Raw genomic sequence first — 120,710 nt, 5'->3', positions numbered from 1 at the left:
TGCCCTTGGAATAACCTCCAGATTCCCCTCCCAGCCTTGGGCCCGGCCTCCTTTCCCGGGAACTCACGCTCCCCTTGGCTCACCTCGGAGGAGGCTTCCCAACCCTGGGCTCTCCTGTCCTTTTGAGGGTTTACACTTGCCTGCCTGCGGGACAGTGTGGTTGAGGTCCCTGGCCCATATGTGCTACAGCGGCCTGCGGCCTGGGAGCCCTGGGAGGAAAGAATGGAATGAATAGCCGATTTCTCCTTCTGGAAGTGAGATTCTTCGCTGTTTCCTGTCACTTCTCTGTGCCTGGCCCTCCTCCCGTCATCCCAGGCTTCTCCTCCTGGGTCTCCATCTCAGTGGACACACCACCATCCAGGCGGCCACTCCAACTCCAGGCCCGAGCATCACCAGCTCACGGTCCTCTTGGCCCGGCCCCAGCCCGCCAGCCCAGCCTATTTGGCCTCCTGCACCCTCGTGTGCTGGGCATGTGCACATATGGACTGCACTGCTGATGCGAAGCCTTCTCATGGGGTACCGCACCCCACTCGCCTTCACGTCGCTCTCGCCTGGTGGCAGACACAGCCTGGCCCATGGTCAGCGCCCTGCCCACCTGCTCAGCTCCACTCAGCCGTTTGGCCCCGCCGTGGTTGACCACAGGAGCCACGGTGCATTCTGGAGCAGAGTCACATCGGCAGCAGTTTCTGAAGGGCTGCGGGGCTGGCAGGGCCGTGGGTGCCAGAACGATTCTCAGCCCGGAGCTGCTGGCTCTGGGGGCTGGGGTTCTGGGTAGTGAGATTCCCCAAAAGCCCACCACTGGGCCCACAGAAACGTCCTGTCTGCTACCCAGTGGGGCAGCGGCCCGTGCAGCTGAGCGGCATCCTGTCCGAGCCCCACCCCGCGCAGAGTGCGGACCAAGCTCTTGCGAGGAACGTTCAGAGCCAGGACAGCGGACAGGAGGGCTCGTCTGGGAGCCAGAACGTCGGCAGGAAGAGCACGGGGCAGGTCCTAAGAGCTTGGTCTGCTGCTGTCCCTCATGGCAGCCTCACCCCACAGGACAGCTCCACTCTCGTCACATAAGAGCAGTGGCCGGGAAGGGATCCATCCGGGGGGCCCCACACCCAGAGAGGCTGGCGGGATGACCCACAGGCAGATGGTCGCTGAGCCCTGCCCCAAGTGCGGGCTTTTGCGGGTGATGAGCTCACCGTCAGCCAGTGAGGCTGAATTCCACATCCTAAGTATAGATAAGACTGCGTTCCTGGAATACATATCAATCCTTATTTTGGGATTGGCCGGTTGGTGCCGACCTCTGACGTCAGTATGATTTTTTTGCTTGTGTATCTTCAGGACGGGGGTATACCGGGGCGACCAGTGACTTGGCCAGTGTCACCATAGGCAACAGTGGCCTGAAAGAAGAAGAATGTGGATTCTGAAAGCCCAGGACTTAGAGGCCAGTTCCTCTGGCGGCAACACAGAGGACAGCGGGTGGCCCCGAGAAGTCACCGGAGCCCACCGCAGAGCCAAACACGTCTCGTCATGTGTTTTGATAGGTGGAATTTAGTTTTCATTATTTAAGAAAATACTTGGTAAGCTACTTTCAAAGCAAAAGGAGATGTTAATAAACTTAGCTCTCATTAAAGCCCTGAGCTATTTAATCTTTATAAATCCCCGCTGGAGGCTGGGTTTGGAGGACCATGAATTTGGGGCATGTGTGAGCAGAAAGTGATGGCTCAGTGTGGTCGAGGCCTCGTTTTTCCATTGGGGGCTCAAGTTCAAGAGCCAGGACTGCTCCCCTGGTGAAATTGTGGGAGAAAGCAATTCTGCCCGTGACAATCCATGCTGGGGAAACTGAGGCAGAGTGGACCCAGCTGCCAGCATCCACGAGGACATGCGAGGAGACCTAGAAACCATCTTCCACTGTGCTGTCTTAACTCTTGCTAAAGTTAACCCCACTGGAAGACTGGGGAATTTCGGCCCCCCAGGGGAGAGGTCGAGCGCGAGTTATTTTTATTACCCTGGAGCAAACGATGCATGTCCTGGGTGCGCACATCGCCGGGGCCTTGCTTCCGCCCCTCTGGGTCTCCCCTTCCTCCTCTGAGGGGCTCAGGCTCGTGGAAATCGAGGGGATCCCGGGCCTCTGGCCGCAACACTGCTTCCTGCTGGGAAGGAACGCCTGGCAAGGGCCTCCGGGGGTCTCGTGTTCGCGTCCCCCGTCCTCGCCTCCACGGCAGCCCTCCCTGAGCTCCCCCTCCCCCGCACCCCGTTGCTTTGGGGTCTCTGCAGGACGTTCCACGAGGGCGTCGGAGTGCACACGCCTGAGCTCAACACAGCCCTTCCTCCCAGACCCGCTCTCCCGGCCCCTCCCGCCCGCCACTCCCCGCCCCGCCCCAGCCCCAGCCCTAAAGCCCCACACCCACAGCTCCGTCCCCTCCTCCAGGCCCGGTTGGTTATTAAACCCTGTGGACGGCAGAGCCTGCGCCACGGGGGATCAATCCCACTTTTCACCTGCAAGCTGGAGCTCTGGGGCCTGCTCAGACCTCGCGTTGCTGGGCTGCCGCTGGTCACGGCAGCCACCTGGGGCCCACGCTGCCTGCCGTTCTCTCCCAGGAAAGAAGCCGAGCATCCCCTCACCTCCCTCAGTGGCTCTGCCTGCAGAGCAGCCCTGCTTCTGGCCCCCCCACCACAGGCAGCGGCGACCACTGCGGGCCCCTGTCGTCCATCTGTGTCACGAGTGTGTGACAGCCTGGTGTCTTTTTGCCCCAGCCCACCTCGGGTTCACTGCCGGAACATCCCTGCCGCTTCAGTGGTCTTGAGATCAGCGAGACCCCTGCGTGGAGCCATAGGAACTCGAGTAATGAATGGACGAGCGAGCAAATGAGTTCTCCAGATGCGGGCGTGTGGCCCTCTGTTCCTCCTGTCACCTTTGCCCTCATGGGGGAATCCAGGCACCTCTGAGACGGGAGAGATGTGCAGGCCCGTGGGCCTCTCCACCGACAATGGAGAAACTGAGGCCGAGGTGGAACCAGCCAGACTCCTGGCCTCCAGGACAGGCCAGAGTCTGCACAGCTGGAGTCTCCGGAGGGAATCCCAGCCCGCAGGCGCCCCGAGCCTTCTCCCTGGCAGCTGCATCCAGGGGGCAGGGGGTGGCGAGGCTCAGGCCCCTCAGACCACCTGTGTGCCCATGTGCCCAGCTCCCCCCACGGGCGCGGTGTCCTTTTCCTCGGCAGCAGCCCGTGGCCACCCCATAGCCACGCAGCTGACGGTCGGAGACACACTTGGGGCCAGTGTGCTGGGGGTGGGTGGGGGGGCGTGTTTCCAGGAGCACACGACCCCATGGCTGTGTGAGGAACCAACCTGGAAAATGGGCAACCCTCTGGCCCCAGCAGGCGGGGCTGTGAGGACTTGGGGTCGGCCCGCCAGTGCCCTGAAAGAGCTCAGCTTTGCCTCCGCCCTCTCACCCGCTGAGGTTTGGTGGCTGCCCCCGAGCTGAGCCAGTCACAGGCTGGGAGCACGACGGGCCTAACCAACCAGGGCCTCGCCTGCCGCTCATGGTGGGAGGTGACCCAGCTGGGAGCTGGGTGCCAGCAGCTGGGGCGGTGGTGCCAGGCTGAGGGGCCCGTGCGTCTGTCGCTGGGGTCCCGGGCAGCAGAAGCACACTTCTAACTGGAGGAAAAACCCGCAGCTGTCGCACTGCCCTCCCAGGGTCTGGGGTCTCTGTGGGAAGAGAAGGCTACTTTCTAGAACTTTCTCGAAACTGGAAGAAGGCGTCTCCCCCCAGGACGTCCACTGAGTGTCACCCAAGGTCACCCTGCGCCAACGGGTGTGCCAGGTAGTGGCCCAGCGAGGCTGGAGCTGCAGGCAGGGGGGCCTCATGGCCTCGCCTAAAATTGGGGGACCCACAACCTTCTGGCAGCAAGGGCGGCGCCAGGCTGGGAGGCTGACATAGGTCCAGCAGTGGGTCCGGCGGGGCAGGGCTCCGAAGCCAGGGCTTGGGTGTCGCCTGCACCATCTGGTGCAAGTCCTTTTTAAAACCGAGTATCACCAGGTACCATGAAGCCCACAGGTTTGAAGTGCACGGTCTGATGGTGGCTGGTGTATTCACCACGTTGTGCAAACATCACCACAGGCAGTTGTAGAAGAAGTTCATAACCCCTGAGAGAAACCACACAGGCGTAGTGGTCACCCTCATTTCCCCCCCCTCCAGCCCCAGCAACCACGAATCCACGTCTGGGCTCCGGGTTCGCCTGTTCTGGACATCTCACGGGCTGCTCGGGTGTCTGGCTTCCACAGCCTTGGGGTTCCTCCACCCTGCAGCCGGGTCAGCACTCGGTCCCTTTGCTGCCACAGGCCAAGCCAGGTAAGGCTAAGCAGAGACCTCATGGGCTTCTCCGCCCATGGGAGTCGCCCAGTCACCTGTCCCACCTTTGGGCTGTTACCTCCAAGGCTGCTGTGAACCCGCGTGCGAGCATGTTCGCGTGCAGAGGCGTGTTCACCCCGCTCGGGTGGACGCCCGGAGCTGCACCTCTGGGCAAGCGTCCCTTTCACCAGATGGAGACAGGCGCCTGTGTGGGGCCCGGTGGCTGGGGGTCGTGTTCCCAGCCCTGGAGCAACTTGTCGCAACTGTAGGGCGTGGCGCAGGTCTCATCAGGGTGGGTCTCAACCCCAGGGCACTGGCGGCCAAGTGCAGCCCTGGCAGGTGCGCACGCGCCCACTCCCAACCTGGGAGAGGCCCCTGGGGCTTCTCTGACACTGGGCGGGGAGAGGGATGGTGCCCACACAGAGGCGGGCCACGGCCCGGCCCTGGCCCCCTGGCGAGGCCCTTTGCTCCTCACACCCGGGGGTGCCGCCCGCGGGCCCGGATCAGCACAGACCGACTCTCCATCTGCACTTCAGCGCCTGCTTGGCTTGGCTCTGTGGTAGCCGCTTAGGCTTAAAAGTAGGCCTGAGCTAATTCTAGTAAAATAGCCATGCAAAGCTCAGCCAGAAATTTGATTGTGTTCACCCAATAGCTAATAAATATTTACAACGAACTCACTGCTCCGTAAAATTGAAGACTGCACCTTCCACAAGCTTCCTTGGCTGCGAGGTGGGGGGTGGGGAGGAGGGACGGACAGACAGACGGGCTGGGAAGGGAGGAGGGACGTCCGCACATTTCCTCCTTACAGTGTAACCCTGGGTCTCCGCTGGGTTTTGTGTGGTGGGAACCGATCGATGGCCTTCGATCTGAGCCTGAGCGTCTGATTCAGAGAGCAAGCTCTGGCCACGCTCCATTCGGTTGTGATGCCAAACCAAGCCTCGCGGGTCACGCGTGGACAACTGACGGCGTTTTTCAGAGATGATTTTTAATCCGTTGAAAACTTGGCAGTTTTACAGTTTTCGAATCGGAGATTGTCACCCCCCTTTCTTGGTCTCACAAGTCCGTTGCTGGGTCTTTTTAAATCTGAAATTCGCCACAGTCTGAGCCCTCCAACAAAGACATATACCCTTGACATTTAAAAAAAATCAATGGAAAATCGCTAAATCCCTTCAGAGGCTACCCTGAAATGCAGTTATAGCTCTTTCCTCTTGACCAGCGAGCGTCTGTTCGTAGCAAAATCTAAACGTTTAGTACCGAAACCTTTACCCATGAGACCCCAGAAGTGCTTCGTGAGGGGAAGCTTGGCATTTCCAAGCCTGCTGACTTAACTGCTTAGCTGTAATTTGAGGATGTGGCTACTGGAAAGATGACCCGGTGACCCTGACTTTTACCCAAACCCCAAGTTGGGGGCCTCCGAGGTCAGAGCCCCAAGAGCAAAAAGCACGGCTTCTGAGTGGGGCACTGCTCTGCGAAGCCCCCCAGGACCCTCGGGAGCCCCAGAGCTCCTGACTGAGCCACAGGGCCAACATGGGGGCTGGGAGACTCTGGCTGCCCAGGGACAGTGTTGGTTGATGACTCTGCAGGTCAGTGGGGGTGGCATGTAAAAGGGTCAGAGGACAAGGACGAGATACATGAGAAAGTTCCTTTTCTTCTCCACCCATGCAAGTATAGAGGGTTGGCAGGCCTCTGGATTTCTGTAGAGGGCGCTGTTGGTGCCTGTAGTAGTTAGCTTTGTCGTGTAACAAACAACTCCAAAACTTAGTGACTTAAAGTAACAATCACGTATTGGCCAGTGATGCTGCTGGTCTCGTGTGGGCTCAGCCACGCGGCTCAGCTGGGGCTGGATGATTTGGGATGACCTGCTACATCTCACTGGCAGAGGAAGGCTCTTGGCCGCAATGCCTTGCTTCTCTTCCATGCAGCCCCTTCAGAGGTTAACTTGAGCTTCTTGCCAGGGTCTCCGGGCTCCAAGTGCTTCCAGAGAGTGTACAATCCAGTGCACACCCGCTTTTCAAGCCTCTGAAGGCTTCTCATCCACCAGCGCCCCATTGGCCAAAGCAAGGCCCACAACCAAGCCCAGACTTGAGTGGGGGAGTAGACTCCCTTTCCAAAATAAATTGTTATTAGAATATAGTTGGCATAGAATATTATGTTGGTTTCAGGTGTGGGACATACTGATTAGACGTAACTTAAGATGTGGTCACCCCAACAAATCTCCCTGGCACCGTCCATAGTTATCACACTGTTACTGATGAATTCCCCGATCTGGACTTACATCCCGTGACTGATTTTATAACAGCCACACGGTCCTCCGACCCTTCCCCTCCAGCGACCATCAGTCTGTTCGCAGCATCTGTAAGTCTGTCTCTGTTCTGTCTGCTCATTTATTTTGTTTTGTGGAGTCCGCATGTGAGTGAAAGCCCCTAGACTCCTCTCAGTGGGGGCAAAGGGGCCTGGGTGCAGGGATAGGAGGGGTTGGCGGCCATTCAGAGTGCCCCCCCCTCCTCCCCACCACCTTCGCAGGGCAGGTGCCTGTTCCCAGGTTGCTCTACACCGGCTGCGAACAGCTGGCCGCTGCCTTCTTCTCCCAGAGCGGGAGCCTCCCACCCCAGACTCTTCCTCTCTGCCGCGTGTGTGTGTGCGTGCGTGCCCGCCCACGGGGCATGGCTTGGAGCCAGTGGCTGGCTGATTCCAGGGTACGAAAGGTTGGCCACCTTTATTCAAAGCAAAGGTAACTGCTGTGACTTGTGCTCCCGGCCCCCCGGGGGCCAGTCTGGGGCCCGCCTTGCCCAGTTCCCACACCTGGGCTCGCCTCTTCCCTTCCTTGGCCGGCTTCACTCCCGCCCTCACCAGCTTTTATTGAAATCGCGCCCCCAGCAGACCACTTGCTCCCAGACCCTTCTCAGGCTCTGCTTCCAAGCAGCTTAGCCATGGAGGCTGTGCTTTTCCAGGGTGGCCCGGTGCCGTGTCCTAGGCCACATGCTTCTCTCCAGCACGGCCTGGACACCCCTGTTGAGAAATGGGGTCTGTGCCCCCTCCCCTTGAACCTGAGCAGTCTTGCTTGTGATCGACAGAGAATGGCAAAAGTGACCCTACGTGACTTCCAGTGGCAGACTACCAAAGCCGGTGCAGCCCCTGCCTTACGCCTAGAAGCCGGTGGCCCACCTGCATGCCCTGAGGCTGCCCTGTGGTGAGGAAGCCCAGCCAGCCCAGTGCTGGTCAGCCCCCACCATTGCCCAGCTGCACCGGGGGAAGAGAACTTACCTGGCTCACCTGCCCACATGCCTGACTGACAGAAGCCTCGAGAGACCGCAAAGCCACTGCTGCGGTCTGAGAAGCCCCTCGGTTTGGTCTAACTCACCGTGCAGCAATGGAGACTGCACACTGACCGGGGGCAACGTCCCTCTCCCTGTTATCTCGGGTGCAGACTGGCAGGGGCTCCCCGGGCACTGTCCAGGCCGCTGGTCCTCCCTGTCGCTCCGTGCACAGGCTCACTCTGTGTGTGTGTGTCCGCTCGCCGACGCTGTGAGTCTCATCTCTCTTTCCACCCCCAGAGCCTCTCAATGCACCCGGCTCCCAGCGGTGCCGGTAAATGTCAGTGGAAGTTCCTGCACATCGGGAGCTCGTGGCTGTGGCCAGACAGGTGCCCCCAGTTGCCTGGTGGGCCCTTCTGCCCCGCAAAGCCCACTTCCAGGACGGTAGGTGACTGTGGTTCCTGCTGGACAGGATGGTGGGGTCGGTTACAGGTGTGTCCTTTTTGAAGGCTCTGGAAACGTGCCTGAAATTTGCGTGGGCCTCCTTGAGGCCACCGCCGCCTGCTGGAGTGGGTCGTGGCCCTGGGCGTGCGGTTGCAAGAGGGGCTGGGCTGTCGAGGGCCCGGCTCGTGGGGCGGGCGGGGCAGGAGCTGGTTCTTGGGGCCAGAGCTCTGGGGCGAGAAGCAGGTCAAGGGCACTGGCACCCATTCCCAGCCTGCTCTGCAGCCTTTGCTTCACAGCCAGGTCTGGGGGCTGAGCAGTTGTGGGATAGCGGCACACTTTGTCACCCAGAGCACTGAGAATGGTGTTTGTGTGTGTTGGGGGAGGTGGTTGACAGACTGATGGGGGAGGAATGGTGAGTGGCAGGGAATGGTGGGCATGTGGGGGACAGTGGTGGTGGTAGGGAGATGGCGAGGCATGGTGGGAGGGAATGGTTGTCGGGGGAGATGAGGAGACCTGTGGGTTAGAGCAGCTGGGGGCAAGAGTGGGTGTGGTAAGGGGTGGGGGTGGAGGGTCGCAAGGAATGGCTTGGGGGAAATTCCGGCATTTTTGAAAGCCTCTTAACTTTGATGCATATAGCTAAATGATGCTGCTGGATTTTGCCTAATTACGAAAGGCATTAGGAAGCGTATCTTTAGGCTGTCTCATCTTTTTGGGTAAATGTCAGAGCTTCTATGGTGTTGTTAGGGTTTCAGGTCTTTCGACAACCCAGTGGCAACTGGATGCTTGCAACAAACAGTTCTGAATACAGCCTTGGGGAGTGCGTGGCTGCCTGTCTTTGCGGTCTGCCCAGGGGTCGTGAAGCTCAGGTGGAGGGAAGGTGAAGAGGAAGGGGTAGGGGAGGCACCGTCTAAGAGTCGCTAGCAAGGCCCACAGGCAGGGCAGCTGCGATGCACCCCCCGCCTCTGGGCCAGAGCAACCGCGGGGGATTTTTAAGCAGAACAGGCCTGCAGTAGCTCTGATTCCTTGGCCGTCTAGTGGGCATTGGGGGTGTATGAATGAACGAAGGAACATTTCAAACATCCCTGAGGGCCTGTTATTTTTGACTGATCCTGGGACAAAATTAATCTTACCCTTGAAGATGAGGAGAACCGTGGAACCAAGGCTCTAGCCAACATGGGGGACTTTTTCTTCATCGTTTTTCACCTTTCGCTTTCTTTTTGGAAACGAGAGATGTGACCATCTACTTGCCTCGAAGCAGGAAGGAGCAACCGAGTCCCATCTCCCGGTTCCCCGGGAGACTTCCAACAGGCCTATTCGAAGTGTTTCCCCAGAGGGCAGCCGGGGGACCGCCATGTCCTTCCTGGGGAGGGACTGGACGCGGCTGCCCAGAAAAGCCCTCGCTGGGGGCCCTGCAGGCTGTTTCTGCATTTGGAGTTGCAGAATGAAGCGGCCCATCAGAGGAGCAAAATCCCCAGACCCGACTTAGAGTGTCCGATTTGGGTTCCTTCACCATCTGTGGGGAAATTTTTTGGTTTGCCTCATACTCAAAAAGAAACAGCAGGGAGGAAAGACCATTTCCTGTGACACAGCCATGGGGGGCAGTCGCCCCACGCCCCACATGCCCGAGTGCCCGAGTGCCCGAGTGCCGCCCCGGCAGGGCCTCCCTTCCGAGGGGCCCCACGCCAGCTCTGCTGGGCGGACGTGTACCCGGGCTCGTGCCTGTTATTGCCCCCGGGAAGGGGGGGCGCCGCCCCTCAGAGGCTCAGGACCCGGCCGAGACACCTGGGACAGGGTCTGCAGACAGCCCAGGAGGACATACACTCCAGTCCACCGTCCCTTTAATCATGTCCCCAAGGCTCCTCCACCCCAGCTTTAGCAAGTACAATACAGCTTGTGTTCAGTAAACCCTTGTTAGACTGATGGAGTGTTATCCAGGTAGCCTGCTAATTACAAAGAAAATAGTTACTTACTCAAAGAAGCCGGAGTCTGTCACAGTAACGCCAGCACTTTAGGGCCCTGTGACATGAACTTACTGTTTGCATCCATGCTGAGAAAGAGTGGAGGGAAGTTCAACCTTGGCTAACTGTGAGAAATCACCTACCTCCATGGCGAATCCCACACAGAGATGAACGTTCTAGAACAATGGACTAGCGGGGGTGGAAGGACAACCTCAGTTCGGGAATCCGCAGATTGCTCATCCTTGCTGCCCAGCCCAGAGCAGAGGAGTCTGGCCAGACCCGGTTGGGCCTGCAGGTCGGAAAGGCCCAGGCCCGCTGCTGCCCCGGAGCTGCCTCGTAGCCCCAGGTCCTCGAAGGAGCGCTGCGTGGGGCTCCTTCCCTCCGCTCACCCACCACCGGCCTCAGCTTTCTCGAAAGGCCTTAGGATGCCCAAACTTGGGAAGTCTAGTTGAGGCTGACTTTCTTAATCCTACTTCATTTCACACACTTCAAGTGACTACACATGGCACCAGAACCGCAGGCTGCCTGGGCCCCAGCCTGGGCCCCAGCCTCGGCGGAAAGAACGAAGGCAGAGCCGGTGATCACGGCACTGCCTGGGGTGCAAAGTTAGGAATCCGCCCGTGTGAACAGTTAGTATAACTTTTTGACTTTGTCATGTGTCGAGGTCCCTCCTGATACCATCTTTGCTGTGTTTCAGTGGGAGAAGTTGCCAGCAGGTTTCGGCCCACATGAGCCCCCCAGGCAATGATCTTTGTGTGGAGAGGTGTCACACGAGGGTCTGATCGTAAAACCAAAACAGTTACACTCCGAGGGAGGCCTGATGAAGCCCCTGGGCTGGCCAGAGGCCCCTGAACAGTGTTAGCAGGGGATGCTTCTTCCTCTTCGTTGGGAAGCCAGCAGGCTTGGCTTTCTGAGCCCTTGCACTCGAGTGAGTCGCTCTAATACCTGTGTGAGACTCTCCCAGAAAGGCAGCGAGCAGAACATGCAAAGCTGCATAAATTCCTGAGAGACATTTCTTTGTCCAGATACAGAGCCAGCTTGTTGTTCCACGTTGCCATAGGGAACAGAGCTCCCCCTTCGAAATGCAGAGGAGAGAGCCGTGATTGGTTCTCCTCGCTGCCCATCACTGCTGCCCAGTGCTGTGACTGTGGAGGACCTAATGCCCACTCCCAAAGCAGTTGCCCCATCTGGGGCAAACTTTGCGTTGGGCCCTCCAACCCCCCGTCACTTGGACAGGTAGGGAAGACCAAGGAAGATGAGAAAGGGGGAGAGATGGGAAGGTGCGGGCCTCACCAGCAGAGGGCTCGGCCACAGGTGGTGTCTGAACCGGTTCATTCTGAAAGTTGCTTGGTAATGGCTCCCGCGGAGGATAGGAATCCTGGTACAGCCCTCTGACAGGTCTTTCTGAAATGTCTACCCAGTTGCTTATTGTAAAATAACCCAAAGTAGTTCAGCCTAGGGAATTTTTGGCAAAGTTGTAAATAGATCCCATCATGTGAGGCCGTTGGTGGGAATGGGTCCCTGGCTGACAGTGTCCCAGGCCTGGGGACCCGGGACGAGGCGGGCAAACACAATGCCTCGGAGCCTAGGGGATGCGGTCGGGCCCACGATCCTTTGAGATCAGTGTTATTACAATTTCCGACAGGTGGGAAGGCACACCCGGACTCTAGAAGGGAACACACCAGGAGGGAAGGAGGACCCAGTCTGGTGACTGAGGTTCAGCTCAGAGGCCCAGGGCCAGTGTGCAAGGGCTGGCCTGCCCCCCAACGTGGCTGCTTTGTGGATGGCAGCCGCCTCTGGTTCTTTGCTCTAAATTCAAAGAGATGTGCCCTTCTAGTGTCCCAGGCTGGGTCACCCCTGGCCTGGCTGAGTCTGGTTAGCAAGGCCCCACGACTGTGCTGGAGAAAGAGCAACTTGGGGCTGATTGAGGAAGCGCTGCGGGCCTGTTCTGACTTTCCAGGGTTCTAGAACATTCTGTGAGGAAGCTGCAGGAGGAGATGCTGGACTTCCTACCTCTAGTCACATGAGTCATTGGAGAAATACAAGGACTGGCTTAAGCTTGTCATACTCCGGGAGTCTTTTATTTTTATTTAATTTTTATTGAATGCTATTGGAGTGACATGGGTGAATATGATTTCGTGGGTTCCAGGTGCACAGTTCTATGAAACCTCATCTGCACACTGCACTGCGTGTTTGATCCGGGAATTTTTATCAGTCTCGAGGAGAGAAAAATGAGGAGTCCGCGCTGTCTCCTTGGTGTTGACGTGCTGACTCGCATGGAGGCGGGCTCGCGGCTCTGTCCGCCTGGAGCCTCCCCAGAGCCAGGCCCTCCGCTGCTCTCGCCTCGCTAGGCCTGGCCCGATGCAGTCTTAGGTGACCTAGGGGAACCCTGGATGGCTCCGGGGCCAGAGGGCTGAGGCCTCTGGAGAAGTGGGTGCCCCCCGGCCCAGGAGGCTAGGCGTGCTCCAGGAGGCTGGGGTCACCCAAGAAGACGCGCAGTCACGCCAGCTGAGGATTCCGGGCGCTCTCAGCACACTGGCTGCCCTGTCCACATCTGATGGCGACCCAGCCTGGCTGGGAGGAGGGAGAGGAAGTCCAGCCAAATCTGGGCTGAGCCGACCCCCCTCTCAGTAGAAAGAGCAGTGGCCCAGGTAGCCTGGGTCACCTTCAGCCCCACCCTCCTGCGTGTTTGTGTGAGAGACGGCATGTGTGTGCGTGTGTGCTGGCACGCATGTGGATGTATGAATGAGAGAGCACGTGAGCATGTCTAAGCAAGTGTGCCTGATAGTGACTTCAAATGCCTGTGTCTGTGATCAAGAGTGTGTGACAGTGAATCAGAATGAGTGTGTGCGTGTGTGTGAGACTGTGTAAGAATGTTTGCCTGAGGGTGTGTGTATAAGCCTGAGAACACATGTGAATGTGGTGCCCGTGAGTGTGTGTGTGAGTGGCCGTGACTGTGCCAGTGTGGACGAGTGAGTGTGAGGGAGGGCGGCTGCCCTGGTGAGCTGGGTGACGCCATCACTCCCGACCGCGAGGAAACCTGCACTTCCTGGGCCCCACGCGGCCTGCGTGGCTTTTTGACCCGGAAAGGGGGACGCCTGGGCGCGCGGCGGCCGGGGGCGGGGACCGCGGCNGGGCGCGAGGGAGCGCGGCGCGGCCGGGCGCCGCGTGCGCGAGCCGGGTTGCAGCCCAGCAGGGACTTTCCAGCCGGCGGCGGCGGCGGCCGCCGGCCCTTCCCCGCCCCCCGACATGGGGCTGCCCGGGGAGCAGGACGCTGCGGACCGCGGCGGAGGACGCGCCCGGAGTCCCTGAGCCGGCGAGCGGCGGCGGACCGCGGGTAAGGGGCGGCGGCGGCGAGCGGGCGGGCCCGGCGGGTCTATCTCGGGGCTCCATCCCGCGCCCTCGGCGGCGGCGCGGGGCCGGAGCGGCGCAGGCCTGGCGCCGGGCGGCCGGTGTCCAGTGCGGCGCCGCCTCGCCCGGTCCCCGTCGGCCCGCCCGCCGCCCGGACGCCTCAACTTCGGGAAACTTTGTGCTCGGGGACAGGCCCGGGGCCGGGGCTCCGTAGCTTTTCAGGAAACGGGGCGCCCAGGCCTCCTGCGAACGTGACCCTCCTCGGGGCGGCGAGAAAGCAGCATCTGCTGCGCGGCGGGCGTCCGTCCCGGGAGAAGCCGGCTGGCTCGGTGTCCGCGCGGACGGGAGTGCTCGCTCCGGGCCGGCGGCGTGTCTCTTTTTGAGCCATTATTTAAAAGTTTATACTGAGTCATTCCCCTGCAGATGAGCCGCCGACTGATTCATAGTCCGAGCTGCAGTGGCCTGGCGGCGGGCGGGCCCGGGCACCCGTTTGGGGCAGAAAGCACGCATTCCACCTTCGCTGACGCGGAAGGTCAGAACGGGCGCCCTGGGCCGAGCGCTGCGCCGCCGGCCGGGGGCGAATTCCGCCCGCAGGCGCCGGGCTGCCGCTCGCGCGCTCCGCCGCCTGCCCACCGTCGCCCCGCGTGGACCGCGCTCTGATGTGCAGACCTTTGGGGAGAATCCTGTGCGGGAGGCTTTACCTTTAGCTGGGAAGCGTAGCATGAAATGGAAATGGATGGGGCGCTGTGGACGTGCTCTGAAATTTAAGAAGCCTTCGGTTCCCGGGCCTCTGGAGGAGACAGTTTTATGTCACGTTTTTCGTGTGAAGCTGTGAATCAGATTTCCGAATGACACGGGACTGTGTGTGTGTGTGTGTGTGTGTGAGTGTGCGCCCTGTGCATGTATTTCTGTGGAGTCATAAGGGCCGTATTGAGCAGCGTTGTTGCCGCTTCTTGATTTACATTCACAGCACACCACTGAGGAGGAGCCATAATTTTTTTTTCTCTAGCGTTTGCGGTGAGCACACACGGCTGAAGCTTTTGGACATGTTGTGTTCTGTCCCCTGTGTGCCTATGAAACCCTCATGTAAGGAAATGACCCGGGGGGGGGGCGGGCAGCAGTTGGTGCTGAAGCCTTCTCGCGCCTTTCACATCTTTGGAAATGGCCCGGGGACAAGACTGCATGCATCCTGGGCAGGAGTCTGGCCTCAGTGAGGATAGCCATTGGCTCTTCCATTGGGAGCCAGGGTCTGCCTGGTCCCTGCCTTGTGACAAGCTGTATGTTCACAGTCAGTCGGGAGACGACAGATTTTTTTGGCCAAAACAAAATAAGCCTTCCCAGGGTGAGAACTGGGGAATGCCCTGCAGGGTTGGGAGCCCTAGCCAGAGTGGGCGCAGGTGGCAGGAGCTGGGCTGGGGAGCCCGCCTCCCTCCTAGAGATCAGACCTCAGCCCCTGAGGTCTGCGATGTGAGGGGTCTCTCCCAGACGCCATCTGTGCCAGCTGTCACAATGCAGGAGTCAGGCATGCAGGCGGAGCTGGCAGGGAGAATTCCAGACTTTTTTTTTTAAGACACTCATGTGAATTTTTCTGTGAGGCGGAAAGAAGACAGGTTATTTTCCTTGGACACTGCCCATTTATTTTGGAATTAATGAGATGGCCTCACTCAGTGGGAAGGGTGTGCAGACACTTCCCAGGCGCCAGGCAGGCAGCAGTGGCCACTGCTTCGGTTAAACAGTGTCCCTACAAAACATTCCTGCTGTTGCTCGTGCCCTGAGCGCGGTCCTTGGTGTAAGGGGAACATCTCAGTGGTTTCCTGCTGTTTCCCGGCGTTTTGGGTTTTGGTTCTGAAAGCATCCCTGCCAGAGTCCCTTCCATTTTTCACTCTGCAGGTGGAGAGGGACCTTCCTGGGGGTTGTCAGCATAGATATGCTAATGAGCCAAAGGGTGAAAATGGTTTACTCCTCTAAAGTCCTTTTTTCTGATGATGTTAAAGGTGTGCTTCCAGAAAGACGAAACTGTCACTGTGGTGTTGCAAGTCTGGGCTAGCTGGAGCAAACAAAGGAAATTGCATTAAATTTGCCCATCTCTGCTCTCCCCTTCTTCCAGCCAGACTCTCGCAGCAGGAAGCCATCTAACCTATCAGGTATTACGCAACAGCTGAGTTCCCTTGCAGTGGTCAGTTTAAGAACTGTAACTTAGCAGAGGAGACATCTTATGACCAAGGTCCTCCAACACGGTTCTACGAGATCAGAACCCCTTGGGTGCTTCTTTACAGGCGCTCACAGAGGAAGCAGAAGTATCTGGGGGTGGGGGTCAGGAGAGTCCTCATATTGGCTGAAGATGCAGGGAGAAGCTGGGGAAGGAGGAGGTGAGGCCGGCCTATTTAGAGGGTGACCAGAGAGCGGCAGCCGAGGCCTAAATGTGGAGAAGATGCTCGGACCTGCGCTGGGCAAGAGACACGAAGCCAGCGCCAGAGGGCCTGACACCTGCAGTCAGGAGGGCCACAGAGGGATGCACACGGATGGTGCAGCGTGCTGTTAGCTGGCTGTGGGTCCAAAGGAGCTAATGGAAATAGAAGGAAATGCAGTTTTTTTACATTTTATTTTTTAAAGATTTTATTCATCTCTTTATTCTTAGAGAGGGGAAGGGAAGGAGAAAGGGAGAGAAACATCAGTGTGTGGTTGCCTCTTGTGCGCCCCCTACTGGGGACCTGGCCCACAACCCAGGTATGTGTCCTGACTGGGAATCGAACAGTGACCCTTTGGTTTACAGGCAGGCGCTCAATCCACTGAGCCACACCAGCCAGGGCAGGAAATGCAATTTTAAACTAGAGAGTGAAGAAATGGAAGAAAACATTGTGTGTGTTTGGGTAATGCCTGTTCTCCCTAATGAACTGAAACACACAAACCAGCCCTCTCACGTGGAGCCCTCATCGGCTGTCCCGCAGAGCACCCACCTAGGCGTGGAGGGTGCTGGGAACTGAGCGGCCTCGGGAGGGGGAGCATTAGAACCTGTCCTTGGCTGGGTTTTTGGTCTTCCTGTGCGGATGCTGTGGGCTCAGGCGGACAGGTGGTGAGGTGGTGGCGTGAATGCAGCTGACTCCTGGTTTCTGTCGACTGTGGGCATCAGGTTGGAATCTCTTCCTGTGTTCTCATTCCTCGAGACAAGTGGATCATTAGCTGGGACTTGGGAGTCTTTTTCTCATTTAATTTAATGTTCAATTAATGGGCCCGAGTTCCCCTGATGTTCTGGTTACAGTGCCAGGATGGCTGAGAGACGCCGCCTGCCTTTAAAGGTGTGGTCTGCACAAGTCTGGGCGTCTGGGCCCCCACGCTGGGGAGGAGGTGCAGGACCTGCGGGGAGTGACTGAGCCAGCGCCAGGACGGGCGCTGGGGGGAGAAGGGCGAGGGAGAGTTCACCACTCTGCCCTCAGCAAGACTGTGAGGACCCCTGGAGAGAGTCCGGCGTCACCGAGGCGCAGGCTACAGTGAAGTAGCGGGTCGTGTGGCGGACTGGGGGGCTGGAGCCGTTCAGCGAAGGGAGAGCTCCCCGCTGGCCTGGGTCTTGGGGAGGCTCCCAGGAGGTGGCACAGGGAGGGCCCGAGAATGGCAGTCCTCACCAGGCCCCGGGTGTTTCCGAACGGCGGGACCTGGTGACTTGCCGTCCTGCTGCTGCTCACCAGGGGCGCGGTGCTGGCGATGCCGCTGCTCCGTTGGGCGCCCAGGTGCCACCATCCCAGGGTTCTCTGTCTCCTCCCAGGCCCTTGCGGACCCGGAGCTCCAGTGGGTCAGGCTATGTGCCCCCAGGAAGGGGCCCAACTGTGGCGGGGACCACAGCGGCCAGCCCCCCCTGGGCGGGGCTCCCTGCTTTCCCTGCTGTTCCTCCAGGTGGGCAGGGCACGGCAGGAAAGGGTGAGGGGAGTAAATGGAAAAAAGCCCTTTGCCCAGGGCTCCCCCCGCCGAAATGACTCAAACATCTTTAGTTCTCAAGAAATAAAAATTGGGCCCTATAATTTCCTTTCATGATGGACTTGAAGGGTTTGCTGCATGCTGATTTTAATGCCACAGGCAGAGTTTTGGGTAGCTTCTCACAGTGCCGTTCTGCCACGAAGGATGTTACACGTGCTGACTTGATACCCTGATTTCCTTCCCAGTGTAAACACTTGACTCTACAGCAGACCCTAAAAGCATGCTGACTGGAAACTCGGTTTCTGTGCGTGAAGAGAAAGGCACACTTGGTTGACCCAGTGGCGCCACACGTTCTTTAATGGGGTGTCCAACCCCGTTTCTGGTGTCTCCATGCCACACGGGGAGAAGGGCTGTCTTGGGCCGCACGTCAAGTTTGTTGTGACATGTCATCACGATAAAGGTCTCCTGGTGTTTGGAGTAAACGTCCGGTTCGGCGTGGGGCCACGCTCACAGGCCTCCCAGGCTGCACTCGGGCTGTGGGCTGGGGGGCAGATGCCCTGCTTCAGGACAACAGTTGCACGGAGAGGGTGAACCCCGAGTGCCTCTGAGTGGCGATGGCTGAGCGAAGTTTTCAGAGACGCTTGTGCCCTGGAAGAGTGACTGGTGCCTGGTAGGAGGCATGTGTGCACCAGCGGGAACGAGCTTCGTGTCAAGCTGCGTGTCGGGCCTCGCCCCTCCCCTGGGGCAGGGCCGGGACAGAGCCTCCTGCAGTGCGTGTGTCCAGCACCTGCAGGCGTGGGGGCCAGGGCCTGGGACAGCTGCCACGCTGAGGTCCCACGTAGCTGGGCAGGGCAGTTGGGCGGGCCACAGGCCTTTCAGCTGCCACCTTGACGGTGCCCCCGCTGGCAGTGGGGAGCTCCCTGCCTGGGTACATTTGGGGCTGGTGTGACGGGAGACTTCCTTTGACATTGTGGCTTTCTTGGGTGCTTTTTACTTTTAAAGATTTTGTTCATTTATTTATTTTTAGAGGAGGGAGGGAGGGAAAAAGGAAGGGAGAGAAACACCAGTGTTGTGGCTGCCTCCCGCACGCCCCCCACTGGGCACCTGGCCTGCAACCCAGGCCTGTGCTCTGACCGGGAATTCACCTGGCGACCCTTTTGTTTGCAGGCTGCCCTCAGTCCACTGAGCCCCAGCTGCCCAGGCTCTTGGGTGCCTTTAGTGACTCGCAGAGGAATGGGGAAACCAGATCTCTTTAGTCCTTCCTTGACCAGTAATGCCCAGAAGTCACAGCTTCGCTGTAGAAACTAGGCTCTGCCGTGTGCATTAGGGACGGCCTGATGTGTGAGACGCTGTGACGCGGCGGACACAGGGTCCTGGTTTCAGGGGAAGCCTGTGTGCGGCGGGCATGCAGTGGGCATGGCGCAGTCTGTCTTGGACCTTTTAATTTTTATCTTAAAATTTAATACGAATTTTTTGTTGCAGTCAGTAACATGTCTGATTTTTTTAACATAAACACTGTTTCCCCAATTTTGAGTGTGGTTGACCTTCCAGAAGGTGCGTTGTGTTTATCCTTGGCTTCCCTGGGGTCCTCGAGGGTCTCCTGGCATCCGACCATGTGGCCCAGGGCTGTCCCCCCTCCCCAGTTCACCCACATGTGGGGGGGGTCGCGGTCCTGCCTCTGGGCCTGTGGAGTCAGTCTCCCTTCCTGGGAAGGGGCTGAGAGCGCCACGCCCAGCACCCGCAGTGCCCGCTCATGAGGAGAGGGGTGGACGGCGAGGCCCCCACCGACACACACGCCCACAGGACTGAGGGCAGCGTCCGCGTGTGGAGGTGCAGGGATGTGAACGTGCGTGTTAGGTCTCAGTAGGGCCGTGGAGACCTGCTAGGGGAGTTCCCTCCTTCCCGTGGGAGGCGGCTGAGGCTCCGCGTGTTTGGTGAGGGGCTCTTGACCAGGCCAGGATGTGACGCGGGACCAGTCTCCCAGAGTAGAGCTTTTCCCTGCGTTCTCCGTTGCCCAGAGAGCTGCCTGCCCCCAGGGTAGCTGTTTGGCGTCTAATTCCAGCTTGTGTTAGTTGAGGATTATTTAATCAACACCCGTATTTTGAGAACTTACTCAGCGCAGTCAGTGATGGTTGCCAAAGCTAACAAGTCAGGTGAGATGCTCAGTGACCACACTGCCTCCGAGGCGCCGCTGTGCGGCGGGCGAGCCAGCCAGAGGACGCCCTCGGTCACGCACCAGTGGGGGGCGCTGGGGCAGCCAGCAGAGGCAGGGCCCAGGTCCCCTGCTCCCAGCGTCCCCTCTGAGGAGCGGGAGCCAGCCTGCTGCCCTGGTGCCGCCCTGGTGCCGCCCCGGCGCCAGCCCCAAAAGTGGAGGCCAGGCAGCTCCGGCTTCCAGGGGGGAGGAGGAGGAGCAACAGGTCTGCGGGACCCCTCCCCGCCAAGTCCCTGTCCTCGTCCCTGTGCTCCGTGGGCTGTGTGAGCTGGCTCATGGTCTACTGTGGGATTTTGTTGATACTCTAGACTTGTTAAGTTTTGCCTCCAGATCCTGAATGCTTTAGCTTTGCTGGGTACGCTGCCTTTCAAAGTATTTGTGTATGTTTCCAGCGTATGTTTCCTTTCCTTTCCTTTCCTTTCTCCAATCTGCTCTGCCTGCTCTGGCTTCTTTCTGTTCCGAGTTACTGTCCTGTGGCAGCGAGGTTTCATTCAGCAGCTGTTATAGGCAGTGAGAGCCCTGGTTGGGTGGCTCAGCTGGTTGGAGCTTGTCCTGAGGAGCCAAGGTTGTAGGTTTGATCCCCGGTCAGGGCACATCCAAGCATCCACCAGTGAGTGCATCAATACACAGAACAGCAAACTGACGCTTCTCTCTCTTTCCTGTTTCCTCCCTTCCTCTCTCTAAAAAATCAGTAAATACAAAATTAGAACGAAGGTTCATTTCCAGCTGCTCTTCAGATGCTGCTCACGTCTTGCTGAGTGGCATTCCCAGCCCTGCTTCCCTGCTTCAGTTTACATTTAAACTGGTGTCTGTGGTGATGGTGGCATGTGGAGATTGTCTGGACAGGGTTCTCTCGGCATCGGCGCGTTCGTGCCGAGCACGTCCCCAAGGCCTGGTCACTCCGTAGAGAGCGCGCCGGCTGCGGCCTGCCCGGCGAAGGGCCTGCCCGGCCACCTGGGATTCGACTAGAGCTGCGGGCCCCTGGTGGTCACACACCGCAAGGGCAGGCAAGCCTCCCCCACAGTCAGCAGGGCATGGCGACGGAGGCCGCTCTGTGGGAGTGGGCTTCCAGTGGCGCTGCTGCTGGGCCGCTGCCGGGCCGCTGCCGTGTCGTGTCCCGGAGCCGGGAGGGGCAGCCATGGGAGTGGGTTGTGTCACAGCCCCCGGTGCCTGCTCCCAGAGGGGCCAGGAGGAACGGGCCCAGCAGGACACCGGCTACAGGGACAGGGTGCTCTTTCACATGGTGGCCCTGTTGGGTGGAGGCAGCGCGATGGGCTGGCAGGGCCTGGTGTGCAGAGCCAGCCTGCCCCCTCTAGGGTGGGGGTGCCCCAGGGCGTCCTGGGGGGTGTTACGACGGGTGCCCCGAGGACAGGGCCACTCCGTCGTGTGTCCACGGTTTGGCCGAAGCTGTGCCGGGAGTACGGGTCGGGAGTCAGGCCCGATCTGAATCCGATCTGAGTCCGACCTTCCCTTTGGCTGTGATGGCAGGTTGCTTTTGCTCTGAACCTCAGAGCCCTCGCTTATGAAAAGGTCGCTCTGGGGATCGAAAGTGACGCTGGCTTGGCTCCCTCTCTCCTTGCCCGAGCCGTCTCCCAAAGGCGGGTGAGGGGCCCTCTCAGGGGTACAGCCTGGCCCTGGAAGTCTCCAGGGGGCACATTCCTGGACTGTGAAGAAATGATCTTGACCAAGATTGAAAGGTCTGGGAACCAACGATTACTGTGTCTTTGCACAGAAAGGAACGTCTGTACTTAGGTAGCCGTCTGTTGATTTAGAAAAGCAGTTTTTGCGTACGTGGGTTTGCGATGAATTCGAATCTATGTCATTTTCTTCGCTATTTAGCAGAACAGTTCATAGGCTCCCTCCAGGAGATCTTCCCTGAAGACCCCCAAATTTTTCTTTTTTTAAATTTATTTTTAGGGAGAGGGGAAGGGAGGGAGAAAGAGAGGGAGAGAAACATCAGTGTGTGGTTGCCTCTCATGAGCCCGCTACTGGGGGCCTGGCCTGCAACCCAGGCCTGTGCCCTGACTGGGAATTGAACTGGTGACCTTTTGGTTCGCAGGCTGGTGCTCAATCCCCTGAGCCACACCGGCCAGGGCAACTGAACACCCCAATTAAAACAGCCCATGTTGCCCTGGCCAGTGTGACTCAGCTGGAGTGTGTATGGGCTTTGAGTCCCCGTCAGGGCACATGCCTGGGTTGTGGGTTCAGTCCCCGGTCCGGTTGCTCATGAGAGGCCACCGTCGTCGTTTCTCTCCTGGTCTCCGCATCCCTTCCCCTCTCTCTAAAAGCCAATCAGCAGGTCCCCGGTGAAAGCAGTGCCCAGAGAGCGGAGACCTGTGGGAAGGACGCAGTCCTGGGTGCACACACACAACACAGCTCATGTTGTCATTCACTGGTCCCTCGCCATGTGTCCTCTCTCAGTCCGTCGCAGACGGTTGTACAGGTTCATCCCCCAGCCCGTGTGCTGGAGATGAAAGAGTGTGAGTGACTGAATGAGTGACCTGTAGTCCAAGCACATTGTCTCTTACTGAGGCAAAATTCCCATGGTGCACAGTTAACTCGTTTCAAGTTAGAGTTTGGTGGTGCTCAGCGTGTTCACAGTGTTATGCAGACACTAGTTCTCTCCGGTTTCACAACTTTCCCATCGCCCCGTAAAACCCCCGCACTCATTACGTAACCATTTCCTATTCCCCTTCTCTAATCTGCTCTCTGTCTGTATGGCTTTGCCCGTTCTGGGCGTCCCATTTACAGGAGTCACGCCCCGTGACGAGCCCTCATGGCCCGCTCTCCACTTGGCACCGTGCTGCCGGGGTGTCCAGGCCGGAGCCTGTGTCCGCGCTCTGCTCTCACTGGTGGCCGAGGAGTGTCCCGCTGTGTGTCGGCGCTGCCGTGCAGGTGCCCTTCACCTTCTGACGGACGTCGGGCGGCTTTCACCTCTTGGCTGTGGTGACTGGTGTGTGCTCACGTCTGTTTCCCTTTCTCTCGGGAAATGCTGGTCTCCTGGTAGTTTTGCATTTAACTTATTCCCACCAGCAGTGTGCTGGGGTTCCGATTTCTGCACATCTTTGGCAACATTTATTTTGCTTTTCTGATTAAAGCTATTTGAGTGGATATAAAGTGTATCTCATTGTGGCTTTGTATTGCCTTACTGACCAGCGATATTGACCTTGAACATCTTCTATCTTTTCATGTGTATCTTTTGTAGAGCAGTGTCTATTCACGCCAGCCCTTTGCCCGTGTTTTAGTTGGGTTTGTCTTTTTGTTGTTGAGTTGTAAGAGTTCCTTACATATTTTGGATATGAAATCCTTATTAGATATATGATTTAAAAATTCTTTCATTCTGTAGGGTTTTTTTACAGTGTTGATAATGTTCTTTGATGTTTAAGAGTTTTAAATTTTGATAATGTCCAATTTATTTGTTTCTTTCTTCTGTTGCTGTTGCTTTTGGTATCAAATCTGAGAAGTTATTGCCCAATCCAAGGTCATGAAGATTTACTTCTGTGTTTTATAGTTTTAGCTCTCACATTTAGGTCTTTGATCTGTTTTGAGTTCACTCGGACCCATGGAGCGAGGCAGGGCTCCCCTTCACTCTGGGGCTCGTGCTTGTCCAGTCCCACCAGCCCTGTGTGTCGAAGGTCGGGCTGTTCCTTTCCCGCCAGATGGCCTTGGCGTCCTTGTTGGAAATCCGTTGGCAATGTACGTTTGAATATTTTTCTAGGCTCTAATTCCCATGGTCTAGATGTCTGTCTTTATGCCAGTAGCATACTGTTTTTTTAGTTACTATAGATTTATACAAAGTTTTAAAATAAGATTTTATGTATTTATTGAGGGGGGGAGAGGAGGGAGAAAGAGAGGGAGAGAAACATCTGTGTGCGAGAGAAACCTCGATCAGTTGCCTCTCACACACACCCCGACTGAGGATGGGACCCGCGACCCAGGCTTGGGGCCCTGACTGGGAATCGAACTGGCAACCTTTCACTTTGTGGGGTGGCACCCAACCCACTGAGCCACACCAGTCAGGGCTAGAAAATTTTGAAGTAAGTTTGAGAAGTGTGAGTTTTTCAACTATTTTTTTCAGTATGCTTTGGCTATTTGGAACCCCTTGGGGCTCCATAGTAATTTGAAATTCAGTTTTTCTCCATCTGCAAAAACAATTTAGAATTTTGATGGGAATTGCATTGACTCTGCTTTGGGAGTTGCCATCTAACAGTATTCAGTCTTCTGCCCTGATTGGTGTGGACCAGTGGGCTGGGCGTCACCGGTTCGATTCCCAGTGTGGGCGCAGGTGCAGGCCTGGTCCCTGGTCCCTGGTTGGGGCACGTGTGAGAGGCCACCGGTCGATGTCTCTCGACCTCTCCTCCCTCTCTTCCCCCCTCTCTGAAAAACAAGTAAATGAATTTTTCAGTCCATGACCACGGGGTGCCTTTGCGATTATCTGTATCTTTAATTTCTTTCAGCGAGATGTTGCTGGTGCAGCCCCCAGATCTTCTTCACTCCTCGGTTACATTTATTCCCGGACGTTGCGTTCTTCTTGATGCCACTGCCAACGGAGTCCTTCCCTCAGTTCAGTGCCCGGGTTGCTCACTGCTTGTTCACCAAACCGTAGCTGGTTTTGTGCGGTGATCGCATACCCTGCGACTTTGCTGCATTCTGTTATCAGCTGCAGCCCTTTTCTGTGGGTTCTCTGGGGTCATCTTTGTACAGTCGTGTCAGGCATAAATAGAGGGCTCTCTCCCTCTCTTCCCCTTTGGACGCCCCCATTTCTGCTTTGCCTCGTTGCTCTGCGGGGGCTCGTGCAGTTCCGAATGGCGGCGGCAGCAGCGAGGGCAGGAGGCCTGGCCTGTGCCCGATCTGAGGGGAAGGTCTCAGACATGCTCTGTTGACTGAGAAGTCAGGTGTGGGTTTTTAAAAATAAACGCCCTTTATCATGGTAGGGAAGTTCCCTTCAGTTCCTGCGTTGCTGAGTGTTTCACCGTGAAAGGTTGTTGGAGTTTGTCAGATACTTGTGTCTCTTCCTGGGACCGTGTGACCCCTCCATTCTGTTAATGTAGTGTGTCTCATCAATGGATTTGGGCGTGTTGACCCGCCCTTGCTTTCCCAGGATGAATCTCGCCTCATTGTGGGTTTAATCCTTTTCACAGGTTGTTGGTTTTTGTTGTTTTTTTTTAAGAATTTTTGCATCTGCATTCCTCAGGGACGTTGGCCCTTAGTTTTCGCCCCCGTGCTGTCCTGGTCTGGCTTCGGTGTTGGGTGCAGACTGCGTCTTGTCACTCCCGGGCGTTTCCCCAGCACTCCAAGCCCTGCCCTCCCGGGGCCCCAGCCGTGTGGCAGGTCCTAGCAGGGCTCTGAAGCAGACAGGGGAGCTCTCTGACCATCCAGTTGTCTACCACCTGCCTCGCGCCTCCCAGTGCCAGGTTGGCCCAAAAGTGGCTTCTAGCTGGGAAGACCCTGGCTGACACCACCACCAAACTCTGCGTCCACCAGGGGGACGGGAGGAAGGGGCTCTGTGTCCCTGACACCGGGACAGGAGAGAAGGGCCCTGGTCACTTCCTGAAAGAGCCACAGGTGGTTCCAGGCAGTGACTGCTGCTGACAGACCACATGAAGCACCTGGAACAGGTGTCTGCTGTCAGCTCTCAGGGTTCTGCAGCTGGCCAGGCAGGGCTCAGCTGGGCGATTCTTCTCCACTCTGCAGGGCATGCACTCGGGGCACTCGCTGACGTGTCTCTGGCCTAAGGTCTGGTCTGGAGGGTCCAAGACAGCTGTGCTCACGTGCCCCGACAGTCAGAGGTCGGTCCCTCTGTGCAGTGCCAGTGTCTCTGCCGATGCCCGTCTGCCAGGGTGGCTGGGCCTGTTATGCGGCCGCTCAGGCTGCCGGAGCCATGGTTCGCCGGCTCCTTCCTCTCACGGCACACAGCAGCTAATGACTGGATTCTGACACACTCCAAAAAAATGTTCCATTTTTGCTGATCTGACTAAAAATGTAGGTATAATTTTTAAAAATATTTTTTGTCGATTATGTCATTACAGTTGTCCCGTTTTTCCCCCTTCATTCCCCTTCACCCTGCACACCCCTCCCCCACCAATACCCCCTTTAGTTTATGTCCATGTGTCACAAATTCTTTAGATTCTATATTTCCCATACTATTCTTGCCCTCTCCACTGTCTATTTTCTACCCACCATCTATGCTACTTATTCTCTGTACCTTCTCCCCCCTTCTCCTCCTCCCACTCCCCTGTTGCTGACCCTCCATGTGATCTCCATTTCTGTGGTTCCACTCCTGATCTAGCTGTCCTCTTGATTTGCTTTTGTTTTAGGTGTGGTTGTTAGTAACTGTGAGTTTGCTGTCCTTTCACTGTTCATATTTTTTATCTTCTTTTTTTTTAGATAAGTCCCTTTAACATTTCATATAATAAGGGCTTGGTGATGATAAACTCCTTGAATTTGACCTTATCTGAGAAGCACTTTATCTGCCCTTCCAGTCTAAATGAAAACTTTGCTGGATAGAGCAATCTTGGATGTAGGTCTTTGGATTTCATGACTTGGAATACTTCTTTCCAGCCCCTTCTTGCCTGGAAGGCTCTTGAGAAATCAGCTGACAGTCTGATGGGAACTCCTTTGTAGGTGACTGTCCCCTTATCTCTTGCTGCTTCTAGGATTCTCTCCTTCATTTTAATCTTGGCTAATGTAATGATGATATGCCTTGGTGTGTTCCTCCTTGGGTCTAACTTCTTTGGGGTTTTCTGAGCTTCCTGGAAGTCTATTTCCTTTGCCAGACTGGGGAAGTTCTCCTTTATTATTTGTTCAAATAAGTTTTCTACTTGTCGCTCTTCCTCTTCCCCTTCTGGTACCCCTATAATTCAGATGTTGGAACGTTTAAAGATATCCTGGAGGTTCCTAAGCCTCTCCTCATTTTTTTGAGTTTTTGTTTCTTCCTTCTTTTCTGTTTGGTTGTTTCTTTCTTCCCTCTGGTCCACTCCCTTGATTTGAGTCCCAGTTTCCTTCCCATCACTATTGGTTTCCTGTGCATTTTCCTTCATTTCAATTAGTTTAGCCTTCATTTGTTCCTCTAATTTGTGACTAAAATTAACCAGTTCTGTGAGCATCCTGATCACCAGTGTTTTGAACTGTGTATCTGATAGGTTGGCTATCTCTTTGTTGCTTAGAAGTATTGGCTCTGGGGCTTTGAGCTGTTCTTCTGCTTGAGTCATAATGTTTTGGTTGTTCGTGCCTGTTACATATGTGGGGCGAAGCCTTAGGTGTTCACCAGGGTGGGGCAACCCAGTCTTGGGTTGTGACGCTCACTGTATGTGAGGGTGTGGTCAGAGAGGGGCAATGGCGCTTGTTCTACTCTCTCTTGGATTTCCCCCCAAGCAAATTGGGCCCTTCTGGTGCTGGTTCCCCGGTGTGTGGGCTTGTGCACCCTCCAGGACCCTGTGGGTCTCTCCAACGAACTGTCTCTGAGCCTGGGAGCGTCTCCCAGCACCTTGACCCCTGAAAGTTTTTCCAATTGGTGCTTTTAGGCTTTAATTCCCGTTTCTGGGGCCCTGGTTTGCACAGTCTGTCTCACTGCTCGCTCCTTTGCCTGTTTTATCTGCATGTGAATGTGTGACCGCAGTCAGCCAGCCGCCTTGCGCCCCCACTGGGTCTACCTGTTGCCACCCCACACCTGGGATCTGCCAACAGCTGCCTGTGCACCTGGGTCAGTCCAGCTGCTTTTTCCTGTTGGGACTCCTCTCCGCCGGCCACTGACTCCACCCCTCGCACCGGTCTGGCTGAGTGGTTTGTTGTCTTCAGACGGACTTCCATACAGTTCAATTTTTCTCTCTGTTTTGGTTGCATTTTTGTTGCTAAAACTTCGTTGTCTTTAAACTCGGTTGTGCAAGGAGGCACAGTGTTTCCACCTATTCCTCCATCTTGGCCAGAAGTCTATAGATATAATTTTGATTCATTCACACCAGGCAGCTGTTGTTGTGCTGGCTATTGTCATTTTTTAATCTGACAATCTAGGAAAAGAGGTCAGTGCCCCTGAGTGGACAGGTATTGTATGTTTTAGAAATTCTTTTTTAAAGTATATTTTATTGGTTATGCTACTACAGTTCCATTTTTTTCCCTCTTTATTCCCCTCTGCCCCGCATCCCCCCTCCCACCCACATTCCCCCCACCTTAGTTCATGGCCATGTGTTGTACATATAAGTTCTTCAGCTTCTCAATTTCCCACACTATTCTTTCTTAATGCCCCCTGTTTATTTTGTACCTACCATTTATGCTTCCAGTTCCCTGTACCTTTCCTGCCATTCTCCCTCCTCCCCTCCCCCACTGATAACTCTCCATGTGATCTCCATTTCTGTGATTCTGTTCCTGTTCTAGTTGTTTGCTTAGTTTTTTTTCTTATTTTCAGTTGATAGTTGTGAGTTGGTTTTCATTTTACTGTTCATAGTTTTGATCTTCTTTTTTTTTTTAGGTAAGTCCCTTTAACATTTCGTATATTAAGGGCTTGGTGATGATGAACTCCTTTAGCTTGACCTTATCTGGGAAGCATTTTATCTGCCCTTCCATTCTAAATGAAAGCTTTGCTGGACAGAGCAATCTTGGATGTAGGTCCTTGCCTTTCATGACTTGGAATACTTCTTTCCAGCCCCTTCTTGCCTGTAAGGTTTCTTTTGATAAATCAGCTGACAGTCTGATGAGAACTGCTTTGTAGGTAACTGTCTCCTTTTCTCTGGCTGTTTTTAAGATTTTCTTCTTATATTTAATCTTAGGTCATGTAATGATGATGCGCCTTGGTGTGTGCTTCCTTGGGCCCAACTTCTTTGGGACTCTCTGAGCTTCCTGGACTTCCTGGAAGTCTATTTTCTTTGCCATATTGGGAAAGTTCTCCTTAATTATTTTTTCAAATAAGTTTTCAGTTTCTTGCTCTTACTTTTCTCCTTCTGGCACCCCTATGATTCGGATGTTGGAATGTTTATTAAAGATGTCCTGGAGGTTCCTAAGCCTCTCCTCATTTTTTTGAATTTTTGTTTCTTCATTCTGTTTCGGTTGAATGTTTATTTCTTCCTTCTGCTCCAAATTGTTAATTTGAGTCCCAGTTTCCTCCCATCACTGTTGGCTCCCTGTGCATTTTCTTTTATTTCACTTTTTTTTTAAACTTTGTGTGATTCTTTTTTAAAAAAATATTTATTTATTTATCTTTAGAGGGAAAGGGAAGGAGAGAGGAAGAGAAATATCAATGTATGGTTGCTTCTTGTGCATCCCCTGCTGGGAACTGGCCTGCAACCCAGGCATGTGCCCTGAGTGGGCATCGAACCGCGATCCTGTGGTTTGCAGGCCCGTGCTCAATCCACTGAGCTGCACCAGCCAGGGCAGATCTGTTCTTTCATTTGGTCCATGTTTGTCTCGGCGCACCTGTTACGTATGAGCGGCCGGAGCCTTAGGGGTTCACCAGGGTGGGGCAGCCACGTTAGTGCGTTGTGGCACTGTATGTGGGGGCGGGTCTGAGAGGGAACAATGCCACTTTCTCTGCTCTCAGTGACTTTCAGTCACCTCCGCTGCTACCCACAAGCAAACTGGGCCCTTCTGGTACTGACTCCCTGGTGGGTGGGCTTGTGTAACTTCCAGACCCCTGTGGGTCTCTCCGAAGGACTCTCCTGTGAGGCTGGGAGTCTCTGCCACTGCCGCAAACCCCACAGGTCTGTAGAGCCAGCGGTTCTGAGGCTTTATTTCCCGGCGCTGGAATCCTGGGCTGTTCGGTCTGTCTTGCTCCTCAGTTGTTCTTCCCACTTCATCCGCATGTGAATGTGGGACCACCCGCTCCTCCGCCGTTGTCTGACTCCTCCCCACGAGTCCTCTCCGCCAGCTGCCTGCCCGAATCCCTCCCTCCTACTGGTCTGGATTGGTATTTCTTCTTTAACTCCTTGGGTGTCGGACTTCCATATAGTTCGATGTTCTGGCAGTTCTGGTTGTTTTTGTTTTTAAATTTGTCATTGCCCTTCTTTTGGTGGTTCGAGGAGGTACAGTGTGTCTACCTACGCCTCCACCTTGGGTGGAGTCTCTCTTGGGAAGTTCCAGAGGCAGCGGGGTTGGAAATCGTGGGCTGTGCTGGGGGATTGTTCTGGGAGGGGAGGTGGAGGCTGAAGGCCTGCCCCTTGCCCCTGGGTGGGGGAGGGAACTCGGAGCCCCCTGCGCGTGCTTGCAGCTCCGGAACACACTGCCACCTGGTGCCGCCTCCACGGCACCGTCTGCGGCGTGGGCCGTCAGTCCCCGTCCAGACATGCTGCTGTGGCCTGAAGGGGACACTCCAACTGCCGTGTGTCATCTGTCCGGCTGTGTTGAGGACCAAGAATTTGGGAGTGAGCTCTTGGAAAACGCCCGCCTGGGAAGTGGGACGGCCTGGACAGCAGGGCGTTCTGTCGGCGCGGTGGGCAGGGGCTCTGTGGACTGCGGTGTGTAAAATGTCCCTTCCTACTGGCTCCCTTTAAAAATTACTTGGAAGCTTCACTTTTATCTTGAAGGGTATTATGCAGTGAGGTTTTGTGTGTGGTATGTACTTAGCATGTATGTTTGGCACAGGGAGGGGCATCTGTTTCTCGTTCTGTCTCTGTTATGAGTCCCAGAAGTTGGCTGGTCTCTGACGTGTGCCCAGGGAGGTAGTAATTGCTCCTGTACATCTTCAGGAGTGCTGCTGCTTTTTAACTTAAAAATTTTAAAATTACTGATTTTTAGAGGGGGGGAGGAAGGGATGGGGAGAGAGGGAAGCATCGACTTGTTTTTGCACTTACCTGCACACTCACCAGCTGATTCTCGTGTGTGTCCTGACCCTGGGGATCGAACCCGCAACCCTGTTGTCCTGACACAGCTCTGACAGGTTGATCTGCCCGGCCAGGGCTGCTGCTTCTGATGCCACTTATCCCTCCCCGTTTCCTTCAGGAATCTCCACACCAGAACGCGGTGAAGAGGGCGGGGTAGGGGCCGGGGTGGCAGGGTAGGGGCCGGGGTGGAGCAGGAGGGCGGCACATGTCACACCGTGGATGACGTGCCCTTTGCTTGTGTCCTTTCTGTGTTCTGGTTCACATGAAAAAGTTATTTCCTTGTGCTAGCTGAGTTAAGATAGTTACTCCGGCTTTTCAGCTTTGTCTCGGGGCTCTTGGGAACTGCATCCTCTGTCAGTCACCTGCGCTTAGAGTGCCGTGAGTGAGGCTCGGTCCACCTTCAAGCAGCCAGTCTGAGGCGTCCTCTGGAGGCTCCGGCCCTGCTCGCCGCAGAGGCGGGCTCCTGAACCTCCGATTCCCTGTCCTGCAGGTGTCAGCCTGCAGTGTCGTTTCTCGTCCCATGGTGTGCTGGTGGCCCAGGCGTCTGTCCCTTGCTGGAGCCATAGTGACCTGGGGGCCCGCCGGCAGCAGCCCTGCGGCAGGTTACTTAACTTTGGAAACACCCGTCTTCTTCCAGGGTGGAGGGGGACGGTACTGTCATGGTTGTTGTGGAAATACCACAGTGGGCATTGAAACACTGGCTTTGTCAGAAAGGCGAGAAACGGCACCCGAGGCAGAAGGGGCCTGCGTACTTCATCCCAGAAAGGAGATGGGGGCCCGCCCACCGACATGCACCGTTTCAGCACACGCTTACCTGCTTACTGCACACCTGGCTGAGTCTGCGTGCTCACCACTGTATGTGTTTGTGCTAAGTGTGTAAAGAAAAGCATCACTCGTGTGAATGCCGACCACGTTCAGTATAGCTCAGCAAAGTTGGACAGCGTGCTGTGTGGGCGCCGGTCATGCCACTCACACACGTGTGTGTGTATGTGTTTGTGCACATTCATGTTGCCAGGGGAGCTGCTGCCTGTGCCCGAGAAGTTCGGCCCGGGAGCTGCACTTTCTGAGGGAGGCCGCGTCGGCCCGCTTGGGGCGTCATGGTAGGGTCACGGATCGTGTGATGTAAACGGTAGAGATGTGTCCCCTGCAGTCCTAGGGGCTGGAAGTCCACGGGGAAGGTGCCAGCCGGCCTGGCTCCTAGCCAGGGCTCTCTGCCTGGCAAGCAGATGGCCACCTCTGGCTGCACCCTTGTGCTGGCGGGGGAGGGACCGGACGCCCTGTGGTGTCTCTTCTCATCAGGGCCCTGCTCCTCCCCAAGGCCCCCTCTACATGCCTTCTCATTGGGAGTGAGAGTTTTAACCTATCGGCTTTGAGGGGGCACAGTCAGTTCTCAGTCTTCTGCCCTGGGCCCCCAAATCCATGTCCGTCTCACGGCAAAGTACGTTCACTCCATCCCAGCAGCTCCAAAGCCTGACTCCAGATCACCTCTGAGGCCTGGTCAGGTGAGACTTGAGGTGCGAGTCGCGTCGACACAAGGTTCCTCAAGCTGGGAACCCAGAGAGCCAAGTAAGTTGTGTGCTTTTGAAAGACGCTGCTGGGACAGGACAGGGCAGACACCCCCGTCTGGCAGGGGGATGGGGAGGAGCGGGGGAGCTGTGCCCTGGGCAAGCCCACAACTCCATGAGGCAGAGCTCATTGGATTGTAAGGCTGGAGAGGAATCTGGACCTTTGGGGGGCCTGTTGGCGTGGGGGGGGCCCTGGTCCTGCACAGAGTCCTGGGTAGCGGCTCCCCGGCCTGTTGAAACTGCGGTGGTGGCTACCCCCCTTGGAAACCAACAATCAGCCCTGCGACCTGGGCATGGCCTGAAAGGCCATGGGGCGAGGATAAAAGAGGGCAGACTGCAGGACGAGGAAGGTCAGCAGGTGTGGTCAGCGTGGGGCTCTCATTCACCAGGAGTGTCGCTGTGGGAGCCCATGTGGGCACTGGGGTGACCCGCGGTCCTCGGCTGTGGGTGGTGGTCCGGGTGGCCTTTGGTGTGGTGTGTCTGGGATTTCACCGGTTCCAGGGAGAGGACAGTGCTGATGGCCCACGGAGCTGGGTGGTGGTGGTGTCCACCCCTAAGGAAGTTCACACCACTTGCTGGTCATCACTGGGTGCCTCTCTGAGTCTGGTGATGGATGAAGGGGGTCCACGCAGACCTCTGGACTGGGCTCGCAGGCCGCCCTCTCTGAGTATTTTGCTTTATTTCTTTCTTTTAATGGCTCCATGTCAGTGGGCCTGAGCCCTGGCTGTATGTCAGAATTAGTAGAACCATAAGAGCTGGGGTCCTTCCTCAGCTGCCTTCAGTCCATCCTGCTGGCTGCCTCTCGGACAGGCTCCCTGGAGACCTGATGCCCAGGCTGGGCTGCATGTTAGTGGCAGGGGCACGAGTCCCCTCCTCCAGGATCACCTGTCCCTGTGCCCAGAGGGGCGGGGCCCCGGGACCTGCTCCCACCTGCTGCTCCCCAGTGCGCATTTCGGCAGGGTCCTCAGAGCTTGGACACTCAAGTAGGCACTGCCCGTGCTGGCCTTGGGCTCTCTCCCTCAGCTCGAGTGAACCTAACCGAGTCACTGGCCTTCCTGCGGCTTGGGCTCGTGCATAGAAGCAGAGGACTGCTCTGCAGGTGCTCTGTCCCTCACACAGCTCGGGAGCCCCAGAGCCTCCGGGGTCAGCGGTTTTGTCTTGGATTTGCTGCCAAAGCCTGACCTGACCCGACGTGATGTTGTGTCTAATCTTCCCTGCCTTCGGTGTGACTCTCCCCGGGGCTCGCTGCAGATGGTCAGTTGGTGCGTCTCCACGCATGCGCATGTGCTGTCCCAGACTTCCCCGGGAGTGTCCTGCAGCGCCTGCTGTGCACACCGCTTTCTTTCTGAAGTCCGAAGGGAGCCGAGCTCTGAAACACGTCCGCGTCGGTGTTGCGTGAGGGACTGTGAGGCTGACAGGTGGTCCTGGGGGTCAGAGTGTGCGACACCCCCGCAGTTCGCGGCACCCCACATGGGCAGCAGGGGGCGCTCCTGCGGCCCGTCCTCGCTACTGCGTTGCCTTTCCTCGCAGGGCTGCTCCATTTCCCCAGAACCTCTTTCTGCATGCAGCGTGGCAGACCCGGTTTTTTGGGTAGTTCAGCCTGTTCCGCAAATCAGGAGTCAGCGAAGTCTGCTGCTGGGTGTCCCTGGCCCTCTGTGCGCGCGCATCTGGGCCCGGTGTCACTGGGGAGTAACTGTGTGTGTGGCATGGCCCCGCGGCAGAGAGCTTGGAAATTAGTCCTAGAAAGAGGAAACGTGGGCAGTTTTATTGAAAGGACCTACTTTAGTTACATTTCCAGCCGAGAGGAAGAAGGGTGGCAGAAGGTGGTGCGTGCTCCGGGCCAGCGTGGAGGCGGCGGGATTCTCGCTGTGTGTCTGGGCGTGGCTGTGCTCAGCCTCCTGTTTCTTTCCGCCCAGTGGATGTGGGCCTGCAGAGACCCCGGGGCAGTGCGGTGGGGGGCGGCGCCCGCAGGCTGGCTCTGGGCAGCCTCCTGTCATTGGTGTCTGAGGGCCACTGCCTGGACCTTGGAAACATACACAGGTCCCCTTGGTGACTGAGGGTGTGACCCCATGAAGTTGGCTAAAAGTGATTGGGTGGAAACAGTCAGAGAAATAGCACGTTTATTTATGAGGCTTTACAAACAGCTCCTCCCTCCCTGTCTTACTGATGTTTCTCTGTAGAGACTTGGAATCTTGGGTTCTCTGCAGTGTCCCTCCAGATTCTTTCAGTCTGCGAGTGTTGGCGAGGAGTTCAGTCGAGCTGTTTTCGGTACTCGGCACCGGATGAGCATTATCAGTGTTTCCCAAACTGGCCATTGCGAGCGCCCCGCCCCCTTGCAGTGGAAAGGTGGTGTGTGACTTGGACACTTTGAGAGGGCCAAGGGTGGAGCGTGCTGAAGCAGCCTGACTTTTAAATTATTTATTCATTTTTTTTTAGAGAGAAGGGAAGGGAGAGAGAAAGAGGGAAGCGTGGATGTAAGAGAGAAACATCAATAGTTGGTTCTTACACGCACCCTGACTGGGGACCAAACACACAGCCCAGGCCTGTGCCCTGACTGGGAATCGAACCGGTGACATTTTGGTTTGCGGGATGACTCCTAACCCACCGAGCCACACCAGCCAGGGCTGAAGCAGCCTGTTCTGCACACAGAGCTGTTGTGGGCTGTTTTATCTGGAATTCCTATGGCTTGCGTCTTGCTCTATAATGTGGGTTTTAGTATTACAAACCTCTCAAAGTCTCTGTGTACCAAAATTGACCCTCTGGGCGAGAATACATGGGTTACTCCCTGGCTCCCTTAGGCCCCCCACCCCCTGACCAGCAGGGGCGGGATTTGGCCACGCTGGGCTGAGCGGAATCTGTGCTGAGAGGGACAGGTCCTCAGACCTTCGTTACTCGTCCCCCGTCTTCGTCCCGTCCGGCCCTTGGGGACGTGTGAGGCTGGCCGAAAAGTCTGTGTGTGTTTTTCCCATTAAGTAGAAGACACATTTTTCATTTTCACCGGTAACTTTATTGATTTGGATGTTTTGAGTAGTCGGCCATCTCCCGTGTGATACAGTGTTGATTGCTCTCAGTTAATGTCTCGATCTGATCGCTGTCAACTCCAGCCGGTCCACCTGACCACAGGGCATCATCCATCGAGAAGTCTCTAGCTCGGAAGTTCAAGTTCAGACAACTTCTGATAGGTTTGATCACAGCGCCTTCTCCGCACACGACACAAATCTTTTTATGCCATTCAGTTGCGTTTTTCCTTTCTTGAAGTAATGCAGCGTATGCCAAAAATGCTGTGTATTTCCTTTCATCTTCAATATTAAGAAGGCCACACAAAAATTTACCAATTTTGATGAGTGTTTTTAATGCATGCTGATATGACAGCTGTCACAATACAGTCTGACAAAACAGTTTTGAATGAAGTTAAAAAAACAACTATGCATTTCTAGAGCCATTGTGAGGAAAAAAACAAACTTTTTGGCCAACCCTATACTTGTTCTATGTGTGTATTTGGTGCCTTTTGGTTTTGGTACCTCAGGTGGTTGGTAACCAGGTTTGGTCTGATTACCACAATCACCAGCCCATCCCCTGCAGGAGCACTGGGAAGGCCGGGCCTTGCTGGGCATGGGCTCCTCTTCCAAGGGGGGAGGAAGAGTTCCAGCCTCAGAACCCTGTGGTCAGCTGATGTGGGACCCCGGCACTACAGACACCTCACGTGGCCGAGAGTGTGTCAGGCGAGCGCCTTTTTTAGAGAGCAGTGTGCGCAGTTACAACCTCTGGTAGAAGAGTGTGTCCAGATGAGGCTGGCACTGCTCTCGGGGCTGCGTCCGCGGGCCAGGTCTCCCTCAACTGGGGTTCGTGGCTGGAACGCAGACAAGCCCTCCTCCTGGAGGTCGGGGGCTGGTGGCCTCTCCCCAGCTCATGGATGGGGCTGGGGGGCAGAGGAGCTGGCAGGGAGCTGCCTACCCCACGCCCTGGCCCCTGTGACCATGCTTCGCTTGGGTCTGAAAGGGCCTGTCCCTTCGGGGTCTTCCTCCTGCAGCAATGGGGGGCTGGTGACGAGTCCCGCCCCTGGAGAGCAGGCTGGGGGTAGGCCTCAGAGACCCGTGGTCTGACCAGACCGCCTGCGTGCCACGGTTCAGAGCTCGCTAGGCTCGGGGTGGGGGGTGGAGGGCCTGCATTGCTTTCGGTTTCACTAGGGGGTGTGACTCTGAGCCACTGGGTTTTAAGTGAGCATGTCAAATTTAACATAATTTCAACCTGTTTCCTTGGTTACATTTTAGAAAAAGACTGCTCTGTCTAGGGTATTTGTCTTAGGGAGTTGCGTTTTTGTCCCCGCAACGGGACATTTGGCAGTATTGGGAATTCCCTGGGGGTGGGGAGGCTGCGGCACCCAGTGAGTGCAGGCCAGAGCCATGCCAACACTCTGCCATGCCCAGGGCAGCCCCGCAGGCAAGCAGTGCCTGGCAGCACCGAGCCTGGGAAAGCCCGCTGTTGAAGGTGCACCCAGACAGTCTCGTCTTCATTTCCAGTGAATGTGTGACCAGTGAGGGTTAAGATTTGTGTACGGTGAGGTGCTTTCTACACAATTCAGTCTTTGGCCATTAAGTGAGATCTTAAAGATTAAAAAGTGTTTTTTCACGTACAAGGTTCCACCACTGTGTGCACTGGACGGAGCAGAGGAACTGGGGTCAGAGAGCCTGGGCCCGGGGCCCGGGCGCCCACCCGCCTCCTTGGGGAAGCCCTTCCTGAGCAGCCGTGACCTGAGTGAGCCCCTGGTCAGCAGAACGGGGACTGCTGTGTGGGTTCCCTTGGAGGTGAACTGATCTCCCACCTGTGGGTCCCGCGTTCCCCTGGCTTGTGTGTCTGGCTTGTGACTCCCTCTGAGCTTCAGCCTCAGCCCTGTACTCATTTAGCCGCTGTCTGGGGCCTCGGTGTGTCTTGGGCACCCCCTCAGTGCCAGGGACACGGCCAGGAGCCTGTGCCCTGAGGACGGGGGCCAAGTCTATCTGTGGGCTGCAGACTGCAGGGGCGTTGGTGGGCATAGCTGGGGCTGGGGGAGCCCAGTGCCCGGGACCTGCCAGGGAAAGAGGCAGGTGTCCGTGAGCCCTGAGAGAGAGTGACCATGGTGTCCTGTCTTTCCTGCCACCTGATCCGTCTCCAGGGACACTCCTGACTCCTTCCTGCCCCTCTCCAGGTGCTGGGGATGGGGGCGAGGGAGCATCCGTTTGGTCCCTGGCTGTCAGCCTGTGTCCTGTTCTCCCCACCTCCCCCATCCCCACCCGGGTCCAGACCCCTCACCCACCTGGGGCCTCGGACTAGTCTCTACATGTCACCAAGGGCCCTCTGGGTCCCCTGGACACAGCTGCCCGAGAGGCCTCTTAGAAACACAGGCCACCCCCGCCTGCCACCGACAGCCCTGCACTAGCTGCCCTCTATGCCCAGGAGACATGGCTGCCCTGTGGGCCTCTCTCTGGGGGGCCGTCTGCCCAGGGGCTGAGTCCACTCCCCTCCAGACCCCGCCTGCCCTGCCTGGGACTTCGTCCCTTCTCCTCAGGTGGGCCGTTCTCCTCTGCTCTGGATTCCTGGTGCCCTGTCCCCTGCAGGGCCCACAGATGTGCCTCGGGCTGTGCCTCTCTAGCCAGCAGCCACTCACCTGGCTGCCTGGCACTTGGAGGAGGAGCCCAGGCTCACGGGGCCACGCCCCCCCCCCCCCCCCCCCCGGCGGGNCCCCCCCCCCCCCCCCCCCCCGCAGAGTCGGGGTTTTTGCATAGGGGATTTTTCTGCCCGTTATTTTTCCTCACCTGTTGGAGGACTGAAGAGCCGAGGCAGTGGGGTGTAGGGGTGGGGGCGGGGCAGGCAGTGCTGGGCTGCTGGGCGCTCTGCCCCTGCAGCTGGCCCTGGGGCACAGCCAGGCTCCCGCTTGAGCCAGCACAGGAGCAGGCCTCACTGTTCCAGTCTGGGGGGACGGAGACCCAGGGCATGGCTTGGCGTGGTTGCTGCAGCTCCAGCAAGGCCTGGGGGTCCGGGCAGGGTGCTGTCGGCTCTCCCGGGCCTTCCAGCGTGTCACGGGTGCGGAGGCCTTGTCCCAGGAGGGAGGAGAGCGGGTATACTCCGGGTGCTTGTGCCCAAGTTGCAGCCTGTCTGTGGGCTGCAGTTTGGGCGACAGCGTGCAGCAAGTGGCCGTTGTGGGACTGTGTGGACTCGTCCCGGACTACCCCCGGCGGATGGGGGAGAATTCTTCAGTTTCCAAGTTGGAAAATGAGGGAGAGAGGCCCCCTAGTGATGGAGGCGGCCCGAGGCTGTCAGAGACGGCACTAGGACGGTTTGCTGGTAACAAGGACACTTGTGAGTCTGTCCAGCAAGTGGACTCCAGACATTTACAAGAAGTAACAAGCTGGAAACGCTGAAGGTGCCTTGTCTCAGGAGGGGAAGGACCGCCAGCAGCTGGTGGCATCCTGAGGCTTGGAGCCCCACGCTCGGCCTCGTTCAGAGCCGGTCAGCCCTGTGTTGAGTGTGTGTTTACGTTTGCCGTCTCCTGGAAGTGGACTGTGTGCACATGAGGGTTGTTTTCAGGTTTTATAATAGTCTTTATGGCATAGAATTTCGAAGACCCGTGTAGATATATTTGGAGGGAAACCTTGACTGGGCCCCGAAACTAAGTGAAGTTAAACTCAGGAGCTCACCTCATCTGATTCCAGACTTCCTTCGTGGTTTGAGAACCTCATTAGAAATCGGCTTCACAGCCCCGACCTCATGGCTCAGTGGTTTGGCTGTTGACCGTAAAAGTAACCCGAAAGGTCACTGGTTCGATTCCCAGTCAGGGTGCATCACAGGCACGTCAGGTGTCTGCATTGTGGGCCAGGTCCCCAGTTGGGGGCCTGTGAGGGGCAACCGATCCATGTTTCTCTCGAACTCTCTCTTTTTCTTTCTCCTTTCCTTCCCCTCTTTCTAAAAAATAAGTAAATGAAGTAATTTTTAAAAAGTTGGCTTTACCAAAAGAAGTTCGTTAGCTGCTTATGATGGAAATGATAGCAATTTAAAATTGAACACACTTTATTTAGAAATGATCAGTTTAAAAGATTCATTAAACTGAATTAATCTTTTCACTTAAATTTTTAAAATTTATTTTTAGAGAGAGGGGAAGGGAGGGAGAAAGAGAGGGGGAGAAACATCAATCTGTGGTTGCCTCTCACATGCCCCCTACTGGGGACCTGGCCCACAACCCAGGCATGTGCCCTGACTGGGAATTGAACAGGCGACCCTTGGGTTCACAGGCTGGCACTCACTCTACTGAGCCACCCCAGCTGGGGCAGACAAGGCATGTTTACGTACTGTTATCTAGTAGATGATGTGGGGATAGAGATAGATCTTTCTCGTCTTTGAAGAACAAGTCGTGTGAGGAGGGGCAGACATGCAGCGCGGCACTCTTGGACAAGCAGGGAAGGGCGGTGGGTGTGTCAGAGTCAGTGGGGACCACGACATTGGGTGACAGAGGCTGGGGCGTCACAGAGCACGGTGTCAGGGAGGGTGTTGAAAAGGTTGCAGTGACAGGTCTAAAAATGTTTTGTTTGTTTGTAGAGGGCCATAAAGATAAGCAAAGAAGAACGTGTAACAGACTGGCAGTGGTCCGTCAGCCCAAAATACTCATCATCTGGCCATTTATAGCAGGAAGTGTGCTGACTCTTGGCTATCAAGGGTTAGAAAACGCTTTACCAGAACTAGAATTTTGAGCAGGCCTCTCATAGGATAAACAAACCCTTGATTTTCAGGGCAGCAGGGGGCAGGTGGGTGTTTCTGTGGGAGGCCCAAAGGTGGGGGAAGAGACAGGAGGGGAACACAGTTTCTGTGAATCAAACTGGACAGTGGGCTGTGCTGGGCGCTTAGGGTGGACTAAGTGTATGGTGAGGCCTGGGGGTGGGGAGGGCGAAGATCATGGCCCACCTTTAACAAAAAATTCTGCCCTGGCTGGTGTAGCTCAGTGGATTGAGTGCGGGCCTGCGAACCACATGATCTCGGTTTGATTCCCAGTCAGGGCACATGCCTGGGTTGCAGGCCAGTTCCCAGCGGGGGATCCACAAGAGGCAACCATACATTGATATTTCTCTCCCTCTCTCCTTCCCTTCCCCTCTAAAGATAAATAAAATCTTAAAAAAAAATCCTCACCTGAGAGTATGTTTTATTGATTTTAGAGAGTAGGAGGGGAGAGAGAGAAACATAGATGTGAGAGAGAAACACGGATCAGTCGCCTCCCACGTGCACCCCAGTGGTGTCCGAACCTGTAACCTTTGGTGTTGGAACGGAGCTCCAACCAGTGGAGCGGCTGGCTGGGGCCGGGGCTCACCTTCAGTACTGGCAGGTGTGAGCTTTCAGTGCTGTGGTGACTCAGGAAACCTTCAGAAGCTCTTTTTTTATGGTGCAGCAAATTCTTTTTTTCCTTGCATTTATTTCTTACGTTTTAATTTTGAATCTCTTGGGGAGACATTGGTTAATAAGAACATACAGGATTCAGGTGGACGTTTCTGTGCCACGTGGTCGGTGTAGTGCCTTGTGTGCCCGCCAGAAGTTTCCGAGACTAGGAGAGCATGATGTCATCGTTGTTGCTTGTGAGAAGTTGAAAGGAGCACTCGCCTCTCTAAGGCGGGCTCTTCAGAAGGGTTGGGACTCCTGGGCTGAGGTCGAAGGCGGGCTCGCGCCTGGCTGCTTGTCTGGCCCATGGCTGTTGCTTGGGAGGTGCCAGCGGCCCGTCAGCCGAGGGACTTGGAGGGTCCCCACTGAGAGAGGTGGAGGCCTTCCTGCCAGAGCCTGTGTTTCTGCCGAGGGACTTCTGTGCGGGGAGGGGCAGTTTCCCGCGCTCCGTCCCTGTCGGCTCCCTGTCGGCTCCCTGGGTGCGGTTGTCCCCTTGGAGAGAGGGCCTGTGGCAAGGTGCTTGGACCCCGGGTTGGCCTGCGTTTGCAGGGACAGGGTGGCGTGGCCTGAGGACCGAGGCCTGAGGACCAAGGCGGAGTGGCTGTCCCCAGGTCGCCCCTGGAGCCTCCTGACTCCCTGCCGTCTGTGTGGCCGCTGTCCAGCTGCCACTGTCACTGGCCTTGCAGTTTCGGTGGCAGGGGCACAGACAGGGGCGGAAGTCAGAACCCTGGTCCCGGGGGGCGGGGGTGACGGGCCTTCACTCAGACCTCCTGGTTCGCCCTCTGCTGCACCCAGAGCTGCCCCGGTCGGCTGGCATTGCGCAGGGGCTGCTCCAGCCAGACAGCGGCGGAGCCTCTCGGAGTGAAGCCCTTCTGAGCGGCCCTGTTTGCTCCCGGGCCACCCCTGTGGCAGCCTGGCCAGTCCAGGGGGTCGGGGCCCTGCCTCCGCCGTCTGTGGGACTTTGGTCAAGCAGAGCCACCCCACCACCCAGCTCCCGAGAACGGCCCTGGTCCTGAGACACCATCCCCGCCCCCCCGCCCCGGCATCTGTGGGACTTGGTCCCCTGGCCCGGGACACACTGTCTGGGAGATGGCCTCTCTCCCAGAGGGGCACCTGGGGCCTTCGCTTCCAGCTGTCACCCACAGGACCTGCCTCTGAGTACAGGACCCCCTCTTGCTGTGCTTTCCGAGAGCCACACAGCCTTCATCCCTGAATTCCTGTGTCCTGGAGAGAGCGTGTGTGAGCGTGTTGGTTTTAAGGGGAAAAGCCAGTGTGTTCATGGTAGACTACTTAGAAAATGCAAATATTTCCCATTGCTCACCACTGTTAATATTTTGATGTATATCATGCATCTCTTTTAGGGGCATAATCTTACACCTTTAAAGAAATAGGAAAGCATTTAGTAATTTTTAATTTAAAAAACCATCCTTTTAAAATGAAAACAAAAAACCCCACAAGTTTTTATTAAGAAAGGAATGTCCGTTCAGGTAATTGTTTTAATAGGCAAATCAAAAGATAAAAAAATGCACAGTCCTCTTTAAGATCACTACTGAGCTGTGTTTGGGGCACATACACATTTTATTTTTATAAAAATAGAATTCTAGCACCCGCTGGTGGCTGGTGTGGCTCAGTGGATTGAGTGCCAGTCTGTGAGCCAAAAAGGTCGCCGGTTCAATTCCCAGTCAGGGCACATGCCTGGGTTGCAGGCCAGGTCCCCAGTAGGGGGCGCATGAGAGGCAGCCACACACTGATGTTTCTCTCCCTCTCTTTCTCCCTCCCTTCCCTCTCTCTAAAAATAAATAAATTAAATCTTCAAAAAAACCAGAATTCTAAATAATACTCCATTTTATAATTTGCTTTTTTATGTAATAGCTTTATTGAGATGTAATTTACATATAGTGTTCACCATTTTTAACTGTACAGTTCAGCCATTTTTACTATATTCAAGGATTTTACAGTGATCGCCACCCTCTAATTTTAGAACATTTCCATCATCTGCAGAAGAAACCTGTACCCGTCGCTGCCACTGCCCATCCTCCTCCCCCAGCCCCAGGCAGCTGTCTGTCTGTCTGTTGGTGGGCTGTCTGTGGAAGCCTCAGCCGCACGGGCACAGTGCGCTCTGTGCCACTGGTTCTGTCTGTGGGGCTCCTCGTGTCGCAGTGCGGCTCTACGGCTCCTCGTTGGAGGGGGACGCCGTTCCATCGCACAGGGAGGCCACGTGTGGTCTGCACGCTTGTTAGTCCCCGGTCGTCTGGCCATCTCCCTCATCCGGCATCGTGAATGACGCGGCTCTTAGCGATGACAGCAGGCCTGACCAACTTTTGGGTGAGAACCTAAGCTTTTATATCTGCTGTGTACACAGCTGGGTCGTTGACATCTCTGTGTGGCGTTGGCGGGCTGTGTGTCAGCGCAGCCCCCCTGTCTCACGCTCCCGTCAGCAGCGTCTGCAGGCTCCAGCCCCTCCCTGTCTTCCCCAGCACTTGTTACTGTTCCTTCCCGGTGCTGAGACGTCCTGCTGGGCGTGAAGTGGTCTCTGGCTGATGTTTGGCTTTGCATTTCCCTGCTGACTGCTGGTGTTAAGCATCCTTTCATGGCTTACTGGCCATTTAGATATCTTCCTTGGAAAAATGTCTGCTCACGTCCTTTTCTAAAGTTGGGTATTTGTCTTTTTGTTGTTGAGGTACGAGAGTTCTTTACCTGTCTCGGATATGATTTCTTCATCATGTTGCTTAACTTATAAATGTTTTCTCCCATTCTGTGCAGTGTCTTTTCACTTTCCTGATGGTGTCCTCTGATGCACAAATGTTTTTAACTTTGATGGAAGCAGTTTATCTGTTTTTTCTTTGGTTCCTGTGCTTTTGATGTGATGTCTGAGCCATCACCGCCTAATCCAGACCATGAAGATTTAAACCTGTTTTCTTCTGAGAGTTGTGTAGTTTCAGCTCCTGCTCTTAGCTGGAGGTCCATTCCAAGTTCAAGTGTGTGTGTGGTGTGAGGTAGGGGTCTACTGTTATTCTTATGCAGGTGGGTGCTCCGTTGCCCATTAGTTGAAAAGACTGTTCGTCTCTGCACTGAATGGTCTCGGTGCCCTTGTCAAAAACTGGTTGACCGCAGGCCCTGGCTGGTGTAGCTCAGTGGATTGAGTGCGGGCCTGCGAACCACACGATCACGGTTTGATTCCCAGTCAGGGCACATGGGTTGCAGGCCAGTTCCCAGGAGGGGACTAATGAGAGGCAACCATACATTGATATTTCTCTCCTTCTCTCCTTCCCTTCCCCTCTAAAGATAAATAAATAAATCTTAAAAAAAAACTGGTTGACTGCAAACGTAAGGGCTTTCTTCTGAACTCTCCATTCTGTTCCGTTCTGTTCCGTGTCCGTCCTTGTGCCTGTGTTCTCATAATTACTTAACATTGTAGTCAGTTTTGAAATTGGGCCTTGCTGGTCTCCACACTGGTTCTTTTCGAAGATGGTTTTGTCTCTTCTGAGCCCCTCGCACTCCCTGGTGTGTTTTAGGATCAGTTTGTCCGTTTCTGCGAAGTGTAACTTTCTCTCTCACTCATAGACTGAGAGAAAGGACAGTGTTCGTGATGCAGCGTTGGGCGTCTGGCACGGCAGCCACGTGGCTGGTGAGCCAGGCAGTGCGCCAGTCCGCACCAGGACGCGCCGTCAGCGTGACCTGACCCCTGAGTTCAAAGAGGTGAGGTGGGGAGCAAAACGGAGAGGATCTCACAGTAATGTTTTATATTGATTACACACTGAAGTGATAAAAGTTTGTATTGGGCTAAATAATGTATCTTACATAAGTTTACTTCTTTCTGCTTTTTTAACATGCCTACTAGGAGGTTTAAAATGATGTGATGCTCATTTTTGTGTTGGACAGAAGTATTTTTTAATAGCATGGCATTCCATTTGGTTGATTACATGATTGTGTCAAAGTTTGGGGTTTTTTTGGGTAATTGACACATATTTTATTAGCTTCAGGTGGACAATGTATTAGATGTTTGTGTCCAGTGTGAAATGTCCATGGTAAGTCTAGTTAACATGCGTCATCCTGCGTAATTAGATCATTTTTCTTCCTTTTTGGAGTTTAATTTATTGTTTGTTTGTTTGTTTGTTGAGAGAGAGGAAGAGGGGAGAGAGAGAGGTACTGATTTGTTGTTCCACTTATTGACACACTCATTAGTTTCTGGTATGTGCCCTGACTGGGGATCGAACCCACAACCTTGGCATATCAGGACGACGCTCTAACCAACTGAGCTACCTGGCCAAGGTCCAGGAGTTCTTTTTCTTGTGCTGAGAACTTTTCTGAGCTACCCTCTCGGCAGCTTTCAACTGTGCGAGACTGTGCCACTGAGTGGTGCGGCTGCAGATTATACCTCGGGGTCTCGTTTATTTCGTTCCTGGAATTTGTCTGTTTCGACTCCCTGCCTCCATTTGGCCTCCTCCCCACGTCTGGCCACCACCAAGCTGCTCTCTGTGTCTGTGAGCTTGTGTCTTGGTTTGCTCCTTCCCCCACTGCTCAGAGAGGCCGTGCGGCCCTGGCCTCTCCCCGGCTGCCCCTGCCTCCCCCTCCCCCTGAGCACGGCACCTTCAGGCCCGTCCACGCTGCCGCCATGGCAGGGCTGCCTCCGTTCTCCTGGCCAGGCAGACGTTCCCCGACTTGGCTCTCGCTTGTCGGACACAAAGGTGGTTTCCGTGGCCTCCCGCAGCCCTGTGGTGAGGAACGGAGCCCCCAGGACGTAGTTCATCAGGAGGACGCAGGAAAGGTGTGTGCTGTGTCCCTGCGTTACGGAGCTGAGTGCATGAACGGGGCTTTTCACACCAGCCAAAAATAATGTTTCAAAATAAGGCTGTGAACAGATTCAGCAAATGTTGGACCAGCCCCTCCCACTACACGTTGGGTTCTGTTCCAAGAGTTGTCCACATAGTGGTGAACGAACGAGTCCCACGCCCTCCTTCTTGAAGTTTATATTCTGGTGGGGGCGGGGCTAGTCAAGACACCAGTACCTGTGTCAGCTAGTGCCCCAGAGCTGTGTTGGGAGGAGAAGGGAACGGGCCTCTGGGCCAGTGTGGGAGGGGCCCGCCTGGCGGAGTCCTCAGGGAGGGCCTGCTGAGCTGCAGCACTAGGTGGGGGCTGTGGGAAGCCAGGCGGGGGCTCAGGCGAAGCTCTGGGCAGGAGGGTGCTTTGGGCGGGGGGGCAGGAGGTGCAAAGAGCCTGATGCAGGAACACGCTCGGCTCATTTCAGGAACAGTAAGGAGGCTGGCGTGGCTGGAGCTTGGTGAGAAGTGGTTGCATTTGGGACACATTTGGAAGGTGGAGCAGAACATCTCTGCTGATGGGTTGGGTATGGGGTATGTGACCTAAGCAATGGCCTGGTGTCATGACGTGCTCAGCGGGAGGGGACAGCAAGAGTCCTATGGAGTGGGTGCGTGGTACCAGTCTGGAGACCACAGGGCGCTGGGGCGGGAGCTTTGAGTTTGGAGTTAGAAAATCCACCTGGGCATTGACGGGCCGAGTGAGAGGCAACCATCAGGTTTGGGAGCATGGGGGTCTTGGGGACTTTGGTCAGGGTGCTGTTGCAGGCTGTGGTGGGAGGTGGGTGGCAGTGCCCGGCGAGAACGGAGCATGCACACTGACCACTCCTTGAACCAGTTTGCTCTCAAGTGGACAGAATGGGCAGGTGGGGAGCTGGGACAGGCTGGAGAGGGGCCGAGAGGGGGCAGGGCCCTGCTCACAGGGCCTGGGGGGGAGGCAGCCCAGTTGGCCGCCTTTGAGAGAAAAACGTGGTTTTCTAGAGGCAGAGAGTGACGAGCAGGGACGGGGTGTCGCAGGCTTGGTTATGGAGTTAAATGTAAGATTTGCATGAATTTTTAATAAGAAACGTAAGATTTTGCATAAATTGAGTTACTTTAGAGTGCTTGCCCTCGGGTTCTCTCCTCCTGTGCCTTTGGGGGTATTTGGGTGGAAAAGTTGGAGAGGCCACTTCATTATTACGTTGTTAAATCTCTCAAGTGAGTATTTGACCTTAAAGAGTTTGAGACTTGTTCCCGCGTTTTGTTATCCTTAATGGAGCTTCGCAGCTGCTGCAGATAAACACCCCCCCCCATCCCGCAGGAGTCTTAATGGTCTCTGGGCAGGCGCTTCATTCCGGCTGGAGGGGCTGCTGCATCCCAGCTGTGCACCTGCCCTGGCTCCCTCCCCTCCCCACCCCTCCCAGGGGTGAGGGCATGGAGGAAGGGGGGCCCCTGACCTGTCACCCCTCCGAGGACTTTCCAGTAAACCTCCTTCAGGTTTTCTTCAAACACTGAGCAGACACATTGCACAGCTTTCCACCCCAGCGAGGTGGTCTGGGCGAGCCAGCACTCTGCAGTGCCTACCGACCAATGGCGATTGGACTGCTCGGCTTCTTGCCTCTGTGTCATCCATCGGATCGCCTGCTCACGTCTCTCTCCACCATCTCAGTGTGCTTGAGTCCCCTTCCCCAGTGCCACTTCTTCAGCCTTCCTCCTGGGAAGCACTGTGAACAGTCAGATCCTCGGCCCCACAAGACCTCCCAGAACGGGGTCCTGTGAGAGGTAAAAGGTCTGGTCCCTCCTGACGCCAGGTGGGATGGCCAAGGCCTGCGAGGAGCTTGATTTGTAACCGGTGGTTTAATTGCAGGACCAGGGCACACTGCTTCCCTGTTCTTCACTGTCTCGGGGACAGGGCCTGCGTGGCACGGCCCCTGTTCCTCTCCTCGCCTGTCCTGAATTCCCAGAGCCCTGGCTCTGTCCACTTGAGGCTTCCCTGACGGCCCTCTGCACGCCCCCCCCCCCTTGGTGGCGACTGCTCGCCTACTCCCCTCGGTGCCCCCTCCAGGCGGAGGGGTCCTGGAGGCGCCGGCGGTCTTGTTTTCAGCCCAGCGTCCCCAGCATGGGTGAGGGCCGGGCACACTTGTGCTCAGAAAGTTTGCACAACAAACAGACGTGTCAGTCCGGACGCCCCGTCCAGGTTGTGTCGTCTCCGACCAGTGAGGGGCCGGCGGTCACTCTGGCCGGGGCCCGCCCTGTTGTCATCGGTGCTGCTGTGCACGTCTCTGGCGGCCGTGGCGGGGTTTGGGGTGTGCGAGGCCTGCGAGCAGGGTGGAGGCTCTGCCTCACGTTGCGGAACGCCCCAGGCAGTGCCTTGCGCTGGGACACTGAGGTTCTCACAGCGGCACCAAGTGGCACAGACCACGTTAGCCACGCCTGCGTCAGCCTGCCGTCCAGTGGCTATAGGTGCTGTTTCAGGGCTTTGGAGGTCTCAGAGCCCCAGATGAGGGGCAGTGGGCCTGTTCAGTGGACGTCTGCTGTCCTGCTTCACACCACCTGCTGGAAGGAAAAGCACAGCTGGTCTGGTGGGTGGTGAGCTCACACTGGGGGCACCCTGCTGGCACGGCTGCCCGTGTGCTGCCCGGGGCCTGGCACCTGGCGTTGCTCTCTGCCCCAGGGAGTGTAGGGGGTGGTCGCCCTGGACTGCCCTGCATCCCCTTCCTGTGGGTCTGGCGCAGGTCAAGGTCAGGGCGCCTGCCTTTTGACCCCTCTCTGCCCTCTGCTGGTGGGTCTGGCCCTCAGCCCTGGACTGACCTGCCCACTGTCCTACTGCCGGAGGCGGGCAGGGGTTTCCACATTACAAGAATTTAACGTACGTTTCCTGACTTAAAATATGAGTATAGTTGTATTTTAATATTTTTAAGATGCATTTTGATATAGTTAGATATCTTTAAATAAGATTACCTGCTTTCTGAAATGGGGCTTGCATTTTGAGGAAAGTTTTGAATGGCCAGGCCCATCAATACCAGGAAGCGAAGGGCCAGCACGCAGACCCGTCCGACTCTGCCAGCCGCTGGAGGCAGAGGCTCACTGGGTGTCACCTCCACAGCCTTCCTGTGGACCGGGGTCAGTTATGTAGCGTGTGTTAACTCACATCGGAACATGCACGTCGAAGATGGTTCTTCCAATGTAGGATTACTTTTGTCCGGGCAACTTGGCTTGAGGTTTAACAGGCCGTGGTGCTCAGAAGCACACTTCCAGCCTTCCCAGCGTCATGAGAGATACTACAGTTTGGAAAAAGTCTTAGAAGGTGTTTGGTGATGTATTTTCCGATATATAAGACTAGAGTTTGTGTTGTAAAGACTTCCTTTCAAGACACACCTGGTGGGCAAGGCGGCAGGGTGGGGCATTGCCCCGAGTTTCAGGGTGACTCCTTGTAGTTGTATAATTACTCTTTTGGGGACCAGGCTATACTGTAAAAAGTGTGTGGCGGCGTTGTCTTGGCTACACGTGTGTTGTGTTTACGCAGTTGGAAAGGTTTTCCTTTAGAGCCTGTGCCTGCAGGTTAGTTCCAGCGTCTGTACCTGTGTCGCGTGAACAAACACGTCGGTTTCCGAGTGCGGCCTTCGGAGTGTGAGGCAGTCGTGACGGAAGGCTTTCGAACAGGCCTAGAAACACGTCAGGTGTCTGATTGCTTAGATACTTTCTTTGGCTGGGATTAGAAAAGGCAGGCAGTGAAGCGTGGGAAATGGTGAGTGGATGCAGCGCTGTCAGGTTTCCGCAGAGCCTTCGCTTCCCAGTGAGGCCTGGCAGGAAGGCGGGGGCTCCGTTTGGACGGCATCGTGGTTCTGGAAAAGCCGCTTCACCGCAGGGGCGTGCACGCGAACCGGAGCCGCCGGGCGGTGCTGGTGCCACTTAGCCGCACGGCAGCCAGTGCCGTGGGTGCAGGTTTTCTGGACTCAGTGTTTCAACTGCAGAACTTGGCACCCGCGGGACTTGAAGTACAGTAGCGTAAGAATAATCAGACCTACCAAACCGAAAACGTGTGCACATCTAAGGTAGTTTCTTTTCTTGATTTTGGTTAAGTTAACAGAAGTATCTTCACATCTGTAATTTCTGGTAACTTAATGAGAACACGCTGAACTTTTGGGTCACGATAAATTTCCCATTATGTAAAACATCTTATACACCGGCTGACTCATTGTGAATGATGAGTAGACACGATCCTCTTCCTGCGGAAAATAGCAACACGTTGCTGTGATGACGCTTTTGGACGATTACACGACCGTGCTCAGGCGGCCACGTGGCTTTCCACTGGCGGGCGGCGGGTGGGCGGCGGCGCCGAGACGGTCAGCCGTGGAGGCTGCTGGGAGCTCTGTGCGTGGGGCCAGGGGTGTCGCCCTGCCCTGCATCCGTCAGCCGTTTCTGTTGTGCAGAGGGGGACTTTGTTCTCAGGAGTGTTCTCAGTTAAAGAACGTTTTCTCCCACTCTGTCGCCTTCGGGTCTCGAGGATCTTCCTTCGAGGTCCAGCCCCAGGCTGCTCTGCTGGTTTCCTAGCGGAGCTGAGCCACGCGTGCTCTGTGTCGGCGGTGGTGGGGTTGATGGTTTTCCTGGTGATACTCTTCCGTGGTTGAAAGTGCTACATGTGTGTATATTTGCAGTTGATATTTTACACTAAAGGGAAAATCCATTTTTCTCTTAAAAAAATTGTTGAGCTCTGAGATTTTGGTGGGAAAGTTACCAAAAACAGTTATGAGGCCCTAACTGGTGTGACTCAGTGGGGTGGGCGCCATTTCGCACAGTGAAGGGTCACCGCTTCGATTCCCAGTCAGGGCACGTGCCTTGCTTGCGGGTTCATCCCCGGTGAGGGTGCGTGTGAGGCAGCCAACCGATGCTTCCCTCTCACATGGATGTTTCTCCCCCTCTCTTTTTCTCTAAAAATAAATAAAGCCTTTAAAAAATACTTATGAGTTGTTTGAACAGCAAGAAGTTCATTTAAAATTATTTGGAAGGGGCACCCCCAAAATAATGCATTTTGAGGGGCAACTTTTTTCTTTTTTGTTTCTTTGGGGTGGTGAACTGTGTCTCATTAAGTGATGCTAACCCCGGTGTTCAGCCTTTGGCTGTATTGTGTCAGCTTTTTAAAGACACCTTCGCTGAGGTGGTCCCACAGGGGCTGCTCGTTGGCCTTCTGTGCACGCCCCACTGTCTCCGCATGTCACCGGGCTGTGCCGCTGCCCCCTGTCGTGGACACTCTGTGGATGTGGAACCATGCAGTGCGTGTCTGTGGCTGCTTCCGCTCAGCATCGGGTTAGCAGGGTCGGTCCGCACCCTGGAAGGCGGAGTATTGGGGGGCTGCCCAGTTGTACTCCCGAGTACAGGAGCAGCTCGTGCCGGGCATCACTTGCCCATCGGCGGGTGTGTGGGGTGCCCACCGCTTTGGCCATTGTGAGCGGTGCTGCTCGGAGCGGCCGAGTGCCCGTTCTGGTGCTCATGCCTTTGTGCTTCTCTTGGGTGTGCGCCCAGGAGTTTGCATCCGCTCGTGGTGCTTCGTTGAGCTCCGGTTCAGGTTCTAGTTCACGTGTGTGAAGAGGCTCTGCCGCTGGGGCTTCTTGGACCGTGGCTGGGGACTTGGTGGCTCCTGGTCTGTACTCGAAGGCCCAGAACCCCCTGTCCCCTGCAGCATCGCGACTGCCTCTCCTGAGACCATGTAACATCTGACGGCCACCACGGGGTCTTATCCAACGTGATCCTGTGGGTTCCCGGCAGGCAGCTCGTCTGTTCTGTGTCTCGGCCAGCGGCATCTTGTCTGTGGCTCATGTTTTCCTTCCGTGCTTCTCCCTACTTCTTCTTCTTGGTAACACGCTTTGTCCTTCGGGTCCAGCAGCCGGGGGCCTGACTGACAGATTGTCTGCACTTTCCTGTGGGACAGTTTACCAGCCACCCTGGGTGCTTTTTCGTGGGGATTTTGGTGACTAGGTTGCCTGGCTTTGAAGTAATAAACATTGTAGATCATAGTGATAATCTTGAGCTTTTGTTAAGTGTCCAAATGAGACCTTCCATAATTTGTATCAAATTCATATAAGTGTGCATTAACACTATTAGCTACTTGCCTGAGTTAGATTATGAATTTCATCATGGCTGTTGGATTAAGGAGCGGACTCTGCCGTGGTCACCCCGGTCGGCGGTGAGAGGCTGGAGGTCGCGTCATGCACTCACCCCGAGGGACGCTGGGAGAGAGCACCGAGTGCTCTGCAGACACTGGCTGTGTTTTCCAACAGTCGTGCCTCACATCTAGTGCTTACGCTTTTGCGAACCATTCACTTGCATCGCATTAGTTAAAAATCACTTCCTGGGGTGTCCAGCCTTTTGGCATCTCTGGGCCATCCTGGAAGAAGAGTTGTCTTGGGCCACACATTAGATACTTTGCAACACTTAGTCAGAAAAAAATCTGCCCTGGCTGGTGTAGCTCAGTGGATTGAGTGTGGGCCTGCGAACCAGACGATTGCGGTTCGATTCCCAGTCAGGGCACATGCCTGGATTGCAGGCCAGTTCCCAGCAGGGGCCAGTTCCCAGCAGGGGATGCACGAGAAGCAACCATACATTGATGTTTCTCTTCCTCTCTCCTTCCCTTCCCCTCTAAAGATAAATAAAATATTTAAAAAAAAAAGAAATTAAAAAAAAAGAAAAGAAAAAAATCTCCCTAACGTTTTAAGTAAATTTATGGTTTTGTGTTCAGCTGCATTCAGAGCCATCCTGGGCCATGTGCAGCCCGTGCACGGCCGCTGGTTGGACCCCCCGTAGGATGCATCTTACTCCTTCTCTGTAGACAAGAAACCCCAGGTTCTGAGGGGTGAGCGTGGCTGGGAGGGTCAGTGCTGGAGGGAGGCAGATCTGCTCCGCGCCTCAGCCCGTTGGGCTGTGGGCAAGCAGGGGGTGGGGGGACCAGGCTGCCCCCTGGTAGTGCCCTTGGAAAGCCCCCCTCCCCTGTGTCTGACGTGGTGACAACAGGAAAGCACCCACCATGCACTGAGCCTGCTTGCTGCCCTCGGCTTTCGGATGGGTGACCTGGAAGCAGTTTGAATGGTCTTCGCTGGGCTCCACCTCATTACCTGCACTGGCCCTAGATGCCCCTCCACCTCTGCTGGTTTCTCTCCACCAGCTCACACTCCCTCCAATGTAGTTCTCACTGCTGTGGCGGGTCTCAGCGCCCCCACAGCTGCTGACCCCACCCCTCCAGGTGCCGTCTGTGCCAGGAGGCATGAATGTGGATGCACGACCCCATCGGCTCCTCTGACCCTCCTGGGAGAGCCCAGTTGGGCCGGAGCACGGGTTTTGGCTCCCCGGGCTCGGGGCCTTGGGCCCGGTAGTCGGGGAGAGTATGTTACTGCGCTGGGCTGGTGGGGGCTGGCAGGGTGCGCTGCCTCAGAGAACCAGCCTTCATCTCTGGTTTGAAAGGCAGAGTTGCCGGTGGTGCCCAGGCCTCCCTGTGCCCAGAGGCGTTTGATTCGAGTCCCTCTGAGGCTGCTGAACTGAGTACAAAGCCCAGTGATGGCAAAGAGAGACTTCCTCGCGCCACCTCCCCTCCTGCCTCTGATTGCCCACCCCGTGCTGTCAGGTGGCCCGGTCAGCCAGGAACCTGCCCACACTCTGAAATGCGTCACAGCCCACCTTCTGGAGAGATCAGAGTCGGGAAGCTGTGGTGTGGCCACAGATCTGACCCGCCCTGTCCCCGGAGTCAAGCCTCAGGGAAGCCTCATCCTTTCTCGTGGATGTTAATGAACTTTCCTTGGAGGCCTAGGAGGTGCCTAGGAGAGCCCTTTGGCTCAGGGCCTGGCTTAGACCCCTGCTGTCCCACGTGGGCTGGCCCTTGGTCCCCCTGGGCCTTAGTGTCCTCAGCGCAGCAGGTGGAGCTGTGGGGGCCGCCCCGTCGGACTCTTCTTGAGCACCTGCTCCAACAGGGATGCACCACCGCCGCAGGTGTGAAGGTGCCACCACCGCAGGTGGGAAGGTGCTGCCCCGGCAGGAGGGGCTTCAGCTGGGCCGGACGCAGCACAGCCACCACCTGTGGTGTGGGGACTGTTGGGGGTGACGGGCCAGAGGAAGGGCCTCCCCATGGGGGTGGGAGGGCTCAGAGAAGACTTGCGGGGGGGAAAGGGGGCAGCCGGTGCCATGGGGGATTTGGCCGAGGAGGGTTTGCCAGCCGTGTGGTGGTGTGAGACCGGAGGTGACCGGTGTGCTCACCCGCCCTGTCCCAGCACCTGCTCAGGGTGGACACAGTGTGGCTGAGCAGCCCTCGCCAGGAGGGGTCCCAGAGCTACCGGACGACGGCTGTTACCTTTGAGGGGTGTGTGGTGGTGTCGCCCTGCTCGGCCTACAGTCTGCCCCTCCCAACCACGTGTCCCCCCCCTGCCTCAGGTCCCAGGTACTTGCGTGTCCATCCGTCACAATGGTGGGGACTGCCAGGCTCAGCAGGGCCCGCAGACACATGGAGGGTCTCCCTCGTGTCCCTTTCCCCAGCGGAGCTCTGAGCTGCAGCTCCTGGTCAGTGTCCTTCTGGAAGCTTCCCTGGAGCCCAGGAGCTCTCGTTCTTCCCCCCGACCCATGTGCTGGCCCCCCTCACACCTCACCCATGTGCTGGTCTCCCTCACGACCCCCACCCGTGTGCTGGTCCTTCTCACACACACCCCCACCCGTGTCCCATTCCTCCTCGTGCCACCCACCCCCAGGTATACTGGCCGTCCTCACACTGGGAATGACTCGGTCCCCGAAGGTCTCCCCTGGGGAGCGTGTCCCATCAGGACACTGAGATCTGCCGCCTGTGGCACATGGTTCACGCTCCCCAATGTTGTGAGCAAATGAGCAAAGATCGAAGGTCACTTAGTGAGCATGCAGCTCATTTAAGTCCCTTCTCCTGAATTTGGTTTAGGTTTTTTCTGGCTCGGTCAGTGGCTGCGATTTGCGCGCTCTGACTGCTCACGGTGCTGCTGTGCAGTAGAGGGAGTGGCGTTCGGGTGGCTGAGGCCCACGGAGGAAGTGGAAATGCTCCCTGCTCTGCACAGAGTCGTGTCCCCCCACCGCCACCCCCCCGCCGCTCCTCGGGGCGCTGGGACGTGGGGCTGGGCAGCAGGAGGGAGCACGGCCCCAGGCACACTCCCTCCACCCCATGCTCACCCGCGGCGTGGGTCACAGCTGTGTTCCAGTGAAAACCACAGACCTGTGGCCTCTAGGAAACAGTCTGAGAATCCAGAAACGCACCGCCCCCCAGGGGGTTGGCACCGCCCCCGGGGTGTCGCCACAGGTTTTTAAGAGGACCGCACAAAATCTCTGTGATTCAGAGGCAGCTTCCTGTGCACGCACTGCCTCCGAGCTCTTGCTGGGAGGTCGGTAGCTCTCAGAAAGACTGCAATGCAGCCCTCACCCAGGTCTCCGTGAGTGCGGGAGCGGCCGGGGGCAGGTCGGCTGTGCCCTTCACAGCTGCCCTGGGGCCTGCAGTCGGAAGCTGGAGAGGATGCAGGCAGGTCCCCCTGGCTGTGGTCAGCCCGTGGTGAGAGGGGACGGCGTTTGGGGAGGCTGTGGCCGGCCAGGAGGGGCTGCTGCAGCGTGCAGCTCCCGTGAGTGGATGGTGCAGCGGCTGCCTGGGAACCAGGGGCTGAGGATGCCTGTGCAGCCTGTGCTCAGAGACCCTGCTCCCTCTCCTTCCTGTGCGCATGGTGGCTTGTGAGAAGGTAAGGGCTTTGAAAGCCACGCTGTCTGTGTGTGCACAGCATGTGTTTTAAGTGTTTATGAATGCCCCTAGTAGGAAAGGTGAAGAAGCAGGATCCGGTAGGTCTCTTCTGGACCCAGGAGATGAAACTTCGGTTTCTCACTAAGGACAGCTGGGACAGTGGAGTGGTTATCTTGCCCATCGTTGGCGCGTGCCCTCTAGATGAATTACTGAAGGTGTTCTGTGAGAGGTCTACTGCTTCTCTGACTCCCTAGATTCCAGAGAGGTAGAAGCGATGTCGTTCACTTGCTGTGTTACCTGTGACACTTCCGTTGGTCCACCTCACATGATCTCAGCTGTGTGCGGTGCGCGATGAGGTCCGATTTCCTCGGTTGCTGCCCTGCAGATGAGCACTGCTGGGGGCGTGGGGCTCTGTGCTTGTGGGGGGGCTGGGCTTTGCCTGCAGCTGTGCCTCTGGGTTCGCCTTGGAGCGAGGCTGAGAGTCAGAGCTCAGGTTTGTTCTGCGATGAATTGGTGGCCCCAAACTGCACTAAATGCATTGTGAGTGGTCATTTATGTGTCCCAGGCCAAGAAGTCAGGTGCCAGGGTTGCCATGGCGACTGCATGCATGCTGCGAAGCTCATGAATGGGTTCCGAACCTGCTGGTGTTTTGAGTGAGAGGCTCCAGCGGAGTGGCCGCAGTGGCGATTAGTGTAAATAAAGCCAGCTGCTGTGTGCAGCACGCCTGCTCTCCCTTTACCAGAGTCCTCCGTTCAGCTCAGCTCGCGCTCGCCGGCGCTTGCCTGGGTGTCTGGGTCCTGCAGCGGACTGCAGGAGAGAGGGGTTTTGCAGCCTCGCGGGCCAGAGGTCCAGTCACGCGTGTGCAGCAGCCCAGCACCAGTCACTGGCGTGCGGCTCTGGCAGGGCTTTTGGTGCAAACAGCCTCTCCCCGGCCACACCACAGGGCTCCCTGAGAGCCCAGCTCCTGGGCATGTGGCGCTGGTGTCCCTCCTCCCCGGTAGCCAGCAGGAAGACAGGCCCACGTCGGAGAGAGCCACATCCCGGTGCCTGCTGGCGAGAGTGACTGAGGCCGATGGCTCCATCGCCACAGGGCTGTGTGCTGTTTGTTGGAAGTGTACGTGGCATCGTTTCTTTGAAAATCAGTCCCCTTGCATAGTCGAATCGATGTCGTGACTCCGGGGGGCGGGGGGTGATGTGTCTGTCTCTCTGGCAGTATTTGGGAAAGGCCTCTCCACAGCCCAGCTGCCTGGGGGTCCTGGTCTAAGCCTGGGCACGGCAGGGGTAGCAGCTGCTCAGAGAGAGCCCAGCCAGGGTCCAGGGGGATGCATCGCACTCCTGTGGAGCTCATTCTCCTCCTTGGTGAGCACCAGGATCCCAGAGTTTGAAGTTTGGACTTGAAGACAGCTGTAACCTTCAGGCTCCTGCCAGTGGGCGTGCGAGGTGGCTCAACGACAGGCCTCAGTTCAGAGTCTCCATCTAATTTGGTTCCTTTATTCGGCAGATGAGGACACTAAGGCCCGAGGAGGTGAGGCCCCTGGGGTGAGGCCCCACAGCAGGTTGGAACCAGGCGCAGGGCCAGAAGCCCCCGCAACCCTCTGCTTGCAGGGGTGCTTTCCTGGCGGAGGATGTTTGCTCTCACCAACGGTTCTTGCTTCTTGTCAGTTATTGGGCTTCTGCTCAGTGTGCGGGAGATTCAGGTCCAGTGGTGATAGGACCCCGACCTCAGAGTCCAGATAAATTCTGCCTGTCCGTGATGGGTTTTTAAAAAATATTTAATTGATTTATCTGTAGGCAGAGAGAGAGGGAGAGGGAAACATCGATCATTTACCTTTTTCGTGCCCCCTACTGGGGACCTGGCCTGCAACCCAGGCATGTGCCCTGACTGGGAATCAAAGCAGCAACCTTTTTGTGTTCAGAACGATGCACAACCCACAGAGCCACCCCAGCCAGAGAAACTAAGCGCCCAGTGGTCACAGGGGAGGGAGTGGGGATGTGGGTGTGAATCTGAATCATGACCCATTAAACCAAGGTCATGACACTGTGCTTTCTTTTCTTTTCAAAGATTTTGACTATTTATTTTTAAGAGAGGAAGGGAGGGAGAGAAACATCAGTGTGTGGTTGCCTCTCACTCCCCCCTACTGGGGACCTAGCTGGCAACTCAGGCATGTGCCCTGCCTGGGAATCGAACTGGCAACTCTGGTTCGTAGGCTGATGCTCAATCTACTGAGCCAAACCAGCCAGGGCTACAATACTGTATTTTGTAAGACAAAATAACAGAGTCCTGTAGGTACAACTTGTAAGTTACAACTTACTACAGGGAATAAGAGATTCAGCTTACAAGGCTTGAAATACAAACTGATTTTCAGCTGGAGGCTAGTTAACAGGATTTTAATTGGCCAGCCTTCAAGAAGATTGAGGTTTTGCTGTAGAGCTCAAGGTCAGAGACCGTGTTCCCCGACGTGGACTCGGTGACGGCATCCCCCATCCCACCTGCTCTCCCAGCAGCACTTCAGCCAGGAGGCAGCATCTCTGTCCTTCCCCTGCGACCTGGGGTCAGGTCTGTGGCCCGCCCCAACCCCGCCAAGGCAGGAGCGATGCTGTGTGGCTGCCACGCTAGGTCTCAGGGAGCCTGCAGTGTTTGCCCGGCTTTTCTCTGGGATGCTCGCTTGGGGACACCCACCCAGCTGTCGTGCTGAGGAGCAGCCCCTCGAGCCCCGGAGAGGAACCATGGGACTCGGCTCCCAGCATGTGAGCACCTGGTTCTCGGGGGGCCCTGGCTCCCCACTTGCTCATTTGCCGGCCAAGGCCCCAGACACTAGTGCAGGGTGTGCCCTTGGCGCCGTCCTCCTTCCAGAATTCAACCTGCAGAACTGTGCAAGTGAACTTACACTCCATTTGGGGTAATTTATCATGAAGCCTGCTTGCTGGAATCCTTAGTGTCTCCATTCACCAATGCTAGGGCATTTTAGTACACACCAAAGAGAGAGAGTGCAAGAAATTAGTGCTTTTTGGATAATTAGCCTTAACATTTTAACAACTTTTAAAAAATAATTCGCATGCCAGAAACTGCACCCTGGGACAGTACACAGCTCAGTGTCTTTCCATGTGGCCCCAGGTGTGTGCCCAGAACACCCCACCCCACAGTGGGCTCAGACTCTCAGCCTGCTTACTCAGCAGACCACTAAGATCGAAAGGCGGGGTCACTGTGCTATGGGGTGCCATGTGTGTGGGACCCAGCGGCCTGAGGCTGAGACTGGGGGTGTGTGAATTCAGGTTGGAGAGCACAGCGGGGAGCCTGACAGGGGAGGGGGTTCTGCTGCAGCACCTCCAAGGTGTCCGTCCCATGCCTGGGGTTCCTGTTGGGTCTTTGTAAGAGGTGAGCTTTATAACTGCGTTTCCCTGCAGGGCCAACGGCAGAGGGTTTCAGGGACAGAGACTTGCTGTGCACGCACGGGAGGGGCGTATCTGGCCCGCCCCTGTTGGGCGAGGTGGGGTGCTGGGGTGTTGGTGAGCAGCGGCACAGTCCATGCAGGGCACGCCTGTGCGTTCCTCCCTGTCCATGCGCATCCTCAGGTCCTGTCTGCCCTCCCGTGGGCCCATGCTGCTTCATTTCCACACCTGCACGTGGAAAGTTGATCGACATCTCGGGCAGAAGCAAAGGCGTAGCCCAAAGGGGAAGGGGTTGCTAGCAGTGGTCAGCAATCACCCTTTCTCTGTGAGGGCCACCTGGTAGCACATCAGGTCTTGAAGGTCTGCCCTGGGTCTCTGCCATGGTGGATGGCACACGTGGCTGTGTCCCCATAAAATGAGGCACAGGACTCTGGGCCATCCTCTGCCTGGCCCTGGCCTAGATGGGTACGTCTGTGCCGCCGCCTGGGCTTCGGTCCTGCCTGGCCCTCGGTCCTGCCTGGCCCTGCACGGGTTAGCAGTGGTCGGGGTGTTCCCACTGCGCCTACCATTGGCGCCCTCCATCCTGAAGGCTCCGTGAGGGCAGGAAGTACAGTTCCCATGGTTGGCTCTTGGCTCAGCAGTAACAGGAACCCAGGCAAAAACCCATGGCCAAAGAACTTTGGGTCCCTGAGAACCTGTAGGACCATTGCAGATGTGGGGATAGTGGGCAGAGAAGACAGAGGAGGAAGAAGGCCAGGGGCAGGTCCAGTGGCACCTGGATCCCACTGCTCAGCAGGCAGGTGGGAAGTCTGGGAAAACCCAGCAAGGTGAGAAGGAGGCAGGAATGCAGTCCTTAGGGGTTTCCGTTTGGCCCAGGGCTGGTGCGCTGCCAGACGCAGGTGAGAGGACTGGAGTGCCCTCCCCGAGAGAGAGCTGCGTCCAGCAGCCTCCCAGTGGAGAAGCGTTTCTGCCTTCAGGTATCCAGGACACTGGTTTTCTTGGTGGGAGGGGATGTGGGACCTAGAGTCTGAGTCAGGTCTCCAAAGCAAGTGCCTGAGCTCTTGGCCTTGCCATGCCTGTGCCGTTTGGATGAGCCGAAACCCCAGAGCCAGCACTGACTCGGGGCAAGCGAATTAGGCCCAGGGGTGAGAGACCTCTGACGAACCCACATGAAATCCAACAGTGTGATCTCATTAAACTTGCTCTCTGGCTTGGAACAAGAGAAGGTACTTTCACTGAAGGAGACCAGTGTCTTGGTTTGTCAAAACAGTGATATGCGGTTCACTAACATTCTCACCCAGGTAAGCCCTGCATGTGTTGCAGGACAGTGGTTGGTGACCGTCAGGCTTGCTCTGCAGGGTCCTCAGACCCAGGCTGGAGGAGGCTCTCCCGCAGCCCATGCGCAGCCACAGGCATCTCCATCTCCAGGCGGCCTCCGTTTCCCCGGGACACGCTGCCACGTCAGAGCGGTGTCCTTCCACGAGGCAGGTGAAGCCTGCCCGCTCTGCGGTGACAGAGACCATGGGAGACGGAGGCTGTGGAATGTCAAAGCCTCGGCCAGAATCCCGTTCAGTTCTGTCTGCCCAGCCCAGGTGGAGGCTCCGGCCACTCACCCGCCTATGTGAGGCCCACTGCCCCTCTCGCTGGTCCGGGACTGCCTTCCTTGGGACCCGGGTCCTGCTCCAACCCCAGCCTTGGGGCTTGTTGCCCAGCGTACGAGAGTCTGTCTTAGCTTCTCACCTCAACTCCAAACGCACAGTGCGTCCAACTTCGTTCTCCATCTCATCCTGTCTGGGATTTTGAAAACATCTAATAGTGCTGGACGGCTTTGCATCCGCCACAGTCGTGTGACTCCTCACCGCCTGCAGCTGCAGGTCTTGTGAACCAGAGTCGTTTCCTGGTTCGGGTCCGCTTGCCTGAAGGACCTGATTGTTAATTTGGATCCGGGCATCTGCTATGAGTTGAAAAACATCTCTTGTGTACGTTGAAGTGTAATTTATGCCTGAAGTGAATGGCTTCAGAGGTTCAGTTTGTTGCTGGGAAGGAAATGTGAGAAGTGAAGTGTCTTTTTACCAAACACATGTTCTAAGCTCTGGCACGTGAGGCATTTAGTTAATTATCAGGTACTGGTATTCACCAACGTATTTGTTTTATGTGTGTATATGTGTGTGTGCCCACATGTATACACAAATTAATGTCAAGCTGAAATACAGCAAAAAGTTCGATGCCCTAGAACTGTCACGGACGTTCTAATCCCTGTTTCACCTATAAAACGAGGTTCTGAACTGATGCTCAGAACTGAGCCGCTTCTAAACAAGTGTCTTAAAGGAATTAGATGTGTTGGGTGACCGGTTGGTGAGACTGCTGGTTCGCAGTGCACAGCCCTGCACGGCGCATGCGCGCACCGCCGTCAGACCCCGCCCCCTTCGTCCCCTTCACCCCCCCCTCCGTCGTCTGTGCCCCCGTCGTCCTCTATGTTCAGTGTCTCGTTTGTTCATTTCTGTTTGACGTCCCGCATGTGGCTCTGACTGTTTTTGTCCGGCTTGTTCTGCCAGCGCGCTCTCAGGGTCCATCGTGCCGCCCCGGACGCCGCATCTTCCACTGCAGAGCGGTGTCCACCACCTGCCGCCTGCACCGACGCCCCTTTAGGCCCCCCCCCCTCGGAGGAGGCCGGGCTTGTCCCCAGTCTCGGCCGCCGCAGTGACACGGGGGCGCGTGCATTTTTACAAACAGATGTTGTCAGACTTGTGGGGGAGATGTTCAGAAGAGGGGTGCTGGGCCCCACGGTAACTCTCGCTTAATGTCCTGAGGAGGCCAGGGCTGTTTTCCCACGGCGTCTGTGCAGCTCACACCCCACCAGCAGTGCGGGGGGCGGGGGGGGTGCTCATTTTCCTGCAAGGCCTCCCCAGCCCGGGTACCACCTGCCTGGCAGACTGCAGCCGTTCTGACGGGGTGAGGGGGCATCTCAGTGTGGCGCTGGTCCGCGTTCTCCTAACAGCCAGCGAAGCTGAGCATCTTTTCCCGTGTCTGTGGGCTGCTGGATGTTTTTTGGGAAAGGGGTCGGTTCAGATCATCTGCCCTTTTTTAAATTGGATTGTTTATTTTTTTGCTGTTAAGTTGTATGAGTTTTCTATACATTTTGGATATAAACTGCTTATCGGAGGTATCCTTCCAAGTGTTGCCTCCTGTTCAATTGTTGCCTTTTGGTTGGTGGTTTCTTTTGACGTGCAGAAACTTTTTAGTTTAATATAGTTCCATTCTCTTACTTTTCTTTTATTTCACTTGCTGTTGAGATCAAATTAATAAAATCCTCACTAAGCCCAAGGTTCATAAGTTTAGTGTCTATGTTTTCTTCTATGTATTTTATTATTTTATGCCTTAATATTTAGGTCATAGATCCATTTTGAGCTAATTTTTGTGTATGGTGACAGAAAGCAGTCTACTTTTATTATTATGCATAACACTTGATTTTGTTTTAAAATCTATTTTATTGATTATGCTATTACAGTTGTCTCAATTTTCCCCCTTTGCTCCCCTCTACCCAGACCCCCCTTCCCTCCAGCAGTTCCCCCTCTTAGTTCATGTCCATGGGTCATGCATGTTATTCCTTTGACGTCTCCATTTCCTATACCGTGCACTGCCCGTCTGTTCTGTACCTGCCAGTTTGTGCTTCTTACTCCCTGCACCTTTCCAGCTCTTCCCCTTCCCAGCTGGTACCCCTCCAAGTGACCTCCCTGTCTGATTCTGTGTCTGTTCTGCGTGTTTGCTTTGTTTTTTCAGATTCAGTTGTTGATAGTTGTGCATTTGTTACCGTTTTAATGTTCATGTTTTTTTCCCCTTTCTTTCTTTCTTTTAATGTATGGTTGCTTCTTGTGTGTCTCCTGCTCGGAACTGGCCTGCAACCCAGGCATGTGCCTCGACTGGGAGTCAAACCGCAACCCCGCGCTCAATCCACTGAGCTACACCAGCCAGGGTGTTAATGTTCATAGTTTTGATCTTTTTCTTAAATAAGTTCCTTTAACATTTAATATGATAAGGGCTTGGTGATGATGAACTCCTTTAGCTTTTCCTTGTCCAGCAAGCACTTTATCTGCCCTTCCATTCTAAACAACAGCTTTGCTGGATAGAGCAATCTTGGATGTAGGTCTTTGGATTTCATGACTTGGAATACTTTTTCCAGCCCCTTCTTGCCTGTAAAGTCTCTTTTGAGAAATCCGCTGACAGTCTGATGGGAACTCCCTGTAGGTAACTCCACTTTTCTCTTGCTACTAGCTCTCGTTACCTTTAACCTTTGGTGTTTTAGTTATGATGTGACTAGGAGTGGGCCTCTCTCTGCCGCCTGGACTTGCATGTGTATTTCCTTCACCAAATTAAGGAAGTTTTCTTTCATTATTTTTTCAAATAAGTTTTTGATTTCCTGCTCTTCCTCTTCTCCTTCTGGCCCCCCTGTGGTTCCGATGTTGGCACACTAGAGATGTCTCAGAGGTTCCTTATTCTATTCTCCTTTATTTGAATTCATTTTTCTTCCTGCTGTTCTGATTGAATGCTTTTTCCTTCCTTGTGTTCCAAATCGTTGATTTGATTCTCGGCTTCCTCCCCTCCACAGTTGGTTCCCTGTGGGTTTTTCTTTATTTCACTCAGTGCGACCTTCATTTCTTCCTGGGTCTTTTTTATGCTACCGCAGTGCCCAGTGGGTTCCTGGAGCATCATGATAACCAGTGTTCTGAACTATGCAGCTGATAGATTGCTTATCTCCATTTTCTTTAGTTATTTTCCTGAAGTCTTGATCTGTTCTTTCATTTGGGCCATGTTTCTTTGTCTCTTTGTTGTGACAGCCTCCTGGGTTTGTCTCTGTGTCTCAGGTAGAGCTGCTTTGACTGCCTGTCGTGTAGTGCGCCTGTTGTAGAAAACCACACCTGTAGGTTGTGTGGGGCGGAGCCGTAGGTAATGGTCAGGGCGGGGTGACCTGTATCACAGCTCTGTGGCCCTGTGTCCGGGAGGGCTCAGAGAGGGGACAGTGCCGCTGCCTGGTCTCTGGAGATTGCCCAAGAGGAAGCCGTCTCCCTGGCGCTTGCCCCCTTGCCAGTCACCCCACTTCCCCCCTCCTCCCCGTGTGCCACTGGTGCCCTTCCAGCTGTCACCTGGTGCTGAATCCCAGAGCGGGTGGGTCTGCGTGAGTGCCACGTCTGCTGCAGGCCCTTTAAGGGGAGTCTCTTGTGAACCCTGCAGTTTCTTCTGCCACCCCAGCTCCCTCAGGTTTTTACAGCCAGAAGTTGTAGGGACTCCTCTTCCTGGTGCTGGAGCCCTGGGCTGGGTGGTCTGGTCTGGGGCTGGGGTCCCTCACTCCCAGGGGTCCCTCCTGGTTTTTATCCACCACACGTGGGTGTGGGCCGCTCCTCCTGTCCCGTCTGCGTCTCTCTGTGCCGCCAAGACTCCACTGCTCCCCCCTGTCTGGATGAAGGCGGCTTCTTTAAACCCTTGGTTATCAGACTTCCGTGCTGCTCGGTTTTCTGGTGAGTCTGGGTGCTACTCATTTTGTGGTCGGTTTTTAATTTTTGCTGTAGTGGTGCTCAGAGGTGAGGCGTGTCTCCCTGCTATCCTCTGTCTTGGTTGGAAGTCCAACACTTGATCTTTCTTATTGCATTTACCTGTTTCTGGTTTTAAAAATCTGAAAATTATAGTAATGGTTTTCTATAAAACCATTTTCTACTGATTCTTCAGATTTTAAATGGGTGTCACTGTGTTCAGCATGTGCTGCCCTTCGGGAGCTTTCCTGTCACATGTGAGGACACATGTGCATGCTCACAGTTCTGTGACATGGTCCCCTCTGCTGTCCCTGAGTCCTGGCACGGTGCCTGCGGCCCCCGGCGCACAGACACCGCAGAACGAAGGTGCTGGGGCCCAGGAGCCCTTCCCCGGAGGCGCTGGCGGCCTCTGCGCAGCCTCTTCCCTGCAGGGCCGCCCCAGAGTACCCAGGGGGCTTCTGTGCGGTAAGGGCTCCACCCCCACCCCCTCTGCCCTGCTTTGTGTGCGCGTGCGCGCGCCAGTTATCAAGTGCTTCTGCTTCCTCCCTCCTCCGGGGGCAGGAGTCATGAAGAGGGGGGGACGGGTGTCCCCCATGGCCCTTCTTGTGCTCCCCCTCAAGTTCTTTTTCGGCAGGTGAGCAAATGTGCCATGAGGGAGCCGATTTCAGGAGGCCCTTCCAGTTCTGGTGCGGAGATTGTTGTGGGCGAGGTAGTTCGGAGAAACCCATAAAACCTGCCCCATTACTTCTGACTTATGGGAAATTCTCTTCTGTTTTCCTCATGAGTGGTGCCGGGTTGGGGGACGTTGCTGTCATTCAAAAATACGCCTCAGGCACAGGGAGGGTGAATGGAGATGGGCCCTGGGTGGGATGGCCTCGCTGCATCCCAGGTGCCTGCTCTGCTCTGACCTACACATAAAGATTTGTTTCCCTTTTTTCCAGGAGAAAATGTTGCTTGTGTCGCCATTTTATCCACATAAGACGTGTTGACAGTAAAATGTTCTGTGTTCAAAATACTGATTATCTGGGGAGAGGACCAGGATGTGGGGTGTTGTATAACAAACCTCTGTGTGAGGTCACTGAGCGGGCTACAGTGAGTCGGGGCCGCGTTGGCAGGCCAGCCCCGCAGAAGAGTCTGTCCGAGGGGCCGAGTGGAGGGAAGTCCCCACCCTGTACAAGCCTGACCAGCCCAGTCCACATGCGGCCGGTCCAGCAGTTGTGGCGCCGGGGCTGCGTCCTCGCAGGAAGTGGACTTACTCTGGAGGGTCTGCGTAGCCCGCAGACTTCAATGCAGAGAGGGTCCCAAACTGCAGTCCCAAACCTGCGGCCCTGCCCACCTGCGGAAACGGGTCTGGCGCTCGACCTTTCAGCACCGACCTGCGTGTGCCTTGGGGGCGGGCATTTGGCCGCCCTTTCAGGGGAATGAGGCTTCACAGAAACCCTCCCTGTGCCAGAAACAAACTGGGCTCCGCTGCCTGCAGCCTCAAACCCCTTCCGTCCCCGGGAGTTTCGACGGCTCCTACCTACCGGCAGCAGGGGCAGGCATTTCACTCCCGCCGAGCCATTTTCCTCCTCCTCATTCAAGACCACCCAGGTAGTGATTTCCCCAAGTAAACTACATAACCGGTCAGTTTTCATATCCAGGTAGCTAGGAGCTGAGCAGATGTTGTTTAGATGCCGTGAGAAAATCTCCTGGGGTCTCACCGTCTCACGTGGAGGCAGACAGGGCTGTGCGGGCTGCCCAGACGGTGCCCGCCCTGGCGCGCGCCTGCTGTGAGTGCCGCGTGGGCCTCCCGGGGAGTAAACTACCCCAGGTGCCAGTGCCCGGGGGCAGGTGCTGGGGAAGGCGCCCAGTTTTCAAATGTGTCCGCAGGCATCAGTGGTGTCCTGGGAGCTTCGAGGGATGCGTTTTGCATCGGTAAGGAACTGGACTGCTGCCCTGGATTTGAACGTACCGTTGGGGACACTGGCCAGGCTGCCACGGAAGGGGCGCTGGTCCCTGAGACCCCGAATTCAGTCCTGGTGACTCTGACTTGGGGCAAGCTGCCCAATGTCACTGCCTCAGCGGTCCCAGAGAGATGGGGACCACAGCCGCAACCTTTCAAAGGCGATTTGAGAGTGGAAATCTGGTTTTACAGCATAAACCTTCGCTGGTTCTTGAGACTCAGTAAGTCGGGAGTGTGCCTTCACTGACGTGGGCGCTGCCCGAGGACAGGATGGTTGTTCAGAGCCAGGGCGTAGAGGCTCCGGGCGCTCGCTCCCGAGTCCCCTGGGTCTCTGTGTCCTCCTGCGCCATGGGGAAGGGCGAGGAGAGAAATAAACAAGTAACTGCAGGAGTAAGGGAGTAGCAATGGCTGACACGTGCTGAGTGCCTGCTGTGGCGCGGGCCCTTTCTCAGCACTGAGGACACACCCGAGGAGGGCGCACCTGTGGAGGGCACACCCGTGGAGGGCGCAGAGCTGTCTGAAGGAAGCTCCCGGGTTGGGAGGCCGGGAGAGGAGGCAGCCCAGTCAGCCCGGCCTGTGCCTGTTCTCGTGCCTGTCCCCGGGGGTGTGCACAGGGCTGGGAGGATCGCTTTCACCAGGAGGGGAGGGTTGTGGGAGGACCCTCAGAGGGGTTGAGCTTCCAAGGGAGCAAGTGGCTGCCATTGTGCCCGGCACCTTGTCGGGGGCAGGGGGCCAGGGGACCGTGAGATAAGTCACAGGATGCCTACATGGAGGGTCAGTGAGGAACTGTGAGTTTGCTGCGAGTAGCACATGTCAAGAATGGAGTCCTGATGCTGAAGTGTTTGGCAGGGAGCGGAGAGAAGGAGCAGACACCTACCTCCCGGGGAGAGGGGACAGTGGCCTTCCAGACTGGGAGCAGGGTCGTGGCCTGCTGAGCCAAGGTGGCGGCACAGAATGGGGGGTGGGTGCTTCAAGACTTTGAATGGTGTCTAATTATTAACTTACTTTGAGTTTTGTAAGATCCGTTTTCTCATAAAAATTATAACTTCATTTCATAGTCTTTGTTTCTCCACTAAATGCCATACAACTTTCTTTTTTTAAAAAATATATTTTATTGATTATACCATTACAGTTGTTCTATTCCCCCCTTCAATCCCCTCCACCCACACCCTCCCTCCCCCACCATTCTCCCCTCCTTAGTTTTTAACCACGTGTCTCAAGTTCTTTGGATTCTATATTTCCCCCACTATTCTCGCCCTCCCCCCTATCTATTTTCTGCCTACCATCTATGCTATTTTCTGTGCCTTTTCCCCTCTTCTTCCCCTCCCACGCCCCTGTTTCTAACCCTCCATGTGATCTTCATTTCTATGGTTCCACTCCTGATCTAGCTGTCCTCTTGGTTTGCTTTTGTTTTAGGTGTGGTTGTTAATAACTGTGTGTTTGCTGTCCTTTCACTGTTCATATTTTTCATCTTCTTTTTCTTATATAAGTCCCTTTAGCATTTCATATAATAAGGGCTTGGTGATGATGAACTCCTTGAACTTGACCTTATCTGAGAAGCACTTTATCTGTCCTTCCATTCTAAATGAAAGTTTTGCTGGATAAAGCAATCTTGGCTGTAGGTCTTTGGATTTCATGACTTGGAATACTTCTTTCCAGCCCCTTCTTGCCTGTAAGGTCTCTTTTGAGAAATCCGCTGACAGTCTGATGGGTACTCCTTTGTAGGTGACTGTCCCCTTATCCCTTGATGCTTCTAGGATTCTCTCCTTCATTTTGGTCTTGGCTAATGTAATTATGATGTGCCTTGGTGTGTTCCTTCTTGGGTCCAACTTCTTTGGCACTCTCTGAGCTTCCTGGATTTCCTGGAAGTCTATTTCCTTTGCCAGACTGGGGAAGTTCTCCTTTATTATTTGTTCAAATACGTTTTCCACTCGTGGCTGTTTCTTTCCCCCTTCTGGTACCCCTATAATTCGGATGTTGGAACGTTTAAAGATGTCCTGGAGGTTCCTAAGCCTCTCCTCATTTTTTTGAATTCTCATTTCTTCATTCCTTTCTGGTGGGATGTTTTGTTCTTCCTTCTGGTCCATTCCATTGATTTGAGTCCCAGTTTCCTTTCCATCGCTATTGGTTTCCTGTGCATCTCCCTTCATTTCAATTAGTTTAGCCTTCATATGTTCCTCTAATTTGTGACTATAATCAACCAGTTCTGTGAGCATCCTGATAAATAGTGTCTTGAATTGTGCTTCTGAGAGGCTGGCAATTTCTCGGTCGCTTAGAGTTATTGGCTCTGGGACTTTGAGTTCTTCTTACACCATCTTTTGGGCTGTTTGTGCCTGTTCCATAGCAGGATCAGAGCCCTAAAGTGTTCACTAGAACAGGGCAACTAAGTCGCTGGGTTGTGACGCTGTATGTGGGGGCGGGGTCAAAGAGGGACAATGGCTCTCACCGGTGCTGAAGGGCAACTAAGTCGCTGGGGTGTGACCCTGTATGTGGGGGCGGGGTCAAAGAGGGACTGTGGCGTCCTTTCTGCAGCCTGCTGCCCCGGCCTTCACCGGTGCCGCAGTTGCTGCCGTCACCGGGCCCACGCGTTTCATCCCACTGCACGCGAGTGTGCCACTGCCGTCAGCCCTCGCCCCCTGGGGCCTGCGTGGTCTGTCTCACTGTGTGCGAATATGCGCCCGCGGTCTGCCCCACACCCCAACTGGTTGCGGGCTGCCTGCGCGCCTGGGTCGGGGGCCCTGTCCTGCCCGACCCTGCTCGCTGCTGGCTCCGCCCCTCTTACAGTCCCCGTTGAACAGTTAGATGTAGTTGGACTTCCGTATAATTCAATTTTCTGTTCTTTGGCTGTGTCTTTATTCTCCAAACCTTTGTTGTATTCAAACTTGGTTGTGGGAGAAGGCACAGTGTTTCCACCTATGCCCCCATCTTGGCGGAAGTCGCCATACAACTTTCAATTAAGGAAAAACCTTTTCTGACGTAACGGCTGTGGAATAGTGTGCAACTGGAGTTCTGGGAGAAGAGGAGGGAACGGAAACAGTATTTGAAGACATATCAGCCAGACTGTCCAGAGTCGTTGAGGACTCTAAACCATGAAATTCAAAAACCCCAACCAGAGCAATCGAATGAAGCCCTGCCAAGGTGCCACCTGATCCAACTGCTGAAAAGTAAGTGACAAAGAGAAGAAGGCAGCGAGAGGAAGAGAAGGTACAAATGACACTGACTTCTGGTCAGGACTCGTGCCAGCTAGCAGAAAGCAGAGTGATGTTTGTTAAACTGTCAGCTGTGTTTATCTGTCCCTACAAAAGGAAACAAGGTGGCATCGAAAGGACAATTTGTAAACTGGGAAGAGTGGTTTAAACTGTTTTATCTTAAACTTCTTACTTGATCATTTTTAAAGAAATTTTACACTTTTGAGAGCATCTTCCTATACTGCCTGTTTGCAAGCCAACTGGAAATTGTCAGCGATGAAACAGTTAAAACTAATATTCTTGACCTTCTGATCAAGATTGAGGGATGGGTAAGCATGACTCGCCTCCTTGCACAACCTCAGCAAAAAATTACAACTAAACTACAAAATAACTATCACCTAGAATCATCAGAAAATCGTCAGAAAGCTGCATGGAAGTCTGACGACGAAGGAATTCTAGAAGTCACACTCATCCGGATGGGTAGGAGGCGTGGGGGTACGGAGCGGGTGACCCTGTACGCACATGTGGAGGATAAAAATCAGGAGGGGCACCTCTGGAGTGAGGGATGCCAGCCCCAACCACTCAGCCCAGGTTCCAGCCCCAGGAAGAGAAGGCCCACGACTTCTGGCTGTGAAAACCAGTGGGGGTTGGGGCGGTAGAAGAAGCTGCGGGATTCTCGGGAGTCTCCTCCTGACAGACCTGGGACAGTCTCGGGACTCACGCAGATTCGCCCCTCCGAGCCTCAGCACCAGGGCAGCATCAGGAAGGGCACCAGGGGCATCTGGGGAGACACTAAAGGATCCGGTGTCCAGGCGAGTGTAGGGGGACAGCTTCCTCCCAGACGCAACTCCAGAGGCCAGGCAGTGGCCATTGTCCCCTTTCTGAGTCCTCATCCACACAGAGCCACAGAGCGGAGACACCGTACCTGGGACTCCATCAGCCTGTTCACAAGGATTATCCATCCTGGCGAGCACTTAAGGCTCCGCCCCATCCAACTTACAGATGCGCCTTTCTACAACAGGTCCCACTACCACGACGGAGTCACAGCAGCTCTACCTAATACATAGAATCAAACGCAGGGAGGCTGCCAAAACGAGGAGACAAAGTAACATGGCTCAAATGAAAGAACAGATCAAAACTCCAGAAAAAGAGCTAAACAAAGTGCAGATAAGCCATCTGTTGGATGCAGAGTTCAAAACACTGGTCATCAGGATGCTCCAGGAACTCACTGGGTGCTTCAACGGCTCAAAAAACCCAGGCAGAAAGGAAGGTTGCACTAAGGGAAATGAAGAGGAATTTACAGGACACCAGCAGTGGAGTGGATGAAGCCAAGAGTCAAATCAACAATTCAGAACATAGGAAGAAAAAAAACATTCAATTAGAACAGCAAGGAGAAAAAAGAATAAATAAAAAATCAAGGAGAGGTTAAGGAGTCCATGGGACAACTTCAGATGTTCCAACATGCAAATCACGGGGGTGCCAAGAGGAGGAGAGGAAGAGTGAGAAATTGAAAACTTGAAAAACTGATGAAAGAAAACTTGTTCTAATTTGGTGAAGGAAATAACACATGCAAGTCCAGGCAGCACAGAGAGTCCCAAACAAGTTCGACTCAAAGAGGCCCACTCCAAGATACATCATAATTAAAATGCCAAAAGTTAAAGATAGAACCTTAAAAGTAGCAAGAGAAAAGGAGACAGTCACCTACAAAGGCGTGCCCATCAGACTGTCAGCTGATTTCTCAAAAGAGACCTTACAGGCAAGGAGGGGCTGGAAAGAAGTATTCCAAGTCATGAAATCCAAAGACCTACAGCCTGGATTGGGGGTGTCAAATTCATTTTCACTCGCGGCCCCATCAGCCTGGAGGTTGCCTTCAAAGGGCTGAATGTAATTTTGAGGCTGTATAAATGTAACTACTTCTTAACTAGGAGCTGCCACTGGGTAGAAACAAGGTGCTGAGCCGGATTTGGCCCCCAGGCCTTGCACTTGCCACCTGTGCCCTAGATGGTGCCACCCAGCAAAGCTACTGTGTGGAATGGAAGGGCAGGTAGCGTGGTTCCCAGACAAGGGAAAACTAAAGGAGCTGGTCGTCACCAAGCCATGACTTTATGAAATATTACAGGAACTTATTTAAGAAAAAGCCAAAACTATGAACAGTAAAATGGCACAAAATACAAATCTATCAACGATTGAACCTAATAAACTGAGCAAACAAGCAGAAGAGGAACAGAATCACAGAAATGGAGATCACATGGAGGGTTATCAGGGGAGGAGGAGCAGGGAGAGTAGGGGAGAAGGTACGGAATAGACGGGCAAGGTAAGAATAGTGTGGGAAATGGAGACGCCAGAGAACTTCCATGTATGGCCCACAGACATGAACTAATGGGGTGCTGCAGGGTGGAGGGGGGGAAGGGAAAATTGGGACAAATGTAATAGTATAATCAATAAAATGTTATGAAAGAATAACCTCGAACTATTCGTATGTAAAGTTAATTTCTTTACATTGGATTAAAAAAGACGCCCTCATTGTACTTTTAACTTCCGGCTTTAACAGTTTTTCTGTAAAAATGGGTGCTTGCTCTAATAAACATGTTTTGGTTAAAAAGTAAAAGTCTGCTTGGATTATTTTTTTTAACTTTACATTTTTGAAATTCCGTTTTGCAGCTCTTTTAAACTTTCCCGTTGACCGAGCACTGTTCTGACTCCCTCGGTCAGGGGCGCCACGCCTCGTTCGAAGGAGGGGGGCAGACGCGGCTTCTCGCTCCACGTCAGGGCGCCCTGCTGGGCCCGGATCTGCTCGAAGCACAGGACGCTCAGGCGTGCCACCCAGGGATGTTGGCGGGGTGGCTCTCTTTCTTTTGCTGTGGCTCTAGCAGTGTCGCCTGTGACGGATGTGTTGGAGCATGTGGCAGTTTATTTCAGTCTGGGTCTGACCTCGTTTTTGTTTATTCACAACCAGCATTAAACTTTGGGGATAGCAGACATTGTTACTCTGTGTGATGGCCCAGTAACAGTGACCGAGTTTGCAGACTGAGGGTGGGAGCGCGTCCCTCTGCCTCCCCGGGGCCCCTTCCCAGGAAGGACACCGTGCGGTGCGGTGAGGGGGCCCACCCGTGACTGGGGGGCCCACAGGTCCTAACGGGGACTGTGCTCCCTAAACTTCTAGGAGTTTGAAAAGAAACAAAACACCCTGTGTTCCCATCTCTAATTTGTGATTGAGTGGCATTTTATATTTGAAGTTAAGAACTCCTTAATGTACTAAAACATTAAAATGACTACAAAATGGGTTTGAAATGTCCGCATCCAGAGTGAGGTTTCATGCAGAGAGCTGTTTTTGATAAATGCATAAATATCAGGAAAACTGTTATTTAACATTTCATTCATAATCACAGAACCATTCAGTTTTCCCCAATAGTCTTAATTTTTCTAGTTGGTTTGAAGCGGAGGACAGATAACCACAGGGAGCCGATGGGCTGGGTGCTCTCCCACACCTTTCCCCTCGAGTTTCCTTTGTGGGGAAGGCCAGCCGATCACCCTGTGGTCAGAGTTCTCATTTGGACTTTGCCGTTTCTGTCGCACGTGGCCCTCCTCGCCCTGCGTTTCCTGTGGCGTGGTGGGTCCGAGGGCCTGAGCCCGCTCCGACTCTGCGCACTGGCGCAGGGGGCACCTGCACCTGCGGGCTCTCAGGTCACGAAGGGATGGCATACATGTCACCATGCACACTGCCGTCCTCTACTGAGATGCGTCTGAGAGAGAAGCCGCTCTCGCCCCGGCGCGCCCCCCTCTGGGCGAGTCCACACCAGGTGCAGGGCAGCGGCCCCACGCCCCCTCCGTCCTGCTCTGTGTGATGAGGCAGCCCCGCAGCCCCACACCTCCAGTGCCGGGTGGTGATTTTAGTATCGCCGTATGCTGAAGGCTGTGAGTGTGCGGTACGCCCTGCTTCCCGCGCCTGCTGTCCTCACACACACGCCGAAGCCGGGCCACTTCGAGTTGTGTCCGTAGTCCTTCGCCCGGAACCCTGGCCCTCCTTCCCCTGCTTTCTGGTGCGGTTTGTGCTTGTCCACCCCAGAGGTGGCCGTTTTTTCTGAGCAGCTCAGGGTCCCTTTTGTAGAAGACGGCATCTCGAGACCACAGTCTTCAGGGACTCATTTGTGTGGCGCTGCCGATGGTGTCTGGCCTTTCTGCCGCCCTGCCAGGAAATGCACTCGTTGGGTCACAGTGATGTCACAAGGCCCTGGCCGGGTAGCCGGTCGGCTGCAGCGTCCTCCCTGCACAGTGGGGTTGTGGATTTGGTCCCCGTTTAGGGCATGGACAAGAATCAGCCAGTGAATGCGCCAAGTTCTTTTTTGGAAGAGGGTAGCACAAGGTAGAAGCTTTTCTCTACCTTGTTTTTTGTTTTTAATTTAACAACCTGTGAGGCTCGAACCATCGAACCCTGGTGGTGTGTAGAGATCCTCATTCTTTCATTACAGGTACATAGTATGCCATCGTGTTGGATGTGTTGTAGAAACAACCCAATGCTAAAAAGTATTTTGGCTTTAATGTCTGTCCCGCATGTGAATCTGCACGGTCCTGCTCTCTGTGCAGGTGCACACTCCTTGGCCGTGTGGAGGCCTTGCAAGCACAGTGCTCGCCTGGGCCTGGACTTCCTCACGTGGGAAAGGAGAGGCTGGGCTAGAAGCTCAGGGTGGGTGAATTCAGCTGGAGGGGACCGCCGACGAGGCGTCCACATCTGAGAGCATCTCGCTGGCAGCAGAAGGTGCACCCGTGGCAGGGAGGTGGCCGCTGCAGGGAGAGGCTGGGGGAGGCTCTGCCAGGGACACCTCGGGTGGCAGTGGGTGGCTCTGTGTGGGGCGGTGGGTCCACTGGGCACGGAAACACTGCAGGTGAGCAGGCCCCCGCTGGCTGCAGGACCACGAGGCACCTGTGCAGCTGCAGACGGGGTGATCTCGTGCGGGAGCCGGCAGGGTGGGGTGCAGAGCTAGAAGCTTACTGTGGGGAGGGGCGGGGCGGGGGAAGATGGGCCCTGGAAGTTGGATTTCTGAGAGCAGCCCTGTGGGAGGAGTGGAGGAGGAGGAAGAGGCTCTGGGTCAGCACTGAGCAGCTCCTGCCGTGACAGGTAGAAATGGGAGAGTGCGAGACGGATTGGGCCCAGCCATGTTCTGTCGGAGCCTTGGGCTTCACTCCGAAATCGGTGTAAATCCTGTGATCCGCTCCTTCACCAGGCCAGGGTGCGTGCTTTAACTCCACACTTTCAGGTGCACCGGTTGCTCCGGGATTGTGAACCGCACTGCCTACGGCTCGGCCCCGGCTCGGCCTCCGGGTGGCACCCGCCTGGAGCGCTATTGCCTGTGCTTGTCGGGCTGCGCATCCTCGGCACTTATTGTCCAGATGGCGGGGCCCTGGCCCTGGGCCAGCGCGGGCACGGCACCTTTGCGTGTGGCCGGGTGGCGCCAGTGCTCTAGAGAAGCCCCAGTCGCTCAAGCCCAGGGGCGTTGGCTGTGCTGGGCCTCAGACAGCCATGGTTTTCCCCAAGGATTGAAGTCCAAGTTCATACGATTGTCCTCCTGCTGTGTACCTGCAGCTGCCCGCCTGCCTGGGTGTCTCTTTGTCTGTCTCTGTAGGAAAAGCCGGGCTTTTCCTATGTGATCATGATCTGTCTATTTGGATGAGGATCAAGTCCCCTCTTGCCTTCCCATCCCCGTGGCCAGTTGGCCACAGGCCCTGCCTCGGCAGAGCATGGGCACCAGGTCCAGGACCAGAGTCTGTGCCGAGATGTTGGTGTGACTGCATTGCCGGAAGCTTGCAACAGGCACCCCTGCCTGCGGGCGGTCCTTCCCCACCCTACGGCGTCGCTCGGGTGAGACTCAGCTGCCCGCTGGGCGGACTCAAGACCGTCTTCACATCCCTGAGTGTGGGGCACTTTCTTGCTGGCAGGAGCCATTTTCTTTGTTTATCTGGTGCTTCCCTTTTTTGGTTTTCCCCGGGCTTTCCCATTTTGGAACACCCTTTGTCAGCAGATGCCACTTTTGTTTCCAGTTTTTGATCTCCAAGTGAAGTGGGGCTGATCTGAAATCACAGAAGCAGGAGCCTGCAGAAGGCAGTGCAGTGGGGAGCGCAGAGGAAGTGGAGGGCGGGCCGCCCCTCGCTCGCCCCCCAGCATGGCCTGCCCAGCTGCGAGGGGCTTCCTGAGCAGCCGGCGGGAAGCTAACGTTCATAAACCGATTTTCTCAAACGGGTTTTTTCATGTGGGCAAAAATATGGCCTCAAATATAAATTCAGGCCTAAACACGTAGTAAACAGTAATGTAATAGCACGGTAATCTTTTGAGCTGTCAGGTTTATTGGTATTTTAACTGAGATCACTGGGGTGCAGGTTTCACGTGCACGATGCAGTAAACATCACCTGTGCCTGTGCTGTGCCCGTCGCCCCAGCAGCGTCTCCTCCTGTCCCCAGTCTGCCCCCTTCCAGCCACCCCCCTTCTCCTCTGCCTCTCACCACACTGTTGTCTGTTTGCTCTAAATATGTGTTTTGCTTAGTCTCTCTCCTCCTGGCATCCAGTCCCCTGGCCCCCTACCCTCTGACAGCTGTGAGTTAGGCCCACGTGTGGCTGCCTCCAGCACTAGTGGTTCTGCTTAGAGGGGGCTGCAGGGCCCGGGCCGGGCCCTGAGGAGGCTGCGTGCATGCGCTGCACCGGAGGCCGCAACTCCCAGGCTGCTGACTCCTGGTGGCAGGCTCTCGGTGGCTCCTTGGCTCCTGGGGCGGGGACTTGGGTCACCCACTCCCCCATTGTGGTTTCCCGGGCACTCTCTTTGTGCGACGTGCCTGTTGCTGCCATTCGCAGAACCTTGGTCTTTCTGTGTGTGGAAGCGAACATCCCCTCCCCAGCTCGGCGCCGATGTGCGGATGGGAAGGCCTCAGGTCTTACCCCTCGCACGGCCTCGGTCCTCACCAGAGGCCTGCAGGTCCAGTCTCTGTGAGTGCCGGCAGCTTCCCCGCATGAGGCTGCTAAACACTGGCCTGCAGACCTCTGCAGGCTGCGCCCCACACCACCTCCGTGATGCGCTTGACCGAGCTCATGGGGCTTTTCTTCCAGTGACAGGATCGTCATCATCAGTGTTACAGAATGTCATTACTCTGTGAGTATCACTTCTAACCTTTAGGGTTAAGGTAGAATTAACCTCCCCCACCGCCCTGCACAGGCGCGGGGTTGCAGGTTCATGGGGCAGCTCGGCGCTCAGCTTTGAGGACCCGCTGAACCGTTTGGCTCCGTGGCAGCCCTGCTTTGTGTTTTCCCCAGTCTGGGAGCAGGGTTTGCAACACTGTGCTCATTCTGTGGGTGTGAAGTGGTCGCTCACCGAGGTTTGATTGGTGTTTCCCTATCGACTAATGTTGAAGTCCTTTCGTGTGCTTGGCAGCAGTTTTCTGTCTTCTGAGGAGAAATGTTCACTCAGATCTTTTGCCCATTTTTTAGTTGGCGTTTTGTCTATTTGTTGTTGAGTCGTAGGAGGCCTCATGCCTGCGGAACGCCTGGCCTTGCCGGGCGTCTGATTTGGAGACGTTTTCTCCTGTTTTGTTGTTTTTCATGTTTGTGGTGATGCCCTTTTATGCACAGAAGTTCTCCGATTTGCTGAGGCCCAGTCTACCTGTTTCTTCTGCTGATTTTGCTTGTGCGGTCATATTGAAGAGTCCTTTGCCACGTTGAAGGTCGTGAAGAATCACCCCTATGTTCCTCCTGTGAGTCTTCTGGTGCTGGGCCCTGCAGTTCAGTTGCTGATCTGTTTGAGTTAGAGTGTGCATACCGAGTGAGGGAGGGGGCCCGGTTTGTGCTCCTGCCTGTGGTTCCCCTGTTGTCCCAAAGACTATTTCTTCCCACTTCATGGTCTTGGCATCGTTGTCTAAAATCGTTTGGCTATAGCTCTGGCTGGTGTGGCTCAGTTGGTTGAGTGCCGTCCTGCAAACTGAAAGGTCCCTGGTTCGATTCCTAGTCAGAGCACACGATTGGGTTGTGGGCCAGGTCCCCGGTTGGGGGCGTGCAAGAGGCAACCTGTCTACGTTCTCTCACACATCGATGTTTCTTTCCTTCTCTTTCTCCCTCCCTTCTCCTCTCTCTGAAAATAAATAAAAAATTTTAAAAAGATCATTTGGGCCCTAGCTGGCATAGCTCAGTGGATTGAGTGTGGGCCTGCGAACCAGAGGATCGCGGTTCGATTCCCAGTTAGGGCACATGCCTGGGTTGCAGGCCGGTTCCCAGCAGGGGACGCACAAGAGGCAACCATACATTGATGTTTCTCTCCCTCTCTCCTGCTCTTCCTCTCTAAGGATAAATAAATAAAATCTTTAAAAAAAAGAATTAAAGATCATTTGGTCATTGATGTAATAGGCTTATCTTTGGACTCTAAATTCTGTTCCCTTGGTCTGCATGTCTCTCCTTATGCCCATATTACACAGTTTTGATTATTGTAAGTTTTGAAGGAGTGAGTTTGAGACAGGTGAGTCTTCCAACCTTTTCCTTTTCAATATTGTCTTGGCTTTTTGGGGTCCCTTGCCATTCCATGTGAATTTGAAGGTCAGATTTTTTCTTTTCTGTAAAATAAAGGCCATTGGAATTTAGGTAGGATTGAGTTAAATCCAAGATCACTTTGGGTGGTGCATTAGTCAGCGTGCTCCAGAGAAACAGCCGTGTGCGTGTGTGTGTGCGTATGTGTGCGTGTGTGTGCGTGTGTGTGCGTGTGTGTGCGTGTGTGTGTGTGTGAGAAAGAGACACTACAAGGAATTGGCTCTCAGGCAGGGACGGAGGTGGGTGGTTCCCGAGACACGTAGGAGGGGTTGGCAGGCTGGAGAGCCAGCGGCTTCGTTCCTGTCCAAGGCCAGCAGGGTCGGGGCCCAGGAAGATCTGATCCTTCAGTTCAAGTCCAAAGACAGGAGCGAGCGTCTCAGGCTGACAGCCATTGGCGGGGCAGGTGCAGCCCTTCTGTTCTGTCCAGACTGATTGGGTGAGGCCCTCCCACGTGGGCGGGGGAGGGGGGGGCGGCAGTCTGCCTACTCAGGGTCCACTGATGGGATTGTTAATCTTTTTTTTATTTTTATTTTTATTTTTTTAATATATTTTATTGATTATACCATTACAGTTGTTCTATTCCCCCCCTTCAATCCCCTCCACCCACACCCTCCCTCCCCCACCATTCTCCCCTCCTTAGTTTTTAACCACGTGTCTCAAGTTCTTTGGATTCTATATTTCCCCCACTATTCTCGCCCTCCCCCCTATCTATTTTCTGCCTACCATCTATGCTATTTTCTGTGCCTTTTCCCCTCTTCTTCCCCTCCCACCCCCCTGTTTCTAACCCTCCATGTGATCTTCATTTCTATGGTTCCACTCCTGATCTAGCTGTCCTCTTGGTTTGCTTTTGTTTTAGGTGTGGTTGTTAATAACTGTGTGTTTGCTGTCCTTTCACTGTTCATATTTTTCATCTTCTTTTTCTTATATAAGTCCCTTTAGCATTTCATATAATAAGGGCTTGGTGATGATGAACTCCTTGAACTTGACCTTATCTGAGAAGCACTTTATCTGTCCTTCCATTCTAAATGAAAGTTTTGCTGGATAAAGCAATCTTGGCTGTAGGTCTTTGGATTTCATGACTTGGAATACTTCTTTCCAGCCCCTTCTTGCCTGTAAGGTCTCTTTTGAGAAATCCGCTGACAGTCTGATGGGTACTCCTTTGTAGGTGACTGTCCCCTTATCCCTTGCTGCTTCTAGGATTCTCTCCTTCATTTTGGTCTTGGCTAATGTAATTATGATGTGCCTTGGTGTGTTCCTTCTTGGGTCCAACTTCTTTGGCACTCTCTGAGCTTCCTGGATTTCCTGGAAGTCTATTTCCTTTGCCAGACTGGGGAAGTTCTCCTTTATTATTTGTTCAAATACGTTTTCCACTCGTGGCTGTTTCTTTCCCCCTTCTGGTACCCCTATAATTCGGATGTTGGAACGTTTAAAGATGTCCTGGAGGTTCCTAAGCCTCTCCTCATTTTTTTGAATTCTCATTTCTTCATTCCTTTCTGGTGGGATGTTTTGTTCTTCCTTCTGGTCCATTCCATTGATTTGAGTCCCAGTTTCCTTTCCATCACTATTGGTTTCCTGTGCATCTCCCTTCATTTCAATTAGTTTAGCCTTCATATGTTCCTCTAATTTGTGACTATGTTCCTCTAATTTGTGACTATAATCTACCAGTTCTGTGAGCATCCTGATAAATAGTGTCTTGAATTGTGCTTCTGAGAGGCTGGCAATTTCTTGGTCGCTTAGAGTTATTGGCTCTGGGACTTTGAGTTCTTCTTGCGCCATCTTTTGGGCTGTTCGTGCCTGTTCCATAGCAGGATCGGAGCCCTAAAGTGTTCACTAGAACAGGGCAACTAAGTCGCTGGGTTGTGACGTTGTATGTGGGGGCGGGGTCAAAGAGGGACTATGGCGTCCTGTCCGCCGCCTGCTGCCACGGCCCTCACCGGTGCCGCAGTTGCTGCCGTCACCTGGCCCACGCGTTTCGTCCCACTGCTCGCGAGTGCGCCACCGCCGTCAGCCCTCGCCCCCTGGGGCCTGCGTGGTCTGTCTCACTGTGCGCGAATATGCGCCCGCGGTCTGCCCCGCACCCCAACTGGTTCCGGGCTGCCTGCGCGCCTGGGTCGGGGCCGGTCCTGCCCGACCCTGCTCGATGCTGGCTCTGCTCCTCTTACCGTCCCCGTTGAACAGTTAGATGTAGTTGTACTTCCGTATAATTCAATTTTCTGTTCTTTGGCTGTGTCTTTGTTTCTCCAAACCTTTGTTGTACTCAAACTTGGTTGTGGGAGAAGGCACAGTGTTTCCACCTATGCCTCCATCTTGGCGGAAGTCCGGGATTGTTAATCTTGTCCAGGAACACCCTCACAGGAACACAGAGGATGATTGTCGCAAATCTCTCGGCACCTGTGTCCCGTGTGGGGTGACAGAATTCACCACCACAAGCAGCATTCACCTTTGTCGTGACGTGAAGTCTTCCGTCCGTCTGCATAGATTGGTTTTGGAACAAACAATGTCCTGCTCTTTGATTGCGTCTCTTTTTTAACTTTTAGCGGTTGTTTTGTAGTCTTCAGTGAACAGACCCTCCCCTGTGCTAGTGAAGTTTGTTCCTGGGTATTTCTTTCTTTTAGGTGCTTTTGTACATGGAATGTCCTATTTGGGTTGTTTATTGTTGATGATAGAAACACAAGTGAAGTTTCTGCGCTGCTCCTGTTTCCTGCAACTTTAATGAATTCGATTGTTAGCTCTAGTTGTTTCCTCGTGAGTTCTTTGGGATTTTCTACATACAGGATCATGGCATTTGTGAGTAGAGATACTTTTACTTCTTCCCTTCTAATTTGGGTCCCTTTGATTCCATTTTCTTGCCGAATTGCTCTGGCTGGAACCCCCAGTACGATGTCCAATGGCAGTGGCGGAAGCGGGCCCTTCTTCCTGACCTGGAGGGGGGCCGCAGTCTTCCACCGGGTGGGGGCCATTGGTGGCTGTGCTTTATGGTGTCGAGACGCTCTCTTTATTCCCTGTTTTCTGAAGGGTTTTTTATTCGTGAAAGAGTGTTGGATTTTGTCAGATGCTTCTCCAGCGTGAATCGAGATGGTCAGGTGGTGTCTTCCCCCTCGTTGTACTAAAGCAGGTGCATTACGTTGATCGGTGTTCTCGTGTTGAACCTCCCTCGCCGTTCTGGGGTAAATCCCCCGTTGTCATGCCAGGTAGCACCTTCTCTAGGCTGTTGGATTCGGTTTCTAGGATTTTGTTGGTCATCTCCTTCATTTCTGAAGGATAGTTTTGCTTGATACAGGATTTTTTTTCAATGTCATCTGAATGTCATCCCATTGTTCTGTGTCCTCCACAGTTTCTGATGAGATAGAAACTGTTCATTTTTTTGAGGAAATTTTTGTGTGTGAGGAGTTGCTTCTCTTTTGCTGCTTTCAGAATTCTCTTTTATCAGTTTGATTCGAGTGTGAGTCTCTTGGAGTTTGTCCTGGATGGAGTTTGTTGAGCTTCCTGGATGTACAGGGTAATATTTTAAACCAAATATGGGAGGTTTTGTGCATTATTTTTTCAAATGTTCTCTTCACCCCTTTCTCTCCCTCATCTCCCTTCTGGGACTTTTACAATATACAGGGTCTGTGCGGGAAAAATGGGAATGCTGTGTGTGACATCACTGTGACCTGGCAGCCAAGGAGAGTGGCCTGGAATGCACATGCGTGAACAGTGACGACTGCACTCGTCAGTGGGGGTGGTAGATGGCACTGAGTGAGCTCGTGCACTGTGTGGCTGTCACATTCAATGACTGAGTTAGTAGAGCAACGGATCCACATCAAATTTTGCTTTAAGCTTGAACATTCCTCTATGGAAACTATTGGATGACTCAGAAAGCCACAACTGTGGACACGTGGTGACTGGCAGCTTCATCACAATGACACGCCCATTCATGCATCACGTCTCGAGCAGGGTTTTTTGTCAAGACGTCTAAGCACCCAGGTGACTCAGTCCCCCTGCAGCCCAGATGTGGTGCCCTGTGACTTCTGGCTTTTCCCAAAACTAAAATCACCTTTGAAAGGGAAGAGACTTCAGACCATCAATGACATTCAGGAAAATACAATCAGGCAGCTGATGGTGATTGGAAGAACTGTGTGAGGTCCCAAGGTGCCTCCTTTGGAGGGGACTGAGGCGTCCTTGTCCTGTGTACAATGTTTCTTGTATCTTCCTCAGTAAATGCCTCTGTTTTTCACAGTATGGGGCCGGATACTTTCTGGACAGACCTCATATGTGCTGGTGGGATTGGTGGCGCCCCACAGGTTTTTGAGACTCTGTTCACTGTTTTCATTATTTTTTTCCTTCATTACTTAGACTGGAATAAACTCAGTTATTTTATCTTGAAATCTCAGTTGAACTATCTTCAAGTTCTCTGTTTCTTCCTTCTGCTTAGTTCTGCTGCTGAGTCCCCATGGCGAGTTTTTCGTCTTAGTTATTGTGCTTTTTTAACTTCAGAATTTGTATTTGATTTCTTTTAAAAATCTCTTTATTGATTATCTCTGTTTCGTGGGACACGGCTCTGGTGGCCTCCTCCGGTTCTCTGGACGTGGTTGTTGTTACCACGGGGGACCTGTGCAGAAAGCCTACTCGCAGCCTCTACATCAGACGTCTGGGCTTCCCTCCGGGAGCTCCGTCACTTACACTGCTTTTCATGTGTTTGTTCTCGTGCCTCCTAATTCTGTGTTGAAAATCGGACGTTTTGATTGTGAGGATGTGGCTGATCTGGAGACAGAGTTCAGCTGCTGTCTGTGTGACGACTTCCGTGAGGTGGTTTGGTAAAGTTCTTGTTGCTTGTGCATGTGCTCACTGGAGCCTCTGTTCCGTGAGTGCCGTGGTCAGCTGGTGACCGGACGGAGGTTTCCGTAAGTGCCTGGAACCAGAATCAGCTTCCACTCCCTCCCTTGACAGCTCTGCCTTCGTGTTCCCTTCCCGAGGTGCCAAGCCAGAGGCCCAAGCCCACCGGGGTCTCTCCTGGGCACGCACATGGCCCTGTGCCTGTGAGGCCCTAGATTCCCACCGTTGGACTTTTTCAGAGCCTTACTTCCCAGCATTTCCTCCCAGTCTTTTTGTTAGTCCGCTGTTGGCCTCAGCTCCGATCCATCGCCCCGGGCGTCGGCGAATGATACTGTGGCCTGTAAATGGTTTTGGTGACCCCCACCTGCCTCGGGCCCCAGCAGCCACCTCAGCGCTGAGAGGGCGCTGCATGGGCGTGGCGAAGCCTGGCCCTTGGAGCTGGTCTTCTGTGGGGCCACCCAACCGGCCAGAGCAGCCAGCGGCAGAGGTCTCTGCACCGAAATCCGTTCAGCTCCCTGCACGCCCTCCACCCGGCCCCTGCGCGGGTCACAGGCGCGCTCCTCCAGGCCGTGGCCTTCGGGGAGACGGGCCAGGGTGAGGCCAGGTGCCGGTGAGTTCCCCGTCCTTAGCAAAACTAGGTCGTTTCTCTGGGTGAAGTGTCCTCTGATTCCTCTGATTCCTTGCTTTCGCTTAGTTTCCCAGGTTCCAAAAAAGTTGTCACTGACAGGTGTGCCAGTTTTCTCTTGCTTTTGTGGAAGGGTGGACTTTCGGGGTTCTTCACGCAGGTGTTCCTGCTGACATTACTCACTGTGACATCCGGTGCCTGCGCTGTGGCCGGTTCAGAGTTTGCCTTGTTTACGGACTCCCGCCCGATCTCCGAGAAGAGAACTCCGGAGGGCGCGTGCAGCGCGGTGGTGTCCGTGTCCATGTGCACCCGCTGACTGGAGGACGCGCTAGTGGGGCCGTGCGCTCCCTGGGGGCGTGCGCGGTCCTCCCCAGAGCACTGCTGTCTCCTTCCGGGACCTGGAGGCTTTACCCCCCTGTGCTACATAGGGGCGGGGACCCCACGCAGGGTCACCCCGGGTTTCTCCTTCTCATGACTCCCTGCGGCCTCAATTCCATGCTAGTGCCCCACTCTGGGAGTGCTCGCTACTGCCTGCGTCGGAGCTGAGTGCAGTGGACCTGCCTCCGGGGCAGGTCTTCCCAAACCCAGAGCTCCCTTTTCCTGGGGACACGACAGGTGGGCATTTGTCTCACCTGAAGACCTAAAGACTCTGTTCCCGCTGTCGTGAATGTTTGCGGGGGTGAGGAGGCGCTGCTTACGCTTCACCAGGAACTGACTCCTGGTGGTGACCCTTGTGGCTGGTGGAGGCCCGGTCGTCGGGACACGGAGAGCACTGTGCACTCACCGGTGCTGGCACCGCCCCGGCCTCTTGCTCCTGCCATCCTGGGGCCACCTGAGGTCCCCCTCGTGGGCTGTCCCGCCGACACAGGGGCCAGCTCAGGGCTTGTGCGCATCTGTCCCGAGTGAGCTCCTGTCCCAGAGGGGTGTCTCCGGGGGCAGCCCCAGTCCATCTCACACGGCGGCTCGTCTGCTGGCTTTATCAGAGCAGCGTGTCCTGTTGAAAATGATTCTGTGATACAATTAGAACTGCTTCCTTTTTTTAAAGCTGCATAAATTTATTAGAACTTTGAAGACATTTAACAATTACCTTGTTTTGCTGTGAGCAATGCACCCCTGTGCATACCACGCCCCCGCGATTTTGGGCACATTATACATGGTGTTGTTATGCCCGTGGGGTGCGATCATTATACTCGTGTATGATGTGCACCCTTATTTTTCCCCAAAAATTTTGAGCCAAAAAGTACACACTATACACAGGAAAATATGGTCCTGATGTCAGAAACATAGATTCTTCCTATGAACTCCAGAAATGCAAGCAGTCCCTGGAATTCTGCTCAAGGCCTTTAAAAGGGCTCCTGGAGCAAGGTCTCTGTCACCTTCTTTGTCACACTAGTGCTTGGAGCACCGTCCCCACTTCCCCTTGACCCCCTGCCCTGACAGGTCAGCCAGCAGGAGCTCGGGGGACCAGGCAGGTGGGAGTCTCGAATCCCTGTTTATCCGAAGGCAGCCATCAGTGCGCAGTTTCCCGTGTGGCGGGGCGTCGCATCTCTCTACACCCTCTGAGTGGGACCCCTTCGGACCCCCTCCTTCCCACTGCAGGCCCTCGGTCCTTGCCCGCGGCATCTGTGTCCGGACTGACACCTGGCGGCATTGCCATGACTGCTGTCTGTCTTGCTTCCATGTGTGCTCGGCTGCCCCCTTTTCCACCGGTGTCTCCATGGGCTCCTCTGAGTGTTTTAAAAAGGCCAAGGCACAGACTTCCGCCAAGATGGAGGCGTAGGTGGAAACACCATGCCTTCTCCCACAACCAAGTTTGAATACAACAAAGGTTTGGAAAACAAAGACGCAGCCAAAGAACAGAAAATTGAACTATACGGAAGTCCGACAACAACAACAACAACAACGAACCGTTCAACCTGGAGGGTAAGAGGGGCGGAGCCAGCAGTGGAGCAGGGTCCGGCAGGAAAGATCCTCCGACCCAGGCGCCTAGGCAGCCAGAGTAGCAGCGGGTGGCAGCGCGGACCCAGTGAGGGTGCAGGGCAGGCTGGCCTCGGTCACACATTCGTGTGCAGATAGGCCAGCAGAGGAGTGGGCAGTGAGGCGGACCGCGCAGGCCCCAGCGGGTGAACCCAGGGAGTGCGCAAAGCGACGGGCTGACCGTGGTCGCACATTCCCAGCGGTGGGAGATGGCAGACCAGATGGACCGCCATTGCTTTCCTTTGGCCCCGCCCCCACATACAACATCACAATTCAGCGACTGAGTTGCCCCGCCCTGGTGAACACCTAGGGCTCCGCTCCTCATACCTAACAGGCATGAACAGTCCAAAACATGGCTCAAGAAGAACTCAAAGCCCCAGAGCCGATAACTCTAAGCGACTAAGAAACAGCCAACCTATCAGATGCACAGTTCAAAACACTGGTGATCAGGATACTCACAGAACTGGTTGATTATAGTCACAAGTTAGAGGAACATATGAAGGCTAAACTAATTGAAATGATGGGAAATGCACAGGAAACCAATAGTGATGGAAAGGAAACTGGGACTCAGATCAATGGAGTGGACCAGAAGGAAGAAAGAAACATCCAACCAGAAAAGAAGGAAGAAACAAGAATTCAACAAAATGAGGAGAAGCTTAGGAACCTCCAGGACATTTTTAAACGTTCCAACATCTGAATTATAGGGGTACCAGAAGGGGAAAAGAAACAGCCACGAGTGGAACACTTATTTGAACAAATAATAAAGGAGAACTTCTCCAGTCTGGCAAAGGAAATAGACTTCCAGGAAATCCAGGAAGCTCAGAGAGTCCCAAAGAAGTTGGATCCAAGAAGGAACACACCAAGGCACATCATCATTACATTAGCCAAGATTAAAATGAAGGAGAGAATCCTAGAAGCAGCAAGAGATAAGGGGACAGTCACCTACAAAGGAATACCCATCAGACTGTCAGCGGATTTCTCAAAAGAGACCTTACAGGCAAGAAGGGGCTGGAAAGAAGTATACCAAGTCATGAAATCCAAAGACCTACAGCCAAGATTGCTTTATCCAGCACAACTTTCATTTAGAATGGAAGGACAGATAAAGTGCTTCTCAGATAAGGTCAAGTTCAAGGAGTTCATCATCACCAAGCCCTTATTATATGAACTGTTAAAGGGACTTATCTAAGAAAAAGAAGATAAAAAATATGAACGGTGAAAGGACAGCAAACTCACAGTTATTAACAACCACACCTAAAACAAAAGCAAACCAAGAAGACAGCTAGATCAGGAGCAGAATCATAGAAATGAAGATCACATGGAGGGTTAGCAACAGGGGGGTGGGAGGAGGAGAAGGTACAGAAAATAGCATAGACAGTAGATAGAAAACGGGGAGGGCAAGAATAGCAGGGGACATACAGAATCTAAACTTGAGACACGTGGTCATAAACTAAAGGGGGGGATGGTGGGGGGTGTGCAGGGTGGAAGGGAATGAAGGGGGGAATAGAATAACTGTAATGGTATAATCAATAAAATATATTAAAAAATTAAACACACACACACACACAAACTCCCTTTATAGGGTAAAAAAAAAGGCCAAAGCACAGATCAGTCTGACCACATTAAAATTAGGAGCTCCTTCCTAAAGGCATAGACGAAGTGAGGGCCGAGCCGTGGGCTGTGGGAAGAGCTCGCACCCGACAAGGCGTCAGCGGTCAGAGCAGGCGCCCGAGCTGCACACATCAGCCTGGTAAGGGGCAATGAGTTGGTTGAAAAAGGCCAGAGGCAGAGTCAGCCATTTCTCAGATGGAATGTGGGTGCAGGTGGTCCACGACGTGTGGGGCCGGCAGCCCCACTTAGTTATCAGAGTGGGCAAGAGAGACACCACCCGTCGTGCCCTGTGGCTGCAGGAGTGAAGGTTTCTGGTGACGCCCAGCGTGGGTGCGGGCAGAACACAGCTTGCGGGGCACACTTCTCTGCACCCCGGCTGTCGGGGCTCCGGGGCAGGGGCAGGGTTGGCCATCTCTCTCCAGCGAGCGCAGGATGGGAACTCTTCTGGGCTCTGCAGATCACGCATGGTCTTGTCACACAGTTGTCCTTGTTCATTTGTCTGTCCAACCCTGTTGGACAGGAGCCTGACAGAAATAGGCTGCTGGCTGGGTCTGGCCGTGACTGTCTGCCACAGCCAGAGCCCTGAGCTGGAGTGTGTGTCCTGGGGACACCTGGGGACATCATGGGCTGCTGGACAGCAGTGAAAATGAGTGAGGCCCGCCTGCCGCACACCCGAAACCCAGGAGAATGTCTGTAATACACGTGGCCGAGGACGCAGATGTCATGGCATCATTTTTATGAAGTTACAAACAAGCAAAAGTATACTGTATAGGAAGAAACATGTATATCATAGCAGGAGGGTCATAAGTGCCGAGCTCAGACGGACAGGGGTTTCTGGAGGGGTGGGCAGTGGCCGAGGAAGGTGCGCACAGGGAGACAGCACATCGCGGGTCTGCTCTGACCTGACACACACATTCCACATACTGTCACCTGTCAGCTGATACACTTATTAGATAATACACCGTCAGGGCAGGGCTTAGTGCTGACCCACCCGAGCTACTGGAAGCAGAACATTGGCCCTTGAGCTCTGCCCAGTGGAGCCCCGGGGAGGGGAGGGGGCAGGTGTCGGAGCCGCTGCTGCTGTGGGGTGACCGCCAGCCCGGCTTCGACAGAGGCCCGGAGGGGCTGTCTTCGTGCTCAGCCGCAGTGACGCCGCCAACTCTGAGTGCCGGGCACACGTCCCCTTCCCCTCGAGAGGTCTTGGCAGCCTTGTCCGAACCCCCGTGAGTGCACCTGCAGGGCTCATGCTTCGTTGTCTGTGTGTCTGTCCTCAGCCACTGCCTGATGTTTCGCAGTGAGCTTGGAGTCCGTAGATGCGGGTTCTTCAGGGTTGTCGTTTTGTCCATTCCGGTCCATTCTGCTCGAATTCCCAAACGACTTTCAGGTTCAGCAGGAAAGCTCAGATGTTTGCTTGGGCAGAGTCTGCAGCCGGGGGGGGGGGGGGGGGGCGCTGCCTCGGAGCAGTGCCACACGCCAACCTCTGGTTTCTGGGCCTGCATCGCAACTGCACGGTTCCTGGGTGTTTTGTTCTTTCTGATGTTATTGCTGTTGCTTTTTTAAAGATTTTATTTATTTATTTTTAGGGAGAGGGGAAGGAAGGGAGAGGGAGAGAAACATCGGTGTGTGAGAGAAACATCAGTCAGTTGCCTCTCACATGCCCCTAACCAGGGACCTAGCCTGCAACCCAAGCATGTGCCCTGACCTGGAATAGAACCGGCGACACCCGCAGCTCACAGGCAGCCTGGCACGCAATCCACTGAGCCACACCAGCCAGGGCTCTTTCTGATGTTACTTTAATGGATTGTTTTCTCTTTTTTGCCTTAACTATTTTTTATTGTACTTTCTTCTGTTACTATTTGGTCCACTTACACCCCCTCCCTCCCGTCAGTCACCACACTGTTGTCCACGTCCATGAGTGCCTTTTCCCTGATTTCCCCACACGCTCCCCTCCCCTCAGATGGACTGTTTTCTTCGTTTCATCTTTGGGTGGTTCATTGCTAGTGCATAGAAACACCGTTTTTTACACGTCGACCTTTACATACCGAGTTGCACCCTGCAGCTTTGCTGAACCCTTCCGTGTTAGTTCAGCCGGTTGGGTTATTCCTTACCATGTTCTGCATTATGTGCTCTGAAAACAGGCATAGTTGTACTTCTTCCTTTCCGTCTGGGTGACTTTCATTTCTCACTCTTGCCTCATTGCCAGGGAGGGGCATTTGAAGCCCGGTGCCAGGCCGTCTCGGATGAGGGGCAGTCGTGGGGCTCCTGCCCCGTTGGCCAGAAGGCCTTGCTCTGCGTGGCCTGTGCTGCAGGCCCAGTGGGGGGCGTTGTGACGAGGACCCGCCCCAGAGAGGGGCTCCCCTTGTCCCTGCTCCCCCTCCTGTCCTAGTTGCCAGTCACCTCCCCCAAGAGCGTGTGCAGGGACGATCTGCGGGAAAAGCCCACTCCCGTGTGTGCCAGGCCCGCCCGGTTTTCAAACACGAATGTCACAAGTAAACCGAACCCGGCAGAGTCGGTTGAGCAGCCTGAAGGCCCGTCCCTGTGGTGTGCAGTGGGTTCGCAGAGTTGTGCAGACCCCCCTCAGCGCAGGGACACTCCGCTCGCCCTGGCGAGGAGCCTCGTGCCCGCAGTAGCCCTCGCCGCCCCGGCCCTGCCCACCAGCGATCCGCACCCTGTCTCTGTGGCCGGGCCGACGTCTCCTGCCATGTAGTCGTATTTTCCTGCTGCTGCTTCCTCGCCAAGCTGCAGGTGGAGGGCACCCAGTGTTTTCTTGTTCCTGCTGCCCAAACCCTGTTGACCCCTTGCCCTCCTTCCCCAAAGGCGCAGCTCAGTAATAGGCCAGGCATGGAACAGGACACAGGACACGAAGGCCGGTCGTCGAGGTGCCTTGAGGTGCCCACGTTGCAGGCCAGTGCCGACCAGCCAGCCGAGCGCGGCCGCCCTCCGTCGTGAGACAGGGCTGCTACAGCACGGCTGTCCGCCTGCCAGGCACTTCCTGCGTGGCCGGCAGGCACAGAGGCTGAGAGCGGCACCTGCTTATTCCCACCGAGAGTGTCGCACGGTGGGGAATGGCGTTGATTGTTTATCGTCGGCTCAATAAGTCACTCCTCCCACCCTTGGTAAGAGTTCACCTCCGAAGAAGCCGGCGTGTCTCCTTAAAACTGTTCACTTGAACACACAACCTCCTAACCCCATGGGACAAAGCACCGACCCAAGTGCCCGGTATCTCCCGTCTGAGCGAGGGTTTTCCAGGCGTGAGGCTGCCCCATCGGGTCAGAAGGCCGAGGAGCGCTCTCTTCCGGAGCAGTCGGCCATCACAGAGGCGCAGTGCGGCCAAGCAGGTCAGGCCTCACCCTTCTCTGGCGGGAGGGCAGGACACCTTCCCTGTCAGGTGTCAGTCCGCCACCCAGATCACACCTGTGTCACCGGGGCTGTGTTTTACCCAAGGGAGGAGAGATGGTGGACACTGCCCATGCACGGCCCGGGGTGGTGGGAAGCGCCGCAGCAAGGCGCAGGCAGGGCGGCGGGGGGCCAGGCTCCTGGGGACACACCCGCAGCCTCTGTGAGCAGGCGCAGGTGCCTGGCATGGGAGGGAGCGGACGGCTCCTGGTCTGCCCTCCCCTCTGACAGGCCACTCAGGCACCATGTGCCTCCCCACTTGGCACCTGAGTGGACGGGTTCTGGTCAGCAGCTTTGTGAGCAAAGGCTTGCTAGCCTTTCAAAGTCATTTCGAAAACTTTTTTTTTTGGTTTCACGAACAGACTTAACAGGAGGCTCCACACTTTGCACGGTTGTGCTCTGTTTTACCAAAACTAACTCTGGTGTGGCTGCAGCGCCCGCTGGCTTACCTGTGCCATGTGGGGCAGTGGCCTGAGTCCCTGCACCTCCCAAGGAGGGAAGGGTTCATGCCGTCAGCCTCAGAAGGAGTCAGGGAGGCAGCGTGAGGAGCGCAAGAACAAGCTGTGCCCCGCCCTGCCCCACCCGAGCACCTGCCCTTGGCAGACCTCAGCTCCAGCAGAGTGCAGGGGCACGGCTGCACTCGGCCCAGGCTTCCAGCAAGGAGCGTGGGGATGGGGCAGACTGTGGGACCTTGTAAGCAGGAGGAATTCAGAAGGAGATGGACAGAGCGAGAACACTACACAGCGCGGTTGGCTGGGGCGTCTTTCTGTGAATCAAAGGGGCCACTGGTTGGATCCCCAGTCACGGCACCTGACTGGGTGCTGCCCCTACGGGGTGTGTGCGGAGGTGTGGTCAGTCCATGTTTCTCTCTCTCTCCCTTCCTGTCTCTCTAAAATAATAAATGAGAAAAAATTTTTAGAGCACAATGTAGTTTCAAGAGCTCGTCTGAGCTTAAAAGGAGCCGCCTCTGGGGGGTCCCCAGACACCCTCGTGCATCCCAGCGGGCAGGCTGTGCAGACTGGCACCTCTGTGGTTTGTGTCTGGGAGCTGCTTTCTGGGTCTGACGATGGTGACTTGCAGGTGGCAACCAGCCATCTGCACACTTGTCACCGTCTGCAGGAGGAGACCTGTCCAGTGCTGATGCCCCCCATCAGCTCTGACCCTGGCATGGAAGCACCGTCAGTCCACAATGGGGAGGCAGGCTGGCAGGAGGCAGGCCAGGCTTGTCACGCCTGGGCTGGGCACTGGGGGTGCACTCATGGGGCGGGGGCGCACCACAGACCCAGGAGGAGTGAGGAGTCTGTGGACGAGAGCAGATAGTAAGTGCAATGTCGGGATGACCGGCGCCCAGCCCACTCTGACCACGGCCTGGCTGTGGAGCCACACAGTGTGGCAGGCCACCTGCATCGTGGACCCTGGAAGCTGCCCCGCAGCGAGGTTGACGGGGAGGTAAGGCTGGCGGAGAGTGGCCGTTGCTCCCGCTGGAACATCAGGATGAGGCAGAGTCGTGGAGGCGCGGCCCAGCAACCGTGTCTGCATCGAAACTCTTTAAAAAGAGCCTTCGATGTGCCGTTCACGCTGTTGGCGTTCTGAGCGATGACAGGCGTGCAGTGACAGGCGCCTCGGGAGGGTGGGACGTTTCCGACCGTCTGGTTCCCACCGCGCACCGAAGTCCCACTGGCAGCTGGAAGGACGCGTGTCTCTCGGGCTGCGTCTGCAGAGCCGTGTGTGCGGTTCCTGGCGCGGCACAGCGGGGCAGCACTGGACTCATCCGTCACTCTCTTTTCCAGCAGAATTTCTCTTTCTGAAAATGGAGCCGAGCAAAAAGACGGACGCTTCGGGCCCGCTGCCGACCAACCCGCCGCTCCGGCTGCAGCCGGACCGCGGCGCGCCTGTGCTGGTGCCCGAGCAGGGCGGCTACAAGGAGCGCTTCGTGAAGCCCGTGGAGGACAAGTACAAGTGCGAGAAGTGCCGGCTGGTGCTGTGCAACCCGAAGCAGACCGAGTGTGGGCACCGCTTCTGCGACAGCTGCATGGCCGCCGTGCTGAGGTAGGCTGGCCCACGGGACCCCGCACTTCCCTGCGAAAGCAAGCTCTGCAGCTCTGTGGCGACCCAAACAGACACGTCAAGGGGGGGGGGGGAAGCCCAGTGGGGCACACGCCCGCGGTGGGGGTCTCTGTGTCTCGTGGCCTGGACCGCTCAGCCCCTCCTGCAGCCTTCCCTCTGTCCCTGGTGTCCCCAGCCACATTGCTGAATTTTGCTTGAGGAGCCCGGAGGTCCATGGCAGAGACAGACTGAGGGGTCCTACAGTGGCAGGGCTCAGTGTGCAGGGCTGCCGCAGACGGGGCCCGCAGGACGGGCTGGATGGACCAGCCTGACCAGAGCGGGGACCCAGTGTGTGTGTGCTGGCCCAGCAGGTGCCCTGTGGGCATCCTTAGGTGGCTGAGGGCTGACGCCACTGCAGAACCACAGTGAGGGGGTCAGGGGGGCCTTAGCAAAATGACACTGGCCACAGGTATTTCCTGGGCCTGGTGCTAGACCCTGGGGATACGGCAGGACCCACTTAACTCTGTCCCCATGGGGCACAGGTGCCAGGGAACACGTCCGCTCTTCATCCTGATACCTGCCGAGCGCATCCCCGGCCTCCCTGCCCCTCCCCGTCACCCTCCTCTGAGCACTGCCAGCTGTGGTTCTGTCCACTGTCCCAAACAGCGAACCTGCTGCCCTGCCTGTGGGCAGAGTAACTCGTGAGCAGACTCCAAGCACCTGATTTCAGAGGCTGAGGGCGGCTCTGGGCGCTGCCAAGGGCAGGAGGGAGGGCAGGAGGGAGGGTGGACAGGGCAGTTTCTCTTCTGGCCCCACCCCTTCTGCTCCTGCAGGCATCGGGGCCCCTCCCGAGGCAGCTCAGCCCCGGGTAGGAAGATTCCCCTGGCAGAAACAGTTCAACACAAGCTCCGCGTTAGTGGGTGTCGTCTGTACCAGTGAGCTTGTGCTTTTAAAGGCGTCCACTTCCTTCCACGGCCCCTGGCTCCCCCACCCGCATCCTGGTTTGCGGAGCCCGCCCCCTGTGCCACCTCCTCTCCCAGGCGGCTAGCACGGACCGGCTTTCCTTTTATTCTCCCAGGTGGTTTTCAGCGTTGGGTCAAGCACAGCGCGGCTCAGGCTCTGCGCCTGAGCTCAGGGGCGGGAGCGGTTCAGGAGATGGGTTGCTTTTAGCCCCTGCCCCTGCAGCCCCTGCAGGGCACCGCCTCACCTCACAGTGGGCCCAGCCCCCGTGCCCTGGGTGCCCACCCCAAAGAGCCCTTGTGGAGCTGGTTTTGGTTTCTGAAATAAAATTTCACTTTTAACTGCAGGGGGCTTTCCAGTGGGGCCTGACCCAGCTGTTCTGCTCAACTTCCTTATGGAAAGTTACCACTGAACACATTTTTCCCCTTTTCCTCCGGCTTCACCCATCAGCCCAGCCCGCCCTGGCACCCCAGAGCTCTGGCTGCGGCTGGGTGCCCTGTGGCCACTTAGCCATCAGGGAGGGACCGGCGCTGGGTGCAGAGCAGGACTTCTGTGCTAACGAGCCTGTGTGTTTCCCCTCAGCTCCTCGGGCCCAAAGTGCACTGCGTGTCAAGAGGGCATCGTTAAAGACAAGGTATTCTTGGGTTTTCAGTGAGTTGTTTTGTCGAGTGTTTGCTGCTGGGCAGTTTGCCCGCGGCACTCTGGCGCTCAGTGTCATCTCGGTGTGGCCACCGGTACAGCAGGGTCCCGTCAGTGCTGGTCATGCAGGCACTTGGACACATGGGGCGGGTCTGCTCTCTGCAAGGGCTTCACCCCCGAGCCTGCACTCACCTGCTGCAGGCATGGTGGCCTCCTGAGACCTGGGCAGTGGGCAGGCACCTGTGCTGTCGGCCCCCCTTGTGGCCTCTTGAAGTCATTGTAGATGGCAGACGTCAGCACCACCACCGCCCCCCAGCCCCGAGTGACTGTGCCAGGGAAAGCCCACAGGTGGCGCAGGGCCACCCTGCCAGGGCACAGGAGGCCACACAGGTGGTCCACTGTCTTCCCTCCGGTGGCCCGGGTCCCCTCTCGAGGCGTGTCTGTGGTCATGTGTGTGCTGCCCGGTGCACTGAGAGTTTGAAGGGACTTATCAATCGTACTGAAAATATCAGTAAAAATCTGTGGTTCCCATGTTTTGATTAATGAACCTGACAGTTTTTTTAAAATGCAAGTCATTAAATTGTACAGTAAAGTTCCCTCTCGGGGGCTTTCCTGTCTGAAGCGCGTGGCCGCCGGGTGCTGGCGGGGCAGCCACCACCGGGCCCTGGGCTGCGGGACAGGGCGTTGGGTGGGGCCCGCTCAGCACGGCAGAGACACGGAATTGGCCGAATGTCCATCCACCTTTTCTCTCCAAGCGTTTACCTGCCTCTAAAACCTTCGGTTGGTCACAGGGAAAGGGTTGTTTTTTAAGAAAAACAAGTCACTTGACTCTGCCCCTTCTCTTAACGAGGTCACTAACCTGTTACCTCGTTAAGGTGACTCTGGGCGCTGTGGTTGAGGGGCTGGAACTGCGGACTGAGGTGGCTGCTGCGCGCCTCCCACTCGCTCTGCAGTGTCACCCCGGTTTTCAGAGGCTTTGTCACGGAAAACTGCTCATGCCCCCAAAAGAGCCCCACTTGGGGGCCTATGCCGTGGGTCCTCAAGGGAATGCCGGGCCCCGGGAGACTGAGGCCGGGCCACTGACGGTGGGGCCCTGGGGGACCCTGGGGGCCCCGCCCTCCGTAGCCTGGGACAGCAGCGGCGAGCAAGCTGAGCCCTGTGAGCTCAGAAGTGCTGCGCTTCCATCGCTGCCGTGTCGTCGTCTAAAAGTCACACTCAGACGACTCAAAATTTTGACACAAAAGGGAAGCTCATTTCTTACCAGTTAAAAACACCTGTTTTGTTGGCTTAATGTATCTGAAATTATGACTTAAGAAAAAAGTCACGTGCCCTGGCTGGTGTAGCTCAGTGGATTGAGTGCAGGCCTGCGAACCAGACGATCGTGGTTCAATTCCCAGTCAGGGCACATGCCTGGGTTGCAGGCCAGTTCCCAGCAGGAGATGCATGAGAGGCAACCATACATTGATAGTTCTCTCCCTCTCTCCTTCCCTTCCCCTCTAAAGATAAATAAATGAAATCTTAAAACCACAAAAGTCACGTTTGTCCCGGTCGGTGTGGCTCAGTTAGTGGAACTCCGTCCCGAGCCCCAAAGGGATGTATGGGAGGCAGCCAGTCAGTGTTTCTCTACCCGACCCCCCTCTCCAATCAATAGACATTTTTTAAAGTTTTTTAAAAATATAAACAGTCATTTTTCAACCCAGTATTAGATTTATTTTTAACTCAGCAGCCACTGACCTTCTTTCTCTGCCTCTATAGTTGAGGAGGGCGCACGAGACCCCCTGGCTGGGCTCCCACAGAGTCGCTGTGGGCGTTTCTTAGAATTCAGTGCCTGCAGGCCAAGGCACAAGACTGTTTTCAGAAGGAGTGAGCTGCCTGTTTCCTCAAGGGGAAGTAAAATTAAAGAAAGAAGGTTTTCCTTTTGAAAAGGAAACATTTTTATTATTGGGTCAACCTCAGTCTGCAATGTGTATTTAAAAGGGTTTTTTAAAAAACTTTTTAGGAGATTCCAATTATTTATTTTTTGAGGGGAAGGGAGGGAGAAAGACAGGGAGAAAAACATCGACCGGCGCCTCTCACAGGCCCCCCGCCCAGGCACGTGCCCTGACCGGTAATCAAACAGGTGCCCCTCTGCTTCACGGGCCGACTCCCAACCCACTGAGCCACACTGGTCAGGGCTAAGAGAGGGGGGTTAGGGGTTTTTTTCCAGGGTATTTGGTGGAAAATGAGTTGTGAGTGACTTAATCAGGAGAAAGAACCAAAATAAGCGTTTCGCAAACCGACCTTGAGATGTCGTCTCTTACAGCCGCCACTCTCGCAGCAGTTTCCCTAGCAGGTCTCGCCCGGCGGCCCCTCCTGGTGCTGGCTGGCTCCCAGCAGTGTCCTGAGCGCAGAGGTGACCTCAAGGCGCCCCTGTGCCTGGCCTCGAGATTGTCACAGTGACTCCGAAGTGTGGGGTGCCCCGTCGTGGTCTCGGAGGGGGCCGTGTGACGACCACAGTTAGCTTGTGTGGCTCAGATCGTGTCTCCGAGTGGGACAGCTTCCCTGTCCTCACAGCGTTGGGAATTGAGATGGGGGCTTCGTGTGCTCCGAGGCCACTCAGAGAGGCTTGCAGGGCTCTTTCAGAGTGGCCCGCGCTGTCCAGAGCAGCAGCATGTGGAGGGTGAGAAGGCCAGCCCTCTGACCTCTGACCTCTGACACCTGTCTGCCCCTCCCCCTCCAGGTGTTCAAGGACAACTGCTGCAAGAGGGAGGTTCTGGCGCTTCAGATCCACTGCAGGAACGAGGGTCGCGGCTGCGCCGAGCGGCCCACACTGGGCCACCTGCTGGTCAGTTGGGGGGCGGCAGCCTCAAAACCTGCCCCAGCCGGGGGAGCAGACACGGGCACCTGGGTGTGGAGCGAGCTCCCCACAGCTCCGCGGCATTCGCACCTGGCTGTTGAACTCCCCTCGCCTGGCCAGGGCAGAAGGAAACCTGGGTGGAGTTCTAACTCGGAAGGCCCATTGAAAACCTCTCTTTTTTCTTTACCATCAACTTCCCCTTAACTTCCTGTGTGTTTTCGTTGGACGAGCATCATTTTGTCGTGGGAAGACACCGGGGCCAGAACGAGTCCTAGTCCTTAGCAGATAGCCATTTGTTTACCAGCAAGAGGAGTGGACTGCGGTGCTCAGAGCAGTGCAGTTGGGGTGGCCACCAGTGAGGGTGTGAGGTCCAGTATCTGGGAATGCACACGTCACTCACTCTGCGAAAAGCCGATCTGATGGCGGACAGATGCACTTCTGTGGGGTTTGATGGCGCAGAGGCTACACTCGGGCGTTTCCGATGGTGGTTTCGCCGATTCCGAATTTCAGGTTGTCTGCTTATAGGTGCACTTGAAGAACGACTGCCAGTTTGAAGAGCTGCCGTGCGTGCGCCCTGACTGCAAAGAACGGGTCCTGAGGAAAGACCTGCGCGACCACGTGGACAAGGCCTGTAAATACCGTGAGGCCACGTGCAGCCACTGCAAAAGCCAGGTCCCCATGATCACTCTGCAGGTGCGTCCCGCTGCCCCCCCGCCCGCCCCCAGGTCTGTCCGCAGCCTGGCTGGCTTCTAAATGACTAGCTTTGGCGAGAACAGAGAGCAAACACAGGAAGTAACAGCAGCGCTCACCTGAGTTGATTTCAGAGTGAAGCCTTATTTGGTTTTCCTGTTTTTGTTTATGTAATTAACGTTGGCATTGTCTTGGTGGACTGTCATTTGGGGCACCAACAAATGAAGACTAATTGTTCAGGAAAGGTGGCATTTTTCACTTGTCTCGGAGAACGGCCTCATTCCTGTCGAGTCACTCCCCACTCTTCCAGCTCAGTGGAAGCGGCCACCCCAGCAGGGCCGTGTATCCTGGACCGTGCAAGGGCGGCTGTCCGTCTGGCAGAGAGACCAAAACTCGACATTCTTTTCGCGCCCTGACTGTTTTGGCGTGGTTCAGTACCGTGCCCGTGATAGAATCAGACTCCTCGTCTGTAATTTACAGAGAAAGAGAGCCGTTAGGGGTGGGGATGAACTGTAGACACATCAGGGGTGTGGTAACTCTCAAAATGAGTCCCTTTGTTGCACAAATCCATGTGAAGTGCTGTTCTTGGGTCCGTGGGTTTCACAGTGAAGCTCACCATCTGGAGGGAAGAGGCCGTGAACAGGCAGATGTGCAGTGTGTGACAGTGATTGGCTCTTTGTGAACCAGTAAACTGCCTCGGCAGCAGGGTGGTCAGGGCTGGCCTGTGGCCAGGTGGCGACTGATTTGGGAAGCGCCCGGAGCAGAGGCAGCAGTGTGGGAGCCGGGCTCTGGGCTGGGACTGACCTGGTGGGTGGATTGTAACTGTGAGAGGCCAGCTCACGCCCAGTGCGGACCTAGTTGAAGTGCCCAGGGGAGGGGAGGCAGACTCGGGGCGGGGGGGGGGGCAGCCTTGAGCTGGGGTGACACTGTCCGAGCCCCATGCCTCCTGCACCTCTCCAGCAGGTGTGGCAGGTGGGTGGCAGCAGGAGCGGGAGGCACGGTGTCGACCTGGACGGGGAGAGAGGTTTTGGGGCCGTTTCCAGGGTAGAACCCGTGGCAGTGGCTGGTGGCTCAGGAATGCCTGGCGAATGTTCGAAGCACTTAGTGACCAGGATGTAGGAAAAGCTTTTTTTTTTTGCTATAATGGGCTCGAGCACCTCCTTGTTTACTTCTTTTATGTAACCTTTTTGGGCCTGTGGCTTTCTTCCATGGCAATGTGGTCCCCAGACATTTCCGGTTGTGAAGGACTTTTAGGAGCCATGCCCTCCTCTTTGGAGAAGAGCAACAGTATCTGTCATAGTGGAGTAACTCCTTCAGCAATTAGATCCAGGTGACTGAGACAAGTGTCTAGGCCTCGCACATGCCAGTGCACTGCTGTCCCAGGTGGGCTTTGCTTCTTGCAAGAGTCAGTCGCCTTCATTTGCAGAAGAGAACCCAGTACCATTTCCACTGGAGAGAGACTTGTTCGGCGTGTCCATCCGACGCCAGGCGAGGGCCTGACTCCAAGCTGCGGGCGAGGCCGGGAGGCAATTCACTCTCAAGGAGTGGGGCGCCTGGACTCAGGTGTCATCTGGGGGGCCTTGCTGAGCCTCAGAGCTGTGGCTGCTGGCGCGGGAAGCCCAGGTCAGGAACGGCGGTCTGTCCCTTTCAGAGGCACGACAGGCGCAGAGGCACAAAGTGATAATTACAAGTCTGGGTCCTGAGCTTGCAAATAATGATTTCCTACAAGCTTGCCACGGCCTCGGGAAGAAAACTGGTTTCACATGGTTTTACTGACGTTGGCGTGTGAGCGTGTGCTGACGTTCCTGTCTGTGGGGGCCTGCGGCCGTCCCAGGCACACCTTCTGAGGCCCCAGCTCGTGCACCAGGACCCTGACTCCAGCAGGGCAGTTGCACACTCACGCCCACGCACGTCATGGCCTCCTGCCCCACCATGGTGTGATTCGATGCCCAGGTCTTGTTTTTCCAACTCTGACACACAGGCCCAGCCTCCCAGCCTGCAGCTGACGAACAGACAGCAGCCGCTCAGCTCCGGCTGGCCAAAGCGCCCCCTCTCCCGGGCATCCCTGCGTTTCCCATGCTTCACGTTGCCTCTGGATGTCACGTGCTGACGGAGCGCAGACGGACGCAGTGCTGGCATGCGGGGCTGTGAGACCCCTTTTCTGAGTTTGTGTAAACTGTAGTGTTGATGATGTATCAGCAGATCAGTGGGTTGGCACAGTCTTACATTTAGTCTAGAAATCGTCCAATATTGGGCTTGTGCAGCTCTGTGCCTTTGGGAGAAGTCAGAATTCTAGAGATCGCATTTTACCGGCAAGTGGACGCGTGGTCATGGGGGCGCACGGAGGCACAGGCGGTTCGGGAACTCGCTGGCATGGTGTTCTTGCTCAGTCAGCGGCAGCCCCGCCCCTGCTGGGAAGGAGAGCAGCGCTGCTCCCACCAACCTTGGGGCCCCAGTGGACCACGTGACGTGGTGGGGACGCCCATGGAAGGCGAGGACGGGCATCAGTGCACAGTGCATGCATTAGCCTGAGAAATCCGACCCTGAGCCAGGTCACAAGTTAGGCTAGAATTCTATTTTGATAAAAATCGAAGGCAGTCAAAACAGAACAGGATTTTGTCAGGCACAAATACACGTGTAAAGAAGCTTTTTGTTCCAAAGCAAAGGTAGTGGAAGCACCGAGTTCAGGGTTGTGGTTAGTGGTCACTCTCGGGTGGGGGGAACACATGGAGCTGGGGGCTGTCACTCGGGTCTGGCCCTGCGGCCATCACCATGAAGCCCTGCTTATGGCTGACTTGTGTGTGACATTGCCCTGCGTGCCTGTCAGAGCTGCACTTAATTTTACAGACAGGCTAATCCCACGAACATGCGGAGTTTTCACAGACCAGCGGCTGAGCCGTTTCTCTAGGGGCTGTGTGCTTTTCCTGGGGCTGCTCTAAAGGTGCGGGGCCACAGATTCGGCGGCTTATGGCAGCCGCCAGCTGTTTATTCTCCAACAGTTCTGGAGGCCAGACCCCAAAAGCCAAGGTGCCATCCGGACCCACAGCCACGCTGAAGGGAGCGGAGCTAGGCACCTGGCTTGCTCCTTAGAGGAGAGGCGTGACCTTGGTCCCCACACCTGCTTGGTCAGAATGTGGCACCAAGGTGCTTGGCTGGGCCAGTCTTCCCCCAGGGTGCCTTGCTGTGCCTGCCGTTCCGCCTCCCCTTGTCCCCTGCCTGCTGGCGCCCTGGCCCTCGCCTCGCTCACGGAAGGTGTGCTGCTGCTCTTGTGGCACTGAGTGTAGCTGCACCCAAGTTGGCTAAAGCTGAACCCACCCTATTTTCCACGCATTGATGGTAATCTCAGTAAGATGTCAGAGCAGCGATGTAGATACCCAGGAAGCCTCACTGTTCCAGGGCTTGAGAGCATCGTTTCCAGACCCCAAACAGAGAGGCCCGCCGAAACCTGCCCACCCTGCCAGCAAAGGCTTCCGCAGGTCGGGCTGCCAGCAGGGTGCTGGTGCCATGGGCAGGCACCGCCCCTCGACAGACCTGAGTCGGGCTTCCGTGATGCCTCGTGGTTCACACTCAGACCTCCTCAGTGTGAGGGTGTGTGCGGGAGCCCTGGGATTGCCGGAGTTGGCACAGCAGCAGCCGGCAGGCTGCTTCCTTTGGGTCATGTGGGGACATTGGCAGGGCCCGTGTATCTCGGCGTAGACGGCACTTTCATTTTCTCCTCCAGAAACATGAAGACACTGACTGTCCCTGCGTGGTGGTGTCCTGCCCTCACAAGTGCAGAGTCCAGACCCTCCTGCGGAGTGAGGTAAGGGTGTGGCCGGGGCCTGGTCGGGGGCTGGCGGCGTCTGCGGGACTGGCGGGCCCCGTGGGGCCTTGACACAGCCAAGGCTGCGGGTTTCGCAGGTCATGGCAGTGACGCAGGTGCAGACACGAGGAGACCTCACACTGTTTGCGGGAGTCAGAGGGTGAAGGAGCAAGTAATTAAAAGCCACAAAGTGGGAAATCAGAACAGAATGTTGTTCAGAATCGAGAAAACGGGTTACAATGCAAGCAAAGATGACTTTTTAAAAAAAAAGCTATTTTTAAATCTATCAAATAGGATTATCTCAGGAGAATAATTTAGAGACCTGCAGAACCACTCTGCCTCACGTGCTGTGCGGTGCGGGTTGGTGCTGGGAATCGAGGGGTCACCGGGGTGGCTGCCGCATGTGGGGGGCCGGGACACTGCCCTCAGGTGGGCTGTGCGTGAACGTCACGTGATCGGGACATACCCAGGTGGAAAGAATCCAAGCATTCTCCGTGTTCTTGCGTCGACCCGCACCTGGGGCCCTTCTGGGGCTCTGGGGGAACATGCAGCCCTCTAGTCCTGGGAGCTCTGCTGTGAGGGGCCTGCCCACCTCGGCCTTCTTAGCAGCCTGGCATTTTGCCCCTGGATATGAGGGGGTGGTTAGTCTCATGTCCCCTCTGAGGAGGAGACACAGAGTGCAGGGAGGACCTCAAGGGCCACTGTCGCTGTCATCCTCGCACAACCTGACAGCCTCACGAGGGCAGGGTCTTCCCTGGGGACTGCTTTCTGGTCCCTGGTCCCTGGACATGCTGCAGGGAGTGGCAGGAAGTGCCCGTGTCTGCACAGCTGGGAAGCCCCCTGTCAGGGTGGACGTGTGATGCATCTGTGTCATCAGAATTATTTTCATGGTTTTACAGGCTTCCCTAAGTTTTTGCTTGAGGCTCTCAGAATTAGGGGTGAACACTGCCTCCATTTACTTGTAAACTGTAAGGCTCTGAGGAAAGGGGATAGTGACAGCCTAGGGAAGGGCGCGAACCCACAGCAGCGTGCTGAAAGCAGCTTGCCGAGTCCCTGAGGCTGAGTGAGCGCAGTACTGGCTGCCCCACCCACAACTAAGTGTGGGCAGAGAGTGTGCCCTGCCTGTTCAGGTTGGTGCCCCAGCGCCCAGCACTGTCTCAGGCTGGTCGCTGTGCCGCTGCCTGTGATGTGCCTTCTGAGCCTGCACCCCCAGCTGGGTTCAGAGGAGCACCGGTGTGCTGAGCTACCACATCGGTCACTTCGACTAAGGCCTGGGCTCAGAGGCCTTCCACCAGCCTGGGCCGTGGGGTCCCTCAGGCCACGCCCCCAGCACTGCCTCCTTGGTAACAGTCGCAACAGGGCAGGTGTAAGCCACTCTTCTTTGCCTAAAGAACTGACCCAAAGGGAAGAGCGTTTTTGTTCTGTAGGCTGAGGGGAAGTTGTAGAACCAACTACAACTTCCGTGCCCTTTGCCCCTGGGGTCTGTACTCGGTGTGTTGCTGACCTGTGAGCGGTACCCCATAAGCAGTCCTCTCCCACTTCCTCCTAATCTCTCCCTTCCCCCTTGCTGTGGGGGGGCAGGGGGCAGTGTTGGGACTTACATTGTGAGGGTGACCTTAGCAGTCCTCGGAAGCTGCAGGAATGTGTGGCCACACAGAGGGGATAGTCTCTTAGAAGAAAGAAACGCTCCTCCAGTTATCTTGAGCACTGAGCCTAACGGTCCATTGTGTGAGCTTGCTTTGGAAATAGATTTATTTCCGTGTACTGTATATGAGGTGTGTGGCCAGTTGCATCCTGAATGCTTTCTTTTGTGTGTTTCATGCAATTTTTGTTTATAGTCTTTAAGTGTGCATTTCAGTTTACGTTTTTTCCTTTTTTAAATTCTGGCACTGCAGATGGCATGTCCCATTTTAAACTATTTTAAAGAAAATGCAAGTTTAAGCAGTGTTACAGTGAATGTATTCTGTATACTGGCGGACATGCGTGTGCACTTGTGGTGATGCTGTGAACTTGCCGCTGAGGGTCTGGAAGCAGACGGTGCGCGCGCACCTGTGGCCGGCAGCACCGTCCGTCCTGGTGCGGCCCAGGCGCGCTCTGTGCCTCTAACATGTTTAAACATTTTTGTGCGAACGTTCGTGCCACAACTCACGTCTCTTTCCCGTTGCAGTTGAGTGCGCACTTGTCAGAGTGTGTCAATGCCCCCAGCACCTGTAGTTTTAAGCGCTATGGCTGCGTTTTTCAGGTCAGTATCCAACATCTGTCCTTCCCAGTCGCTGACATTCTGCCATGAGGGAAAGTTGTCACATTAACGTTAAATGTGCTGCTTCTGGCACGTGTCGTGGAACCGAAGTGCCCTGCTGCCGCATGGCGGAGAAAGCCACGCACAGCAGACCAGGGTGCTCGCTCTCCACGCAGGGATTCCAGACCCCAGGTAGAAGCTGTCTGGGAGGACGTCAGTGTGTCCCCGGCCGTGGGCTGCCTGCGTCTGGAGCCAGACAGTGAGCAGTGAGCGGGAACGCAGAGGCCTGGCGGTGGGCGGAGCTTCAGATAGTCAGCCAGGGAAACGCCCCCGGAACTGAATGCCAGCCAATACTCAGCCAGCGAGGCTCTGGCCATGCGTGTGCCGCGGTGCCGTAAGTGCGTTTGCACACAGGCCACACCTCCCGGAAGAACGATGTGGAGAGGACGTCTTCGTCTCTGCCACACCTGGGCTGTGACAAACCCGTGTCTGGCTTTTTATTTTATTTATTTTTTAACACATCTGAGATTGCTAGTGAATTTGAACTAAGTTTTTTAAAATGCGCATCTTAGTCTTAAAACTATAAAAAGACAGTATATGTTACTATCAGAGTCCTTTATAGTTAATTTTATATATTAGCATAATACACTGCTACGGAATCAATTCGGGGATATTGGCCCTCCAGGATTTTCTTAGAAAGTGGACGTGTGAGGAGGAGGACGACCAGCTCTCCCCTGGCCTCCGTCTGTGAGGGAGACAGCGCCCCCCACTGTCGTGTCGCACGCAGCCCCATCCATCCTGTGTGTGTGTATGTATATGTTGACATATGGTGGCACTTATCTCAACATACACATATATGACCACTATGTACAGAGTATATGTTTTGGAGATCATTAAAACGCTTACCTGTGGCTTCCTGATTCTCCAGTGTCAAAACAAATTATATCTTCATGCCAATTATTTCCTTTAATATGTGAAGTGCAGTTTCCTGTGCTCCCGAGCGACCTCGGTGGTCTGCATCTCATGTACTCTGTAGACTGTTTATGTGTGTGTGTGACTTTCTAAGTGCACTCAGGACAGTGACGAACAGCACCTTTCTGATACACTGGGTTTCACGAATAACCAGTATTTGGGCGAGTTTATTAGAACCCTGGTCTGATTCCATGTCTACTTGTTTTTGTACCAGTATCTCGCTGTAACTCAGGTGTCTAAACATTTCCCTTTATATTTTTAATGAAAAAACTCACAAAGGAACAAAAATGATATATCTGAAATTTAATTTCTCAACATTACAAGTGTGAGACATAGCTGAGAAAGCACTTGATAAGAAGGGTGAGGAGAGATGCACGTGACCTTGAGGCCACCATGCACCTGCCGAGCCCTGTCCCCGAGCGCCCTGTGCAGCCCGCTGCCCAGCCCACACATGGTAGAGCAGGGGCCGCCGGGCACGGCCTGTGTCAGACTGGGGAGGGGGCCCTTGGTGTCAGGACTGGAGTTAGGCATCTGGGAGGCTTCCCGTGCGCTCAGGGACTGAGGCCGGCTTCACGCTCTGCACCTTTGCCCCTGCAGGGGACGAACCAGCAGATCAAGGCCCACGAGGCCAGCTCCGCGGTGCAGCACGTGAATTTGCTGAAGGAGTGGAGCAGCTCCCTGGAGAAGAAGGTACGGCGTGCCGCGGCCTGCTCCCATCGGCTTTTCATCGTTCTCGTCAGCTTTTTAAAGGAGGAAAAGCCTGTTTTATAGTTGCTAGTGGTTTGGAGGTAAAAGAAACTGCATCGAGAGATGGTCAAAAGTGTAACTGCTCCGCTCCTCGGGTGGTCTTGTGCTGACAAATGAAGGTGTTTGTGTTCCTTCTGTTCTTTAGTCACCATTAAGTGTGCCCTGGTTTCTTTAAAGAAAATCACACATAGTATCTTAGCATTGCTCTGGAGCAGGGACTGAGAAGCTTCCAGGCACCCCTCTCCTGCAAACGTAGCTGTGCTGGACACTGGGCTTGCTCGCCACATCGGCCACAGCTGCCATGAACGGGGCAGCTTGGACAGCATGGGCTGCGGAGCCCAAAACCCTCGTTCTCAGCGCTCGCAGAAGTGGTGCCGGCCCGAGCAGGAAGGGCACCCCTGTTAAACACATAGAAAAAGACATCTCCCCATCTCCCATCTCCGGTGCTCTGCCACCCTCCCTGCTGGCTGTGGGGTGGGTGCCGAGCTGGTCTCCTTTCCGGACAGATGCCTGTGCCCGGCTGCCCTTCCAGGGCCATGTGTGAGCTGGGCTGTTGTCTGCAGCCCTTTCTGGGTCACTGGTTCGTGGGGTTCCGCCCTGGGCTTCGGGGAGCATCTCAACGATCATTCCCCCAACTCCGTCATCCGAATGGGCCCTGTCCATCCCAGCCCCAGCCCCAGGGGTCATGCAGGCTTAGTTAGGTCCTGTTTCTTCCCTGGGCCCAGGGCAGAGGCCGGACCAAAGAGGAGATTCTTAGTTTTCCCAGAGCAGGTTTTCTTTCTCAGTCTGGACTGTGCAGCTGGCATCTCAGGTTGTTTTGTTTGTCTGCAACAGGAAGCAGGAAGCTTGCCTTGGTTCAGAGGGACCGGTCACCACATCCATGGTCAGACCACAGAAAAAGCATCTTGTAAAATTCGGACTTAGAAACACTGCCCCTGCCATTTTAGGTGTAAGTCAGGGAGACCAGCACAGGCCGGGGATGGGACGTTCCCCTACTGTGTGGACACCGCCCTGCACTTCTCGGGGACACCTGCCAGGCCACCTCTCCAGTGTGAGACGGCGTTGGTTCCCTGGAATGAAACGTGAATGTAAATAAAAACCAGTGTCCATCAGGGTGGAGGGAAATGGAGCGTTTGCCCTGGCGGGGGGCATCCTCTGGTGTGGACACTGCTGGTCACCCGCAAGCCACTTGGTTTGTGGTGGGAACATGCCGCCGTGGCTTTGGAACTGTGACTGAGTCTTCAGTCAGGAGGCTGATGTGTGGGTGGTCTCTCTGAGAGCGAGTTTGGGACTCAGCCCGCCTGCGACAGGGCGGGCTGGGCGAGATGGGCGAGCTGTGACCGCAGGAGGCCCAGATGGCACTGTGATGCTGCACCTGCCCGTCAGCATGGGGCACCGTGTCACGTGGGGGCGCCCCAAGCCTTGCAGCATCCTGTTTCAGAAAGGACAGTCCCGCAGTGCTGAGTAAAACTGCAGGACGCATTGCAAGGTCGTGCCCCTTTGTAGGTGCTCGCCTGCAGGAGCACGGCCTGCACAGCCAGGGCAGCGGAAGGGCGTCTGCCCCAGGCCAGCTCTTCCTTAAAGAGGCCTGTCACTCCTGGGTTTGAACCTTGGGCACCACCTCGGTGACATCACCTTGGTCCTGGGGTGCTAGTGACTTCCACTCCATCCTGGGTCCCCAGTGACTTAGGGGAAACTGCACTTGCCTCCAGGGGAGCTTCCTGGGGGTGGAGGAGGCCTTTCGGGCGGGCCAGGCGCCCCGACTCCTCACCCCAGGACTGTAGATCCGTTAATTAAATTGGCTCTCGGGAGCCAGTTGTTTCCCCGAAAGAGGTTTTGAAGAAGTCACGGGCTTGGACAGAGGATGCTGGGGGAGTGGGCACAGCAGCCCACAGCCCTGTCTCTGCTCTGGGCACCCTGCTTCCTGCTCTCACCGGGCCGGCTCCTGGTGTTGAGAGCGCCTTCCATGTGCAGGGGGTGGCCGGTTGCAGATGTGAAATAACTTCGCAGCGTGTGACTAACATGTGTCAAAAGCAAAACAGAATAAAATGGGAACTGTCAGGGTCGTTGTAGGCGAGGACAAGTGTGGCTTTGTGATTCCTGCCTCTCAGGGACACGCACCATGTGACACGGGCCTTCATGTCACAGTGTGTTTCCTGGCCACAGTGCAGAAGCCAAAACCTTCAGGAAGCGTCCATTCACTCTGAAATGCAGCGGCTGAGCTCGGCCTCCTCTCCGTTCCTGGGACGGGGGCGGGGCGGGTGGGGTTCCCTGTGGGGGTGCCAGGGCTGTGTCTCCTGTAGGGAGAGGCTTTTTCGTGGGATGCCTTCCAGGGGCTAAAAGAAGGACTAGACTGTGAACATTGAATCGCTTTCCTGATTGTTACGAATTTTTTGTCATTACTATTAGAACCAATTTGGCTTAATGGAAGAATTTCTTCCCCAGGTCTCCCTGCTGCAGAATGAAAGTGTGGAAAAAAACAAGAGCATCCAGAGTTTGCACAATCAGATTTGCAGCTTTGAGATCGAGATCGAGAGACAGAAGGAAATGCTTCGAAATAATGAGTCCAAAATACTTCATCTACAGGTGAGAGACTTGAGCCTGGGGCTGCGTAGAAGGGCAGAGGGGCCCCGCCGTGTCCTCTCTCAGATGGCCATCCCAGGAGCCCCGCCCTTCGCAGACAGGCGCCTCTGGTCCCCCCCACCAGACCCCTGCGTCTTTGAGTCCCTGCTGGTGCAGCCAGACTTGAAAGCCCATGGTTTTGAACATGAGTTGTTTTGATGACTGTCTCTCGTTTCGAAGTGTTCGTGTGTGTGAAATCTCACTTCCTAAAGGGAGGTGACGCCAAATCTCCCAGTGACTCTCATGCTCCTGCACTCGGTCCCACCATCTGGCCACAGGCGTTTGCAAACCTGCAACCCCGTGGGGCCCTGGGGAGGGTGGTGGCGGACACGGGCCTGGGCAGAAGGCTGCTCCCCATCTCCACCACCAGCACAGGTCTCTGGGGGACTGGTGAGTGTGCTCGCCATCACTGCCATCGGCACGTCCATCGCGGGGACACCAGTGCGCTGCCAGGACTGCGTCCGAGGCTTGTGCCTGCAGCAGCGCCATTCCCTGGGCTGTCTGGAGTGGGGCCCAGCGGCTGGCCTGGGCGTCCGCGGGAACTCCTCTGCTCCCACCTCCACGCCAGGGGTCCGTCCTCATGCCTCTGGGCCACGTAGGGAGCAGTAGGGCTTTCGTCTGTTACAGTGTGTGGTCAGCCAGAGAGGAGAGCACAGTGAAATGCTGGGTTGTGTTAGTAAGGACACAGGCCATTAGTGTGACCAGTCCACAAAGCAAGGTGACACGTAAAACTCCCAACAAGCCTCCTGGGGGCAGTCCCAGGTGTTGTGCTGAGACAGGGGCAGAGAGTCCTGCCGGTTTGTCCCCACCTCGGCCTCACGGGCAGCGTCTGCGCTGTGGGGCTGCTGCGTCTGCGCTGGGCTGGGGCATGCGGGACGGCCGGTCACTCCTTGGTAAAAATGACAGCTGTGCCAGAGAGTGACTGCATGGTGGGTCCGCGTGCGCCGGGGACGTTAGACTCTCACGGTGAGGCCCTAGGTGCCCTGTCCCAGCCCCCGGGGTTTGCTGTGTGCCCACTCTCCACTTCCAGTTAGAGGAGTTGGAATTTTACTTAGCTTCTTTTCTGGTAGAGCTCGGTGGCTCTGCTGTGTGATTCATATTGTAAGGCTGTTGTGATTGAATAAACCCACGCCGTCTAAGAAACGGGGCGATCATGCTGCGGAGCCGGTTTCTGCCCTCGTTAGCGCTCCAGGGCTGGTTTCGGGGGGCTCGCTGGGGCCATTCTCCCTGGAGAGGGACACACTGGGGGATGCGTTTGAAGACAAGGAAGACGCATGAAGACATGCGTTTCCTCCTTGGCTGCAGGTGCCGGGTCGCTCTGAGGCCAGGTAACGAGGCCCCTGGCGGGTTGCGTGGGAGGGCAGCCAGAAGGGCGAGTGCAGTCTGCCTCTGGCCCCACCTGTAGGCTGCCAGCACTTGGGTGCAAGGGAGGAATTCGGGCCGTACGTCTTGCAGTGGACATCGGTCTTCCCGAAACCCCTGTGGGCTCCACGTGTGCAGATGTGGCAGAAGCGCAGCGCTTCCTTTCCGAGGTCCTGCCGAGGCCAGCCCAGCCCCCGCTCTTACTGTGTTGCTCAGCGTCGAGCCCAGGCCCCACAGCCGAGGCCTGGTCCCTGAGCGCCTCCTGCATTGTGGGACAACGTTGATTTCCAGTCCCCTGACACGGACGACCCAGGCTGACAGGAAGCACGCGCACAGGACCGAGAACCACGTGGGTGCTTGGAAAGCCCGCCTGCTGTGCAGGGCAGCGTCCGCAGTGTGCGCCTGCGCCTCGGACACACCTGCCCTTGGGTTCGTCCAGTGGAAACACCACGGGTGCTGAGTGTGGGCGGTGCTTCCGGAGTAGAAGCCCCTGCACCACCTTTTGCAGAGAAAGCTCAGTTTGGACTGGCATTTGGCTTTGGAACGGTGCCATCCATACGAATGAAAGGTCACTTAAAAACAGTTTGGGACCCCCTTGCAGGCGATTTGACTGAGCCTTGTCTGCAGATGCAGGTGTGCATGCACCCGGCTCCGCGTCCCTGGGTCGGAGCCCGGCCCTGCTGGGCGGGTGGCTGCCTTGGTTCAGACTCCACAGTTCCCTCCTTGAGCGGCCAAGTGCCTGCAGGCCGCAGGGGCAGCCAGCCTGCCGGGGGCGGGGGGCTCAAGGCCCGCCCTTTTTACCTTGGTGGCGGGAGGCCCGGACAGAGCGACCCTCTCAGCTGTCCCTGATCACTGCAGGCAGCCCCCTCCCACTCTCCAGCGCCCGCAGAGTCCCTAGCGTTCAGTGGAGGCGCCTCCCGGTCAGCTGCTCACCGCTGGGAGTGGCCTGGTATCTGGGGACGGGACTTGGTGGACTCATTCAGGGGCCTCCAGCCACAACATGCTTAAAAATAATGCAAAGGAGCATCAGTGCAGAAGGCGTTCTCGGCGAAATCATCTTTCCTTCTTAGATGCTAGCTAACATCAGGCTTTCTTGGAAAGAAGAAGAATAGCACTCTACTTCTACCCCAAAAAAGTAACCCAAACCTACCATGTTTGTTCCTTCGTGGTTAGAGCCAGCAAAGGTGCCGAAACCTATGTGTTTAAAAATAGGCTTTCAAAAGGAGAAGTGAGCTTGGTCCCGCCCTCTACCTCCCCCAGCCGGTCACCCGACGGCTGCCCTGCTCAGCCCCCAGGAGCTACTTCAGAAATGCAAACTCTCCTTAGAAGCAAAACTCCTCTAGGCCCCAGAGGTCTGCACAGAGTGGGCAGGGGTCCTCGCCCCTGCTGTCCCTGTGAGAGATGGAAGCGGTCTGTGTGATCTGGGAAGGAGGGTATTCTGAGTTAAAGTGGCCTGCAGTCAGGACTCCCTGCCCACCGCAGGTGCAGCCACCCATCCGGGAGCCTCTGGAGGAGGCAGGCTGCCCCCAGGCCTGGGCCCGGGCTCCCCAGGGTCTGAAGACCCAGCACCAGGGGCCTTTCCTGCTGTGAGCCCCTACAGACGCTCAGGCCTCTGGAGCTGCGGAGTCAGGGTGGCCCCTGCAGCCCTGGGCCAGGCAGCCAGGAAGAGCCCTGCAGTGTCTGGGCGCTGCTGGTGGCCGGAGCCTTTAGGGACATGGGCCTTCAGATGGTGCCGATGGGCATCACTCCAGTGTCCTGACCTTGAGATCCCAGGACAGAGTGTTGTGGAGCCACCTGCCCTGCCATGGGTCAGGGGAGGCCTCTCTGCATGCCACTTCCCTCCTCTGGGAAGTGAGGACCCTTGTTACCTCTGTCCCTGAGACAACGAGGTGTCGGACAGGGTGCCTATAAGGCTGGGTGGTGGCTAAGTGTTTCCCATGAGTTCTGACTGTGTTTTGCCTCTTTGATGCCTTTGACTTGGAAGCGAGTAATAGACAGCCAAGCGGAGAAACTGAAAGAGCTAGACAAAGAGATCCGCCCCTTCCGGCAGAACTGGGAGGAAGCAGACAGCATGAAGAGTAGCGTGGAGTCCCTCCAGAACCGTGTGACCGAGCTGGAGAGCGTGGACAAAAGTTCGGGGCAGGCAGCCCGGAACACAGGTGAGGGCAGCCGGGCAGGGGCATGGGCAAGTCTGGGAGGGACCTGGGACCCCAGGTAAGGTCTGTGGCTCCAACCCGTGGGGTACACGGTCCATTCGGCACACAGGGCCTCAGAGCAGGGCCTCCCGGTTACAGGAGAAGCGTGTGCCGGGCTGACGGCCTTTCTGCCCGGGTTCCTTTGGCACAGACAGATGGCCCCTGGGACTTGTCCAAGGCCAGCATGGTGGGTGGTGGGTGCGGTGGGACGCCAGCCATGGGGCAGTGCCTGCTGGTTGGGTGCATGCCGAGGCCCGGACATCGGCCCATGACTGGCCACGCCCACACATGTCTGACGTAGGGGAGGGGTCTGGGCTGTGACTTCAGGGGCCAAACGGACATGCTGCATGTTTGCACGGAAGGACTTGTGAGTGGAGCACGTGGGCACTGGGCTTAACAGCCGAGGACCTGGAGTGGGGACAGAAGCAGCTGATACTCAGGGCACAGGGGACCCTGAGCCTCAGGCTGGAGGACTGCAGGGCCAACCCTGCTCCCTTGAGGGGCTCCCTATTGACCCTGCAGTGAGGGACTCTGGGGACCCCAGGCTGCTGCATCTCAGCAGGCTGTCACCATGGGTGTGGGAGCCACACAGCACAGGGGTCTGAGGCCTGTGTCAGGATGTCTGCGTGGCATTTGTTCTCTGCCTGCTGAGAGAGCTTCAGTGGTTTCCTGGTGTTTAGTGCAACCCCACCCCCTGCCCCCGGCCTTTCTGGTCCCCGCTGATGCCCTCGCCCGTCTCTCCCACCCGTCAGGCCTGCTGGAGTCCCAGCTGAGCCGGCACGACCAGATGCTGAGCGTCCATGACATCCGCCTGGCCGACATGGACCTGCGGTTCCAGGTGCTGGAGACTGCCAGCTACAACGGGGTGCTCATCTGGAAGATCCGCGACTACAAGCGGCGGAAGCAGGAGGCGGTCATGGGGAAGACGCTGTCCCTGTACAGCCAGCCTTTCTACACTGGCTACTTCGGCTACAAGATGTGCGCCAGGGTCTACCTGAACGGGGATGGCATGGGGAAGGGGACGCACTTGTCACTCTTCTTCGTCATCATGCGTGGCGAGTATGACGCTCTGCTTCCTTGGCCCTTCAAGCAGAAGGTGACGCTCATGTTGATGGACCAGGGCTCGTCTCGGCGCCACCTGGGGGACGCATTCAAGCCGGACCCCAATAGCAGCAGCTTCAAGAAGCCCACTGGGGAGATGAACATCGCCTCCGGCTGCCCGGTCTTTGTGGCTCAGACCGTGCTGGAGAATGGGACCTACATTAAAGACGACACCATCTTTATCAAAGTCATAGTGGACACTTCGGATCTGCCTGACCCCTGACAGGTCCCTGGGGAGGCGGGTCGAGCAGAAGGCAACTCCTCTTGGGGGTTTGAACCGCTGTCTCCATCGAGGTCCTCGGGCTCCGGAAAGGACCTTGCAGGATGGAGGAAGTGGCAGGAGGCGGCCGAGGGCCGGTGGGAGGAGCCTCGCAGGAGGACGTTTTCTCATAGACTCTCGACACTTCACTGAAGAATTATTTATCCTTCGACGAGATAAATACTGCTGTCTGAGGAGGTTTCCATTTTCATTTTTACAGATCTAGTTAAGTAAGGTGGAGAACATACATGCTAAACGAAAGAACCGTGATTTTTCTTCCTGAAACTTGAACACCAAAAAAAAGTACCACATACACACACACACACACACACACACACACACACCCGGGGTAGCTGGACATGTCAGCATGCTAAGTAAAAGGAGAATTTATGAAATAATAATGCAGTTCTTATATATTCATTCTCAAATTCAAGAGTGCAGTCTTGTTTCAAATACAACATTTTGTCTATTTTTAAGGCCTCACGTGGTCTCTGTTTTAATAATTTGTTTGTCAGAAGACCCTGAAGTACACCCAGGTCTTTTTTGAAAGTCTCTAAATTCAGAATCATTTTTTAATTTAAAGTTCTAAGATGATTGTTACTGCAGACATTTTATTTTAAAACAATGATAGACTTATATTTCTTGGAAGAAAATGTAAAATATCAAACACTGGTTATCACTTGTGATAGGAAAGAGAATATCCAACCGTTGTTATTTCTCGTTAGAAATGTAAACCTTCAATGTCTGTCGTAGTCGATGGCACGACTTCGAAACTGTCACGGGAGGAAACCGCTCTTGGATGCTATGCATCGTTCTCAGATTTATAATTGTTTTCACCCTAAACTAGGGCATTTGTTGAACTTTGGAGTTCTAAACAAAACCCTGTAGGCTTTTAAAATTGTGCCCCATGTGTTCTGACGAGGTCTTGGTCGCTGACATCATCAACCCTCAGTGTCCAGTGTCCTGGGTGGGCAGGTGACTTGTGCTGAAGGCAGCCACGGCAGGCGTCCTCCATTCTGTCATGTTGCTGCATTCCGTCCGCGACCTCCGGAAACAGCGTCCTTGCATAGAGGCGGCAGCGTACGGTCCACGTGCCTTAGGCATGCATGCTGCTTCCCAGCCCGGCTTTGCATCCGTCCTCTGCAGTTCCAGGGAGTGGCCCTGTGGCCAGACCTGTGTTGGCCACTGGACCCGCACCTGCTGTGGGGGCCCCAGTCTCCCTCCGGGGCTCCTGGGCCCCTGCTTAACCATCACAGATTCCAAGGCTCTAGGCCCCTAAGGTGAGCCACCCAGGCCAGGCGTGGGCATGGGCCCTGCTCAAGCAGAACCCTCGAGCATTCCAGAGACACAGCTCTGGGGGCCCGCCCGGGCTGCCTGGAGGACCTCCGGGACTGCCACCCCTGGGGAGGGTCGGCCTCGGAGGTCCATGGGCCGGGCCCGCGCCTGCCCAGCTGGCCTCTTCTCAACTCACTGTTTACCTTCTCAATGGTCCAACTGTGATCGGCGGCCGGAGCCCGGCCTGCCCCACCCTCCGCTCTGCACCGTGCCTCCTGGTGCTCTGACCTGACGGTGCTACACGTGACGGGTGCTTCTCGGGGCACGGCCAGTGCGCGGCCCGCCGCCTCTGTGCCGTCATCCCAGAGCCGCGCCCATGCCAGCCGGCGGGGCCGCACACTCAGACTGCCTGCCTGCCTCTGGGCTCCCTGCGGTGGCGCAGGGACGGCCGGGCTGGTGCCCGGTGGGCCCTCCGTGTCTCTGGTGCTGCCGTTTGCCCTGGGCGTGCCTTCGCCCCAGTGCCTGCTGGAAGCACCCCCTGGCACACCGTCCCGGGCTTCCGTCGTCACCTGCCAGCCCAAGCCCCTGCCAGGCCCCTTGGCAGTCCAGCGCTCCGTCTCATCTCCTCTCCCGTCTCCACCACCAGGATGGCTCGAGGGCGAATGCATGTCATCAGCTCGGGAGTCGCGGGTCCCCACTCAGAGGAAGGACTTCCCGTGGGTGCTGTGGGACCACCATTCCCTCAGAGGGGTCCCCGACCTCTAGGCCTCATCCTGGCCCTCATCCTGGCCCTGCCCTGCAGACCCAGAGGAGACCCCCTGGAGCCCCCACCAGGCCTCAGGTAGTGTCCAGAGGTCCAGGCCACCGACAGGCACACCCTGTGGCTTCCTCTTCGACAACCTGGTCAGAAAGAAAAACCAAGACATTTCCTCCTCCCCTGGGTTGAGGTCTTGTAGGGGGCGGGCTACTCGGCAGTGTCTGTCCCCGTGGGTGGGGCTTGTCCAGATTTGCCCGAGGGGCAGGTTCTGGGCTTCCCTCCTCCCAAGGGGGCCACAGGACTTGGCATGGCAGCCAGCACCATCCCCTAGGAAGAGGCTGCGACACAGGCTTGTCACCCTGTGGCTAGGTCGTAGTCGGTGGCACTTGGGGGTTGTGGCTCTGCCTGCTGTTCTATGCACACCGTTGCTGCCGTGTGCCGTGGGCCCACTGGAGGGCAGCCTCTGGCCACCTGGCGCCCTGCCCACGCAGTGAGGTCTGACCAGGGGTCGAGTGAAGGGAGTGGGACGCGGGGTGGTCAGGTGCGTGACAGGTCCCTGCGGATACGAGTTCTGACACTGGAGAGAAGCTGCAGCCTGTCACGGCCTTCCTGGCAGCCCCACCCCTTGCCAGAGACCCCTGCTGGGGCTTGGGACCCGTGTGTCCCTGAGGGTTGTGAGCCGGCCGTTTTATGAGCAGGGTCTTCCGTGTGGTCCCCCCGCCCCACCCTCCGCCGGGCTCACAGGTAGCAGGACAGCGTTGGAGAGCAGGTGGGTTGCTCTCAGGCTGTCAGGACAGGGTGGCGCCCGCCCCTGGGACGAGGCTCTGAGCGTTCGCTGTGTCATGGACAGGAGAGGCCTCAGAGGCTACTGACACAGCCCGAAGTCCCGGCTGTTCCCTGCCCGAGTCCCCACCAACCCTGGCACCGGAGCAGCCCCGGGAGCGGGAAGCTTTCAGCCAGGCAGCTCCTGCCTGCCCTGTGACCCTGGAGGCTGTCTCGGGAATGCCCGCCCTGCCTGCCAGCCAGCCGCCTCCACCAGGCCCAGCTGCTCTCCGCTGACCCCAGTGGTCTTGGGTGGAACCTACACCCCCAAGGCTTCCCCCCGGACCACTGTGGCCCACCTTGGGCACCACGGAGGCAGCCAACCTGCCTTCAGAGTCGTCAGCTGCCCAGGGTCAGGACCACGGCCCAGCTAACATCTGCAGTCCTCGTGGGCAGCGCCCCTTCACTCTCAGTCCCCCGTGGCCAGCCTGGCGACCCACAGGGAGGGGGCGGGGGCAACGTCCAGCAGAGGAGAGGGTGTCCAGACAGAGTCTGGAGCATAGCCAGGTCTCCAGGTGGGTCGCACCCTGGGCCCCAGTGCCTGTCCCTTGACCCTGAAGGGGTGACCACAGCACTGTCGTTCAGTGCCCGTCACAGATGTGTGCGGCCGCACCACCTCCTCTGTCCTCCCTGGGCTGGTCAGGAGCTCGCACCTTGGCCCCGAGCCCGTCTCTCGGCCTGGGGTCGCTGGCGCAGAGCGGGCCAGTGGAGCCGCAAGGCCCACCGCCACTGTGGGGCCAGCTCTTCACCGGGCTGCAGAGGCTCCAGGGGTCCCAGGAGCCCTTTTGCCTTCGTGTTTGTGACGAGTGAGGTGTCTGCCACCCGATTTGACTTCTCAGCCGAGACCATGGCCCTGTCTCTCATGGGCCAGTCTCGGTAGTTGTGGTCACTCTGACGTGGAGCGTGTCCACCGGGGTCCGGGTCAGGTGGGGCTCATGTGGGCTGCAGTGTCGGCCAGTGGCCTGGTCACCACTCCTGCCTGTCTGGGCAGTTTGGGTTGTCACCAGGGAGCCAGGGCCCATGCAGGGAAGGGAGGCAAAGCCCAGAGGCGCCCTAGGGACATTCTCTGCTGGCCCGGTGAGGGGTAAATGGGCCGAGGGGCGGCGGGCGGCGCTTGCATTTCATTCTCAGCTGCCGCTGTGTCTGGGCATGCGTGGGGACACGGTGGCATCCAGACGGCCTCTCCACTCCTGTGGCTTGTGGTGGTTGGTTTTATAACTCAGTCTTCTTAGGAAAGTGAGGTGACCCTCAACAGCAAGCCCAGTGACCCAGTCAGTGAACACAGGAGTGGCACGGTCTCCAAGGATCTCTGAGACTCTCCCGGGTGACACCCGCAACGGAGGGAAGGGTGGGTCCAGGCGCACGGCTGTGTGGCGTTTCCAGAATGGTGTCCCCTCCCCGCTGGCTCACCTCCTCGCTCGGCTCCCTGACCCAGAACAAAGACCAAAGAAGGCCGACCTCTCGTTGGACCCTGTGCAGCCTGCCGTTCCACACGCCACCCTGCACGCGGCCGCCGGCTGGGAGGCCCTGTCCTGACAGCGCAAGTGACTGTGACCAGTGACTCACGGCGTGTTTTTCTGCTCTTCTGAGAAAAAACAACAAAAAGACAGTGTAAGTTATTGCTCAGCAATAATCATGTTGTTAATGCAAGTCAACAACATGTCTGACTTTCCGATAGCATTATTATGTTTTATATTTTCGTTTACTGTATATTGTGTGTGGTTTTATTTGGTATTTATTTGTGTTTGGAGGTCTTGTAATGTTTCTTTGTGTTCCTGATGCTAATAACTGAAGTTTGTAAGAATGCAGAACTTTGAAATGCTAAGCTGTCTTATTAGAGGAAAATAAACCTGACTAAGGACCCTTGGCTCTTCGTCACCCTGTCTCGAAGGCAGCAGGAGCGCCGCCCGGCCGTGGCCCCGGCTGTGGGCTCGGGCGCTCCCGGCTGTTGCGTCTGGGCGGCAGATCAGATGGACCCCCAGCCAGTGCAGCACTCTGCTGTCCCTGTCTTGAAATTCTGGTTTTGACCAGGAGTCCTGAGGGCTCGTTCTGCCCTGGGCCTTGCCCTTCCACCGGGGGCTCTGACCTCGCGCGCCGGGGTAGGCGTGCTGGCAGCCAGCCCTGCAGCCGGTGGTCTGGTCCAGAGTGAGCTGGGCGGCCCTCCCCCTCCAAGAGGCCGAGTAGGCCACAGACAGCAGCCGGACTTCGGGCTCTTTGGGCCTCGGCTCCCTCATCTGTCAGGTCGAGGGGGGAAGCACCTGCCTCCTTTTTGCGACTAGGTGGTTGAGAAGCTGCCCCAGTGCTGACAGGCTGGTCGGGGCTCCTGTCTGAGCAGCCACGCACTATGGGAGTGTGACCAGCTCTGTGGCCACCAGGTGCCTCCCCAGCTCAGCACCAGCCAGGCCAGCCCCGCAATTCTCCAGGTGCTCAGGTGCCCACTGGGTCTCAGGGAGCCTGTGTCTCCCTGGGGCTGCCCCCGGGTCATCCTGTGTGGGGCTGCTTCTGGCCTGTGCACAGACTCTGGAAACTGCTCAGCCCCTCCCCCACCATCTCTGCCTCCACAGGCCACCACCACAGCCCCTTGGCCACTGGAGTGCCACGCTCACCGCCCTTCTCCAAGCCACGGCTTCAGGCCAGGCCAGGCCAGGAGGGGCCATGGGCCTCCGGCCACAGCAGGAGGGGCAGGCCCCTCCCCGCCCAGAGTCCAGGGCCTGGCATGGATGTGGCCACACTGCTCCTGCCGTCCCCTGGGGGGCGGGCCCACCTGAGAGTCCCCCCACCGCATGCCTGCACCTTGCAGGGGACCCCCAGCTCTTCCCGAGACAGATCAGCAGCAGCAGCTCAGAGAAGACTAGCCCTGCTGCTCCCTCCCTCTAGGGGCTCCTGAGTCCGTGCAGCCCTTGTGTTCCACACACCTTCATGGGCAGGTGCTCAGGCCTGGGGCCCCCAGAGCCTGCTGGTGCAGGGTTGCCAGCTCTGGTGGCAGGGACCAGACCGCCCCTCCTCCCCCGCAGAGTGGTGTTGCTGAGCCCTACGGGAGAAAACCAGCGCAACACCCCAGGAAAGGAGCAGGAGAGGCGGGGCAGGGCCGTGGCAGCAGCCTGAGCAGGCACCATGGGGACTGGGGACCGGGGTCCCACATGGCAGCCCTACCTGGGCCGGTGTCCTGCCCTCACCCAGGGCAGACTCCAGAGGGCTGGGGGCAGCAGCGTGGCTGACCGGCTCTCGGCCTTGGTCCACGGGGTCACACTGGGGGGGGGGCGGCTCCCAGGGAGGCCATGGGCAGGCCTGCAGGGTGCAGACTGCTTTTGAGGACCCTTGCCACCTCCCTTGGCTCGACGTGGGGGGTGGCCTCTATGTCAGGACCAAGGCTGGGAGAAGGAGCTGGGAGGTGACCGAGGGGTGGATCTAACCCTGCAGAGTTGAGGAGGGTGGGGGAGGGGAGGGCAGAGGGTGCTTCTCGTGGCCTCGGGGGGGGGTCTGACCAGGGACCGGGCTAACAGGTCTGTTCACCGGCAGCCCAGGGCAGTAGCCCCAGGGCCGGCTCCCCCTATGCGTGCCCTGCCCCTGAGGGACTGCAGTGGCCAGCAGGGGGCAGCAGCTCCTCCACAGCGCGACCAGCTGACCTCTCACTGAGCCCCTGTCTGGGGCCCAGCTGGGACCTAGGGTGTCCGGTTCCCCCAAACCTCCTTCCCTGCCACAAGGAGAAGGCTGAGCGTAGAGAAACCTGCACAGCAGCTCACAGAGGGTGGTCAGCAGGACAGATGGACACAGAGGCCAAGAGACCACGCAGCCGAGCCCCTGGACCCTCCCGTACCCGAAGCCACTGCTGTGTAGGATTCCTGGTCACTGGAAGAAACTCTTTTGGGGACGCCACGTTCCTCCCACTTCCCTCCGAGGAAGCATGTGCCTTTGTGGGCCTGGGTGTCCAGGGCATTGAGTCCGCAGTGGCCAGTGTGGTCCAGCCACCTGTCACCTCCCATCTTTGCTCCTCTGGCAGCCTGGGCCCAGGCTAGTACCTGCCTCCTGCCTGGCATGGGCTCCTCTGTGGGCTGCACTCTGACAGCTGCTCGAGGTGGGGAGGTGCCAACACCCCACAGCAAGCCAGCCCGACCCCACTACCCAGTCTGCACCCTCTGCCTACAGCTGTGACCACAGCCTTTGTGTTGTGACTTCCATGCTGTCTCTTCCAGGAAGCCCTTCTTGACTGCCCTCTCCAGATAACAGCCCCTCACAGAATGGCCCGCCCAGGTGTGGCAGGAGTTGTCAGAGCTCCACTTCCCCAGGCTCACCTGTCCCAGCCTCTGGAGCTTCCTGGGGGCCCGGCCTCGAGCAGGCTCGTCTGGCCGTTTGGGGCACAGTTTGCTGAGCCTCCGAGCTGCCCCCTGGAGCACGGGAAGTGGAGTTGGGGGACAGAGCAGGGGTTCTCAGGCGGAGCCACCATCCACAGAACCACCTCCTTCCCAGCAGGAAGCAAAACGAGGGGCAAAGCCCATGTGACCCCCAAACAGCCCCCGTGTTCTTGGTCAAGGTCACAAAGGGCGAATCCATCTGCCCACCAGACAGGCGAGGCCAAGCTCTGGGGCTGGGCAGGCCCTCCTCCCCTGTCCCCCTGGGCGGGGCTGGCACCCTGGAGCCACTGAGAGCAGGTTCCCCATCCCACAAGGACACAGTGGGGGCTGGGGACTGGTGTGCTCACATCTTCCTTCCCAGGCAGGCCACTGCTCCCCCCCCAGGGCGCAGAGGCAAGAGTGGCCCCAGCAGGGGGCTCTGTTCCCTATGGTAGCGGAGCTAAGAGAGGATGGAGGTGTCAGGTGTGGGTCCAGGGCCAGGCAGGGTGCCCAGGGGGAAGGAGGCGTAGGAGTCCCCAAGGCTGACTGGCTGCCCTCACCCACAGTCCTCCGCCTTGCTGTCCACCCTTCCACGTCCCCAGAGCCACCCAGAGCCCGTGGCCCATCCATGGCCCCTCCCCCTTCTGTCCACCAGAGGCAGTACAGGCATCCTCTGTCGGTCTCCCACCTTCCACAGGTCACCTGCCTCTCTCTCCATTGATTCACAGCCCCCCTCCACTTATTCACCTCGCCCCCCACAAACCTGTGGTCCACCATCCACTTCACCCCGTGAAATCTGTGCGCCTACCCACTCTGCACTGTCACCCACGGACCCACCTCTGCCCACTCAGCCCAGTCTGTCCTCTGTGCCCAGCACCCAACCCTCCCATCAGGGGTAGCCATCCACCCAGACCCACCCTCCAGCACGCTGCTGTCCATCTGCCCCACTCACCGTGTGCCTGTCCAATGTCCAGTCGTCACCTCCACTCTCGGCCACCCTCTCTCTCCCAACCATCTGCCCCAAATCCACCCAAGTCCCACTCACTCTCCGTGCACCCAACTCCGCAGCCCGTCTGGCCCACCCATCCACGTGAGCACCTGCCCAAACACCCACCATGCCGTTCAGCTGTCCACCGTCTATGTGGCCAGTCAGCACACTTTCGTCCCCTCTTCTTCATTCGACTGCCGCCTCCCTCCTCTGACGTCCGCCCACCCGCCACCTGTCTGATCCTCTGGACCCTCCTTCCACAGCCCTGCTGCTGCCCCCAGCCG

At 56.0% G+C, this 120,710-nt stretch overlaps 1 protein-coding gene across 3 annotated transcripts; it reads left to right on the top strand.

The window, feature by feature from the left end:
* The first annotated feature begins 13,129 nt into the window (after positions 1-13,129).
* Positions 13,130-116,981, top strand: TRAF3 (TNF receptor associated factor 3). Of its 3 annotated transcripts, none has more exons than XM_037031140.1 (11): positions 13,130-13,332; positions 91,577-91,832; positions 93,372-93,423; positions 96,148-96,252; positions 96,790-96,957; positions 100,676-100,756; positions 102,924-102,998; positions 104,565-104,657; positions 107,160-107,300; positions 110,683-110,857; positions 111,646-116,981. In XM_037031140.1, the coding sequence occupies exons 2-11, from the start codon at positions 91,594-91,596 to the stop codon at positions 112,215-112,217; spliced, it is 1,701 nt and encodes a 566-aa protein (XP_036887035.1). In that variant the 5' UTR covers positions 13,130-13,332; positions 91,577-91,593; the 3' UTR covers positions 112,218-116,981. The 3 variants fall into 3 exon arrangements, with proteins under 3 accessions (XP_036887035.1, XP_036887034.1, XP_036887036.1); XM_037031139.1 differs by having other exon boundaries at positions 91,574-91,832; XM_037031141.1 differs by lacking the exon at positions 102,924-102,998 and having other exon boundaries at positions 91,574-91,832.
* The last annotated feature ends 3,729 nt before the right edge of the window (positions 116,982-120,710 follow it).

This window comes from Sturnira hondurensis, unplaced genomic scaffold, assembly GCF_014824575.4.
Source record: "Sturnira hondurensis isolate 20B ecotype Veracruz unplaced genomic scaffold, ASM1482457v3 Scaffold0021143, whole genome shotgun sequence".
NCBI lineage: Eukaryota > Metazoa > Chordata > Mammalia > Chiroptera > Phyllostomidae > Sturnira > Sturnira hondurensis.
The sequence above is the reverse complement of the archived record's forward strand: the minus strand, read 5'-3'. Positions and strand labels throughout refer to the sequence as shown.

What these genes read in the sequence shown, in the direction of transcription:
- TRAF3 (XM_037031140.1), top strand. Translation starts at nt 91,594, where the DNA reads ATGGAGCCGAGCAAAAAGACGGACGCTTCGGGCCCGCTGCCGACCAAC. An exon ending in TCCCCATGATCACTCTGCAG is followed by an intron (nt 96,958 to 100,675) that starts GTGCGTCCCGCT and finishes TTTCTCCTCCAG; the next exon opens with AAACATGAAGACACTGACTG. An exon ending in GCAGCTCCCTGGAGAAGAAG is followed by an intron (nt 104,658 to 107,159) that starts GTACGGCGTGCC and finishes TTTCTTCCCCAG; the next exon opens with GTCTCCCTGCTGCAGAATGA.